The 136,570-nt window shown below is 39.4% G+C and overlaps 2 protein-coding genes across 2 annotated transcripts; both read right to left on the bottom strand.

The window, feature by feature from the left end:
• Nucleotides 1–36,122: 36,122 nt before the first annotated feature.
• On the bottom strand, nucleotides 36,123–62,610 carry Cpa3 (carboxypeptidase A3). The gene is made up of 11 exons (XM_027391826.2): nucleotides 62,543–62,610; nucleotides 62,344–62,419; nucleotides 59,405–59,529; nucleotides 49,286–49,388; nucleotides 49,078–49,179; nucleotides 47,391–47,492; nucleotides 45,343–45,453; nucleotides 44,184–44,274; nucleotides 43,335–43,537; nucleotides 41,876–41,960; nucleotides 36,123–36,310 (listed from the first exon to the last, which is right to left on the bottom strand). Exons 1-11 carry the CDS (start codon nucleotides 62,608–62,610, stop codon nucleotides 36,123–36,125), a joined length of 1,254 nt encoding a protein of 417 aa, XP_027247627.1.
• Nucleotides 62,611–66,788: 4,178 nt separating this feature from the next.
• Cpb1 (carboxypeptidase B1) lies at nucleotides 66,789–96,083 on the bottom strand. The gene is made up of 11 exons (XM_027391825.2): nucleotides 96,019–96,083; nucleotides 95,852–95,927; nucleotides 88,515–88,639; nucleotides 82,045–82,144; nucleotides 81,850–81,951; nucleotides 80,849–80,950; nucleotides 80,385–80,495; nucleotides 80,213–80,303; nucleotides 79,223–79,425; nucleotides 68,990–69,074; nucleotides 66,789–66,976 (listed from the first exon to the last, which is right to left on the bottom strand). Exons 1-11 carry the CDS (start codon nucleotides 96,081–96,083, stop codon nucleotides 66,789–66,791), a joined length of 1,248 nt encoding a protein of 415 aa, XP_027247626.1.
• Nucleotides 96,084–136,570: the final 40,487 nt, after the last annotated feature.

Here is a 136,570-nt window from a genome sequence, read left to right as displayed (position 1 = left end):
CGTGTGGGAGGACTCTATTGAAGCTGAGAGCTTTGAACCCTCAGGTTCTCAAGGGTTTATATCACCTGAGGAAGTGCTCTCTACCCTCAATCCCACTCCCTTGAAATATTGCCCTTTTCATCTCTGAGGAAATTAATCCTTCTTTCTCTGCTAAACCAGCAGTGGACTTCTATGAAGGAAATTCTAGGCAAGACAATACTGATGTCCCTCAGAACGCCCCAATAATTGCTTCTAGACCTATAACAGCACAAAAGGCTAATCAGGCTCCTGGAGGGGACACAGAAAGTATAGTCCATGAGGAGGTGCCCTATACTACTAAAGAGCTTAATGATTTGGCTAATTTATTCAAACAGAAGTCCGAGGACTATGTATGCAAATGGATTTTAAGATTGTATTGTCGGGCTGGAGAGATGGCTCAGTGGTTAAGAGCACTGCCTGCTCTTCCAAAGGTCCCGAGTTCAATTCCCAGCAACCACATGGTGGCTCACAGCCATCTGTAGTGAAATCTTGTGCTCTCTTCTGGCCTGCAGACATACATGCAGGCAGAACATTATGTACATAATAAATAAATAAATCTTTAAAAAATTGTATTGTCATGTAATTCAATCTTGTTTGTAATTCTAATATATAAAAAATAAAAAACTAAAAAAAAATAGATTGTGGGATAATGGTGGTGGGAATATAAAACTAGATCAGGCTGAGTTCATTGATATTCCTCTGAATGGAGATTCTAGGTTAATATGGAAGTTCACACAATTAAACGGTGTCAAAAGTTTATTTGAATGGTTGGCTGAAGCATTTGTCACAGATGGCCTATTGAAAAGGAGTTGGAGATGCTTGATATTCCTTGGCTTAGTGTTGATGAAGGGATTCTAAGGCTCAGGGAAACTGCAATGCTAGAGTGGGTACAGTGTGTAAATCCTAATCCTCCACAATGGGAAGGCCCAGAAAACATGCCCTATACAAATCCTATGAGATGCAAAATGGTGAGAAGGGCACCAGCATGTTTGAAAAGTTTTATTGCTGCTCTTTTCCTTGTGCCAGACCATAGAATTGGAAATGTTCCTGATCAATTGGACAAATTGAATGCAATGGCTTTAATTGGGCCATGAAGTAGCAGGGGGCAGGTGGCATCATTGAATTGCCAAGGGGAAAAGTTACCATGATTATCATAATGCAAATATAGACAAAACAATGTTCATAATGACCTAACCCCTAATGGTCAGCACAGGCAAGGTGAATTTTTATAGTGGCATGACTTGTATGGACCTTTAACACTGGCTAATCAATCATTGGGTTTCCAGGCATGAAAGAAGTCCTACTGCATTTCTATTTGATCTGTGTACAAAGAAAAATTTTCAAACAAATGAAAGAAAAGCTGCATTGGATGATGACAAAAGGCAGTCTCAGCCAGTGAATCAGTTTCTAGACTTAAGCTAGTTTGCAGACCCAAAGTCATTGAATGAAGGGGTGGCCACGTACCCCTAAGGAAGGATCCCGATAAGATACCTAAAAGTTGTAAAGTTAGCCTTTCTCCAGGTCTTTCCCAGAAGGGCCTACAGACTTTTATGAGGCTAACTGTACACTGGGGGAAAGCAAACAATCAAACTTTCCAGGGACTGCTGGATACTAGTTCTGAATTGATGCTCATTCTGGATGATCCCAAGAAATAGTGTGGCTCTCCAGTTAAAGTAGGGGCTTTATGGAGGCCAGTGATTATTGGAGTTTTGGCTGATACCCAACTCACAGTAGGTCTGGTAGGTCCCCAAAATCATCCTGTTGCTATTTCCTCAGTTTCAGAATATATAACTGGGAAAGATATACCTATATGTTGACAAAATTCTCACATTGGTTCCCTGACCTGTGGGGTGGGGTTATTTTGGTTGGAAAGGCTAAATGGAAACTTTTAGAGTTGCCTCTGGCAAAGAAAATAGTGAAACAAAAACAGTGTCTCACCCTTGAAGGAATTGTGAAATGAGTGCCACCGTCAAAGACTTGAAAGATGAAGGGCTTGTGGTTCCTCCCACATCTCCCTTTACCTCCCCTATCTTCCCAGTGCAGAAGACAGATGGATCATGGAGAATGACAGCTGACTATCCAAAACACAATCTGGTAATAACTCTGATTGCGGTTGCTGTACCAGATGTAGTGTACTTACTTGAGCAAATTAACACATCTCCTGGTATATGGTATGCAGCTATTGATTTAGCAAATGCTTTTTTCCCAGTGCCTGTTCATAAGGTTCACCAAAAGCAATTTGCTTTTAGTGCAAGACCAGAAGTGTGGATTTCAGTTCAGTTCAAGGTTTAGCTATCTGCTTCTACTTCCATCAGCTGCTGGATGAAGGCTATAGAATGGCATATAAGTTAGTCATCAATCTCATTATCAGGGGAGGGCATTTAAGAAAGGAGAATGAGAAGGGGAGAAGAGGAGGGGTGAGGAGGACATGATGGGGCAGGGAGGTTGAGTTGGGGGAAGAACAGAAGAAAGCAAGATAAGAGATATTATAATAGAGGGAGACATTATAGGTTTAAAGAGAAATCAGGCACTAGGGAAATGTCTGGAGAGCTACAAAGATGACACCAACTAACAATCTAAGCAACAGAGGAGAGACTACCTTAAAAAAATACTTTTGTTGGCCTCCAGGAGTTTGCCATCAAACTTTCAGGATTAGAATGAGAAAAGAAAACCTATTATATGGCTCTTTCAGTTTGAAAATTAATAAAAAGTTATCTACTTTTGTCAATATATAGAAATGGGGTTATACCTGACTTAAGAGAGTCCATTTTGTGTTGCGATAATAAGTTACCTGGGTCACTTATGCAGGAAACACTGCTCCCCTCATAAATAAAGAGGTTTGCTTAGCTTACTGTGACAGAAGGGTCCTACAGCCTGGCGAGGGGTCCATGGCTTCATCACAGCAAGGCAAGGAAGCAGGGAGAGAACTTGTCTTCAGTTCTTAGTCACTTTTCTGTTACTCTGATAAAACACCATGACCAAAGAAACTTTATTTTGGGCTCCAGAAACATGTCTATCACCATACATATGAAATCACCTGGTATAAGGGTAGGAACAGCTGAGAGCTCAACATCTCATAATGCAATCAGGAAGCAGAAAGAGGAACCCAAAATGTCATGGGTCTTTTGAAATCTCAAAGCCTTCCTCCAGTGACATACTACCTCCAGCAAGGCCACATCTAAGCCACCCAAACAGCTATCAATTGGAGATCAAATATTCAAAGCCCAAGACTTATGGGGACAGCTCATTCAAACCCCCACATCATGGGCAGAAATGACAGAGGCATCAGGTACTCTTGCTTTCTCGCTTTCTCTCATGAAAACTTACAGAGACAGGATACTTCGCTCATTTCTGAAAAATAGTACTAATCCATTCTCCTCATATCTCCCACTAATTCCCTATCTCTTTAAGTTCTTCCACCACAGCATTGCCACTTTGTGGTCCAAGCTTCCAAGCATAAAGCTGTGTAACAGATCATATCCAAACCACAACAAAAGAGATTTGAAATCTGTTTTCTATATACTTCTTATTTTATGTAATTTTTAAATAGGTATTACATGACTTTCACAATTATGTTCAAGTATTTGCTATGTCTTTTCTATCTCTTGAATATCTGTCTGTGTGTCTATTTTGACACAACTGTGATCCCAACAGCACATGTCTCATGTAGCTCAGGCAGACCTTGATCTCGACATATGGCAAAGGATGATGACTTTGAGCTCCTGACCCTACTACCTCTATCTCCAGTTGGGACTACAGGCACATCTGACATGCTTGCTTTAACAATGAATTCAGCAAAGTAGAAATTCATAAATTTTAATGAAATCTATCCTATCAGGGTTGTTCCTTTTGTGGTTGTTCTTTGGTGTCGTTACTAAAGAATTATCAACAAATTCAAGATCATATAAATTTTCTCCTAGGTTATCTTTTAGGAGTTTTATAGTTTTGCATTTTATGCTTAGGTATATAGTCAATCCTTGATGGGGGATGATCTTATGTATATATGTTTCTCTTGTTGGTTGATGAATAAAACACTGATTGGCCAGGCAGAAAGATAGGCGGGGCTAGGGGACGAGGTGAATGCTGGAGAGTGAGGCCGCCGAAGGAGTAAATGCTGGATTATGGGTAAGCCAGCATTGTGGCAATACATAGATTAACAGATATGGGTTAATAATTAAGACAGAGCTATCCAGTAAGAAGCCCAAGGCATTGGCCAACAGTTTCATAATTAATATAGCGTCTTTGTGTTTCTTTGGAGCTGAAAAGAGGGTGGTGGGACCAGGAGGGACAAGAACCTCTGCAACAAATCCTGAGTTAAATTTTGTAAGGGACATAATGCCTAGGATCAGCTTCACTTGTGTGTGGATATGAGCATGTGTGTCTATGTGTATTACCTTTCTCTCTTAAACTGCCCTTTCCTTTTGTCAAATATTAGTTGACTACATTTATGTGGATCTATTTCTAGACTCAATGATGGACCCTGTAAGATGAAATAAAAATTTTCCTCTCCTAAGTTGATCTAGATCAGAGTGTTTTTATCATAGCAACAGAATAAAACTAGAGCAATGTCACATCTTTGTACCCAGACAGTTTTGTGTCTTCTTTCTTATCCCTTTCCTGTTTTGTGTATTAGCTTGGACTTTGAAGTACAGTATTGAGAAGCAGTGATGGGAAGGGCCATCTTCCTTCATTCCTGATTTCAGTGGAAAGCTTGTATTTTCTTTCCATTGGTGCTAGCTATGATTTTATTGGTCAATACTCTTTATCAAGTCAAAAAAGTTACTTGCTGTTCCTACTTTGCTAAGGACATTTTCCCTCATGCACAAAATAGTTTGGAAAATTTTCAATTGCAGTCCTAAAAGCAAACTTTTTTTCTTGTTTGTTTTTTTCCTACTCTTACTGCTTCTTCTGTTTCTTCTTCATGACTTCATAGTATTCTATTCCAAGGATATACCATCAGTTTTTTAGCCGATACCTGTTGATGAATATTTAGGCTATTTAAGTATCTTTTGTTAATACAAATGATTCTAAATTGAACAAATATATACTATACATAGATTATTTTCTATATATGCAAAATTCAGTATATGCAAGTCTATAGATCAAATTTTATGTATGCAACACATATATGCAAATTTCTAAAAGCCAAAATGGAAAAATGTATATTATATAATTATACATATAATATATAAAATATGTATTTGTCACTTTGATTTTTAAATTACCTTCCATAAGAATGTGTCAAATAAATATGATATCAATAACATATGAGGTATATTAGGAATGTTGTATTTCAGTGTAAACTTCCATTTTTATTTATTTCTATTTATTTTTGAAACAATATATCATGCTATAGATTACATTAGCCTCAACTCACAGGACTCCTGTCTCTGTTCCTTCAGTGAGATTATAGTCATGAATTCTACTCTCTGTGAGCATAAATCTTTTGTTTACTTCTCTCTTATTGAGTGAAGTGAGCATGTCTTCTAAATCTATGTTTGAGTCATTAAGCTCATTTTCCCCCTTTATCTCTTTCTTGTTTTCCTGACGGACTACTGACTTTTTTGTTTGTGAGATGTAGTAGCTCTTTATCTAGTATGGAGATTTTTAATTTGCTTAAAATTCATTCCGGAAGGGCTCAAAATATTTGTTTACTTTGTAGGGGCATATGATGGTTAATCTAGACTGTCAACTTGATTGGATTGTCAAATGGCTCAGGATTAGTGAAGCATACTTCTGAATGCGTCTGTGAGGGCATTTCCTCAGCTGTTTGGCATAATGGAAACAAACTGAGGGACTTATCTCTGTGCTGATAATGGGCAGCACCATCCTGCTGGGCAGGATGAAGCAAAATGGGAAGTAGAGGCTCACCAACTGAGGGTTGCTTTCTGTTTCTCTCTGCTTTCTGGCTTCCATGAAAGGAGCACTTCCCTTTCACCATGACCTTCAGCTCTATTTCAACTCACCATTGGATCAGGCACAATGGAGCAAATTGTCCAGGGAATGCAACCTCATTCCTCCCTCCAGGTTTTTTATGTCGTATCTTTTGTGATAGTGACAAAATCCAACACAGGGCTTACTGAGAGAGACTAAGGTCAGATCTCTGGACTGTATGATTTTTTAAAGTAACTCCTGCATTCAATTTTATAGCACATTGTTTTGAATAATGCTTTATTCAGACCAAAACACCTAGGTTTAGCCAACTGTGTAACTTCAGCACAGTCTGTTCAACATCTTCATGGAAGGCAGAGTTAAGCACTTTGTAGTCAAACGTCTGGTGACTATCCAGTGTCCCACATCTTTTCCCTAGAAAGGAAGTTGCTAGACCCTATCACATTTGAGTATTTTTGTCAATGGCTTGGCATCTTGAGAATTTATCCAGCATGCCTTTCAGAAGTATTCAAGCCCATCTAGGAGAAGTCAAGGTCATGAAATAGAGCCAAGATTATTAAATATTTATGCCTCATGTGTAATTTGGCTAAAAGAAACAAAACCAATTTCTGGCCAGCACTTAGCAAGATGAACTGACAAATTCAAAGATGCACATTTAAAGACAATTGCCAAGTCTGATATTTTGGTCAAATCATTTGCACCACACTCATAGAGGCAGCTTGCAAACATTCTGGATGCCAGAAAGATGAAAGCATTTGATAATTGCTTTTTGAAAATCAAAGACCCAGGAGCATTCTGGATTCTTTAAGTGCCAGAAGAGAGTTCTGTTGTATAGTGCAAGTCACTCCTAGCTTATGGAATCAGCAAGACCTACCTCATTTGGATTAGAAACACTGGGCAATGAAAGGCTGGGAACTCTAAGGACTTTTGTTCATGTATTTTGTTTTTGAAGGGACACTAGCCCACTGGAGCATGGCTCTGGCAGGACTTGCCCTCTCCCTTCCCTCTGCCTTGCTAAAAACCATTAGATTACATTCCTAAAGCCACTTCATCTTCTTGAGGCTGACTACCATGGTCCCAGCTATTAAAAGCCCCCTCTGGCTCATCTAACATGTTCAATTAAAATTAAACACCTTCTCCTAACACAGGGTTTCTCATTTTATCTTTATAAATCGCCATTTTCCTATGTGCCACACCTGTCTCCCCTCTATCCAGAGGCAGTTCTATGTCCATCTGGGAGAAATGCCCCTTCCCCCTTTCCCTTGTCCGATTCTCCTTATCTCTTTTGCCCCTTATCTTCTTTCCAACCACACCCTAGGCCATTCTAACACAGACCTCCCCTTCTTCTCCTCTTAAAAATGACACCTGCAAGGTCATTTGCTGCTGTTTTCCTGCCTGAGTCAGAAAGCACCTATTTTAACTTTTCTTTGCTGCTAAATAAAAGATCTCTGTGAAAACAGGTGTTTTGGTGTGGTTTGTGCTTAATCCCAGGTCTGGAATGAAGCCCCCAACTGTGCAGGAGTCCACTTCAGTTTGAACTTTTAAAGGGTGAGCTTCAGCAATATTTAAAGGCAGATATTTTCATAAGGAAAAATGCTTTTTCTTTCCTTTTTTTGTTTTTTGTTTGTTTTTGTTTGTTTGTTTTGTTTTTTTGTTTTGTTTTTGTTTTTCGAGACAGGGTTTCTCTGTGTAGCCTATCCTGGCATTCACTCTGGAGACCAGGCTGGCCTCGAACTCACAGAGATCCGCCTGCCTCTGCCTCCCGAGTGCTGGGATTAAAGGCGTGGGCCACCAACGCACCTCGGAAAAATGCTTTTTCAAAATGATATTGGTTTTTGTTAATTTTCTTTCTCTGGATATTTTCCTATTTAGTTTTCTGTCTTGTTTTACTCTCTCCTTTCTTTGCCTTCAAAAGGCACAACCAGAGGAATATTGGCTATCTCTTAGTTCATCTTCTTTTCTTTTTTAAAAATTACATTTATTTGTTTGTGTGTGTGTGTGTGATTTGTGTGTGTGTGTGTGAGAGAGAGAGAGAGAGAGAGACAGAGAGAGAGAGAGAGAGAGAGAGAGAGAGAGAGAGACAGAGAGAGAGAGAGAGAGAGAAGGTGGGAGAAGGAGGGAGGAAGAGAGAAAGGGAGAAGTGATACAGCTACAGGGCAGAGGACAGTATGCAGGAATGAGTTGTCTCCTTCTGACCCGGATTTGAGCTCATGGTGTCAGGCTTGGCCACAAGTGCCTTTACCTCCCAAGCCATCTCTTGTCTCCTTTTCTTTAGGGCTTAGGGCACACACTTTATATGTATGGACCACCAATGTGGCCAAGGAAACATAAGTTCTGGATCTAAAACAGTTCCCAATGCAGCAAGTCACTCATTTTGGTGACAGCTTTCATTTAGAACTGGGGTGAGGAAGCCAGAAGCAAACTAAGTTACTCTATAGATTTTCATGTAGGGGATATGGAGACTATTGAGGTGCTGAGTAGAAACTGATAATCTAAGATACTGTGAACAAGCCTGACCAGCCCTGGAAGTCAAATTGTTGTTGGGTTTACCATATTTGGTCAGCTGTGGAGAATACCCTTAGCTATCCCACCTCTTCCAGCAAGGCAGATACTTGTTAATATTCTTTGTCAGCTGAAGAACTAACTGGGGAGGATAGTATTCTACTCCAGTCCCTGGCATCCATATACCCAAAGAGTCTAGAATGTTCTGGTGGAAGCTCTACCTCAAACTCCCTCCACTATCTCTTTCTCCCCAAACCTTGCCCCATTCCAAACCAGGACCACACCAACTGGCTATTTAAGACCAAGCCCATAGAATCTGCCATGCATGCCCCTGTGTTCTGTTCCCTGCCTTCCTAAGGGCCACCTTAGTAATGCTTTACATTACTCTGCTTTACATTCAGTCTGAATTGGCTTATTGCATAGGTGGTGGAGGAATCCAGCAACTAGGGATCCAATACTTAACAGATAGGAGTGGGATAAGGGGGAGAGAGGAAGGGAATAAGGATTAAAAATGTTCTCAGACATATTTTTTAAGGTGAAACATTACTTTTCTAACTGAAGTCAGATTACATTCATAACCACAAGGAGAATGATATGCATAGAAGTTTCAAGAGCACATCTGACTCATTGCACTACAAACAAAGCTTGCAAATGTGCAAAGAGTACACCAACTGCAACTCTGGGTGATGGTGGAGCACAGACACTGGATTGAGAACTGTCAGACTAATTTGAATTGAACCAAGCTGAAACGAAGCATTTTGTTTCAGAGAGATCCAAGCAGAATACCGACACATTCTGAAGGCTAGTGTTCCAGTATGGGGTGCCCTGCCTTACCTAACAGCTGTCACAGCAAGTCTCTTCCCCAAAGCTAGATAACTGATCACCATGTGCTTTGCAGTCCATTAAGAGCTGCTTCCTGCTGTGTCACATTTCCAACGTCCTCAAACACCATAGCAGATGTTTGGTGCTTCAATTGTATCAGTCTCACTAACTCCTATAATATTCAAATTCTCCAATGTACTCAAATCCCTGACACTGCCATTGAAGTCTTACAAGGCAAGTGTTAAGATAAATAGGACTTCTTTTTAAATGTTTTATTGGCATATATTAATTATGTATAATAGTGGATTTATTTATAACATTTTCATACTTCCACTCCCATTGATCTTCTTCCGCTATGCAAGTAGTTTCCTGTTATTGTGTGTGTGTGGGGGGGGGGACAGTTAATTAGAGTTGCTTATAGAAGCATGAATGAATGATCTTATAGAAGCAGGTGCTTTATTAATGGCTCTTGCACTGAAGAAAGTGTCTTTACTCTCCTCCCCCTTTTTCAGCAACTATTTATAGATCCTCAGGAAGGAGCAGGGTTTTGTGAGTTTTGTTAGACCCACCGGAAAACTCAGGTGTCCAGGGTCCCAGGCCATGACCAAGGTCACCCCAATCACTAGGCAGATTCGAGAGCTTGATGCAAACTTCATGAGGCTTTATTGTTATTTAACGAGCTAACCCCATGTTAGCTCTGGTCTTTCATCCACCCGCCATGGTGGATGGCTAGCAAAAGACACCTCCAACCGGCTGCTGAGCGATCTTGTAGGGCAGCGTAAGGGGAGTGTCTAGGGGTATGCACAGGCTCAGGATTGGTGTGCCTCCAGGCTCAGAGGGCTTGTCCTGTGTTGATTGGTGAATTGGTTGTTATGTCCCATAGAACCCTCCCAGGGTGGTTGCTATGCTCTGTGTGTCATTGCTGTGCACTTGTCCGTAAAGCACACCCAGAGCCATAAAGCATAGCACCACCAGCTAACTTCTGATTGGTTCCTTGCCACGAGGCAGGCATCTGACTTTCTAGTGACTAGGACAAGGTCAGACTAAGCACGTGTTTGGCTGTCTGGGACCAGCTCCCCATTTTGGCAGCCATAACAGCTTGTCTGACCTTGTCTCAGTCACTAAGGTCAGATGACTGCCCCTGTCGGCAGCCATAACAGCTAAACACATGCTTGTCTTTGCTAGCCTTCCGCCATGGTGGGTGGGTGAAAGACCCCAGCTAACATGGGTTAGCTCCTTAAACAACAATAAAGCCTCATGCAGTTTGCATCAAGCTCTCGAATCTGCCTGGTGATTGGGGTGACCGTGGTCAAACGGGTAAGAATGTGTTGTAGCCAGCAGTGGTGGTGCATGTCTTTAATCCCAGCACTCAGGAGGTAGAAGTAGCAAATCTCTATGAATTTGAGGTCGGTCTGATCTGCAAAGCAAGCTCCAGGACAGCCAGGGCTACACAGAGAAACTCTGTCTCAAAAAAAAAAAAAAAAAAAAAACAAAAAACAAAACCACACACACAAAACAAACAAACAAACAAACAAACAAAAAAACAACAAAAACAAACAAACAACCCCCCCAAAACAAAAAACAGCCAAAGGATGATATGTATTCTTTTGCTCTAAGAACAAAAATCATTCCTTTAAAAATTACTCAACTTTTAAAATAAAATAGTTATTTTAGATGTATGCAATTGTCTTATCTCGGCTCAAAGTCAAAAGATTCAGACATCTGAATATTAGGAGTATAACTTGCTTTGCAGAGCTTAACAATGGAACACATGAGTTGTATAAAGTTCCTCGATATGCCTCTTTCTCTTTCACCTTGTCTAAATCATCTAAAAATGTGATTAGGGAGAATTAGTGATTTCACAATATTTCTCAGAACCAGTTTTTTTTTTTTTTAAAGATAGGTGTTAGTAAACATATGTCTTGAAAAAAAAATCACTTGTGAGAGATTTAAATTTGTGCTGTTTCCTGATTAGCTGAGAATAGTTTTTTTTTTTCAGCTTTTGCACAGACACAAGGATTATAAATAGGTTCAGCTTAGCCAGCAGTTCTAATGGCCTCCCTCATCCCTATCTTCAGGAATCATCAAATCATGTGGTTTGGGGTATTTCTTTATCAGGCCTTTTGAAAGTAAACAACACTCCTTTGAAATTTTGCAATCAAATGTTTCATGCCTTATAATATATAGGAACCATATGTACTGTCAACCATTAGGACTCTACGTAATCTAAGAGTATAATTTATGAAAATTTGTCCTTCCCCTTCTAATTTATACAATGATGAGGAATTCAATGAACTCACATCATGAATGTACACTTCATTCATTTAATCAAGGAACTTTCATTCATTTAATCAATATCACTGAGTTCCTATTTTCTTTTCTCACTAGTTGTTTTTGCAATCAGAATCTGCATAGGACTGGGGAGATAGCACCATCAGTAAAGTACCTGCCTGAGTTCTCCCAGGACTTATATAAGAATGTCAGGACACAGTGGCTGCTGGCCATTCTAGTGCTGAGGAGGTGGGGACAGGTTGATGATCCCTAGGGCTTATTGGCTACCAAACTTAGCCTACACGGTGAGCACCAGGACAGTGTTAGATGAGATTCTGTCTTCAGAGCTATGTGAACAACCTGAGTTGTTCTCTGGCCAAAACATGTACATGCACCTATGCACTAACCTGCACATATGTGTACCTGTACACAATAAACCTGCACACATATGAACATATACATATAATTTACACAAAAATCTCCATCTTATTTGTAACAATTTCTGCATAATAGATGTTGTGCATTTTGTAAAACAGGTCAGTAAAAACAATATAAACAAAATAATGGTAGGTGGCCAGAGAAGTCAGACAAAAACACGAGACTGGTCATTGTGGTCCTAGAAAAACACTTTGTTCTCCTGACATGGTCTAATCATCAAATAGAGTGTCCTAGGAAGCTCCTATGTTCACACTTTCATTGAATTATAACTAAGATCATTGCTGATCCTTATTTTGGTACAATAGGCCAGGGAAGAATGACACTCTTAGTTTCCCAGTGCTACGGACTTTTCTAAAATTATTGCTTCCAGGTGTTTTTTGAACAATGTTAGAGTTCGATAAAATCATGTAAGCATTTTGTGAATGAACCCTAGGCATATTGATCGAAGGATCACATCTTGCTAGAACCAGAGTTAAATTATAAGCTCAATTTCAATCTAACTATCTGTTGGATTTTCCTGTATAGACAGTTGAGGAGAAGTCATGGAGCTTATAGAAAGAGTGTGAGATAATTGAAAGCCAACCAAAGCAATCAATCCAGCATTGGCATTAATCTGCTCTTTTACTTTGAATGGTTGAGTTGAAATATTTAGCTTTCCAGGAGTACCTGCATGTTGACTTAGTTTATCAAAATCCAGAATGATAAAGTCAACATTGTGGGCACACTACAGGGCAAATTGATGGTAATAGATAATATTTATTTCTACTATTTCTGGGTAATGTTATAATTCTCACAATTCTGACTGGCTTCTCCTTGAATGCCTATTTTCCACTTCACCTAAGAATCCCATCATGCTCAAGCTGTTCCTACAGTCTGCTCTAAAGATCTCTCATGTTTGTATTAACCTAGAGTTACAGTTTCTTGTCAAACGGTCCCTTCAGGACAATTCTGAAATATATTTCTTTCAAAACTGTCCATAAACATCCTTAACAGGTATAACAGGTATATAATTTTGAGTCTCTAGCTGCATTTAGTTTTTGAGAATGACGAAAGGTCATCCACCATTCAGACACATGAAGTTTAATCACACACACACACACACACACACACACACACACACACACACACACACACAGTAGGGATGACCTGATTTCCTAATATGCTTTATTGACTTTTTTGTAAAGATAGGGTCTTTTATGTTTCCCAGGCTACTTTTGAATTGATAGGAAAGCAGTTCTCTTAGGTTAACATCCTCACTGTTTAGACTGCAGGATATGCCATTGTGTCTGACTCTAGAATATGCTCAAATATTCTATGGTCTACCAAACAAATGCTAGATGGAACAACAAAGGGAGGTGGTAGTTAAAAATGAAACAGAGCAAGAGATGTCTTTTGTCAGAGTCTACATATATCCTAAGATCGCAGATCCTATGAGTATCTTGAGTCCTCAGGTCAGAGGTGACAGCGCCCACATCTCTTACATCCCAGGAAAAGCATAAGAACTCAGTCACAGAGACCACCTGAGGTGTAGGAGGAGGCCAGCTGAGTGCACACATTCACAACTTCCTCTTGAGCCAACCTGAAGTCTACCTTGAGCCTGGACACTGCCAACATCATGATGACCTGGGCCAATGAGAGAGACCTAATACAGAATTCCAGCTTGGCACCGCCCCTGAGGCCTGGGATGAGGTATAAAAGGCCTGCACATACCCTTAATAAATGAGTCTTCTTTTTGCTTTTCACCTGGCTCCCAGAGTCTGCGCTGTTGATCCCATGCCTTCTTGCCCCCTCCCCTAAGAGGCTACCCACTTGGACTCATACCCTGCAATGTCTGGTACCCAATGTGGTGCTCCCATGTTGGCATGGGTTTGACCCTGCTTGGTTCAGGGTATACTTTTTAAATTTTCCCTTTATTTCACCCCCAACACCCTAGCAATTGCCTCATCTTCTTCGTGGTGTGCAGTCCAGCACCCACTTCTGGTGATTTGTTCAGTGAGTTGGCCCCTTATGTGTTCTGTGTCCTCTGCCCCCTTGTAGGTGAGCAAGAGGGCTTTCTTGATTCTCTTCCCTTTTGTCTGTCTATTATTCAGGGAGGTATGTTTCTCGTGTTTTACTAGTGACATCTCCCTGTTGCTTGCATGTTGATAGGTACCCCACTGAGGTTGATCTTCCCATCTCTTGGTCTTACTGCAATCCATCTCCTGCCCCATACACCTGTCTCCACTTATCAGATCTCCAGCTCTGGCAGAGACCACCCTTTGCCAGTGTTACTATGGACATTCTTAATTTCACCAATTGCAATCCTACACTTGCTACCTCTAGACCCATATCTGGCTACTGGGCTCTTTGTGATCTTTTCTTGTGCCTAGATTTTCACCCCTTTCTATTTCGCTGAGAGGCTATTTATTTCAATGCAATATATACTGCTAACATCTCTGATTGTTTTGAGAAATTGTTACAGTTTTTCCCAGGGAAAATTTTCACTATCACAACTTCCCCCATTTGTGTGAAACCACCCTTTTTCTTTATTGTGTCCTAGTCTACAGTCCCACTTGCCAATTCTTAATTGCTCACTAAACAATTCTTGTTGACTATCTGATTGCTGGAATGCTTCCTCAGCCATTATGGCCATGATCTTCATGGTGCTCACTAATGTCTGGTGGCAAACTCATCCCACTATCACCAAGTTGTCCTCATGAGGCCCAGTCAGGTCAAATAGGACTTTGGCAACACGGCTGCCATGGTGTCAGCCATTCTTATTGCTATTGCAGGTGCCTCTGCAGCTGCAGTTACCCTGTCTCAAATGGTCACTACAGCTGCAGCTTTGAATGCAGTCATAGATACTACCTATAACCAACCCCCTATAAACCCCAAATCTGATTAATACTCACTTTGATACAACCATCTTAAACCTACAACAACAAATGGACTTTATGGAGGAGGAGATTAATACTCTTAGTTTACTGGTTTGCCTCAGTTTCCAACCCTCATTATTCTTTCTTTTGCTTAATGCCATACTCAGTATCAAATATCACATCAGCAAGGTGCAAATTGGCTCAATTTATTAGAGGTCATGGTCTACCCTGTTCCTTAATTACTGCTTACAACTGACACATGAGATTCAATCCCTTAATCACACTGGGGTTGAAGTTCTTCTTTTTGATTCTCCATTAACTCAAAAAATTTGGAACAACATAAAAAGACTATGTGATCCTTCTTGGGTCATAACTTATGCTCTCAATGGGGGTCTTGTGATATTAATACTTATGATTCTTAAATATCTCATAAAGCACATTGGACAGCAACAGGCGGCCAACAAGGCTACTTTACTGGTGTTAATGGCTCTTAGAAAACTCTAATGCCTCCGCTTGACTGGCTCTCTTTCCACTTGGGAATGCTGTCCAGAGCACCCATCAAGCACTGGTAGTCTGGTTTGGCAAGCCAACCTAAGACATGCACAGTTCAATTGCTGGGTGCCCCTGAGGCAGGGTCAACAAGGCCAGGGCAATAGCTCCCTGGCTTCTGCTAAGTTCCCTTCATAAAAATAATTTCAAACAGATGGGTATGTAGGCGGAAGCTAACAGGCAGCGCAAGGGCAGCTGAGCATGCGCATTCGCAACTTCCTGAAGTCTGCCTCGAGACACGGAGAGTGCCAACATCATGATGACCTGGGACAGTGAGGGAGAAGCAACACAGCATTCCAGCTTGGCACCACCCTTGGGGCCTGGGATGGGGTATAAAAGGCCTGCAAATACCCCCAACCTGGCTCCCCGGAGTGTGCGCCATTGATTCTATTGATTCTGTGCATTCTTGGCTCCTCCCCCAAGAGGCTGCCTGCTGGGACTTGTCCCCTGCAACACTGAGGGATCAGCATGCATCAGGGATTCTCATTTACACTTGCAACTAATGATTATCACAGTCCAGAAGGAAAAGGAGATAGGTCTCTAGAACCTTTGACTTAAATTTGGTAAGAGGATGAGAGTAGTGAAAATCCGCACACTCAGAAGATGCTAATATGCTTGGACTTGATGGAAGGAGGGCTTGATCTTAAGGGACCAGGCCACGGAAGGACAATATAAAGGAGATTGCTCAGCCTATTATGAACTCGTTTTCAAAACACAGTAATTCACTACTGGGGTGTGTTCACTACAGTAATCCAACTTGTTAATGTCTCTTTCCAAAACAAATCTGATGAGTCTTGAAGATTGTGTTTCAAAAGGTTATTATTCTTTTAATATAATAATGCTTCTCATTGTCAAAAACTCAGCCTGTGCTGTGTATGGCATACATTGAATACATTAATTCCTTGTACAGTTCATGCAAGTTGGTATACCTGGAATGTGAATCTAACTTTATCTGGTTCAATGATAAGATTAGCTTCATCCTAAAGAAGAAAATAAGTAACTTAGAATTATTAGGCAAGGCAATAAACCTTGGGACATGACATAGAATGGAGGAGAGAGCTGATCAGAATCAAGCAAATGCCATCAGCCAAGTGGAGTCATTTTTACCTGAATGGAGAGAAGTGTTAATGCTTGCACTTAGTTATCTAAACTTCACTGGCTCAGTGGAAATCCTCCAAATTCATTCCCATGAGTTATATGACAATGGGAATTGTGACGTGGCACAAGGTAGGTCATGCACCTTTTCTTGGAAGTCCTGGACAAGGTGTGAAGCTGTGTGGAAACAGTGTATGAGAATAACTGGAGCCTTCAACTGTTGTGGGGAGAAAGAAATGGGAGGCAGTGTAGGAGGAGAGGTGACTGACTGATGTTTGAACATAAACAAAGGATAACTTATATGAGTTTCTGGGTCTCATTATTTTTCCCAGTGGGTATTCCTGACATCAAATGTTTCATGCTTGTGGGGGTGTCCAAGCCCAGGGAGACTCTGCAGCTGAGGGAGGAAGTGTCCAACACTTTACTCTTTTACTCTTTGGGCTTCCTTGTAGACCATTGAATTTGAGATCCAGGCTGGTTGGAGTTCACCCTTGCTTTCCTTTAACCTAGAACATTAAGAAAATGCATGTCACTTTGGAGGCCAGCTGTGAGGAGAAGTCAGCTCACTAGTGCCCTGGAGGGTTGAGACTACACTGTGTAAGTAACAGGTTTGTTTACATATGTAAATGTGTTCTATCTTCCTCATCTGTCTCATTACACTGGAGAAAACTCAGCATTCGTGTTATATAACTGGAACGTGTGCCCTGGAGAAACTGTGGCTGACAACAGCTCTCCAGCCTTGAGCTTATTATCCAGGTCACTTTGAGGTTTCAGATGCTTCCTGTATGAAGTGGATGTCGTGAAAGACCACACGTCTATCTTACAGAGATGAAAGTCTTTGTTGTACCACATGGCTCAATTCTTCATTTTTACCAATCTTTTCTATTGGGAGAGAACTGACAACACAAGAAAGAATCATCCATCAAACAGCTTCTCTCAAATTCTGAAGATCTGAAAGCAATCAGGCCTGGCAACGGTCAGGAATTGAGTAGCAGCTCCACCTTGTGGATAGGAACTGCCATTGTTAGAAGCTATCTCAACCAGGAGTGACTTGAGTGAATTGCTGAGTTTGGGGATAAAGTCTCAAAAGACACAATCAAAGCCAGGCGGGTGGGACCCTAATCTGATAGAACTAGTATCCTTTAAGAGAGTCTCCTCTCCCTCTGCTTCTTTTTCTTTTCTATCCTTTCCCCATTTTCTTCCCTTTTCCACTGCCCCGCTATCATCATCCCCACACCCAACTACGTATTTCCTCACAGAGGCAAGGTGGAGGCGGCAGCAGCTGGTTCTGAGCCAAGTGGAGTGGCTTACCAGATACTGACTGGGTCAGTGAGAATGGATGTTTTTGTTGTCTATAGCATTTTGTTATTTCAGGCCAACCATAAGATACTCTGTCTCAGTTTGTATATGCAACTTCTGTGGAGTCTGTTCTGTGAACTTAGAAGCTAAGAGCAGTGATGATCCTGTGACTCCACTTTGTCTACTGACAGTGACAGAATTTTAAAACAAAGGACCTGGCATGAGAGATTCATCGACTGATGTCGAAGGATGGAGCTGACAATGGGTAGGATATGAGGGAGGTTATAGCAGTCTTGTTTGTGGGGTGAGAGCTGTCTTTATTTAATACTTTTATTGTGTGTGTGTGTGTGTGTGTGTGTGTGTGTGTGTGTGTGTGTGTGTGTGTGTGTGTGTGTGTGTGTATGTATGTGTGTATGTATGTATGTGTGTGTGTATGTATGAGTTTGTGCACTGCAGACATATGCACCATGTTTGTGCAGTGCCACAGAGACCAGAAGAGGGTGTCAGGTCCTTTGGAACGGGAGTTCTAGACAGTTGTGGGCTGCATGTGGTGCTGGGAACTAAACCTGGGTCCTCTGGAAGAGCAGCCAGTGCTTTTAACTGAGCCAACTCTCCAGCCTAGAGATAATGGTTCTGAAAACTTCCCCCTCTGACTCTCCAGGAGGCTTCTCACAGTGGCGAGTGGGTATATCATAACCCTCAGTCCTCCCACCTTCAGGGCAAGACTCCAGTCCCAAGACAATGACACAATAGGACAGGGCTAGCTCCCAGAGCTGTATTTACCATGGAAACAATTAAAAATCACCCTTCCCCAACCCTCATGCTTCCACGTCAGCCCTCATGTCATCTCTGGTTTACGATTCGGCACAGGTATTTTGTGGTGAAGAACAAAAGGTGAGTCAGACTTTCTGGATGATGCTTCTCTTTAGGAGTTAGTTCCAGGTCCCTTTTCCTCTCCACATCAGGAGCTGCATAGAGCTCTGGCTGGCCCATACTGCACCTAAGCACAATTCCCAGTCACAAGCAATGGAATCTTCCCCACAAAGTGTAAAACTGCAAACAGGCTTCCGGCCATACATCCTCTCTACAATGGAACTTTTTCCTCAAATTCCTACTGTTTGCCCAAAGTACAAGCCTTCACTCTAACTTTTGCACCTCACACACATTAATTCAGTGTGCTAAAGATGAGAGGTGTTTGATGATCGAACATTACTTTGGTTTGCTATGTTAACATTGACACTGGCTGCAAGGTTTATGCGTAATCAAAATGACTACTTGGGGAAGCTGACAGATTGAAATTCATTTAAAACTGATTTGGTCACATAAAGTTATCTGAATGCCACATAAAGACATTTCAAAGATGAGCTTTCCTCTGTCAGACGTTGTATCACTTTTCCTCCTGTTAGGATATGGAGTGATTTGGAGGAATCTCAAGAGTCAGTTGCTATCCTACTGCTGGGGACCATGTTGATGTGAGTGGCCTGTGCAGCCACCTGAAGCCATGTTGATGTTTGAGGTCTATGCTGCTTGCTGAGGACTGGAGTTATCTGAGGAACAACCACATGAAGAATTTTGAAATCAATTTTGAATTGAATTTGTTGAGAAAAAAGTTATTCATTTTTATAAACATTGATCTGCTCTTCACAATATTTATAACAAGTGTCTGTATGTTTTCTTCCTGTGGATAACCACTGCCTTAATTTATTGCTGTTTGGGGTGTGGGACTCAGTTTCTTTAGAATGGGCAGCCAGCTCTAACAGGCTGGCTGCTCATTCCACAGTTAGTGATTCAATATCCATATGTATACTGACATCATAAAGTAGACTCATTGGGTTTTAAAATAACTCATGAACTTGGGAAGGAAAAGAAGTAATGGAGTTAGGGGAAGTGGTAACTCTTATAAGGAAAATATTTAATTGAAGAGGCTTTCTTAGAGGTTCAGAGGTTCAGTTCATTATCATCATGGTGGGGAGCATGGTAGCGTGAGGGCAGACATGTTGCTGGAGAAGTAGCTGTGAGCCCTATATCTTGCAGGCAATGGGAGGTTGACTGAGACACTGGATGATATCCTGAGCATAGGAAACCTCAAAGCCCATCTTCACAGTGACAAACTCCTTCCAACAAGGTCATACCCACTCTAACAAAGCCATACTTACTAATAGTGCCACTCCCTGTGAGATTATGAGGGACAGTTACATTCAAACTATCACAGAGGGAGTTGGAGGGGAGGGAGTTGGGTTGGACTTCATCAAACACACATATGCGTGTGTGAAATCCTCAAACAATAAAAAATAATTTGTCTCTTTGCACTCTGATACCTTCCTCACAACCTCCCCATGCCTATCTTAGATATCAAGAACATATCCTTCAGAATACCTATTCTGTCATTAACTCTTTACCCTTGATTTCTTTTTTTCAACAAATTCAATTCAAAATTGATTTCAGAATTCTTCATGTGGTTATTCCTCAAATAACTGCTTTGATTCTTGTGCCCATAGGCCACTCTCTAGTCTACCTGTTGAGACAGTTTATTCAGACTTCTGTTTCAGATGGTACACATGTTCCAGACTCATGTACACAACATCCCACTAATACAGAAATCCACAGCTCTCTCCCACAGAGTTAAGAAGTCCTTCTTTGTTGTGACCTTGCAGCCCCATGGCTCCCACTGTACCACACAGCAACAGCAAAAGAAAATGTATGGTTTTATATACTACCTGACTCTGTATATGCCAGAAGTCATATATACTAAGTCTGTGGTTCTGCTGCAGCTGGGGGCTGCATTGATGTCTGTGGCTTGTGTTACCACCGAAGGTCAGGCATGTCCATGGTCTGTTCTGCTTTCAAGGGCCATGAGAATGTCTATGGTCCATGCTGCTCCTAAGGGCCTTGTTTGAGCTGCCATCGGAGACTATATGGAGGTCTGAGGTCTGTGTTGTCAAGGGGGACCTTTATGGATGTTTGTAGTCTAGGCTGTCACCTGAAACCATGTTGATGTCCATGGGTGTCCCGCGCAATCGTCTTGCCGGCAAGAACAACACAGGACACTCGGATCCTTCTGCAGGAAAGCTTTAATGCGTCTTGAGAGGAGAGCATAAGCTTACCAGAGCGGAGACCCCGAGCCAAGAATCCCGTCCCCTAATAAAGGCTGGCAGCTGCCGCCTGGGACGTGTCACCCTATGATTGGCTTCAGCTCCTCAGGCCATATGAGCCACAGAATAGGCAGAGATCAAGGAAATGGAAAATTACCCAGCACCTGTGCAATAATTTACATTTAGTGCCTGCAGGCACCATCATTGTAATGGAGAATGCAGGGACGGCTCCCTACACATGGGCTGGACTTCCAAGGGGGATCATATTGTTGTCCATGGCTTGTGCTGCTACTGATGGTGGTGATGGTGTCCATGATCTTTGTTGCATCAGAGGGTTGTGTTGATGTCTGTGGTCTGTACTGCCACCAGAGACCATGCTAAGGTCTGTGGCACCTACTGATACCGGAGGTCTCAAGTGGTCCATGCTGTCACCAGAAACCATGTGGAAGTCCATGAACCATGCTTCCCCTGACTGGAAAGGACAAGGAACCAATTTTTCAATAGTATCAATGACTGCAGACTCATAGTTGATAAAGAGAGTCATAGAGAACTTCTGTGATAACCTTTGCTCCCCAACCCCCCAAAATGTAACAGGCTAGACAGAAAGCCATGTAAAAGTACTCTGAAAAATTGTGATAAGGAACCAGTGTGCCTGGTGCCAAGTGGCCTGTGTGGGTGGGCAGGCAGCTCGGAGCCACTATGACGAACATGTTATGTGGTAGAGAAATAGGAGCGAAGAAGTGGGGCATGTTATGTGCTGTGGAGAGACGTAGAACCGAAGAAGTGACAGTGGTGGGGAACAGGCTGATATGGGTGGTCTATGCTGCCATCTGGGGCCATGCGATGTCCAGGCATGTGCTTCTTCTGAGGGCCATGTCTAGATCTGTGTCCCTACAACAGATAGAGTCTGTGTAGATGTCCATGCACCATGTTACCACTGAAGACCATACAAAGATGACTTTGGTCTGTTTCTTCACCTGAGGCCATGTTGATGTTTTGTGGCCATGCTGCCACTGGGGCCATACTGATCTGAGGGCCCTGTGCTGTCATGGTGACATCTGGGCCTGAGCTGCAGCCATATCTGGATCTGTGGGGATTTGTGTTGATGTCCATGGCCCATGTTACACTGAGGGCCATGGAGAGCCGGCCATGGTGGCCTGGGCAACAGAAGGCTCGTCTTGACCCCCGTGGGCCGTCTTAGTGGGAGAGCCAAATCCTCCTCCTGAGAGAACAGGTCTCAGTGTTATAATTATGGGAGAGCTGGCCCCAAGAACCTTGACTGCCCTGGGGAAACTGTTCTCCCCCTTTTCAGCCCCTGTAACGGGAGAGTTGGCCCTGTACATGAGAGAGCTGGTCCCACTCCTCACCATCTGTGCAGGAAAGCTGGCTCCAATGACACAGGTGAGGGAGATCTGACTCTGACCCTCACCTGAATGGAGGAACAGACTGACCAATTCAGCTGCCACCCAGACCCACATCCAGGGCTTTGAGTTGGCTCACTCCAACTTCTATTCCACGTATGACCTTCTAGAGCACACGACGGAACTGGTTTTCACAGGATTTCCATGACTCAGGGCAACAGTAGGATATCTGAGAGAAGTTTCAGTGAGGGTCTAGTATTGATGGTGTACAAGAAGCCAAAGGTCTTGAACCAGACCAACAACTCATTGCAATAAACATTTGCAAGTAAAGCTGTATGGGCAAAAGGGTAAACTGGGTGACACCCTGTAGCTCCTAAGGCCACTGCAACAAACCAACAAATGAATATGTGATGGAGAGACTGGAAAGATAGAGAAGCAAAGCTTTTCCTTTCGTTCTTTCCTTCCTTCCTTCTTCCTTCCTTCCTTCTTCCTTCCTTCCTTCCTTCTTTCCTTTTTCTTTTAAAATTATTTTTGTTGTTTTAAATTTTCTTTTGTGTGGGCTACAAGGGGGAGGGTAGACATGGAAGGATTGGGAAAGGAGTGGAATTGGGATACATGATGTGAAATTCCCAAAGAATCAATAAAAATTATGTTAATATACAAGCGTGTTAAGGATGCTGAAGTGTAGTTCTCCACAACTGATGACTTCTGGTAGGGAGGTGTGGGTAGGGAAAGACTCAGTTTTCTTTGGGAGCCCATTCTACATAGAGGGACACTTCCTGAGCCTTAGACACACGGGGGTGGGCCTAGGCCCTGCTCCAAATGATATGACAGACTCTGAAGACCCCCCCCCATGGAAGGCCTCACCCTCCCTGGGGAGCAGAAAGGGTATGGGATAGGTAGGGTTTTAGTTGTGGGAGCAGGGGATGAGAAGAGGCAGAAGGAACTGGGGTTGACATGTAAAATAATCTTGTTTCTAATTTAAATAAAAAATGGAGAGAAAAAAATAATTGGCACAAAGTCAGAGGAGCCCACCACAAAAGTCTGTTACTACCTCCTTATTCTGAAATAGGGAATACATTGACCTAATTACATGAAAATTCTCTTTCTCTCTTTCTCCTCTCTCATCTGTCCTGGTAGAGAGTCATGAAGGCAGCCAGTGTATAATGCACTTCTTATTATTTCCTTGGATTCCCACAAACAAGGCTCAGCTGCAGGGTGCTGCTGCAGCTGAAGCTTCTATCCTTCCTCAAATTTCCACTACCCAGCTTGCCTTGAGACTGGGCTTTAAACATTAGCTTTTTTAAAAAAATATATTTTTTTATTATTTTAAACTTTTTAAAAATTTAAAATATGTTTTGACTATCTACTTATCCTCCTCCAAGTTCTTCCAAATGCTTTTCCCCCTATACCCCCCCCAAGTTTAAGTTCTTTCTTAAAAATTAAAAAACCCAATACAACATTGCCCCAACCAAGGAAAAAAAAACAAAATAACAAAAAACACCTTTCAAACAACCTACCAATCTATGAACAAATAATAGTATACACAAATAAAACAAACAAAAACTGTATATTGTTTAACTACTCCTGAACATGAGTCCTGTCCTAGACCCAGTGTCTAGGTATACCCAGTGTCCCTCTATTGGAGAAAACTGATTTTCCTTCTACCCTCTATCAGATATGGGGTTGGTGAATATCTTTTCCCATTCTGTGGGCTGTTGTTTTGTCTTGCTGACTGTGTCCTTTGCCTTAAAGAAGCTTCTTGGTTTCAGGAGGTCCCATTTATTAAATGTGGATCTCAGTATCTGTGCTACTGGTTAAATGTTCAGGAAGCGGTCTCCTGTACCGATTAATTCAAGGGTATTTCCCACTTTCTCTTCTAGAAGGTTCAGTGTGGCTGGATTTATGTTGAGATCTTTGATCCATTTGGACTTAAGTTTTGTGCATGGTGATAGGCATGGATCTATCTGCAATCTTCTACGTGCCAGCATCCAGTTATGCCTACACCATTTTTTGAAGATGCTTTCTTTATTCCATTGTATAGCTTTAGCTTCTTTGTCAAAAATCAGGTGTTCATAGGTGTGTGGGTTAATATCAGGGTTTTCCATTTGATTCCATTGGTCAACCTGTCTATTTTTGTGCCAATACCAAGCTGTTTTCAGGACTATAGCTCTATAATAGAGCTTGAAGTCAGAGATGGTGATGCTTCCAGAAATTCCTTTATTGTCCAGGGTTGTTTTGGCTATTCTGGGTCTTTTGTTTTTCTATATAATAAAGTTGAGAATTTTTCTTTCAAGGTCTGTGAAGAATTGTACTGGGGTTTTGATGGGGATTGCGTTGAATCTGTAGATTGCTTTTGGCAAGATTGCCATTTTTACTATGTTGATCCTACCTATCCAAGAACATGGAGGATCTTTCCATTTTCACATATCTTTTGTGTGTGTGTGTGTGTGTGTGTGTGTGTGTGTGTTTTCTTTCTTTCTTTCTTTCTTTCTTTCTTTCTTTCTTTCTTTCTTTTTTTTTTTTTTTCGAGACAGGGTTTCTCTGTGTAGCTTTGGAGGCTATCCTGGCACTCGCTCTGGAGACCAGGCTGGCCTCAAACTCACAGAGATCCTCGTGCCTCTGCCTCCTGAGTGCTGGGATTCAAGGCGTGTGCCACCAATGCCCAGCAAAACAACATTTTTTTTGGGGGGGGACAGGGTTTCTCTGTGGCTTTTAGAGGCTGTCCTGGAACTAGCTCTTGTAGACCAGGCTGGTCTCAAACTCACAGAGATTCACCTGCCTCTGCCTCCCTAGTGCTGGGCCTAAAAGCATGTGCCACCAACACCCATGTGTGTGTTTTCAAGATAGGGTTTCTCTGTATTGTTTTGGAGCCTGTCCTGGAACTCTCTCTGTAGACCAGGCTGGCCTTATACTCAAAGAGATTCCCCCTGCTTCTGCCTCCCGAGTGTTGGGATTAAAGGATAAACAACGCCCAGCTTTCTGATATCTTTTTAAATTTCTTTCTTTAAGGACTCAGAGTTCTTGTGATACAGGTCTTTCACTTGTTTGGTTAGTGATACCCCAAGGTATTTTATGTGGTTTGTGGCTATTATAAAGGGTGATGTTTTTCCGATTTCTTTTTCACCCCATTTATTGTCTGTATATAGTAGGACTACAGATTTTTTTTGAGTTAATCTTGTATCCTGCCACTTTGCTGAAGGTGTTTATCAGCTGTAGAAGTTCCCTGGTTCCCACCCCTTCTTCCAATGGGTGTAGGTAGAGTTTCTTTCTCTCCTTGTGGGTGTGGGCCCAAGGTTTCCTTCTGGTGGGTGCAAGCATGTCCAATACTCTGATGGCTCTCTTCTTCCAGTAGGTGGAGGTAGGACTAGTACTGGGAAGTTGACAAACCCTGGATGGGCTGGACCACCAGGATGGGTTCCCCAGAGCACAGTGCCTAGGCCTCAGGAGGCTCTGAGCAGGGCACCAGTACCCCTTTATTAATTTTTGATGCGAGTCTCTGTGTTAACAATGTTTTGATCAGAAAGTCCTTTCCTGTGCCAGTGAGTTCAAGGCTGTTCCCCACTTTCTCTTCCATCAGGTTCAACACATCTGGTTTTATGTTGAGGTCTTTGATCCATTTGGAGATGAGTTTTGTACGGGGTGATAAGAGTGAATCTATTTGGATTCTTTTGCATGCATTTGTCAAGCACTATTTTCTGAACATGCTGAAGATTTCCCCCAAGTTTGTATTTCTGGCTTGTTTGTCAAAAATCAGGTATCCATAGGTGCATGCATTTATGTCTTGGGTTTCAACTGGATTACATTGACAAATGTGTCTGTTTTTGAACCAATACCATTTTTTAAAATTATTATAGCATTGTAGTACAACTTCAAATTGGAGATGGTGACACCTTCAGCAGTTCTTTTATTATTCAGTATTACTTTAACTGTCTTTGGCTCTGCTTTCATATGAGGCTGAAAATTATTCTTTCAAAATCTGTGAAGAATTGTGGAATTTTGATGGAGATTCAACTGAATTTGTGGATTGTTTTTAGTAGCATAGCTATTTTTTTTAACCACTTTAATCCTCTGGATGAATGAGCATGGGAGATCTTTCCATCTTCTGATATCTTCTTAAAATTTTTTTCTTCAAAGACCTGAAGCTTTTATCATGCATGCTTTTTTACTTGCTTGGATAGAGTTACCCCAACATATATTATTGGAGGTTATTGTGTTGTTTACCTGATTTCTTTCTCAGTCTGTCATTTGTTTATAGGGGTATAAGTGATTTTTCTTTGAGTTAATCTTGTATCCTGTCACTTTGATGAAAGTTTTTTTTTATCAGTTGCAGGAGTTTCCTGGTAGAACTTTTAGGGTCATTTATGTATACTATATTATCACCTGCAAATAAAGATATTTTGGTTCTTTCTTTCCAATTTATATCCCTTTGATCTTCTTCAGATGTCTTATTGTTCTAAGACTTCAAATGCTATACTGAATAGATAAAAAGAGAGTGTATGACTGTCTTCTTCCTGATTTTTATGGAATTGCTTGTGGGGGACCGAATATCTCTGTTATGGAATATTCTGGGTCCAAGGCTCTGGCTCCGGGTCACCATTGTATTGTTAATTAACACTAGGCTGTTACTGTTTACCTTGGCCTAAGGTGATATGCCTCCTAATTTGCATCTCTGTAGCTTAAGCCTTGAATAGGCCCTCACCTGGGCAGAGGAGAGAGAGGTTTGAGTAACTTGGAGGACAGAAAGTTAGGGGTTAAGAGGCTCGTTGCCAGAGCATCGAGGAAACAAAGAGAGAAATGGTATTAGCAGGATGGTTAAGAGACATGAGAAAAGATGGCTAATAAAGAAATGACTCGAGTTCCACAACATGGAACTGAGAGCTCTCTGAAGATGACAAGATGCCTGTGTTTGGTCTTTATCGCTGTTGGGTTCCTCGAAGCTTCCAGGTCCACACACCCCCACTCAGGTAGAACCTCATGGATTAAGGCTGAGACATGCTGGGCCACGACAATTGCTCCGAGTTTCTCTCTATTTAAGTAGATGTTGCCTATTGGTTTGCTGTAAGCTGCCTTCATTATATTGTGGTGTATCACGATAATTAAAAACTCAGAGACAGATATTGGGGTTCAAACTTCAAACTGAAGATCAGAGAAGCAAAGCAGCCAAGTCAGTAGTAGATTTTACCTATACCAAGCTGAAATGGTAATCCTGTCTCAAGGAATACTAGAGACAAAAAGCTCTCAGTTCCTGTCTCCTCTTCCTTATATTCCTTTCTCCACCCAGCCATATCCTCCTATCTCCACCTACCTAGTGCTGGGATCAAAGGCATGAGCTCTGCTACTCTTCATTCTTGTGTAGGTCTCTTGAATTCAAAGAGATCCATCTGCCTGTCTCCTGAGTCCTGAGATTAAAGGTATGCCACCACTGCCTAGCTTCTATAGCTAACTAGTGTGGCTGGATTTGCTTTCTGATACTTCAGGCAATCTTTATTAAATCATAAATAATGTATCACCCCATTGTGGTATGTCCCTTGTGTCCCTAATCTCCCCAGGACTTTATCACGAAGGGTTGTTTCATTTTATCAAAGGGTGGGTATTTATGTGTGTTGAACCATCCATGCCTCTCTTGGATGAAGCATACTTGATCATGGTGCATGATCTTTCTGATGTGTTCTTTGGTTCAGTTTGCAAGTATTTTTACTCTGTAAGTCTCTTTCTTTGTGGGGTCTTTATGTGGTTTTGGTATCATAGTAACTGTGGCCTTGTAAAATGAATCATGTAATGTCCCTCTGTTTTTATTTTGTGAAACAATTTGCAGAATATTGGCATTAAGTCTTCTTTGAGAGTCAGGTAGAATTCTGTGCTTAAACCATCTGGCTCTGGGCTTTTATTCAGTTGGGAAACTTTTAATGACTACTGTATTTCACTGGGAGTTGTAGGTATATTTATATTGCCTACTGTTCTTAATGTAACTTTGTAAGTAGTACATATAGAGAAAATTATCCATTTCTTTTAAATTTTCCAGTTGATCAGGTACAGGTTTTTAAAGTATGTCTGTATGATTCCCTGTATTTCTTTGGTGTCTGTTGTTATGTCTACCCTTTTTGTTTCTAATTTTGTTACTTTGTATGTTCTCTCCCCATCTTTTAGTTTATTTGGATAAGGGCTTGCCAGTCCTACTGATTTTTCATAAAGAACTAACACTTTGTTTCATTGATTCTTTGAATTTTTTGTTTGTTTGTTTGTTTGTTTCTATTTTGTGTTTGTGTTCTATTTTAAGGATTTAAGTCCTGAGTTTGACTTTTTTTCTGTCTACTCCTTTTGGGTGTGATTTCATTTTATTCTAGAACTTGCAGGTATGCTATTAAGTTGCTAGAATGGGGTTTCTCCACCTTTTTCATGCTGTGAACTTCTTAGAACCACTTTCATTATACCCCGTAAGATTGGTATGTTGTGTATTCATTTTCATTCAACCCTTGAAAGTCTTTTTTTTTATTTGTCTTGACCTATTTTTCATTCAGTAGAAAGCTGTTCAGTTTCAATGGATTTGCATACTTTCTGTTGTTTATGTTGTTGATGACATCCAGCTTTAATCCATAGTGCCCTTATAGGGTATAAGGTAGTATTTCAATTTTCTTGTATCTGCTGAGACTTACTTTGTATCTAAGCATGTGCTCAGTTTTGGAGAATGTTGCATGAGTTACAGAAAAATGTATATTCTTTTGTGTTTGGGTGAAATGTTCTGTAAATATGTTAGGCCCATTTGGCTTATAACATCAGTTAGCTCCAGCATTTCTGTTTAGTTTTTTTTGCATGAGTATTGAAGTCTCACACTATCAGTGTGTGAAGGTCAATATGTGATTTAAGCTGTAACAGTGTTTCTTTGACAAACTTGGGTGCCCTTGTTTTTAGAGCATAGATGTTCAAAATTTCAATGTCCTCTTGGTGTATTTTTCCTTTGATGAGTTTAGAGTGTTCTTTTCTATCTCTTCTGATTAGTTTAGCTTGATGTTTATTTTGTCAGATACTAAAATGACTACACCAGTTTGCTTTTTAGGACCATTTTCTTGGGATATCTTTTTCTGACATTTTATCCTGAGGTGATATATATTCTTGATGTTAAGGTGTATTTCTTGGATGCAGATAAATGGATCCTGTTTTCACACCTATCTTTAATTGGGGAATTGAAACCATTGATGTTGAGAGATATGATTGCTGATTCCTGTTATTTTGTTGTTGTTTTTGGTGGTGGTGGTAGTGGTGTGTGGTGTGTGTGTGTGTGTGTGTGTGTGTGTGTGTGTGTGTGTGTGTTCTCTCTTTTGATTTTTCTGGTCAAGGGTTTATTTATTCCCTGTATTTTCTTGGTTGCAGCTAACCTTTTTGTTGGAATTTTCCATCTAGCACCTTCTATAGGCCTGGATTTGTAGTTAGATATTGCTTAAATTTGGTTTTACCATGGAATGCCTTATTTTCTCCATCTATGGTGATTATGAGTTTTGCTGGATATAATAGTCTGGGCTGGCATGTGTGGTCTCTTAGCATCTTCAGGATATCTGTCCAGGCCCTCTGGCTTTTAAAGTCTCCATTGACAGAGTGTTATAATCCTAATAGGTCTGCCTTTATATGTTTCTTTGTATTTTACTCTTTCTGCTTTTAATGTTCTTTCTTTGTTCTCTACATTTAGTGTTTTGTTTATTTTGTGCTGAGGGTACTTACTTTTCTGGTCTGGTCTATTTGTTACTTTGTGTGCCTCTTGTCCTGCTTCTGTACCTTCTTTAGGTTATAGAGATTTTCTTCTATGATGATATACATACATACATACATACATACATACATACATACATACATACATATTGCCTTAGACCTATGTTTTTTCTCCTTACTCTGTTCCTATTATTTTTAGATATGGTTTTATCATTGTGTCCCAGATTTCTTGGATGTTTTATGCCAGGAATTTTTAGATACAATATTCTCTTTGACTGATGTATCTACTTCTAGCATGTCTTCAAAGCCTGAGATTCTTGCTTCCATTTCTTTTATTCTGTTAGTGAAACTTGCTTGCATGGTTACTGTTTGAATTCCTTTTTTTTTTTTTTTTTTTGGTTTTTCGAGACAGGGTTTCCCTGTGGCTTTGGAGGCTGTCCTGGAACTAGCTCTTGTAGACCAGGCTGGTCTCGAGCTCACAGAGATCCGAATTCCTATATTTTGTCATTTCCAAATTTCCCTCAGTTTGGGTTTTCTTTATTGATTTTATTTCTACCTTTGGCTCTTTAATGGTTTTATTCATTTCCTTACACTGTTTGTGTAGTCATAGGTTTCTTTAAGGGATTTGTTCTTTTCTTGTTTAAGGACCATATATATATATATATATATATATATATATATATATATGTCTTTTACTTAAAGTCTTTTACTTGCATTTCAAAAAAATGGGAATATTCAGGCACTGGACTATAGTGGAGAGATAATGTCCTGGCTGTTATTGATCATGGTTTTACTTTGATGTCTAGATATCTGTGATCAGGAGGGTTGTGATTCTAGGTGGTAATATGTTATCTTGGGTGGGTGTTTTGTTTGGTTTCTGTTTGTTTTTTGGTTCTTGGAGAGTGTGGTGGCTGTGTGTTTCCCATAAGGAAATCTGGGATACTGATAGGTATGGGCATTATGGACTCCAGGTAAAATATGTTTTGGTGTATTGGTACCTGAGCTTTAGGAATGGGGATAGACTGGGAGTGGTAGAGTGGCTTCACAAGGGAGAGAAAAACAGGGTATTCCCTATGTGATTAGTTAGTCCCCTTGGAATGGAGGCAGTGAGTGAGGAGAGGCCACAGCAGAGGGTTTCCAAAAAGAGCTGAGGATGAGACTGAGTTACTGGACTCAGAGGAGTGTAGGGAGAGGTGAAAGATCTGCCATTAGCCTATCCTATTCCGTCCCCAGGTTGGCCTGTGGGTTCCCAGGGAGTCTCTGCTGGAGTTGGCAGGTGTGACAAAGCCATGAGTAAGGAAAGTGAGGTTACAGGGGAGGATCTATGGAATCTACCTGAGGTGAGGTGTGGAGAGGCTGCTGCAGGTGTTCTGCTACAGAGCTGGGGATGAGACTAAGGGATTGGAGGATTGGCAGAAGAAGTGAAGATCTGCAGTTAGCCTACCTGAGTCACTGCTAGAGTGGCCTGTGTGCTAGTAGGCAGCGTTTAGGAGTTAGGAAGTGAGATTAAAGCAAATAGGGGGTGGGAAGTTAGGAAGGATAGATCTGTGGGATCCACTGAAGACATGGGCAGGGGAGAAGGGGGGCCTCACAGGTAGTCTGCTGTAGAGTTAGGGATGAAACTAGGGAATTGGGTTTGGAGGTATGCAGGGAGAGATGAAGATCTGGGGTTAGCCTACTTGTTCCCCTGACAGAGCGGCCTGTAGATTCTCAGAGAGGGCCTACTGGAGTTTGGGACTGGGATAAATGGGGATGGAGGTTAGGAGGGGGAGATCCATGGGATCCAATAAAAATGAAGTGGCTGAGTGTTTTAGTTTGGTCTTTACTTGCTATGATGAAACACCGTGATCAAAAAGAAAGTTGATGAGGAAAGGGTTTATATGGTTTATAATTCCATATCTCTCTCTGTTCATTGTGGAAGGAAGTTAGGCAGGAACTCAAACAGAGCAGAAACTTGGAGCCAGAAGCTGATGCAGAAGTCATGGAGGGGTGCCTCTGACTGGCTTGCTCCACATAGCTTTCTTATCTTGCTTTCTTATAAAAACCAGGACCACCAGCCCAGGAAAGGTACCACACACAGTGGCCTGGGCCACACCCCTCATCAATCACTAATTAAGAAAATGTCCTACAGCCAGATTTTATGGAAGCATTTTCTCTGTTAAGGTTCCCTCCTTTCAGATAACTCTAGTGTCACATTGACATAAGGCTGTCCAGCAAGGTGAGTCTGTTGTAGGTGTTCTGCTGTACTCACAATAGGGACAAGTACAAAAGAGCTCGTGTCTACTTCCTGGCACAGCTTGAATCATCTCAGAAGATGACTCAATTGAGGAAATGTCTTCATCAGATTGGACGGCAGGCAAAGTCTGTAGTGCCTTTTCTTCATTAGTGACTGATGCAGGATGGCCCAGCCCCATGTGGATGGTGCTACCCTGGGCAGGTGGTCCTAAGCTATAAAAGAAAGTAGGTTGAGCAAGCCATGGGACCAAGCCAGTAAGAGCATTCTTCTATGGCTTTTACTTCAGTTCCTGCCTTGAGTCCCTGCCCCGATTTTCCTTCATGGTGGACTTCAACTGTAAGCTGAATAAAGCCTTTCCTACTCAAGTTGCTTTTTGTCATGTTGTTTTATGATGGCAATACAAGCAAACTAGGATGAAGGCATTTTCTCCATAGCACTGGCCTATGAATTCTGGTGTGGGTGGTTCATATCTTCCTCTCTCTGTCTCTGTTTCTGTCTCTGTCTCCCTCCTTCTCCCCTCTCTTCCCCTTCCTACTCTCCCTATGTCATTATCCTGCCACAAAAGAGGCCACTTTTTTGACACTATACAGACAGGGCGTCAGCAATAGCAGTGGTACAGTGCAAGTAGAATAGCTGTGAGCAGGTTTCAGAATGGGGGGTTATCTAGATTGCTTATAAGGATTGGCCAACTTGGTTCTCTCTTACAGTACATTTTAGACTAAAAATGGAAATAGAGTCTGAGTTTATAGATAGCAACAGATATGACCAATCTGATTAAGAAAGATCAAGGTTCTGTTTAAACATTAAATTTATTCAAATTTTAATTTCATTTTTTCCTCCAAATATAGAACATTTATTTTTGTTTAAATAATGGGCAATGGTGAATATTTGAATAAATTTCCTGTTTTGGAGACAGCTTCAAATTCATCTCTTCCTCTCTTCTTTAGTGTAATCCTGAGGAATGTGTTCCCTGGCCCTCTATCACTACCTTCTGAAACCCATTAAGTTTGGATTTTAATTCAGATCTTAGGACTTCAGAAACTGCCATAGTCATCAAACTCAAGCTTCTTAACCAGGCTGTGTATCAGAGTATCCTGGCAGCTTTTTTTGTACTGTTCAGTCTTGGGTTGCCCCCACAGGATGTCTGAAGAAATACTGGGATTGTTGATAAAGAAGCTCATAGTAGGTATATAATAACATGTTAGGTCATGACTCATATTCTGAGGAGATGTAGCACATTGAAGGGAATAAACTGAAAGAAGGAGGCATGAGTTGAAGAGTCATTTGGGGAAGCCAGCCTGTGAGAGGAAGGGACATTTAAATTTTAGATATTCAAGAAAAGATACAGCAAGCCTTGAAGAGGAAGATGGGGATGGTGTCTCCTCTGAGAGAACATCAGGTCCAGAGATGCTGAGGAAGGTGTGTGGAGGAGATGCAAGGAGACAGATTAGTGTGGCTGGAGTGGAGTTGCTCAAGTCAGCTTGGGCCATCCTTGGGTGTCACATGATCATAGAGCAGGTATGGACACACACTCTTATTTACCTACTCCTTTTCTCTGCCTACACCCCACCAAGCAATGAAAGGAGGTAACAGGTAAGGTATAGCCTGATGAACTGGCTTCATTCCAGCCAGGAATGAAGGACGACAAGGAGACTGAGATGGACTGAAGTGATTAGTAGTGAGGGAGTAGCTGCTGATTTGATTGGTGAATACAATTAAACAAGTTTTTTGCCTCGCTGTCTACAATTTGTGATTTAGCTGAAATTTTTCTTTAAAATTAGTAAAAGAAACCCCGTGTCCCTATTATGCTTACTTTAGTACTATCCTGGAGTTGCAGATTTTTCCTCACATTAAACCACCATGCCATCTTTCCTTCCCACCACCAAGACTATGCCTCAAGTGGACACTAGTCTTTTCTCATGAGAGCAATATGTACTCAATACAAAATAGAATGGCCTATCCTTAAAGTGTAACCCATCATGGCAATGACTCTTCAACAATGAAAGAGTTCATTATGCTGAGTATGGTTGCATTAGATAGTATTAGTTTTAATTTGTTTTCCACATTTTCAACTTGATGATTTTAACTATAATATGGAGATTAAAATGATGTGTTATAATTGGCCCTTGCATATGCTGGATGAGAAATCTTACACCAGCTCAGTGGGATGTAACTAAGTTTTCTTGTCACAGCAGGCAGGTTCAAAGTGTCCTAGGGGCCTCTGTCTGAGTGGTTGAAGCACACAGGGAAGGTGTGATGGCTTTCTTGGTTGTCAGCTTGACTACCAAATTAACTAAAACCAAAAAATGGAGGACATATCTGTGGGGATTTTTGGTTAATTTGAAGTAGGAAGATCCACTTCTATTCCACATCTGTGACTTTGGGGGTGCTGGTCTGGAGCCCAATTTTCCTAAGCTATCTTTATCATTAAACAGCTGCTTATTGTCCATCTCTGTGTTTGCCCTAGCATCTTAGTGATCATTAGGTTAAAAACAACCCTTCACCAACCTAGAGACTAAGACCATCCTAAGGTATTATATGAAGCTTACAACAGAGATATTCATGCTTCACCTGGCATGCTGGCCTGAGTCCTACAGACACCTTTTTTTTTTATTCTTTTATTAGTTCAAATTAGGAACAAGCTTGCTTCAGATGTCAATCCCTTCTCCCTCTCCCTCACCTTCCCCCCAACATCCCACCTGCCCCTAGCCATCCCCCCTCCACTCCCCAGGCAGGGTAAGGCCCTCAAAAGGGGCTCCCCAAAGTCTACCACATCATCCTGAGCCAGGCCTAGGCCCTTCCCCATGTCAGACACTTTTTTTAAAACACCAAAATTTGTGACTTTCTTTGTTCTATTTCTAGAAAAATCTTGTGAAATTGTTACCATATTGGAATATTGTATTTGGGAAAAATAGAATGTGTTCTTTTTTGTCCATGATCACTAATGATTAGCTCCAGAATAAACTTTGTCTTATTCTTTCTGAATTGAGGGCTATGGTTTTGTATTAACATAACTTAAGGGTGCCCTCTGTCTCTGTGTCTCTGTCTCTCTCTGTCTCTTTGTGTCTCTCTTTGTGTGAAATGTGTCTGCCTTTCTGTCTCTCTCTCCCTCTAGTCCTTCCCTTGGTCAATATGACTTTTGGTCACCAACTTTTATTGTATTGACGGGCCTTCTTTGTATGCATTGGGAGGGCAAACTCTCACTGTGTTTATAACTTGCCAAATGGTGTTGTGGAAGAAAGTTTCCTATGAATACCACAGATTAGATTAAGATATTTTTAATTTAAGGAACATTATACTTATGGAAACTGAATTGCTTGTGTAAAGCTCTCAGGTTCCCCTCTCCATGAATTATTTTATTCCTTTCATTGTCCTTTGCTATTTTGAACATATAAACAATATTCACTTATATCAGAAAAATATATGCTTGAAAGGCAAAATTACATATCAGAAAATTGAGGATACAGTTTCCTGTCATCAGATTGAAGAAAAATTGATATCAATATTTGTTAGACTATTAATTCTAACAAATAAGTTTATTGTAAGACTATTAAGATTACTAGACTATAAGGCTAATTGAGAAATGCTGAGAACATAGTTTATTAAAGACAGAGGCTGCCTTTGTAGAGCATCAGAGTACAATCTGTTTATTTTTCATTTTGTTAGCACATGGAATGAAGGAAGACAATCAGATTCCAGAGAAACAAATTTTTCATTTCTTTCCCATGCTCATTATGTATCACTTCAGAGGATCCAAACAGTGTTTTCTATAAGGCTAACATTTTATTTACAAAGAAGAGATGTAATTAAATGGATTTACTCAGTTATATTGTTGTGGTGCTATTGGGAGAAAAAAAAACAAGAAGAAAGCAATGCAGGACTTCATGAGCAAGAGAAGGATAGATTCAGGTGATGCAGAAGGTTGGTTTTCCAGGGGAAGCCTTCCCCAAAGGATTAATTTGGTACATTCCAAGCCAAGAACAATTCATTAGGAAGTATTCTTGAGGATATACTTAGCAATAAATTTGACAGAAAGCATGGTTTCTTTACATGTTGGCTTTATCCGGGATTCTGGAAGAAGGAAACCAAATTTGCCTTTATCACGGAGCTCAAAGGCAAATGTGTGTTTGATGCCCAGGTCATAAGCCCAGTCTAAAGAAGAGCCTGATGTCGGATCTGCAAAACAGAATCAGTAAATATTTCATTAGAGGCAAGTACTGAGGCTTTTTTCCCCATTTTTAAATTTGAGTTAGAAACAAGATTGTTTTACATGTCAATCCCAGTTCCCTCTTCCTCTCCTCCTCCCCTACCACCTGACCCCCAACTAAAACCCTACCTATCACATACTCTTTCTGCTCCCCAGGGAGGGTGAGGACTTCCATGGGGATCTTCAGTTTCTGTCATATCCTTTGGGTTAGGGCCTAGGCCCACCCCCATGTGTCTTGGCTCAGAGAGTATCTTTCTATGTGGAATGGGCTCCCAAAATCCACATCTATGCTATCGATAAGTACTGATCTACTACTGAAAGCTCCATGATTTCCCAGGCCTCCTCACTGACACCCAGGTTCCTGGGGTCTGGATAAGTCCCATGCTGGTTTCCCAGCTATCAGTCTGGGGACCAAGAGCTCCCTGTTGTTCAGGTCAGCTGTTTCTGTGGGTTTCACCAGCCTGGTCTGGACCCCTTTGCTCATTACTCCTCCTTCTCTGCAACTGGATTCCAGTTTAGTTCAGTGATTAGCTGTGGGTGCCTGCTTCTGCTTCCACCAGTTGCTGGATGAGGGCTATCGGGTGGCATATAAGTCAGTCATCAATTTCATTATCAGGGGAGGGCATTTAAGTTAGCCTCTCCTCTGTTGCTTAGATTGTTAGTTGGGGTCATCTTTGTAGATCTCCTGACATTTCCCTAGTGCCTGATTTTTCTTTAAAACTATAATGTCTCCCTCTATTATGGTATCTCCTTTCTTGCTTTCTTCTATTCTTCCCCCGACTCAACCTTCCTGCTCCCTCACGTCCTCTTCACCCCTCCTCTTCTCCCCCCCACCCCCCCTTTTTTTTAAAGCATTGGAATTGCTGGTTCGGAAGATAAGACTCAGTGGGTAAAATACTTGCAATGCAAAGGTGCAGTCCTAAGCTTAGATTCTCAGCACACATAAAAAAAGCCAGACATAGTGGCTCATGCCTGTAATGCCAGTTTACACAACTGATAAGTTTCAGTTTCCATGAGTGACCTTGTCTCAAAAGAATAGAGTATAAAACAAATGTTGGCCTCTGTCCACACACACACACACACACACACACACACACACACACACACACACAAACACACACTCAAAATCGCATGTATAAAATTAATCATAAAAGTAATTATATGTTAATTGCAGTAATGACAAAATACTATAAATGGTACAGAATACATTTATAGTTTACCATATATTTTAAATGTGTACTACGTTCAAACTTTCTAATTTTTTCTTTTTATTACTTTTTAAAATTAGCACATAAAGTGATTTCATTATGACATTTTACTATATACTCATCTTATGTCTTTTTCACTCTTTTGCTCTCTTGTCATTTATGCTGTCAGATAAAATTGTTTACGACCAAGAATGTTCAAGCTAGCTACTTTAAGGATATATTTAATACTCTAATTCAAACTTTCTATGAATTTTTGTGAAACTTTACAAAGATGTCAGTATTTGGTAAAAAAGAAAATGCTTAAAGACATAAACATTTATAGAGATGCTTCTCTCTGTGTGTATGTGTGTATATATTTACGGTGTGTGAATATACATGCTAAATATATAGGTACACACATATTATACAACATACTATAAATGCATGTATATGTTTTCCTTTATGTAATGGGATAGTATTTTGTGTGTAAAATCATTGATAATTTAGGATACCAATATCTTAAGTTTGGAAATTAATAATTTAAAGCTTTTTATAATTTATTCTTTTAAATTTCATTTTACATTCCAACCATAGCTCCCTCCCACCCTTCCTCTATCCCCCATTGCCTCCCACCAGCCCACCCTCACTCCACTCCTCCTCTCGAGTAAAGGTTCCCATGAGGAGTCAACAAAGTCTGACATGATAGGTTGGGGCAGTGTCAAGCCCCTCTCCCATGCATTAAGGTAGAGCATGACATCCCACCATAGGGAGGGGGCTCCAACTAATTTAAAGCTTCTATGAAGAAGGGAGGGATATTTGGGTGGGAAGAGATATAGTTCAATTATTCAACAGCTGCTTATGAAATCTCTAATAAGCTCAACAGACTTTACATGGGCTGAGCACAGTAATGGATCCATCTAATCCCTGTAATACAGAGGTTTAGACAGAGACATGGTGTGAGGCCCGTGTGGGGATAAACTGTGAGACCTTATCTCAAACAGAAAAACAAACAAAACCAAAACTAAACATAAAACAAAAGCACACTACCTAACCAACCAAAACAAGGCCCAGAACAATACATTTATTTGGTCCTAGAGAGGGCAGGCAATACAAGATTACAAAGATGACTTGTGGTTTCAGGAACTTACAGTTTAGAGGAGAGACAAAGATTTAAAAAACAAAACAAAATCTTAAAAAAAAAAAAAACAACTTAGTGCAGAGCACAGCTGTAAATACCACAAGGAAGCAGCACCACTTGATAAAGGTTTAAAATAGAAGCAATATTGTGCGTGGTGAGCAGGGCTTATACTCATACTTTGTCAAATTCCACTTTGATGATGAAAACCATATTAGAGAAATAAAGAAAGAGAAAAATCTATCTATCTATCTATCTATCTATCTATCTATCTATCTATCTATCTTCTATCTTTCCAGGTGGGGGTAGAGAAAGGCATTCTGGCAGGTGAATTCAAGGGTGAACAAGCCAAGGGCATTTTAGGGACCTGTGAGTTCTGTTTGGCTGGAGTTAAATACGCAGTGAGTAGGAACCCTTGTAAATCTGATGTGTTCAGACTTTTTTTTTTTTTTGAGAAGCAATAGTCACTTCCATATTCTTTATAGAGTATAAAAAATAGTTTAGGTAAAAAAAGTCTAGGTTAGAAAGTCTAGACAGAAACTGGTAGGCACCATGAAGTGAAAGGCAGAGCTGGGATAGAGACAAAATGCCAGGAATAACGATGCAGTGATAGATGACATAATTTGATAAAAATGACTAAAATTTCAATCTGGGTGTGGGAGAAACGTGTGTTATTAACAAAGATTTGGTGAAGTATGGAATTGAGAGGACCATCGAAGAGAAAGGGGGGGGTGGCCTTGTTAAGACAACCAGGAAGGAGTTTGGGGAAGTTAAACTGTTACTGACCAGGCATTGTGGGTGGAGGTGACATATACATGCTTAGTATTATTTCCTTGTTGGTGAATGGATCCACTTCTCAGTACTAATGTTTGTTGGGTTTTGCTCTGAGATTTACTTTATCTGATATTTACAATAAATTTCTCCTTCAGTTTTTAGTTTGTACCTTTTTTATTTCAATCTGTCTGTATAGTTAGATTAGAAATAAGTTTCTTATAGATGACACATTGATAAATAACAATGAGTTATCTCGAGTCCTTACATACACTGAATGTCAGATGAACTAAAAGTTTTTGATTCAATCATGAGACACGTTGTTGTTATGACTATATTATGTATGAAGGTGTGCATATATCTCTATCTTCTTCCAATTCCTAGTCCATTATTCTTCCTTCCTGCATTTCTCAGCCTCCTTCTGCTATTATTTCCTTTGTGTTTGCAAAGAACCCCTTTAGCAGTCATTTAAAGGAAGGTCTGCAGGTAATAAGTACTCCATTTCCTGTGTCTATTTTCCTCTTTGCTTGTGTCGAGAACACTAAGTTTGCTAGGTCTTTCTTTTCAGCATCTGAAATTGCATTGTTATTTTTGATCTCCATGGTTTCAAATGGATAACAGTCAAACAAATATTTTTGGATAAGTTAGGATACACTTTTCATTGGAGAAATTTATAGGAATCAATTCTACTCTTGCTTCATGTCCTACATTGTGGTAAGTATTAGGGGCTCTGAGGGGCTGACTAATTTACATTAACTTATAACTATAATTCTTTTTAATTTTTTCCTTTTACTGAAAATGGATCTTTTTCTCACATAATATATATCCTGATTATGTTTCCCCCTCTCTCTACTCTTCCCTCCCATTTAAATCCACCACTTTTCTGTCTCTCATTGGAAAACAAACATGCTTCTAAGGGATAATAAACACAATAAATAAACTAAAATATGATAAAACAAAAATCAGTGCATTGGAACTGGATAAGACAAACAGGGGAGGGGGGAAGCCCAAGAGAAGGTACAAGACACATAAAATCATTAAACTGGAAGCCATAATATATGTACAGAGGACCTGTTAAGACCTATGTGAGGTCCTGTGCATGCTGCCTCAGTCTATATGAGTTCATATGAGCTATGCTTATGTTGATTTAGAGGGCTGTGTTTTCTTGGTGTCCTCCATCCCCTCTGGCTCTTACACTCTTTCTGCCCCTTTTCCCACAGGGTTCACTGAGCCCTTAGGGGAACAGTTTAATGGAGACCTCCTGATAACCATAATTCTTGCTATAAGAGAAGAAATCATCTTAATTCACAGAGTCCAGTCTTTGGGAAAAATGAAATCATGTTTTTGTTATTGTTGATTTTATTTCTTGAAAATAGAAAAGCTTGGTTAGTCACAAAAACCATATAACAAAAGTCATGCACAGCAGTAAGGACTTTGGTTTTGTTATAACTTAACTTTATAATGCCTTTGCCAGTCCTTGTAACTGGGAGATAGTATTTGCTCATGTTTGGGGTGTTTTTGTGAGGATTAATTTAGATCATGAGAATCAAGTGTTGAGTTCAGTGACCAGCTTATGAGTGGACAACAAACAATTACAGATGATACTTAGAATGCAGTCTGAGACTTGACAAGTTATGTACTCCTGATTTTGAGAATGGGGTTTATATGAACATAGACATGCTCATTTTAAACTTATTGTCTGTGACTGCCTTTGAATTACAATGCTCCAGTTGAGTAGACACACTTAGGAGATTCTGGCATTAAAGTCAAAACAAATAGCTGATCTTGTAGAAAGTTTCCTGATTCCAGGTAAAAAGAATAAGAAATTAGAAAGTTCCTTAAGGCTAAGCAAAACAAGTAAAAAGTCAGCAACAATGACAGCCTATAATATTGAAGAATTAAAAATTTCGGTGAGAATATAAACAAAAGAAGAGAACTCAAATCTCCTTTCAACACTACCAATCAGATTCATTTGCCCGTAACAGGAAAAACAGATCAGAGGGATAAGAGATGACTATAACATCCCCACCTACCATAGATTAATGAGAAGACACTACTAGAAGGCAAACAAGGCCAAAGAAGAGATGGTTCCATTTAAGTTACACAGATGGAACTAGACGTGGCCTCTGTCCCAACTATTTCTTGTTCGGCTGAAGATAAAACATTTGGTGTTGGGGAACAGGAAGGTAGATGAAATAACATGCAAATTTCTATTGATTTAATATTTTGTCCTAATTATATAGCCTTGTAGAAGTTCATTGTAATTAGTTTCAGACACTGCCCTCTCTCTGGAGACAGGCACATCCTGTGTTTCAGATTCCCATATAAATGCAGAATCTCTTGTGACAACTGGAGTTTTATAATCTAAAAATTTGATCATTTTCTTTACTATTCACACAGATATAGGGAAAAATTCACAGTAAATATCAAGAAAAACTTACAAATTGTTGATGCTATTGGGCCATAGATGTAATGGGTTTCATATCTAGACGAGAGAAAATCAGTGGCAATCCTGGCAACCTTGAGCTAGAGATGAAAGTGAGAGGGGGATTACAGGATGCTATATGAAAACCTTTTTCTAAGAATTAAAAACCAGTTTTACAGGTTATTTAGCATTTGAAGATTAAAATATGGTAAATGGTTTAGTAAGAAATATTGTCAAAGTGCAATCAATCAATTATATGGAATTATGTTACATTCTCTCTCTCTCTCTGTATTCTTTAAAAAAAGTTTGAAGTTTTATTTATGTAAGTATATGATTGTTTGAATGTTTTGCATGTATGCAGGTATGAGCATCACATGAGTGCCTGGTGTGCATGGAGGCCAGAAGAGGGTAGCAGATTCCCTGTAACTGAAATTGCAGATCGTTGTGAGCCACCATATGGGTGCTGAGACTCAAACCCTGGTCCTCTGCAAGAACAAGTGCTCTACACAGATAAGGCATCTTTCTAGCCTGGTGTGACCTTTCTTTCAGACTCTTTATGGGTTCAGATAGTTGACCCTTTCAAAATCATTTTCTCCTATCCCTTTCTCTGTAATAAGTCCATTATTAATACAGAACTTTCTCCACTTGTGTAATAGAAAAAAAGGTAATTGATTAATTTTTGTTTTAATCTTCATTGACTGAACGTGTGTGTGTGTGTGTGTGTGTGTGTGTGTGTGTGTGTGTGTGTGTGTGTGTGTACTACTTGGGATCTTGCACATGACAGTGCATGCTAGTCAAACACTTGGCAACTGAACTACATCTCTAGTATAGCTTATTCACCATTAAAGTGGTCTTGCTATATTAGGGTTTCTTTCCTGGCATTTCATCATACTTGATCAACTGTCTATTGTAGGAGAGTAATTTTTGGGATGAACATTAATGATTATAGTCTCTAATAAATTTGAACTCCAAATGAATGTTTTTCCATTGTTATGTATAAGTATCTGAATTCTATTCTACTGTATTAGCATTCTATATCTAAGCCATTCAATATTAGAATTCCATTTTGGGTGTTCTAGATATTTCTTCCTTATAAAATTTTCTTAAAATCGCATTGAAATATTTTATTGTATTTACAATTATCAATCAAAAATCTAAATATCATTATTTTAACTACAGAGTAAACTTCATTGGTTCTTTTTCTGGTATTTAAAATGTGAGGCCTTGGTGTGGTGCCAAAACTGAATTTCTAGGATTTGGGAAGCTAAGGCAGGGTGGGTGGTGAGTGTGATGTGTGGCTGGGGCACATAGTGAGTTCAAAGCCAGCTTGAATTACACAGTAAGACTGTGTCTCAAAACAACCAACTAAATAAAGTGAAACCATTTCAGCATATATCAAAGTTGATGAAAAACAGAATACAGTCAATGATGGTTTTGAATGTAGACACCTGAGATATATGTATATATTTACATACCAGGTCACTGTGGTTGGGTGGCAGTTTGGATGTGTAGCCATAAGGAAATAATAGCATTTGGGAGTAGGAATGGAAGGTGATATACGCCTTGATTGAATTCAGATGGCTTCGAATGAAGTTAGTGACAGCTTTTGTCTCTTTTTCAGACTCTGGTGCAGGGCCCCTATAGACTTCCTGGCATGGGTCATTGGTATTTGGAGAAGCTGCAGAAGAAATGTGGATTACAATGCATTGTCTGCTAGCACCACTCCTACCCCTTCTGATATGGCTTCACCCAATGCTTAAAACTTCAGACATCTCCTGTTACATGGTCACTAGAGGATTTGTGTACACATGTCCCATAGACTGTGGAAGCATTCTTAGCTGTATTTTCCCTGCTTGTACAGGTCATAGTAAAAACACAAGTGTCTCAAGGCTTAGAGCCCAGGTCCACACTAGTTGCCATTCAGCCCAGGCTCTGACTCTTTGAGAACTGGCATAAATCACCTGTCGTGAGCCCAAGTTTCTTCCTTTCTTTCAGGAGAATTCTCTTGACTGGGGATGGCTGCTGCTGTTTCAATATTCTTTGTGGTAGACTAGAGTTAAAAGCATGGTAACCTTTTAAAAATGAAACTAGGCAAAGAAGAAATGCACAAATTGGGGCAGAGCTATGGTCTCCCTGGAAGTCTGTAATGATGAAGTTGTGGTTGTGTAGAACTGAATGGTATTGAGGATTATCATTCATTTAACAGATAAGGAAGTCAGTATTCACTCAAAGGATTTTTTGTTACTGCTGAATACATAGGTGGTTTACCTAAACTCAAAGTCTAAGTGCAAAACCATTTTCTTAACAACAAATTTGCAACTCACAGTCCCATGAGACATCGAAGTTCCTGTTGAGGTCAGTGCCAATGCAGGTGGAATTCTGGTTCTTGGAACGGTTTTTTCTCCACATTCGGTTCTGCCAGAAGGGACATCAGAATGTGTACACATGGTCACTGCACTTTTCATTGTTACCATCTCAGATCCTCTCTTTATGTGTCTACAAGTTTATTTGAAATCTCCATAGTTAACTTGAGCTCTTTTATTATAAGGAAATTTTGTTTTCTTACAATTTCTAATATTTTCAGATACATAAGTTTTAATGTTAAAATGTTTGAAGCATTGATGAAATTTTTCCACAAGTTAAAAAAGTTGATTAGTTTTCTATATTAGAAAGTGACCACTCCCTGACTTAGAAAGCAGCAAAATGTTTGTATTATTTTAATAATACCTGTGCAACCAGACCATCACAATTGATCAATGGGCAGAACATAAGAAACTTGGGCATGCTCAGCCCTAAATGGGACTCCCCTAAATGGGATATCTGTATCACACCTTTCCCTTCAAGGCTGAGAGACCTATGGGGAAGAGGGATTGGAAAGATTGTGAAGAGCCAGAAGTGCTAGACGACATCAAAGAAACTGTTTTCTAGACACAACCAGGCAGATACACATGTAAACACATAGTGGCATGATGGAATATGGCATACACAGAATCTGCACTAGCTCAAGCTGGACAAAATTTCAGCATGGAGTTGGGAGGTGGGCAGGAAGTCCTACCCTGGCTGAGGAGCTATTGACATTTGATTGCTGCTGGAAGAGTGAGTCAGTTTTCTTTAGTGGAGTGACATCAAGCACTCCAGGGCAAGCCCCATGCTCAAGAGTGGTCTGCTAGCACAAATAAATGCTGTATTTTTTTTTTTTTAAGAGCAGAGACAGGAGACATGAAGTTGGGTTAGTAGCGAGGTGGGAGTGGATTTGGGAGGAGGTTTGGGAGAGGAAAAAGTAAGATAAAATTCACTGTATGAAATTCTCAAAGATTAAATAAAAATATTACTTAAAAATTTTAAAATACACTTCTCTGAATTGGAATCAAACAGTTACCAAAACCATAAACATAACAAGTAACAATAAATGTGCATTAAAACCAGTGACTAATATATGACTTAAATGCAACAAGCATGCAGGAAACATATAGGTAGCAGTACCTGTGTCCATGACCAAATATATCCATCTACATTGACTACAGGCAGAACGTAAAAAGTCATCCGGTCCAGGAGTTTGGTCATGATTCTATTTTTCCCATAACTCTTAGTTGCCTAGAGGGGAGAGAAAGTTAGGTTGCTATTGAGAAAGCTAGATCTATTAGCCATAGCTACCAATCTTCGAGTTGTTTTTCAAGGTTAGATGATTTTAAACATTTTTTAAAGTAGGTAAACATAAATGACTCACATAGATTAAGAGAAAAACATATTAAATGCAGAGACATAAACTGGAATGAATGTTTTTTAAAGATTTACTTAATTATCCATACTGGAAGCTGCCAGTTATAGCCTGTATAACCACAGACAAAACAGAGCCAAGTGGATGTTAATAGCACCAGGTATGTGATAAGATCATTCTCTCATGTCCCTTAAGTAAATATAGATCAAGTCTGTGAACACAAGGAGATAGGAACAAAGGATAAGGTTCATAAATATCTATAAATATGACTAAAGAAAAACCCTTTTTAAGTGCTGTGGATTTAACCCAAATTCTTATGCACAGCAAGTATGTGCTCTCCTGATGATCCATACCTCCAACCAAGAAATTCACATGTACAAGTGTACCTGTGTGTCCCTATGAGGGAAGGCCCGAGGATGACAGAAGGTTCAAGTGACTGCCTTAATTTCTCTCAATTCTCACAACTCAGAGCTTGAAAATTTAGCTGGGGTGACTGCCAGAAGGCCCCAGGGATCTGTTGTCTCTGCCCCATCCAACTCCCCTAGTGCCAGGATTGCAGGCATGTACTTTAAATGCTGGGGTAGGATTCCGGTCCTCAAGCTTGCACAGCTAGCACTTTACTGACTCATCTCCCTGGCCTCAGAAAATTCATAAAATTAATACAAATCTCTGGCAATGCTATATACTTTCTAGCAATCACAAAACACTTGGTTCAATTTCTAGCAATAATGATAAAACAAAAATTTAAATGTCAATAATTTAGAGATTGACCTGTCAGTGTTTCTGGTTTTTTGTTTTTGTTTTTTTGGCATAAATTCCTCCAATTATCTGAGCTATCGATATTCTCAAAAACAAAACCAAACAAAACCCTCCCCATTCTTGAAAAATTCCTCTCAGTACATGTATATGTGTGTGTATACCTGTGTGTGTGTGTGTGTGTGTGTGTGTGTGTGTGTGAGAGAGAGAGAGAGAGAGAGAGAGAGAGAGAGAGAGACAGACAGCAGAGAGAGAGAGAGAGAGAGAGAGAGAGAGAGAGAGAGAGTGTGTGAAGGTCTCACTATGTAGCCTTGAATGACCTCAATCTACTCCTCCTGTCCCAGCTATCCCAGTGCTGAGATTGCCAGCAGACAGGAGATTCCTTGCAGTCATATTGTTTTGTGCTCTTTTGTAGGTTAAGAAGAGTTTTTGTCCTTTAGTTGGGGGAGGGTCAAAATAAGCAAAGTTTTAAGTCAATACTATGCAGCATCTTTCCTAGCGAACATATCTGTGGCTCAACCATTATTGCTGTGGGTGTTCCAAACGGCTATGAGAAGCAGCTGGTGGAGAGCATTAAAGACAGGATGTGTCAGATATTCAGAAACATGCAAACTACATCTATTTTTATAAAACAAGCTATTTCTCAGTTGAAAGGAAATTAAGTAGGAAAACTCCAAGTTCTTGCATGACCAATGAAATACGTAAAGGATAACTAAATATTTATGTTCTGAGTTTATCAAAGAAAATTAAAATTTTAATTTATAACATGAAAGGGATATCAGATTTTTAGATAACCATAAGATAAATGTCATTATTATAGCTAAAAGAAGTTGCTTTCACTATTGTGAACTTTCAGGTGCAGTTTAAGGAGTTTGATGGAAGATGGAATTCTATAAAAGCTGCAGTGATGACTAAACTCAGGGCTTGTATGTGCTGGCAGAGGGAAATGTAGATTTCTTGAATTAAGTGGCATACCACACTTTTGGAAAGGGATGCTGTCGGTCAGTAAAGCACTGGAGACTAGTCAGAAAGACATTGATTGTGACTGGTTCCTTACCTGATAGACAAACCACTGACAGAAAGCTGGAGAGACCCATTCCCGTGCATGAATGCCACAGTCAATGAAGATAGCCTTTCTTTCTTTACCTTTCCTCCCAACCTGTTGAAATAAGGGATTATTTTTCTTTTCTTTTCTTTTCTCTGTGTAGCTTTGGAGCCTCTCCTGGCACTTGCTCTGGAGACCAGGCTGGCCTCGAACTCACAGCGATGTGCCTGCCTCTGCCTCCCGAGTGCTGGGATTAAAGGCATGCACCACCAATGCCCGGCCTAAGGGATTATTTTTCATTAGCTCACATATTAGTCCCTTGTCATTCAGTAGTTCATTTTCTCAAACAATTATTTTCCTTGTCTATTGCTGAACATGAACCATGCTTATGCATTCTGTCCCCAGGGAAGATGATGGCAGCTATACTGTCTATACACAATTCACCACCTGTTACAGGACAAATTTTTTTTTTCAAAATTTTCTTTTCAAGGTTCAGTGCTGCTTTTAGGGTTTTATAAAAGCAGAAAAACGATACAGTCAAGGCTTAGAGAGATAGCTCAGCTGTTAAAGCACTTGCTGCTCTCAACGAGGACCCGAGTTCTGTTCCCAGCACCCATATCTAGTGGCTCACAACCACCTGGAACTCCAGCTGGGTACCCACACTCACATGTATATATTCTTATGTCATGTGTAGTCACCCAAACAAACACATCCTTAATAAATAAAACACATCTTCAGAAAATGAAATTTGGTGTCAGTGAGAAGGCTCAGTGGATAAAGGCACTTGCTACTAAGCCTAATGACCTGAGTTCAATCTTTAGGGCCTACATGAAAGGAAAGAATTGACTCTGAAAGTTGTCCTCTGACATTTACATGTGCCACGACATGAATTCAACCACACACACACACACACACACACACACACACACACACACAGAGCAAACTAAACCTTGCATTAGAAAATAATATCCATGTTCCCTCAAAAATAAAATAGCAACCACACTACATATTGTTTTTCTTACTCCATTGCTAACTTTCTGTGCTGAGATAAGGATTGTAAAGCTAGCTCATAAAATAGAAACATTTAGCCTGGAGTGAGGCCCATTGGGGTACAGGACCAGTACCTGATATTTGAAGGGCTTCCATTTTAAATGGAGTTCAGATTCGGTTTGGGTGGTTGGAGAAGCTGATTGAATGGAGATATAGGTTGTGAATGCCTTCCCAGTTATTAGTGAGCTGCCCAGGGAGTGGAATCTTTGGGTATACAAAGTCTGGCAGGAGTTGAGTGGTCATTCCTGCATTGAACCTGAGCTCCTTTGCCTGACTACTGTTCTGGTGTTACACAGCATGATATTTAACTTTTTCATCATGACATTCATTCCCCAGTTTCATTCCATTTTAATGGACCAGGAAGGAGTCCTTGTGTAGACAAGGACCCTGAAGACCATTGTAACAGAGCTATCCTGTGGAATATTCCTTGGTTTGCTCACTTATGTAATCTCTAGCAGGTGCACGCTCCTATTTTTTTTTTTTTATTGCATGGATGCATTGTATTATATGTTCTTGGTGGACATCCAGAGTTTAAAATATTCGAAAAATAACATGTTTTCCAATTTCAAATTTAGCTCAACTGCCACAAAGTGACTTTTGTGTCCATGTTTTAAATTAACAAACTAATTAATCATTTTTTGAATTTTACCTTGAGAACATATAATGGATTATCTTCAACAGTTGATCCAATTTTAATTCTTGACACCATTTCAGGATGTTTTGCTACCATTTTTTCAGTCCAAGAAACAATCTTAAGAACAAAAATCAAATTTGAAGAATTAAAATACAGGAAAATTGCATAACAACAGAAGAAGACAGTCATTTCAAAAGACTGTAATAGGCGTTGTATACCATACCTTGTCCCAGTCATTGTATTTTCCATAACTGTGCCTGCCTGAGACTTCATCTTTCACATCAAACTGTTTCTCTATCTCTTCTTGTAGATCATGTATCAGGATTCTGTTTGACAGCAGAATGATAAAACACATTTATCACATGAACATTTTGTCATAGGAAAGAGAACATTTTATCTTTCGTTTGCAGGAAAATGCCTCTTCCTCTCCTCTATCTGGAATAAAGCCCACTTCCTCATCTCTCTGTCTTCACCATTTCCTTTGGACAAGTAATTGTAGGGCTTCTGATTCCCCTTCTACCTGAGCTATGCTGACTTTTACAGTGGCTCTGCACTCTTTCTGCTAGTCAGAACCTAAAACTGCCTTGCCGAGAAGCAGAGATTGTAGTAAATGTATATTATGCATGATATTTAGAAGAAGTTGTATATAAAATATCTCACTAATAAGTTTTATATTGCTTATATGCTTAGATAATAACATTTGGCAGATATTCAGCTAAAAATTAATTATACCTATTGCTTTCCCCCTTACAATGAAATCCTGGCATGTTTGAAATCATACACCCGACTCATACCATACCATCATAATGCTCCTGGCCTCCAAAGTGCACACAAGCACATCTATAGCACACAGGCAGCAGTGGTTATTCTCATTCACAAATCTACAGAACAGACTTCATTGTGTTAGCTTTTGAAATTTGGAGAGAAGCTTGAATAATAACAATGGTGCTAACAAAACTGGGGACTTAGCACAAGCCAATTATTTCTCTAAACTTTTATGTTCATTAAGTCACTTCATCTTCACAAGGGATTTTTAACCTCATTCTACTGATGGGAAAACCTAAGGCACAATGTGTTCAAATATGCTGTCTAACCATAGAGCCAGAATATGTGTGGCTAGGGTGCTTCTGAGGAGGCAAAAACAAGAGGAAAAAGTCATTGGGAGGGTGACACTGTTGGGATCAAAAGGCATAAGCCTTTTGATGCCTCCACTTTCAATTTTCATCTCTTCTTGGGTCAATTCATGTCACTATTCCAAGATCTTATAGACTGAAAAATTATTGGCCACCCAAAGTCTGCCTTGTATTTAATTTTCAGCTCTGACCTCTCTCCCGAACTACTATCAAACACATCAAACTAACTACCCTTAACTTTTCTTTTGTACTCTGTCCTAAATTTGTTTATCATGGGCTAGATTCCAATTAATATACATTATTCAATCCTGTCAAGCCTATCACCATTTAACTTAATTAAATTTAATTAAAGGAAATTATTGCTCAGAAATATTAAATGCTTATAATTTATAATGTTTTATACATTTATTTATTTATTTATTTATTTATTTATTTATTGTGTGTGCATGTGTGCATGTGTGTGTGTGTGTGTGTGTGTGTGTGTAGATCAAGGGCAACCTGTAGCAGTCAGTTTTCTCTTTCCACATGGATGAGTGGGACCAAACTCAGACAGTCAGACTCATTAGCAAACCACTCACCCAACCATGTTGCCAACCCTCTAATCCAAACAACTTTAGCTTTCTTTCAAAAGTGCTATTATGCACACAAATATTTTAATGCACTAATGTTTGTGGATTTACTGCCCAGGTTCATGAACTTATTTTTGAACTCATGTAGTAGGAAGTTGTATTTATGTATAATAAAATCTAATGCTGAAAAAAGTGCCTCCTTTTTCCTTATTTTCAATAATATCTTTTGCTAATATAGTTTAAGAAAATAAAACTATCAGGAAAGTGTTTTCTTGATAGAAATCTTGATATTAAATCATAGATAAGTTTGAGAAGAATTTTGCTAAAACTGGACTTTCAGATGTTTCAGCAAATTTTTGTATGATTTGATTACTTTTTGTGTATTTTAAAACTAGTCTTGTACATGGCATTTTCTCCAGCAAACTTTTAATTTGGTTATTATGCATATTAAAATATATGTTTTGGTTACACTATGTATTGCCCATTTTATTGGCTTTAAACTTTCATTGGCCTTTTACTTTTGAATTTTAGTTATGTATTAAGAGTTTCCTATGTAATTACTTTCTCTGTGAGTAACTGTATTTTCTTTTTGACTTTTCCCATTACTACTTCTTTGCTTTATTGTGTTGGTTAAAACAGAAAAATAGTAGAAGTGGAAAAGGGCATTCGTTCTTTTTTAAATTCTGTTTGATGGGAAAAATCTGTCTTTCACTATTAAGTATGGTGTTAAGTGCCACTTGGAATTAATATTGTAGGGTATACTTAGACAATCTTTGTATTATTGGTCACTAAGGCAAAGTTGCATTGATGCCTATTATTGATTCCTGAGTGTGTTAAATATGATGTTTTAGCTGCAGGAGATTTGCAAGCATCCTATTTTGCTTCTTTTACATACAGTTGCAAAATTCATGTTTAATCTAGAAGGAATGGATAGAATGAGTCTCTGGGGAAATGAATTGCTTAAAAACAAGTTGTATCAGGGACACAGATAAGTCAAGGTATCTGAAACAGGACACAGAGAGCACAGAGGCTCCTTGATATTGGTCAGAATGGCCCAATGCGTCTTGGTAGCTCCTATAACCTCTGAGGATGTCACTCTTATAGCATAGCATGAAAATCATGAATAATGACAATCTTTTACCTGACACCAAGCCATAGTCAACATATTCTTCTCTGAGATAAATAAAGCTGTGGATTATGATAGAAATATTTTAAAAATACTTAAAAGAAAACCTTGAAAATTTATGGCAATGCTCTCTGTGTCTGAATTATGTAATTTCTTGTTGAATCTATACAAAGGCAGTATCCTGCTTTTGCTCATGACATTTTCTGTTTGTGGGTAGCAAACCCTGGATTTAAGGAGGTGCTCATTAAAAATAGACAGCACCTCTTTTTACTGGTTATCCTACTTATGAAAATCATATTTAACTCACTGTACGCTTAGCACTTTCCTTATAGACTTTGAATTTCTGAGGATGGGAAGGTATAGGAACAGTCTTGGAATTTCATGGGGGCATGTTACACTAAAATTCCCAGGAAACCTGAGGAGATTTGAAAATATGTTTTGCAGAGTTGCTACAGATATAATTAATTGCTTCAACCTTTAAAGAAAATACACAGATTTTATTCCACCTCCTTTAATAGAAGTAGGCTAACCAATAAAAGGAATACAATTTAAGGCAATATTAATCAGTCACAGTAACGTTATATCATATAACAATTTTAGACTTAACAGTGGTTGATTCAGCTCTCATGATAAGAAGAGCAAAAAGGAAAATCCATGTAATTGGAAATGCAATCTTTCCACAAATGCAGCTGCACGAGGACACCAGACTGTTGCTGAAATGCACTGCAAGGTAAGCCTAAGACTGGAAATTATGACCTTGGGCCAGATGTCATTTTACTGAGCACTTCCACTGACCAGAAGCCAGGTTTAATGGAAGGAATCAAATTACTCTCTTTCAAATATTATTTCCTAGGTTCATTTACTTTTTTTGAAAAATGTCCCAGTTCTAAATGTAGGAGAAATGATAAGGAGTTATCATTGGAGATTTAATAATACAAACAGGTGATGTTTATCAAGAAGACTTCATTTTGTGTCAGGCACTGTGAATTTTATCATATCAACATTGTCAGCAATAGAGGTTGTGTATTATCACTCCGTTTTATGGAAGACATTAAATTTATTTTCAAATTATTATTACCTAAATCAGTTGAGCTGGAATTTTGAATGTACATTGTCTAACTCTGTTGGCATTGTCAGAACTATTTCACAGCAGTGTCTTCTTTTCTAGGGTGAGAGCTCTGGGCATGGCTACCTAGTCATAGTCTTCTTGGTCTTCAGAAATTTTTGTAAGGTTTTCTAGTTCTGTTCTCATGGAAGCTTGTCATTCAAAGTCAGTGAGCCCCCACTTGGTTCAGAGATTGGTTCAGTGGCCAGATGACTCCTACTACCTCAATATCAAGGCCACTTTTAGAAAGTATCAAAGAAAGATAAGATAACTATGGGCCAGTGTCTAACTGCCGTGTGTGTGTGTGTGTGTGTGTGTGTGTGTGTGTGTGTGTGTGTGTATGAGAGAGAGAGAGAGAGAGAGAGAGAGAGAGAGAGAGAGAGAGAGAGAGAGAGTGTACAACTCAACTGATATGGGCTCCCTTGATGCCCATGTTATAGCACAGCTATTTTTAAAATATAATTTTAGATTTCATAGAATTGAATTCGGTGACTTCTTAATTGGGTTACCATGTACATTAAGCTCTGGATTTGCTGACATGAATTCCCTGATGTCTGAGGCATATCATATGTTGAAAACTAAACTTTATGATATAGATTTATTCTCTAGAGAAAGGGAGAACATCTGATAGCCTTCAGTTTTCTGTTGTGCTGAATGTGTTTGTGTGTATGAACTCAAATACACATGCATATAAATGGCCCTCACTCTTCCTGAGCTATAGAAGGAACCAACTATATAAAATCAGTCCCTCCTGGCTAACACCTTGGAAAGTTGCTCCTTTTATTACTCCCATTTTAAATAGTGACAAATATCCAACTTGGATGAGCCTGGACACAGGCAGCTTTGCTTCAGAATATTTTCCCCCTCACTTACTACTCTCCTGTTTTGTTTTTACCATGATCTTCAGCTCTTGCAGCCAAGCTCATGAGTCTGAGCAAATAATATGTACAAGTTCAGAGCAGGAAGAAAAAAAAATGGATGGAATAGCTTACCAAGTAAGCCATTAGCTTTATCTGATTGAGACAATTATTTAACAGGGTGGGATTACACATTTTAAAGCATGAAGTTGTATCTGGATGAGTAATATTAGGTAATCAATCATTGACCTAGAGTATTGAATGTCATTATGTGAGTTTGTATACTTCTACCTTATATTTCCATGTAGTCTTCTGTAGTTCTTATTACTATTTTATTCTATTGTACCATTTGAGTTTTATTGAATTAATAGCTGGTTTCTGAATTAACTTTTATAAAAAACTTTATTTTCTAATTTTAATTTTTGATCAAAGAAAAGACAATGCTAGAGACCGTCTCAAAGTGAAAAATTCATAAAAAAAACATATAGAGTTTTAACTGAGGATTAAAATATGGTTTCTGCCCCTGACACCCAGGCCAGTATATGTATTTTCCATTCAACACCCATTCGCTAGTCTGCTTGGGCTTCTTGTGTATACTTATTATTTGTACTTTGTATTTCGACTGTTATGACTTTGTGAAAGTATAAATAAAAAGGAACTAAGCATGCTACTTTAAAATCAAATCTGTTTCAGTAGCTGAATTTTCTGAAAATTAAGAAAATATCATACAAAGGTTCTTTAAACTGAATAATGGTTTGTGTGTACTGTTTAATAAATAGTGTTTAAGAGAATCAATGTGTCAAATCAATTTCTGTGGTTTTAGTCAGCCAGGCAGTTTTGTTCTTAGAACTCTTCTCTGTTATTGACTGGCACCAAGTAATGCACATTATCCATATGCAAATAAATTATCTAAATTGAATACAGAATTTAAAATGTGTTTTTTTGTTTTTACACATCACTTTCCATATTTACATTTATGAGGGAGATATTTAATTATGTGGCTTTCCCATGTTGGAAGACAAATTGAGACACTTTCTAGAAACTATGTCGTAGATAAAGTCTAATTTTAATAAATAGTTTGGCATTTTGCTTCTTCATGCAGGAAGCAAGAAACTTTGTGGGTCTGAGATGAAGTGACACTTGTTGTGAGGATCTCATTTACACTCTTCAGGGTCATGGCCGCTTCAGAGGAGAGGCCTGGAGGACCCAAGAGGGGAAGGACACATATTTGATTAGATGCATGGTGTCAGCCCCTTGCCTTAGTCTCCTGTGATTCACTTCACCATCTGCAGTCATGTCCAACACTACAGTTTTTGTCTGCAGTAGAGGAGTAATAAGGAAAACAGAACTCTTCATTTTTTGATCCTGCTGTTCAAGCCAGATTATATAGAATTTGACTGAGTACTACTGTGTTTTAGCTTGGGCTGGATGCTTTGTGAAAATTAAGTAATACTAGGAATTGATATCAGGTCTCTATTAATTATCTAAAGTGAAAGGTGTAGCCACTGAAGCACAAATCACAAGTGAGAAGCCTGGTTATAGAGTGAATCTGTATAGAGGGTGTGAGGTCCTTGTGCTCATGAATAGCACTAGAGAAAGCTTGCAGGTTTTTCTCTTGAACAGAAGGGATTTACACCTGTTTCCTGCCCAGAAAGCTGGGATTGGATGCAGTTAGCAATCTGTGAGATTTTTTTCTATGTGTAGGGTCAGGCTTCATCCAAATGCCCAGAGATGACCAGTTGTTTTCCAGTCAGTAGAACCCATTCTTATGAAAGAGTCCCATGCAAAAGAGTCTACTATTATGCGTGTTCCAGGTCCCCCCATCTCTAAATCCTTATTCTGAGGATTGCTTTTCAGTGAATAGAGCCTATTCTTATGGAAGAGGTCTCAGGAACTTTGCAAAAGGAGTTTTGATGTAATCATACCTTAAGCTTTATTAGGATTAATATTGTGAGGAAATGTTTTTTCAAAAGTTGTACTATACTTAAATATGTCAAAACTAAACTTCGCAGGGTCAGACTCTTGATGTTTGAACCCAAGCCAGCTAACTAAGACATGTTGAACAAGTCTTCTTGCTTCATGCAGATCATTCCTATGTTGTCTATAGTGTTTGCAGGCACCCACCACAAATCTAGAGACATAGTGTGACCAGTATTACTCAGGGAGGAGGGGCCAGTTCTTTCAAATGAAAATATCCAGATGCCAGGAAAATTTAGTGTAATATGACAGATGGAATACAGGGGTTTCTGCAATCTTAGGACTGAATCTGAAAACTCTTCAAAGTACCTGTTTCTAATTTTAATGATTCTATTTATAAAAATTTAGAAAATCATATACAAACATGTTAATTGAAAAGTTTGAATGCTTAAGTTTCTGCATTTGCATCACAGTCTCCTTGAAAGAACAGTAAAAATAAAACAGTGATCAATAATTAATATGATGATATCTGCCTTTTTAAAAACTAGGAACAAGAATGTTTTCATACTTGCTTCATGAATGTATTTCATTATCATTTTAAGCAATAACATGTTTATTTATGATACTGTAAAGTATCATAAATCCACTTAAGTTGTGGGGAATCACAACCTACCTCACTATGCAGTACACTATCATAGACATTAATGCCTTTGCTTCCGCAGGAACAAAAAGGCCTTTTGAATTAAAGCATTAACTTCCACAGTGAAATATAATGTAATATATATTATATATGTAATTATATATATAATATAATATAATGTAGCAAGTTCAAAAGGAAGGAGGTAGTGTTCATAGGAATTGGCCATGATGACAGCTCATGGTGAGGTTAAAAATGCATCCCTCAGTACCATCAGAGTGTTTGAAGGTATAAAAACACAGTTTATCTTCTAAATTGTGAATTGGTTTATGATATTTTTCACAAGCATATTTTCTTGTTTGTATCAATGACCCTAGGACTGGTATGTGCCCCATGGTTGTTGTGCAATCAATTAAAATTTCCTTCTACTGTTCCATGAGGCAGAAGAGCTTACTACTATAACTTTAGTTATTTAAAATTCTCTCTTCTGCAGTTTAAATCTTGTTCTATGCTTTGTTTTTGTTGAGGTCAATTTTTTCTCCTAAAGATTATAATTTATTTATTGATTATATTCTCTCTCTCTCTCTCTCTCTCTCTCTCTCTCTCTCTCTCTCTCTCTCTCTCTGTGTGTGTGTGTGTGTGTGTTAATGAATCTCCTTTTGTATGTGAGGACAATTTTAAAAAGAAGACAGTGCTGGTCATTTTCTATAGCTCATGGACCCTGGGCTGACTACTAACCAGTTGTAATGATGGCCTCTGCTTTTTCTGCTTGTTCACTTCTGAGCTCGCTGCTTATGGAGCTGGAAGATTTAGGCTACCATTATTTATACAGATCAGAGCAAATGTAAGATGGAGAGTGAGCTGTCAATAACACTATTGCCTCTACAAACATACTCCAATAGTCTGAAAGAAACTGTGAATTTTATCGTCTATACATAACACTTTAGTGTTTTGCCAGCCAAATTAAAAAATATCTCCATTGTATGAATGTAACTGCAAAATATTTTACTGAATGAGATAACCCAGACCCAGGAAGATGAATGTCATATGTTCTCTCCTATTTGTGGAATCTCTCCTATTTGTGGATGTGAGTAGATAATCTGGAATAAGTGCAGAAATCAGGAAAGTAGAAAGGAAGATAAGGATAAACAGGGAGAAGAGCTTAACCTGAGGAGGATAGAAGAAGAAAACAGAGAAAAATAGCACTAAGAATATTTGAAAAAGCCATAGAAAAACATATTGTTTTATAAACTTACTTAAACACACCCATCCATTTAATATAGAGTTAATATACGGTAAATAGAGTTCTGCCACATGAGGTGATAATGGTCCCCATGGAGACATAGACTAACAAAACCTCCAGTCCCAGAGAAGGGGAACCTTCCTTTATGTTGTTGGTCAGGGGGCCCAAAGTATTCTCCACAAATCAATTTAGGCTATTGCCCTTGGTTGTCTCCTGGAACTTGAAGGTAAGACTTGTTGCTGAAGACACTACATACTTTGGACATACGACTTGCTGGAAGTGGCCTGGAAGCCTTCTCCCTGAAGATTAGCTTTTACAGTATCAGAAGGTATATGCAAACTGCCAAGGGAGAGAAGCAATCAACAATTGTACCTGTTTGAAAAACCTATGAATCATAATAATGACCTTTAGGCAATGCAAGATATCCCCTACTGACACTTTTATTTTCAATTCCTTTCTTTCCTTTTTGTGCCTTTATTTCATCCTTCCTTCCTTCCTTCCTTCCTTCTTTCCTTCCTTCCTTTTTTTTTGAGACATGGTCTCTCTATGTAAACCAGGCTGCACTCCAGGGTCTGGGGTTCAAGGCATGTGCCATGATGCTGGGCCACTGGCACTTTTATATTAAGGGTACATAATAGTTGTCTGGTTGGACTCAAGGCCCATTCAGTAGGAAGGAATTCATGACCTAGTCAACTCCCCATGACTGTAGAGGTCATAGAGCCTAGAGCGGTGGTTCTCAAACTTCCTAATGCTGTGACCCTTTAATACAGTTCATCATGTTGTGGTGACCACAAACATAAAATTATTTTCATTGATACTTCATAACTGTAATTTTGCTAGTGTTATGGAACATAATGTAAATAATTTTGGAGATAGACGTTTGCCCAAGGGGTCATGATGCACAGGTTGGAAACTACTGTCCTAGAGGAAAACCTGTTACTATCATTTTCCCAAATCAATATAGCTTCTAACTACATTCTAAACACTTACCCATATACACATAGACTTATCTCTCACCAAAGAAGCTTTATTTTGCAAGAGATGGAATCTTGCAAAGACCCACAGCTGGTTAACATTACAAAGAATAAGTGGCTGTGGGGGTGCCCAGCCCTAGTTTATACATGTAGGATACAATCTTTCCTCCTAAGTGTTGAGGAAAACCTGGAAGGACTGTAAGAACCAGAGGACTGGGATGCCTGATGAAAGATAGTGACTTCTACACACAACAGGTTTGCTGCACCCAGGAAATCCCAACAATATAGTTGCCTACACAAGATCTGCATCATGGCCACAGCAGTCAACATGCCAACAAGGATGGGACAAATTTCACAAGACCCACTGCTAGGTGAAGAGCTAGAAGAAAGTCCATAATTGCTGGAGGAGGGATAATCAGTTTTTTTTTCAGGGATGAGGCCCATGATAGCTTATATAGTCCCATGTAGTCAACCGAAACAAATGTATGTACCTATGACCAACACTAAGAGGTTTCAGTAAGGATGTGTTGTGTGTGTGTGTGTGTGTGTGTGTGTGTGTGTGTGTGCATCAATAACAATTATAGAAGATGAAATTGTGAATTCTAGAGGGTGTGGATGGAAGGACACAGGAAGAATTGGAGGAAAATGATGGAAATACAGTGGTTATTCATGTTTAAAATCCATCCCCCACACCACAAAGATTTTAAAAACAATCCTAAAGCTTTCAAAGTTACCCAAACTCTGACTATGAAACACCAATGGATATTTGTCCAGGACTTACTCATAGTTCATTTTATGCTGTTCCAAGGTAGACTGGATAGTTTGAGACTCCTTCTCACTAACTCGGAAATCCACTGTCATATTAGCAGCGACATCATGGGTAGCATCTGGATACCAGAAATCAAGCTGGAAAGACAAGCCCATTGTTAGCTGTGGCTTGTTTGTTTGCCAAACACGTATATATTTAAAAAGCTGTGTGTGGCCATGGACATCTGTAACTTCAGAACTGTGGGGGATAAAAAATGACGATTTCTGGGGCTTGCTGCTTGCTGGGCTCAGTGAGAAATCCTCTTTCAAAGGAAAAAGGCAGAGTGGTATAGACTTTTGAAGACAATTTCTTCTGGCTCCTGTTTACAAATAGGCATCATCATATATGCTCTCTCACACAGGAGGGCATGTATGATGAACCATAAAGTAGTGTAAGGTTCTGTGTAACTAGTAAGCTAAAGTTTTTTTTTTTGACAAATATATTTAAGGAGTGTTGAATATCAAGGAGCAGGAAAGAAAATTACCTATACTAACTAATATTTTAGGACAATGCATTTGTCGGAGCAAATCGAAGCAATAACTCCTTTGGTCAATCTCCCTTCACCTCTATCATTTTTGGATGTGAACGAGGTTATTTCATGATTGATTTACCCACAGCTGGCTATAATCTGGCTTTTTTACAACTTTCTGGCTCCTCCCATGGATTTCTCTTTGAATTCTGGAATTTCTGGAAGATTTGTATTTGTCATGAAGTTTTAGTTTTACTATTTTAAGAGTATATCCTTAATCAAGTCATTGGAACTGATTATTTTTCAGTGTGCCTTAATGAAAAAAAATATGGCTAATAGGATTCCTTGGTGAGCACTGTGGATGGTAGTGAAGTGAATATACATCCTTAGACATCCTGAGACTTTCATGAGTGCTGGTTTCCTCTTTGCTATGTTACCATAACTGGAAATTTCAGCAATTTTATGAATAAGTTGACATGGATAGCAGTCTGGTTAAAATAGTTAGAGAAGATTCCAGTTATTGAATTTTTTAAAAAATCACAGTCACTTTTGAAACCAAGGGAAGTACAAATTCCAAGTATAGGGAATGGGAGAGAGATGCCCAGTGTCTGCCTAAGAGATGTAAAGTAGATGCTCAGTCTCCACCATCACACCCCACTTAGGAGACTGAAAAAGATGCCCAGTCTCTATCATCACACTAAGATTGAGGCATGTCCAAGTCACCTTTGATATCTCTTAGTTACATCACACTTTAGCTCTGGACAGTCCATTATGGGACAACAGGAAGCTTTAATGAACCAAACCAGGATGTTTATTTTCTTTGAAACATCATGGCATAAGTTGGACACATCAGGGGTTAATTTATAGGCTATATATTACCATTACACAGCAACAACATTTGTGTTATAACAAGAAAATGTGGAGAAAGAATTTCAAGCTCAAAGAACTGTTGTGAGCATTTATTAAGTAGCAGGCACGGAGGAGGATGCCAAAGAAGTGTCTTACAGGGAAGCTGTAGGAGGTTTTCAGTGACAAACAAAGCTGAATACAAGTATTTTCATTATGTTAGCCAACAGCGGAGGAAGGAGCAGGATGTCCTAACACAGAAAGAGCAAGGCAACTTCCTGCAATATGTATTGACTGATCTGAGTCCTGTAGAAACTCAGGAAGACTCAGTCAGATTTTAAAAAATTAGAAAATAACATTTCTTGTGAGAAAACAGACACAAGGTTGGTGAAATTGTGATGTCTGTGGATCTCTAGGGGCAGAAAACAGAGAGGAGGTGCTTGAGACTAAAAAAAAACAGCCATTGTGGCAAATCATGGAGGACACTGGCCACACCACACCCCACAGAAAATGCTTTAATAGTTCTTTTTTAAAACAAAACCAGAAGCCTGTAGTATCCATTGCTTCTGCTGCTGCTGCTGCGCTCCTGGAGCATGGGAGATTATCAGCTGCATGTTACAGAAGAAGAGGTTGATGCCCTGTGAGCATCTGTAACTTGCCTAAGGCCGCAAAGCCAGTCTAGAGCTAGTATTTGAAGCCTTACATCTGTCTCTGAAGAGCAAGCTGTTCTCACAGACACTTTCAAATTAGGAAGCACAGCTGTCAAGTTTTAAGATCTCCATGAACACTTGGCTCTGTGAGAGGCAGGACTATGCTGGTGTGCTAGAGAAGGAACGCTGGAATTGCTCCAGTCAGAGGCAGGATGGACTTGCCACGGGCAGCTCAGGGGAGGTGATTGTGTGTGAGGGATTAGAATTGACAGAAGTTTGGAATGATTTGACTGGAGAGATGAGTGTGACTAGAATGAAAGCCAGACTTGGTTTGGGGTTTAAGTTTTGTGTGTAATCTTGGCACATAGTAAGTGTAAAAGCACTTTTACTCCAGGTCCTGTGTTTTAAAGGCATTGCATTATAAATCTGCTGGTAAATATGAAACAGAAGGAAGGTGACTGGGACAAAATGCCTTGTGTAAAAGGAATGGCTGAACCAATGATAGAGAATGTTCCTTTTTTTTCTATTGGAGTTTAAGGAACTGCGTTACAGTTAAGAATTCCTTTTGAAAGTGTATCCACTCTCAGCAAAGCTAGCACCAGCCAGTACTTTACTCTCATCAGTTTGTACTTGAACAGAAGTCACCAGGAGAAACTGGAGTGGATGGGCTGATGCAGAATACAGACAGAAGGGAAAGGGGGCAATGAGAAAGGTGCCAAGAATGTCCCTTGTTTTACAGATTTATTAAGAAGCTGTTGTTTGTGAAGTTGGGAGGAAAAGCAGTTAGCTGTGGAAGCAAAACTAAGTGAAGGGTTATCCCAATGGTTCCTGTCATCTCCTCTTGTTTGTCAGCCTTTGGTAGCCCTATGGGCACTGAAGACAAAATAAAAAGAATATCTCTTAGAGAATAGAAAAGAAAGATATAGCACCCCTCCTGAATGCTTTACCTCAATGATCTGGGCCAAGTCCTTCAAGACTCTTGCTTCCTTTTCATCCACGGGTGTCACACGAAATATCTTCTCCCTTCAAGTAGGCAAAAGATAAAAATCAAAGAAGTAAAAAACCCAAACCAAACTAAAATAAAACAAAGATTCAGTGAATTCATTCTCTTCTCAATAGAGACTGGACCAAAGAAGGGTAATTTACCTGTCAAAGCGGACAGGAGCAGTCGCAAGGGTGGTGGAGACAACAACCGTAAGCAGAAAGAACTTCATGGTCCTTCTGGGCTTCATCTGACTTCATACTGGTTTTATAACTCAGCCTTTATCTCAATGAACAGCTGATTTCCTCTGGGGTTTCGAGGGGTAAACTGTCCTCACACCCCGTGTTTTTCAGTTGTGGGGTGGGCAGGCATGTGAATATGCAGACTTCTCTCTTCTTCCTTGATAATAGGAAATACACATTTTTCAGAAAAAGAATACTAGCCTTTCAGTAAGCTTGAATTGAACAGCAGATGAAATCCATTCATATGTTTTAAACACAGAAGTATTAATATAGTTAATTTCTGTATGTATGTGTATATGTGTGTAGGGACCAGAGGACAACTTACATAGAGAACAGATTCTATCCTTCCATCATGTGGGTCACTGGGGATTGAATTTAGGCCATGGGGCTTGGTGGAAAGTGCCTTTATACAATGAGTCATTGAACTGGTCTCTATCCTAGTCTTAAAACTTACAATTATAACCTGGAATGAATTTGGGTAACTGCTAGAGAACTTTGATGCACAGTCTTAAGTAATGAAACTTTATAGAGTTATGGCCCTTCTCTTCCCTTCCCTTCCCTCTACCTCCCCTCCCCTCCCTTCCTCTTCCTCTTCCCCTCCCCTCCCCTCTCCTCTCCTCTTTTCTCCTTTCCTTCCTCCTTCCTTCCTTGGGGTGGACAAGGTATTGCTATGTAGCCAAGGTTGACCTTGAACTCAGAAACTTCCTGCCTCAGCCTTGTGTTAGGATTACAAGTGTGTGCTACCATGTTAAGCTTGCTTACATATTATAATAATCAAAATAATATTATTGTAGGATGACCTTATTATCCAAGGAAGAGTGAATACTCCATTCAAGAATTTCATGTGTTCTCCCAAGAGTCTTGCCTAAACTCTGAAGATAAAGGAAATTTTTACAAATGCCTTTTGTCTTCATTGGTCAAGGTGGCCAAGGTTAGAAATTCTCAGAGCAAAGGCTTGCTCTGTTACTTTTTCCTGAAGATGTGTTTGACAAGGGCAAACTGAAAAGGAAAGTTTGGTTTTACATTTATACTGATACAAAGTCAGAATGGCTCCTAAACCTCTGCTGTATCAAAGTGAGCATTGTCTTGCCTTGGTTCCTTGTCTGCAAGGAAGGATGCTAAGAAGATGCAGATGGATGATGATGAGGGTTAAGGTGATAGTGTATGTAAGGGACTTGGCATCCGGTAAAGGGCTACGAAGTGTCAGCTCACCTTCAGGTACTATGAACAGAGACTTCCAGATGGCCACTGGCAGGGCAGAGCTGGTTGCTATCAGCATGTACCATGTGGTAGATTCAAGTAGAGACAGCTATAAGCTTTAGGGATGAACTCTGCATTTATGTTGATGTATCCTATTTCAAGAACAGAGCTGTTTGTTTCTAGGCACTTTATCTTCAGATTTTAAAACCTCTAATTGACCACTGAAAATAATTTTGCAAATTATAAGAAAGTAAAAAAAAAAAACCTCTCTTAATTCTGGCAGTATAAGATAGTTTTGAAGCTTTTTAAAAGTTGGTCTTAAAACTCTGGCACTAAGTCTGATGAGCTGAGTTGAGTCTCTGGTAGAAGAGGGAACCAACCGACCTAAGCTGCCCTCAGTGTCTGAGTTTTCCTTGTGTAACATTGGGAAGAGGTTTGATTTTCTTAGGGATCTAGGTGATTTGAGGACAGTGGTAATCTCATCATAGTACTCTGATGATAAACTAAGTGCATTTTGGACCTGCAATATCTATTGCCTGTTGATAACACTGTGTTTCTGAGTAATATCTTGGCCTACCATACACTCAGCATCAACCCCCCATCCCCATACACACACAATCCATTTGCCCTTTGAGGTAAAGGAAAATACGTTTCAGGAATATTCAGGAAACTTTCACCCAGAACCTGTTATTCCTTGGCAGGCAGAGTTCAATGTAGCTTCCCATCACCATATCAAAGTTTAGAAAAGGGCTTGTCCTATGTGAAAAACAGGATGAACAGCTGTGACACGTCATGCCATCTCAGAATGGACTATGTCAGATTTCACAGGATAACCAATGAAATTAAAGGCTTATCACTTCCCACAGCAATAAGTTAGGATACTGCTTGATTTTTTTTTTTTAGTTCTACCTTCCTGCTTTCTAACATTATTACCATTGTTGGGGCCCAAATATAGATTATAATATTTTGGATGCAAGCCTCAGCTTGATTGCAGGAGGTCGAATCTCCCTTTGTCTTTCGGATGTCGGCTGATTACCTCTGGATGCCTGGCCTTGGTGGGGAATGGTTCCTAGTTTGTGTAACAATAGACCTAGGCCCCTGGGTGGACCGGTGGAACTTGCCTGGAAACTAGTGAGGGACTAGTGAGATATTCCCTTGCAGAATGTCCGAGGGCTTGTGTGCCTGCTTTTTGGGACCATCTCTAGGATTAAAGGAAATATTTGATATCAGCTCTATACATGACAATAGACATCTTCTGCCAGCACCCCAATTTTTAGAAAGCTATTTAAGAGATGCTTGAATAAACCGTGAACTCCCACATGAACTGAGAGCCCTGTTGAGATGACAAGATGATTCCTGATCCACACTCTCCCACTCAGGGTCGGACCCTGGGCTGTTTGGCTGGTTCTGATTGCAGCCCCAAAGACATCAGTCCTGAATAGATGGCCTCTGTAGCATGGGACTGATACAGTCCAGACCCCTGCAACCATCAAAGGAATGTCACAGAAAGTGGAAGTGAAAGTTTCCTGTGAGTTAGTAGGATCTTTCTAATGATTCTCCTTAAAATTCAATCCAAAGAACTATTAGAATATCTCTAGATATCTCACTAAAGGGTGTTCTAAGGGGAACAGTGCTGGCTTTAATTGTAGATGTTGGATTTATTATTTTTTCCTATGGTGCTAGGGGTTAAACCAAGGTATTAGATTCTGTAATTAAACAATTATATTGACTGATTGTGTGTTTGCATGAATGCCATGTATGGAGATCAGAGAATAACTTGTGGCATTGGTTCTCCCCTTTCACCATGTGGGTTCCAAGGCTTTGTAGCAAGTGTTCTTACCTGCTAAGACATCTCAATGGTCAATAATGGGTTGTGTTATTAAAAATCAAAACAATCTGGTGAGGCAGCATCTCTTGTTTTGTTTTAAATCTGCTGGCCACAATCATCTGTTCTAAGAAGACAGTGGTAATGTCATTCAAATCTCACCTCTTCCATGGTTTCCCATGGTTCTAAGACTAGTGTCTCAAGTTTGAACACAGGTCTTGGCTCTGTGTGATGTGGTCCTCCTCCAACTCCCCAAGCCTTCCTGTGCCTTCTCCAGCAACTCTTGCAATTCCTTATTCACTGACTTTCTTTCATTACCTTTCTATCAAACACAGGAAGTTGTTTGCCACTTTGTACAGCTTATTGTGACTATATCACCCATATCATAGCATGTCTTAAAAGCCTCTCCCCACAGCAGGGAGTACATATTTTACAAGTGCTTTTGAGCAGCCTAGTATAACTCAAATAATTATTTTATTAACTTTTGTTATTTTAGCAATTAAAATAACTAATTAATTTAGTTGATTACTTGTTAAATTTCTGTCTCATCTAATGGCTCATATATAATGGCTTAATATATATATATATATATATATATATATATTATATATATAGGAAATATATATATATTAGGAAAATGTGTGATCATTCTCTTACATTGTCCTTTCTTCAACTGCTCAGTGGAACTCTTGGCATGCTATAGATATTTCATTATGTTGCTTAATGAGCTCAGATGAAACTTAAGCCAAGATGTCACCTTTTCAAGTGTACTAAGTTTTATAATCTTCTATTTCCCTCCATATTTCTTCTTATTCATAAGCTCCCCATTATAGCCATGGTTCCCTGCCAATATAGGTCCACTCCCCAAGGACAGGTTTCTCCATAGCTAATCACACCAGCACCAGCACACAGAAGGTTTGTTCATTGTTCAGTCATGCTCCCTCCCAAAGCAGGAAATCTGGCATGTTTTCTAGTAATGATATGATTTTTATTAGGATGAATTTTAGAGGTCCAAGTAGGTTAGTACACCCAGAAAATTAAAAGAAATATTAGGATCTTCAAAGCCTTCCAACAAACAAAAAAGTCAAGAGAGACCAGAAATGAACAGTGAGCATTTTGAAATAAGGTGCACTGTGATCTTCATTAATACAGATGTTCTCGGACATAATTGGCTATGTACTTGACTGCAAGCATTGTCTCCTCACAGGTATAGCGGATCTGGGACTCAGGAAGGAGAAAGCCAAACGTGCCTGTATCCCGGAGTTCAAAAGTGAAGGAATATTTGATTCCTTGATCATAAGCCCAGTCATCAGAGCCCCCAGCAGCAAGATCTGAAATGAGAAAACAGCAGGGGAAAAGAAATCAGCAGCTTTTCTCTCTAAACTACAAATTCTTCATTGTGAAAAATACTGTGGGTAGGCTAACCAGCTAGTCAAGAGCAAAACAAAGATTTCAAAAAAAAAAAAAAAAATCAATCCAATTTTGGCCTAGAATTATTTTGTGAGAATGATCTCAGAAAATACTTTTTAGTGATATGAAACACGTGGTTGGAGAGGGCAGTATGAATAGCTCATTTAAGAATGGGTTTTTCATTACGCAAATCTCATAGGCTCCTGACTATTGTTTTCAAGCTGAGTGAAAACAGATCCTCTTGCTTGCCACCTTCCCATGCAGGCTTTAGCCTGCAACAGCCCCTAGGGAGACACTCTAGAATTCCCAGCCCGCATTAGAACACAGCTTGAATTTATGGCGCTGAAGTGTAACTGAGATTAGACTAATTAATATACATGATAATTAATTCTTTGGGAAAATTAAAAAAAAAAACTACTTAAGTACAAATAAAATCTAGGAATGTGAAAAAAAAAAAGAATGGGTTTTTCTCAGGAAAGCAAGGAAAAATGAATGCTAAGAGGTTTGTAGAGACCTCAGAATCATTAAACTTGGCAACATGAGGGCAGGGGTGCCCCTCTTCTCTTTCACTACTAGAGATTGAACTTGGGGCCTTGTTCATGTCAGGCAAGGCCTTTAAAACCAAGCCATACTATCCCTACCCTCTCAGTTTTCACTTTTTATCTTTGGTGTCTGACAACTGGCCTGGCATAGTTACTCATTTAGTTAATTCATTCAATTATAATGCTGTTGTCACTAGCATATTTGTTTATTATTGCTCATCGATTTAAATAAAGAACTGAACATCCCACACTGAGCAGCAAGCCATGTACTCATCTTTAGACATTGTCCCTGCCTCTTATTGGCTTGCATGTGTGTGTGTGTGTGTGTGTGTGTGCTGCATGTTCGAAGAAGATGGTATTAAACCCCTAAGAACTGGAGTTACAGGGGGTTGTGACTCAATTATGTGGGTACTGGAAATAGAAGTCGGGTTTGTAAGAGCAGTTTTATTCTCATAGCATCTATGTTCTAGTCCCCTCCTTTCTTCTTTCCTTTAAGACCTCTTCTCTATCCTACTCCCCACATCCTTTCTCTAGTTTCCTGGCATTTATATACATTGGCTCTGGAACAAGCACACACATATGTAAATCGAAGATCTGCATATGAGTGAGAACATGTGGCCTTTGTCTTTCTAGTCTGGGTGACCCTACTCCATGTAACATTTTCCAGTCCCACTCATTTTTTCTTCAAATTGTATGATTTCATTTTTATTTATGGCTAGATAAAACTCCATTATCCATTTATCTTGGTGTGTGTGTGTGTGTGTGTGTGTGTGTGTGTGTGTGTGTGTGTGTGTATGTGTGTGTATGTTTGCACACGTAGAAGAATTGGGGTCCTTTGAAGAGTGGCTAACTCCTTAAGAAACTCTCCTTTCTACCCACAGTTTTTAATGGAGAAACACTCCCTACAGTGTTTTCATCCAGCAAGGATTCTTCAGCTACACATCTGAGTCACCACCTTAGGAATAAGACCCTCAGCATGCAGGACACTTGGTTTGGGTGTGTTCTTACTCTGTCATTCTAATGGCATACCTCTTAGCATCTGCATGCTTCCCTATGGTGACTTCTTCCAAGATTGCCTTGGTCTACCAGCTCCCTCTTTTCTTTCCTGCTTCCTTCCTCTGCATCCTTCCTTTCTTTTTATTTTAGCGCCTATGGAGAGCTTGGCACATAGTAGATGCCCAAGAGATGTATACAGTAAGCAGATGTTACTGTGGTTTGGCAGGGACATTTATTTCTCTATGTATCTACTGAGTAAAAAAAAAATATTTCATTTAAAAATCACTGTGATGCAAAGTTATATGCTTTAAATTCTGAGAAGAGAAAGGTAGTGGGAAGCATTTGTTCCTTTCTAGACAGGTGGTTTCTTTGCAAAGTTTTGAACCCAAGACTCACAGATGGTTGACGCTCCTGGGCCATATGTGTACTTGGTGCCATGCAGAGAGGCAAGTTCCTTGACCGCACCTTTCACCAGCGCATTCTGAAGAAGAATCATCAGGAAGTGAATACATGAAAACAGGTCATGCCAAACAAGCACACACCTTGTACAGTTGTTTAAAAAACAAAGATATTTATGCCACATTTAGGTTAATATTTTATACTTTTTCAACGTCTGTTTCAACTTTTCCAGTTTAGTAATACTAAAGTCACAAGCAAATCTTGTGAAAGGATGTCTTCCCCAATGCAAAGCAAAGGGCAGCAAGTCTTTATGCTATGGCAAAGGTTGTTGATGTCATTGCACAGGAGCAAAACATATCTGAAAAGGCAAACAAAACAGCCATGACTTGACAATGTGGTAGGTAGAAAGCCAACACTGAGTTATCACAGGATGCTGTGAATTAGGGCTAGAGTATTAACAGCTGAGCACACAAATGTAGAGAGCATAGAAAATGTAACGGCCTTTTAGAGTCAATTCCTCCTCGTGAGACTGTGAGACTGACATTGGCTTCAAAGGACTGTTCTTTTATTGCTTTTAAAGGAACATTTAGTTTGTGCCTGAGCCTCTGCTGTTCCTGTCCTCAGCCGTTGTCTCATATGGACCTTTATCTCCCCACAATCACTTTTAGGGTTACCTCGTCATGTGTCTTCAATGGCTTCAACTTCCTCTTTTGGCAAAAGACTCAGTGTGAACACACCCCAGAGATCTGTCTCAAGTCTCACCTCATATTCTTTCTGTGGTAGGATTTCCTAAATGGCCCCGTGCACCCCTTTCTTTACTGTTGACTTCAGGTATTCTTCTTCCTTCACTGGGTTGCTCTTCCTCCTCTTTGCTTAAACAGAGAGTTTCTATCATCTGTCAGGGTTACTTTCATGTTATCTGCTTTGTGAATTTGACCCTCACTTTCTTTAAGAGTGATGGTCTCTATTTTGCAGCAGCTCCCATCTATCAGAGCTCCTTAAGCCTGTTGAAACCAGTCATTCTGGCATTTATTATTCACGTTGGTTCTCTGTAGGATTTGTGGTGAGTCTTTATTTTTTTTTTTTAAATTTGTTCTTTGTTCTCTTTCCATATAGAGTCTTGAACTTAAGACTCTCAGGCCTTGGTTAAGGTATTCATCTCTATCCTCAGCAGGCCACCTAGTACACATTGGTTGAGTGAGTCCTGTGCTCACAGTCATTATAAATGGGTCAGATTTGGTTGGTTTTGATAGTGTAGAGCTTTTCAAGTTGGACTGTGAATTCCTGAGCAGAGACTGAGGACGGAATGGGAGTGGCAGTGATGTCGTATATTTATGGTTGATGGACTGTCATGTTTAGAAGCTGAAGCTGATTACAAAGGAAGAAATCTGGACCCTTTCTCTGATTCCATTTAAAGCCAAGAGACACAAAAATATCAGAATAAGCATTAATCAGCTAAAATATTGTGTTTTAAATTTCAATTATCTTAACAAAATCCCCATGCAATCAGTATAGGTCTTTTGTTTTGGAAGGTTCAAATAATTTCACCAATATTTATCTTTCTAATATCATCTGTCTACATTATACCACCACAGAATTTTCCAGCAGAACGGAATGCCATGTGGAGTAGCACACTCAGTGAGAATGTTCCACATGAGCTGAATACCTAGTTCCTGTTGAGAACTGTGGATAGAAGTGTAGTTCTAGCATTTGCCATAGGTCAGGAAACTCCATGCCATACATATGGATACGTATGTATGTATGTATGTATGTATGTATGTATGTATGTATGTATATGGGATCAGGAAGCCAGAAGAACCAAGAAACAACACAGAAGAGGATAGAGTCCATAACTCAAAGCTCTGGTTAATGACACTTTCATTGGAACTTGCCATTCGAGGAACAGGGATTAAAACAATTACTAATGTGCACATAAGCCTTACAATTCATAAAGAGTTCTTCCTAAGAGCCAGAAGCAAAATGCAGAGAGACTAAAAGAACATGCCCAAGGGTATGTAGCCATGACATTCTTTCAACTTACTCCAAAAAGAGTGTTGTTGGAGCTGATTTACTGATTGCTAAGAACAGGAGGAAGTTTAATATACATCACCCTAGATAAAGCTTTGCTGTTAATAGTGGCCAAACAAGGCCTGTATAAATCCTTAGCTATGAATTTCTTCCCCTATCTTGCACAGATCACTTTTTGTTCTCTTAATGTAAGAGAGCCTAGAGCAAAAGACCAAGTCTAAAATGTCACATGTAGCTCAAAACCTGCAAGACAAAAGAAAACATAGCACACTATTCACTGGACCCTAGGCTGGTGGGGTCTGGTGGGATTAATAAGCAGACGGAGCTCTTCTCCAATGACCTGTGTTCAAGGGAACTCAGGCTCAAAACCCTCTGCCCATGACCCTCACTCCAATGCCCTGCACACTGCCAGAGTTGGGCTGACTGTCCAGAGTCCATTATTACCGTAAAAAAGCAAGAGCCTCCAACCAAGTCTGAGGTATGAAATAATTCTAAGAAACCAAAGTTTAACTGTCCTTGTCGGTAAACACATGTGATAATGCGAGCCTCAAAATTATCTCCATGAGGTTTCCTTCCTCATGTCCCATTATAATCTTAACTTATACCACGAGACCAATAGGAAATGTTACTTTTATAATTTTTGTGCCTAATGAGATCTCAAGTTTCAAGCAGGCACCAAGGAGAAGGCATTTGGAACTGGGAAATCCCTGATTCTGAGGAACAGAGGGTTCCTGACAGCGTGAAGAAAGGAAAGGAGTCAAAGAAACACCTGGTGTAGGACAGCTGGTCTGCTGCCTCCTCACAGCCCAGAAGCAAAGTGGGGTAGAGGAATGCTGGCTGCCATTGTCATGAAGCAACTTTTCCTTTGCCTGACCCCCACTTTGATGTTCAAGGAAAACACAAAGTGTGAGTCAGTTGAATTTTCAGTCCAGAGGGTTTTTGTTTTCATAAAAAGGTGTTTCTCCCAAATACATTTTAAAAATAAATACTGTATAACATAGGAAAGGAGCAATCTTTGGCAATTGAGATTTACAGAACACCATGTGTTATTTATCTTGAGGAAGATATACAATGCCTTGAAAGCCAAGAGTCTTTGACCAGAAATGTGAGTCTGTTCTTACCTTTGTGTAGAGCACTTCCTCAACCTCTGCTCTCCTGGTATTCAGCTGGATCACGTGTGTGTGTGTGTGTGTGTGTGTGTGTGTGTGTGTGTGTGTGTGTGTATGTGTGTCTGTGTGTGAGTGTGTGTCTCTCTGTGTGTGAGTGTGTGTGTGAGAGAGTGTGTGAGTGTGTGTGAGTGTGTGTGAGTGTGTGAGTGTGTGAGTGTGTGTGAGTGTGTGTGAGTGTGTGAGTGTGTGAGTGTGTGTGTGAGTGTGTGTGTGAGTGTGTGTGTGTGTATGTGTGTGTGTGTCTGTGTGTGTGTCTCTATGTGTGAGTGTGTTTCTCTGTGTATGAGTGTGTGTGTATGAGAGTGTGTGTATGAGAGTGTGTGTGTGTGAGTGTGTGTGTGTGTGTGTGTGTGTGTGTGTGTGTGTGTGTGTGTGTGTGTTGGGGGTAGGTTTTCTGGTACAGTGCAGTGTGTTTACCAGCATTCTCTGTCCTCTACCATGAGATGTCAGTAAACTCCCATAGTAAGTCAATCAAAATGTCTCACAAACATTACCAAATGTCTTCTCTGGGTAGAAGTGTGTAGCAAAACTAGTTTCAAGTGAGTAAAAGATCCAGTTATGGCTGATGAGTTTAGGAGAAAAGTTACAAGAAGAAGACATAGGGTTGAAGGTGTGCCTGCCAATGATATTACAGATACACCTTCAGCACTTTCACTCCCCAGAATATCATTTTACCAGCAGGATTGGTAGATTTAGCAAAAATATTGACTCCCAGTTAAATGTAAATTTCAAATAAACTAAGGACATTTCTCCAGTATGAGTCTACCTCATGAAGGATTTGAGACACGGTTATAGTAAAAATTAGTCGTTTTATGGAAATCCAAGTTAAACGGGGAGTCGTGTAACAGACCTGACTAGTATTTACCACATCTCCAGCTCCAGGGCTCACTGTGACACAGGCTTCTATTCTGACATCCTGGGTCTCCCACAAGATGCCCAGCTTTACCACCCACACTTTTTCTATCAAAGGCATTCCTTAACCCTGCTTTTTACTCTGACTTTTATTGATTTTATTCTATGCTTTCAATGCCCCATTCCTCCCTGCCTATCTGAATGATGTCTATTCTTTAATTCTTAGAATAAATATCATACCTCCTTCCTTCTTCTGCTTTTCCTCTTCCTCCTTCTTTCTTTTTGGACAGGGTTTCTCCACTTAACCCTGGCTGTCCTAGGACTCACTATATAGATCAGGCTGGCTTTAAATTCACAGAAATCAGCCTGCCTCTACTGCCTTAGTGTTGGCATTAAAGGTGTGTAGCACTGCTACATCTCCTTTCCTACCCAACATATAACACTTGTTGCCATTTCCCTCTCATGAGTCCCTACAAATGTGCATAAGTAAATTCCCAGTCATGTATTTTATGGATTCCTGCCTCTGAATTTCAGTAAGACCCTAAGTTCTCAAATGGCAGGGGACTTAACTGATGGAAACTTAGTATGAACTCAATGCAATTTCTGTTAAGTCATGTACTATCAGCCCAGGGGAGAATTTTATGAAGCCAAGAAGTCCCTGAACTTTGTAATAGTATCAGCAACAAGCTTCTTTGTTAAGAGACATTTTATGGTTTCATTTAAAACTTTTTGGCTATTTTTTTTTTTGTTTATCTTTGAAATGAGAGATTCTGAGAAAATAACTCTACTCACCTTAGTTGTTAGTAGCCTCCCGACTGGGGGATTATGGCCTTGCTAGTCTAGTCATTAGGCAAGGACATTGTGTCAGCCATGATGGGCATATGCATAGTACTGCAGTTGTCTAACTTAAACGTAATTAATATTCGTTCCCTTTGAACCTTTACATTTATCTATAAATGTGACCCTATGTTGTATTCACATGCTTGAGTAAGGTGATAGGATGCTTTTTTTTCCCTTTTGAGACAAAATCTCATTATGTAGCCCTGGTTATCCTGAAACTTGCTATGTAGAACAGAATGGTCTTGAACTCATAGTAATCTGCTGGCTTCTGCTTCCCAAGTGCTGGGATTAAAGGCGTGTGCTGCCACGATCAGCCTCAGAGGATGCTATTTTTGTAGCTCATTAATTGAAAGTTTAATGAAGAAGCAGTGAGTGACATGCCACTGAATTGGAAGGTGTTTTTAATCTGTGGTCACATTTAATGGTTTTTCAGAAGATTGTTATTTTTTCCTGGTTGTTGTCATCTTTCTCCTCTTGGATAATGAATATACTCATCAAAAGAATGGCCCAGGATCTAAGATTGTACCTTCAGAAGTCATTGCTCTCAGGTAATCTGAGTAAATCCTTTGTAATATCCATGATCAGAGTTAATTACAAGTGTGATGCAAAACTTTTCTCATGGATTTCCTCAAAATGCTTATTGTGTACCATAGTAGAATGCATAGAAATATGTGGGTCTTAAATTGGTCAGTGGAATTTATTGAAGACCCAGATATAAATGTACACACCTATGAATACCTGAATTTTTTGTAAAGATTCCAAAATTACACATGAGAAAAAAGAAAATAGCATCTCCAACAAATGGTGCTGGTCAAACAGGGTGGGTGCATGCAGAAAAATACAAGTAGATCCATACTTATAACTCTACACAGAGCTCAACTCCTGCCTCAAAGACCTCAACATAAAACCAGATACATTGAACCTGATAGAAGAATGAGTAGAGAACAGCCTTGAACTCATTGGCACAGGAAAAGACTCCCTGAACAGTACACAGATAGCACAGGAACTAAGATGAGCAATTAATAAATAGGACCTTATGAAACCGAACAGTTTTTGCATGCCAAAGGACATTGTTAACAGGACAAAATGTCAGCCTATAGAATGGGAAAAGATTTTTATCAACTACACATCCTGATAGAGGGATAATATATAAATTATATAAAGAACTCAAGAAACTAAATACCAAGAAGACACACCAATTTAAAAATAGGATACAGATCTAAACAGAATCCTCAATACCAGAAATTCAAATGACTGAGAAGCACTTAAAGAATTGTTCAATATTCTTAGATATCAGGAAACTACTTTGAGATTTCATCTTATACCTGTCAGGGTGACTAAGATCAAGGATGTAGAGTACAGAGAATACTCATCAATTGCTGGTGGGAGTGCAAACTTGTACAGCCCCATTGGAAATCAGTGTGGAGATTCCTCAGGAAGATGAGGATCAATCTTCTTCAAGATCTACCTATACCACTCCTGGGCATATACTCAGACGATGCTTCATTCTACTGAAAAGACATTGCTCAACCATGTTTATTGCTGCTCTCTTCAAAATAGCCAGAAATTGCAAACAAGCTACATGTCCCTCAACAGAAGAAGGGATAAAGAATCTGTTCTACATTACACAATGGATGATTAATCAGCCATTAAAAGAATTGACATCATGAAATTCAAAGGTAAATGTATGGAACTAGACAAAAATCATGCTGAGATCCACAAAGACACATATAGTATGAATTTGATTATTAGTGAATATTAGCTGTTAATTCAGTGATACCAATAATCACATAGGTTAGGTATAAAGTAAGGCCCTAGAGGGGGACAGAGAGATCTCTTTAGGAAAGTTAGGGATGGATGGTGGAGGAGCTGAAATGGGAAGATCAAATGGAGAAGAGGAGTGGAGAGAAAAATGATCCAAGGGATATGGGAGGAGACAGCTAAAATTAATGGCCAGTTGAGAGGTAATATGGAAACCTAATGCAGTAGACACATATGAAAGTGATCTAACTGAAAAACCAAATAATGGGGGATATAGCATACCAGCTGGCGATCTCTTGTGACCAAACAAACTTTTAGTACTGGGATTGGGTTATATATAAATGGGGTTTATATAATTGAGTTGTTGGGTCCCATGGTTTGAATGAAAATAGCCCCAATACTCTCATAGGGAGTGGTGTTAATTGACAATCGAAGGTATGGCTTCTTGGAGTAGATATGGTCTTGTTGGGGGAAGTATCTTCCTGGGGGTGAGCTTTGGGGCTTCACATGCTCTAACAAAGATACATGAGAATTCCTAAACCACCCAGGCTATTGCCAAGACAATGGGTTGCTCTCTATAAACTAACAGCAGGTTCCCATTTCTGAAGACAACACCTACACAACTCATTGAACATCCAGAATTTGAGCTGGTGCCTACAAAGAGCCTTCATCCCTCTGTTTTCGTATCTTTTGTACAGGAAGGTACTCTGTACACTACCAAAAGAGAAATGTAAACACCAAACCTTCCCCAAGCCCTTTGATCTAAAATGGTGTCCTGCCTACAAAATATGCTAGGGCAATGTTGGCACAAAGCTTGTGGGAGTAACAAATATCTAATTTCACTTAAGCCCACTCCACAAGATAAAACTCATTCAGGAACTAGAGAATAGATAGCCCAGAGACCTAGGGTAAAACCAAATACTACTATTATAAAAAAAAGAGCAATAAAATGATCCCTAATGATATTCTGTTATACTCATATATCAGTGGCTTGCTTGGCCATCATCAGAGAAGCTTCCTCCTGCAGCAGTTGGAACAAACACAGAGACCCACAGATAGACATTATGCAGAGAGTGAGACATCTTGAAATTTTCAGCTCTACATGGGATGTCTTCTTCAACCCACTCCCACTCCACCCTCAGAGCTCAGGGAACCCTGAGAAAGAGGAGGCAGAAAGAGTGTAAGAGCCAGATTGGATGGAGAACACCAAGAAACAAGCCCCTGAATTCAGACTGAAGCAGCATGCACAGTGCCAGCATAGGACTGTACCAGGCCCTCTGCATATATTATGGCTTCCAGTTTAGTATTTTTATGGAACCCCTGAGTATGTAAACAAATAAGTCTCTGATGCTTGTGTCATATCTTGGACTCTTTTCCTTCTGTTCATTTGTCTTGTTCAACTCCTATATGATAGTTTTTAAGATTATTTTTATTTTGTTATATTTTAATTATTCCTTAGAAGTTTTGTTGTTTTTTAATTAGAGGCAGAAAGGGAGTAGATCTGGGTGAGGGGATGGGGGAGGAACTGGATGAAGTAGAGGGAGGTAAACCATAATAACGATATATTATGCGAGAAAAAAATCTATTTTCAATAAAAGGGAAAAAATGAAAGTCTTTGGCAATTGTGGCAAGCTAAGGAATTTTCTAATTGCCACTATCTCTAGGCTCACGGCTACCCCTACTAATAGTGACAGCTTATCTAAACCTTCATGTCTAGACTGGAAAATCAGAAGCAGAGAATTTCTAAGATTATTTTATGGTTTCTAATGCAGAAAGGTCCTTGTGTCCTGGATTGGCTGCACTGAATTCACCATGTGTTATACTGGCTCAGTGTGCAGGGTGTGACAATGCACTTAGCTGTGTTCTTCTAGCTTCCTGCTTTTCAGATTGAATTGGTGTATAATTATTTATTATTGTTGTTAACCAGCCTGTGTGTGTCAACCAAAGATTGGGATATTTTTCACAAATGGTAAATGCAGCCATATGGCTAGGACTGGAGGGATCTTCCACTATGTCTCACAGTTTTTATTTCCTCTGACCATAAATAAGTCTCCTAGTTTCATACTTCCTTGTCCTTTAGAATTTTAAAAATTCAAGTAACATTTTCTGAGCCTTAAAGTTCCATTTGAAGATAAAATAACATTATATTAGGAAGTCTACACTGAGGGATTGGATGTTTTATGAAGCCCAGGAAATCATGACCACTTTGTGTTCTTCCTTTAAATTATATGGAATGGCTAAATGGAAATTGCACTCCACATATTCTTATTATTTCACATTTTTACTGTTCTTCTGAAGTATTTTTGGAGACTTTTATAATCTATAAGAGCTACTTTAAAAATTTTGTGTGTGTGTGTGTGTGTGTCCCCAATTCAAGTGCTCTAAATTTTATCTTGCTCTCTTTGGTTATTGGTCTTAACTTCCGATAGCCAGCTTAAAAATTAATATACACATATATTTATGTATATGTATTTCTTGAGGGATTCAAACATATTTTAAAATATATATACATTGATGTGTGATACTTACTTCTATGAACTCGTCGTAGTTAATTGCTCATATGATTATATCTTGATCATTGAACAATACGATTAACATTTTGAGTCAAAGATATTTAACTTTTAAAAGTTGTTCCCTATGTTTAGAATACCTCAGTCACACTATTTGTTATTGAATTATTTGTTACTGTTTTATCTGATCAAACAATGGAACAAACAATTTCAAGATCTCACAGATAAAGCTGTTATCTACTAAATGTTACAACTTCTAAATGCCATCTGCCACATTTTTTTTGTGGTAAAATCTAGATGGAGCCACTTGACACTGACTAAAATAAGGTGTGCCATCAAGGACTTTGTCAATTATGTTCAGTACAACTAAAATAATCCTTTGATCAGTGCTGTGGTTTGAAAATGACATGCCCTCCATCCGGTCATGTGTTTGAACACTCAGTCTCCAGCTGATGGCACTGTTTGATCTTCAGGAAGGAAAGTCTTACTGGATGAAACATCTCACTGGTAACTTTGTGGTTGTGGAGCCTGGCCCCATTTCTGTTCTTTGTCTATGTTTTCCACGGGTGGATGAAATGGGACCTCTCTGATCCTTAACTGCCAGAGCAGCCTCATGCTCCTGTCCTGCCTTCCCTGCCTGCCACAATGAACTTCATTTCCTCTGGAACCATAAGACAAAATAAATCTCTTTTCCCTTAGCTTGCTTTTTGTCAGGGTAGTTTATCACAGTAATAGGACAGTAATTAATACAATCACTATTGTGGTAAAGCTAAATGGAACTGCCGTCGTTTTGAATATTAGTAAATAAATCACATTCATTGGAGATTGTTCCCTGTATCAAAATTCCATTTCTTTCATTCAATTTATTCAGAAAATTCAATTCCTTAATATATATATATATATATATATATATATATATATATATATATCACACACATACACACACACACACACACACACTACTCCTTAAACTAATAAGAGAACTTCCAGAAATTGTTCTGACAACTTCTTTCAGAATTAATAAAAAGTTTCAATACTGAAATAGTCTCCCTCCCATTGTACCCACTCACCAATTCCTCATAGTTCGCAGGCAGCTTATTTGCATAGGAGTAAGGGTAGAGCAATAACTGAGAGTATGAGTGAATAGTCAGATAGGCCTTGATAGAGGAGAGGTTCTTGCGGATGAAATCTGCGAGGGCCTTGGTCTCCTTTTCAGATTCTGCAGCTGGTCCACAGTAAGTGTCAGAGCAGGGACTCCGAGAAGCTCCCACTTCTGCAGAAATGTATATTCCTATTAGTGGCCAGTGATTGCCTACTGAAGTTTTCATAGTAGATGTTAGGTGTTTCAGATTTCCAAATTAGGAAGTTAAATAATACAAGGCATTTTCTCAGGATTCTTTAACAATTATTTTTGGTTTCTTATCTGCCTGCCAACTAAGTATCTGTCTTTCATCTATTTATCTATCTATGCATGTATTAGGATGGTATGTTTTTAAGCTGATATAATAAGAAATGACACATGAAATTACTAATATCTCTTTGCTATAGGCCCTTTTAAACATCCATATTTATGAAGACAAGTAGTATCCCTGTGTTCCGACTATACTTCAGTCTGTACTGTATATATGTATATAATATAGACAGTATAGGAAAATTATTATGATGGAATACTTAATAATATTTATGAAGACAATCCTGCTATTATGATCATTTAATTATATCAGAATTTTCTTTCAATGATTTTTTAAATACCTGTGTCTAAATGGCTGTTAGACTGATTCTATAAATATACTTCTCATATTGTTGGATTGTGTCAGTTGTATCAATTGAGCATTTCCAGAATTTACCATAGCTGGGATTACAACACAGAGCTTTGCCCATATATCTTAATCAAATGAATCAATAAACTATTTTCTGTGCTTTGAGAAAGTTAAAATTCTAAAACATAAAACTTTGTAGTTTTTCTTGGTTTGAATATTGCCCTATTGTTTTCTTATGCTACTTTACCTCTTACACTTTTTAGTGCTGCCTGCAAAGTGGTTAGCCAGACAGATACTCACCACACCAACCAGCATTAAAATTTCTGTTAGGGTCTACACCCACGCAGCTACTTCCAGCCCGAGTAGAGCGAGTCTTTCTCCACATTCGGCTCTGAAAGTAGATTACATAGTTAGATAAAAAACCACAGGAAGTAACTGGTGTAATTTCATAAGTCCTTCTGAGTTCTTGTACCTTAGTCCAGGTGTAGACATAGCCATCAATGTTGACCACAGGCAGAACATAAAAGTCCAATTCATCAAGAAGCTGTTTCATGTGGATCTCTTGTTCATAGGTTCGGACAGCCTGTAAATGAAGAACAATGGGGAATTTCATGGGATGGAAGGGATGATGCTATCAAAATTTACATGACCTGGATGCAGGGTTCTCTGCCTCCTTGGCTAGCCTACATTTAAATTCAAATTTTCCCTGGGATTTCTTGGATAAGGCATTGGAAATTAATTCAGAAGTTCTTTGAACAAAAAAATAGGTTTTACATAATAAATTCTTCTATTTTAAAAGCATATCAATATAAGATTTTAAATTTTTAAACTCAAGAACAGATAAGCAATTTAAAAAGACCTATAACCACCAATGAAATAGAAGCAGTCATCAAAAGTCTTCCAACCAAAAAAAGCCAAATTATTTTGTGGACACACCTCTTTTACAAACCACTGACAGAATGCAGGAGAAATCCACTCTCTTGCATGGAAACCACAATCAATGAAGATGGCAGGCTTATTGGGTTTAGCTTTGCCAACCTATTATGAACAAAAAGAAAAGGAGAAATGTGATTCACCACATGGCACACAGGGATTAACATCCACTCCTTTTGGACTCAAAGGTGAAACCTAACAACACTCAAACTGTTCTTGTCTCTGAAGAATCTCTGGGTGTAACTTGAAAGCTTGCATTATTATTAGGCTTATCAAGCCTTCATTGCCACAAGAAGCTTGATTACCCTGCGCAACTATATTCCTGTAACACTTATTCTTAGCTACTGTTATTAGGTGATGTGGCTGTGAAAATCAGATGATTAATTATAACTAATTATGATGATTGTTGCTAATTTTATGAAAAATGTTCTTTTCTCCATTTATTTCTCATCTTTTCATTTTGCCACTGGAATTGCAGGACAAAAGTGGCTCTGAGGATGAAGGTAACAAGCTGTGAAGCTCATTGTAATGGGGTCTAATGAATGAGACTAGCCTGTCAGATGACTTCCCACAGCTTCTTGCAACTTGCAAACAAACTTGGAAACCATTTCTGGAAGAGGAGCATTTCATCATTTATGTTTCTGACAGGGAAGTGGTAACATTTATAAGACGTCTCTTATTCACTTAATATTTTTGATTAGTCAAGTAGGTAGCAGTGTCAACATATGGAATTTGTAAAAACTTATTCCTGTATTATTTTGGTCCATTTATTGGTAGCATTTGATTCAATAAACCTTTTGAAGTTAAAAAAAAGTTGTCTCTTATTTTACTAGATTTTTCACACAAGTGATTATGTGAAAAATGCACATAGAATAAACAATCCAAGGAGTCTGAGCTATAGAGTTTTTTTTTTTTTCTTTTAGATAAACACGCCTACGAAACAGATGCTAGTGAATCAGAATTCATTGATTTAAACCACCCAGGTCATGTTTAAAAACTGTTACCTTGAGGAGATAAATGTTACGTCCTTCAAATGTGGTTCCAATGGTGCTCTGAGAGATGAGTTGTGGATTCTCGCTGGCAATTTGTTGAATCCAAGCCTCTATCTACCAAAGGGAATCATTCTTGGATTAATGTGATATTGATAGTTCAAACTCCAAGCCCCCGGAAACAGGATCAGATTCAGGGGCATCCCATACCTTTTCCCAGTTGTTATACTTGGTGTAACTGTGTCCAGTTGCACGGGTGTGGCTATCAAACTGGGCTTCCACAAGATTTTTCACGTTGCTTATCAATACCCTGTATGAGTCAAAGGGGGATGTTTCTGAGTATGAACATATTCTCTCTCAGGGAATACACATGTAGGCGAGAGCCACAGCTTTAACAGATGCTGCAGGGCATCCCATTGACTCACATATTGTCTTCTGACTGTTTCTGAGGCTCTTCAAGCTGAACTACTTAAGGAAGATTTTATTGCCAATTCCAGAAAGTGAGACGTTGAGGACCTTGAGGAGCATGAGTATGATGGGATCTTAAGGGCCCATCCCTCACATATTTTAGTGAACTAAACACAGAAATGGCTTCCTTTGATATCGAGACATTTGCCTCAGGGTCATGGGCATCCACACAACAATACATATCCTAGTCATATTTATTTTATTTTATTTTTTAAACCTCAGGCATTTTACTGATTTTAGCACTGAAAGCTCCATGTCCCAGAAACCTACTCACTACCACCATTGTAATGTGAGGATCACTGAGGGCCAGTCTTCAGAGTTTTAGGAAAACAACTTACTATTGAAAATTCAAAAATATTATAGCATTAAGTATTTATCAGGTAAAAAGACACTGAGTTTAAAGAACTAGTGTCTTCTTTGCTGTTTGGTTGACCTGATAATCTAATAACAGCTCTTCAGCAAGGCAATACTAAAACTAGAGAGACAGAACCCTTGAGGCCTGCTTATTCCTATAAATTCAGTTGAGAAGAAACTTCTTATGTATGTGTGTATGAATGTGTGCATGTGCATTTATCTTTATCTCCCATTATTGTTTTGGAGGGGAAGTGTGCTTGAAAGGGAAAAACATCTGAGCATTGATGTCCCTAATCTCTGAATATTCCAGAACAAGGTCAGTTTGCAAAACTTCTGTCATTTACAGTTAAGCTTTCCAGTGGTTTTTATCTGACATGAGAGAATTGCAGACACACATCAAAAGTCTTCTTTTCATCCCTTGGACCCAAGGGTACCTCTGAACTTCCCATGTAAGTCTCCCTCCATTTGGTGAATTTGGGTATGAGTATGTGCCTGTTTGTAGAAAATGAAATAAATTAATCCTAAAGACTTATTTGAGTTCTTAGTAAATTCTTTCTTACAACTTAACTCTCTTAATATTTAAAAGAGGAAAAGAAACAAATCTTAGAGTTTATCTCAGCAAAGAAGTTTTCTTTGGAATAATCATCAAAACCTTGTTAGTGAGTTAGTATTCTGTGATCCATCCCAAACTTAGTAGCTTAGAGGAGCATAGGTCTCTTAATGAATGTACGATTCTGGAGGTTAAGAGTCCCACACAGGTCTCACTGGACTGGGAGGAAGATATCAGTGTAGATATGTTTCTGTCAGGATCAACTAGGAAAGAATTGATCCTGATGAGCCTTTGGCAGCTCCTGGCTGCCTGAATTCCTTGGCTATGGTTACCTCCTCCATTTCCAAAGCCAGCTATGGCAAATGACTCCTCGCTTTCAATAACTTGGGGATGAGGTTGAAGACATTTGAGGAAATTGCTATTATACGTACTTTCTTTATATTCAACATCTTAACTAGAAGGGCAAAAATTTAAAAGAAAGTAGAAGGAATCATTAGTCAGGAATAGAAAGGTCAAAGTAGTGGTTTGGCTCATTTTATGTATTGACTTTGGAAAAATCGTGTAATCCCTGGGCCTTAATTTTATGATTTGAGAGGGGATACTCAACACCCTTTCAATTCTGAGATGTAGTAAAACCCATTGTCCTTTGTTATTTAAATGTCTTCAAAAGTAAAAAAAAAAAACCTCTTTGTTTAAAACCTTTATAAAATAGGAAAACAGAAATACTAAATCTTCAGCTAGAAAAAGATTGAGGAAATGATCTTCAAGGATACAAACAAACATTTTTTGGTTTGTTCAAACACAAACAAAAAACACAAAACAAAAATCTTAAAACCAAAACCAAAAAACTGACAGAAAACTAAGAAAACAGTTCTATTTCAGTATCATCCAATAGCAAGAACAAATCCTGCCAAACAAGATGAAATTCTTGGAATAGAAGAAGGATCCAGTAGAAATGGCAGGTGATGTATACTTTAACTTTTTATTTTCTTAGTGGTTGGGCCTGAGCCCAGGGTCTTGTACATGCAAGGTGAACATACAGTTGAGCTGTATCCCTAGTTCTTTATACATAAGATGTGCTACAAAATATGTAAGTTACACGACTTCTCACTGGGTATCTGGGGAAAACATATCATAAGTTAATTGCTCCTTGGCATTTCATAGCCTTAAGACTTTCAGTAGACATTTCTTATTTAAATAATTATGGCCATTGCTGATATTCAGCAAACAGTGTTGGGTGGAGGCTACAGCACTTACATGTAGCTATCCTTTTAACACAGCCAGCCTCAAGTTCAAATGACTTAGAGAAAACTTAACAACTATGAAAGGCTTCTGCTCGTGTTCTATTGCAGAAAGAGATATTCTTTTGGAGTTCTTACTGTGTTAGCCAACATTTTTATTAATAATACAGACAATGAAGTATTAAAGAAACAGTTTAAATTAAAGATAATACTCAATAATAAAAATAGCCCTTTACAACATGGGAAAGAACATTGGAAGACATTTATCCTTTAGCAATTTTATTCAGATCTTGAACTATGGAGCAAATTTTAAAAATCTGTGCACAAAGAAAGATAAATTGTAGCATTTCATCCAAGGCTTTATCCTTACATTGGGAATTGGATACTGTTGATCAGATTGAAATGCAATGCTTACTGACTAGAGGCTGGGGTTCACCTCAAACTATCCCTTGAATCCTTGTAGTATGTTGGTTTTATTAGACTTAGAACAAAGAACTACTTAGCTGTATTACAAAATTTTATTATAAACAATTAGCTACTATTGTAAAAGCTTAAAACATTTCTTCTTAAAATAGTGAGGGCATCATTGTGGCTCTAAAAATACACACACACACACACACACATACTTTCATACATCTTTTATGGTGGTGCCATCTAATTTCCTTTTTATTTTTTGAAATGTGCAAGCAAATTAGATGACCGTGACTCTCAGTAAAGTACAGAACATTATAGTTGGAAAGGAAAGGGAGACATGTTCAGTTTTACCTCCCCCTCCTCCTGCCGTGGATTCTGGAAAGTGGACTATTAAATCACTAATATGTGGCCATTGTTATTCAAAGATACTTGCCTGCACAATTCTTTTTTAAAGATTTAAAAAAAAATATGTGTGTGAGTGGCTTGCCTGTATGTATGTCTATGCACCATTTGCATGTAGTACCCATGAAGAACAGAAGAAGGCATTGTATCTCTTGGAACTGGAGTTACAGATAGTTTTGAGTCATTATCTGGGAACTGGAAATTAAATGCTCAGTCCCCTGCAAGAGCAGCTAATGCTCTTAACTGCTGAGCCATCTCTCCAGCCCTGCACAATTTTTCAATATGTAGAAAAAATGTTGGTCCAGGCAGTTAGCAGCATTCCATCTCACTCTGATTTGAATTAGGGGAGAGACAACCTTTTGGGACTCTATAAGAAAGGATCATGCAGAGAACTGACCACCAAAGGGTTCTGTCAACTTAGCTTCAGACTGGAATCTAAGGGACAGAACTATCCAATTCCAAATCTTTCTGAATTTAAGGATACAATCTTGGCATTTGGAACTACAGTTTATCTTTTTTTATGTACACATTTTAAAATTTGTCCCATGATAACTCAAGATATGACTGGAATTGCTGAATAATACAAGTCATAGTGAAGAGTGTGTAATCCATTGAACAGATACGAACCATATTTTAGTGAAACGTGTGCAGCCAATGGTCTCTGTATATGCAAAAATTTTAACTGTAAGTTAATGCCTGTGAGAAACTAGCTGACACGAATTAACCTCTGAAGTAATAACGGTATGTAAGGACTGCTTGTGACTCACATAGTTATTGATGGAGTGATAATCTAGGACTCCTAGGGCCTTATTTATTATTTGGAAAATCATATGCTTCAATATTCTCAGCAGAGATGCAAACATTAACAAGGAATACTCTATACTGCACAAGACAACATGCACCCATAAGTGCATGAAGTCTGCCACTAGAAAAAGGAAGGGAATCTTCTACTTTGTGCTGTTGATGAGGACTGACAGGGGTTGGAATCATTTCACTGACATAATATGTGAACAGAATCAAGACATCCTTTTGGTCTCTACTGGTATAGTTCACAGTCACTGCACCTTGTTTTTTCTGGAAGAATTATATAGAAACTTAAGCAAGTTATTAAAACTGAGAATTTAGAAGTCTTTGGTATATTATAAGAACAAAAAAATCAGACATGACTCTTAATTTGCAATTTACAAGGTTATATTTTGCTTTTTAAAAGATAGCCTGCTTAAGGTAGCATGTTGATACTTTCTTCAGTAAGGGCCAGAGGGCTAAGTGAGATAAGGCATGATAAGAACAAAACGTTGTAGTCTTGTGATATCTTTAAATGGATACCATATTGGGCTGGAGAGATGCTCAGCAGTTTATAGCAGTCATTTTTCTTCTAGAAGACCTGAGTTTAGTTCCCACACCCACATCAGGATGTCTACAACAGCCAGTAACTCCAATTGCAGAGGATTTGACAGCCTTTTCTGGCCTCTGTAGGCAATGAACTCATGTATACAAACCCACTCTCTCTCTCTCTCTCTCTCTCTCTCTCTCTCTCTCTCTCTCTCACACACACACACACACACACACACAATGCTTAAATAAATAAGTCAATATAAAGGCAAGTGAATCTTCCCTCTTTGTACAACAGTAAACCAGAGCAGAACTTGCAGTGATAGTAAGATTATAAGTGCAATTTAATAGCATGTTTATCACTGTCATCTTTCTTCATTACACCCTCATCCCGTACATTAGGAAACTGAGGCTTGGGAAACTTAAGCAGATCTTAAGGTCTCATGCCAAGAAGTTGCAGAGGCAATGACAGGCTCTGGTTTGGATTCCCTAAAAGCATTTCCTAGATGTCTATGCCACTTCTGATGATGGCACAAGTTTTATAGTTGACTTCTGACATGTTCCTTGACCTAGATACTATTTTCTGCATTTTAAGATGCAAAAACCCCAACAAAGTAATTTTTGATGGTAAAATAGTGTATATCATATTTTCTCAAAATGTAATGCAGTGTGATCAGGGATTTCTGGATAAACTTTTGAACATCCTACAAAAGGACTCAAGTTCCTTTTGTTCCTTCTTGAGCCACCCCTGAAGGAAGCACTCCCTTCCTTTCTTGTAGATGCCACTGAGCATGTTCTCTCTTAACTTTAAGCCATAGCATGCCATCTGTTCTCTACCTAGAGTATGGCTTTCCATGTTGTTGTCTAGTTGATCTCTAAACACCCTTCAGTTCTCAACCAAAGCCTCATTTCATTGATCATCCATCCCTGAGGCATAAATTTCATTCATTCTGCTCAATCCACAGTGTTCTGTTTTTTTCTAATAACTATTTTATACCACTGCAATCCTGTAGGGAGACACCCTAGCCCCGCCCAATAGTCCTGGGACAGGTACCAGGTGGACCCGGGACTCGCCCATAAGGGCGTGGTGAAGGAAAGCCAGGGTGACGTAAGGGAGCTTCTTAAGGGGCTGCACGTGGGGACCCTGGCCCTCTTTTTGTTCTGGCCATGCTTGCTGGGTTCGATAACCTAGCTCTGGCCTGTGTTTTGCCTTGGTGTCTTCTTGAATAAAGAGACATTAATCTTACACAATCCCTAACTTGAAATTTATCCTCTTCTAATGGATGTAAAGTCCTAGCCACTCTTCCTGTGTCTAATCAGCCAAACACTTAATATCTATTTGGGGGTGTCAGCCAATGGACAACTTTCTCTTCTTAAAAGGGTATTCTCACTTAAATGATATAGACACAACAATGTAATATTTGGGGAGAACAATCTAACAGTTTATCCAACTCCTCTCTTGTTATTTAGAGTTCATGTTTTTTTCTTTTGACTCTTCTTCACATCTCCTGATACCAGTGGTGGGGTCTTTTAAAAGGGTATGTTTTCTCTAGACTTAAACTACAGGAACACGAGGAGCCCTCACTGCCCACAAGAGGTATGGTTGGACACTCAGAGAGAGGAGTTGAGGATAAAACTATGAACAGATGGTAACAGTGTACATGGCTTGGCCTTGACTCTCTATATCATTTTTTAAGGTAGGGTAGGTCACATATTTGGCTGGTTTGAGACCATAAAACATTTCACTAGAGCAATAACTGAGTACAAAAGTCATTATATCTTAATCTGGTGCCAGCTCTGCCATTACATCTTTGTGTGGGGAGAAACATGGTCTTCTTCTCATTTTAGGTCCCCATGGGTTATTCACAGACTTAGTAAAAAGGGGAGAGAATTTTGATAGCTATAAAGCATAAACTTACTCATAATGAAATTCATTCTTCTCCAGAAAGTCCTCCACAGTGGCAACATCTTCTGCTTTAACATGAAAGTCAACTGAAGTGAGAGGTTTCACTTGTACAGCAGAATCTGGTTTCCAGAAATCAATCTGAATAAAAAGGCATATGAAATAAACATCTATAGTTCAACAACGAATTAGGATTTGAGTGCACATGATTTCTCTACTCAAAACAATTATCTTAAAACTTAAATCATGGGCTGGAGAAATGGTTCAGTGGTTAAGAGCACTGGCTGCTCTTCAAGAGGTCTTGAGTTCAATTCCCAGCAACCACATGGTGGATTATACCTATCCGTAATAAGATTTGATTTGATCTTCTGGTATGCATAAAGACAGGTCACTCATATATATTAAATAAATAAATATAAAAAACTTAAATCATTCAGGAAATCTCTTATAAATATCTCCTTTGAATTACTAAGAACTATCGAGTTATATGTCAATAGAAATGTCTACAATGCTGGGGAGATGGTTTTGTGTGTAAGCGTGTTTGCTGCATAAGTATGAAGGCTTGAATTCAAACGCCGAGGTCACATGCTACAAAACCAAGCTGAGTGGGCTTGCACACACCAATAACCTCAGTGCTTAGTGAGGGCCAGAGAGGGGCAAAGACAGGAAGATTATTTGCTGGATACCTTCTGCACTCCAGGTTCAGTGAAAAATCCTGTCACAAGGGAATAAGGTAGAGAATGACAGGTGGGATATCTGACATCCACTCTGGCTTCTGTGTGTACAGATGGCTATATATACAAAAACGGCAAGCATAGGTGTACATATACCTTATACACATATACAGAATTATCACAAACACATATACCCTCATGCACAAATGCACGGACATATATGCCAAATTAAAACACTGATTAGCAAGAATCATGAAGAACATAATTGTTCCTCATAATACTAGTTTATTACATCATTCTCTAGCTGCCCTTTTCTGTTTTTCAATTTTATGGAACACTTGCTTATTATATTATGATAGCCATCTCTATGGTAATGGGTAAAGCTGCTGAGTGATAATGAATACACTACAGACCAAAAAGTTAGTAGAGAGAAATTGAGCCTCCCTTTACTTAAGTAGACACATTTTCAAAATCTTAGAACTTATTTCTGTGAAAGTCACAGTAATATGAGCCCAAGAGCATCCTCCTGATGTGTTCTCCAGTGTGGCCAGAAACAAAATACTCTTGGTTGTCCAGTAGTATACTGAGATTCCTGTCTTATTCATTAGCTGTTATTACAGCTTATTAGACTTATTACATAATGGGCTTCAGGTTGGTGACACAGTATTGGGTGATTCAAATATGACTTTTGTCTTCTTGAGATGAAGTTAAGTAGGAAATAATAGTGTGGCTGACATATTTGACTATTCTATTGTTTTTATTTACGGGTATATCAACACACATATCTATTTTTATGGAAACATATCAACTAGGTTCTACTGCTTCTTGTACATATGTTTTTCTATTTCTTCTTTACATTGAGCAAAAGCATAGAAGCCTGAGATAAATATGACATTGGGTATTTCTTTGCCACTGTGTTTCATCCAATACCTGTCTTGATGTTTGTGAGCTAGGCTCAGGACACAAATGTGACTTCTGGTGAGACTTGGGACCATTTCTGGGAAACTTGTAGGGAAAACTGGGCAGATTTGGAGACTGTGCACCAGAAACTTAGGAGGCAAGGTTTTAAGGTGACCAAATTTCTGGTGTACTTGCATGGAATCTAGTAACTATAGCTGGCCCTGCTGAACTTGAAAACACTGTACAAGTCCAGTGGATACTGAGCCATTGTGGGGGCTGCAAAGGATGCCAGGTCAACAGAAGTACATGTGATTCCAACCAGAAGGATCCTAGAAGAAGAGTGTAAGTATGGTATAACAGACAGTTGACAGAATACTTTATTTGTAGGTAGTAAAGGATTGGTTAAAGAGTGTAACAGAGAGTTGAAGTAGGGAAGACACAGACTGAAGCTAAAATGATAGTGTTAACAGTATAAAGGTAGACCACCACAGCAGACACAGAGGAAGCTGGGGTGTAGTGACAAAGCCAGCACTAGAAAGACAAAAGCAATGAAGATGGAAGAGAAGGTCCATTTTTGAACATTAGATTTAAATTTATGTTCCTGACATTCCAATATCATCTCAGTTGTAGACACAGGGATTTAACACTGGAGTCCTCAAAGTGTCTGTAGCCAACATTGACAGTGCCTGTCTCATTCATAATTACTGGGATCATTTAGTGTCTGAGGACCTCACTTTCAAGAGGTATGTATTTTCTCTTGAGGTGTTTTTCTCCAGAACCAGGAAAAGCCAAGTATGTGCTCCAGGTAGACATGGGGTGCCGCATAAATAACTCTGGGAACTTACAGATCATATGACACTAGGAAATAACTCTAGGTTTCCAACCCATTAACCTCATGGGTGGGATAATTTTAGAAAATGTGGTTTGTACCATTTCCTGGAGATTCTTTGTGGTTTATGCCCCAATAACCCTTTGCGGCAGTGGTTTAATAGTGCTGCATTGACTATGTTCCCTTCTCATTATCACCCCTTTCCTGCGTTTTCATGGTACTCACTGCACTTTCAAATGAGCTGTTTTTCTTTCAATCTTGAATTAGAGTCTATTCTGGAAGAGTATTTATCAAGATGTTAACTGTCCACTCAGAGTAACAAATGCCTGCATAATGTGTTTGAGGATGGTTCTAGTACAACCTCTCTTTCTGTTATGAACCTATAAATTACCTTTTCTGACTTCCCCACTTATTTTCCCAGCTCTGCCAAATATTGAAACACTATATGTGTCTGTGTAACTTTCCTTGAACTTCTGCTATAAGAATGTTTGATTCTTTAAAAGGGCTTTTTATAATATTTGACAAAACTTGCAGGCCTAATTTGAGGCTGTTCAACATTTTAATTTGAAGGGCTAAATGTACAACACAGTGTTAGACTGCTTGCCTACTATAGGGAAAGCTCTGGACTGGATCTGATACCTAGCCCTGCAAAACAAAACAAAACACCAAAACATTCCCTTTGACATAGAGAAAATTGGTATGGTTAACATCCACCCATGTGGAGCCCTATAAGTATGATGCAGACCTGTGGTCCTGGAAACAGACCCATTGCTTCATAGAAACCAGGAAAGCAGGATGAGCACTGCATCCCCACAGCAATTACCAATCGCCAAGTGGTTACAAATGAGAATCTCAAATAATAGCATAAGGAGGGAGGGTAAATGTCAGTAATAAGAGTAACTTGTGAATGAGAAACAGGGAAGTGAGGTAAAATGTATGATACATAATGTGAGAAATTGAGCTAGATGGGCCAGTGTTATGAAACTAAAATTATAACATTATATTATAGGGCACTGAGTGACGGAGATCCACAAGAAACATTTGTTGGGTTATAAAGGACTAATTTTTTTAAGTAATAATCTTGTGAGAATATAAATCTAGTCGGCCAGATGGTGTGTAACTTGAGTCCTTATTAAATACCACACTGGACTAACACAAAGGCAAGATAAAGTAACATATCAGTTGGTACAGTTTGCCCAGACAGAAAGCCCAGGATCTGGTCTCCTGCACTGCATAAAGCTGTACACGACTGCAAATGCCTGCAATATCAGTGCTTGGAAGGTGAAAGCAGGAAGATACGAAATCCGAAGCCATCCTCTGCTACATAGCATATTCACGGTGAGCCTGGCCTACATGAGTCCCTGTCTTTCCTGTTAGATTCTTTGGGAGGTAAGTTTGTCAGATAAAAGAAAAATTATTGATACTGGGGAGTTGGAGTTTTCACAAATATGCACAGATTTGTTTCACACTGTGAGTGATTGGGAGTCAGACACCTAGTAGGTCTCTCATTATCTTGAGGCCTTTTCCCCCATTTGTTTGAAAGTAAAGCAACTTCTACTGTAGGCCTAATTCAGATAGCAGGAAGGAACTTTCTGATATGTCAATAATAAAAGATGTAATGATAATGTTACTTCAGACATAGGAATATATACTTAAAACTCCAGAATGAGAATCCAAGAAAACCCAGAGGATAGAGTTAATGTCACTCTAAATATCTTGATTGAGAGGGCCAGTCACATTATAATGTGACTGCAAGTGGTACAATAAAACCCCTCCTCTGTAGTCACAGATGACAAGAGCGAGTGCTGAAGCACAGTGCATCTCTGATCCTTCAATACACCCATCTCTTAAAAGGACACGTTCAAAAGCTGGGAGGAAGGACATACTGGCCAAGGATAAATAAAAAGACGAGATGCCCCTTTGATGATCTTATCAGGAAGGCTACATCCCAGAATACACTGCGCCCACATGATCACTAAAGAGGATTTAAACCTTTTGAAAATTTATTTTGGAAATAAAGAAAAACATAAGGGAGAAGCATGCACCTTTCTGTGTGGAGCTAGAGTGGCAAGTGTGCTGCCAGAGCTGCAGGAGAGCTGGCACATTTACCTCTCCAATGGCTTCCACCTTTTCCAAGATTTTTCAATTTCCAAAGAGAACACTGAGGTTCAAGGTAGATGAGGAAAGAAGTGACTATACTGTCATGGGAATTGTATTCAAAAGCTCAATCCAATAACAGCAGCCATCAAATAGTTACATGGTTCTTCCTAATTATTTCCAGGTGGCATACTTAGATTCATATTTGAACTCTTGCAACCGCCCTCTAAGGAGATAGCATTACTACCATCACAAATGGGGAAGGTGAGGTGCAGAGAGAAGCACATGGCTACAATTGGTTTAGTTTCTGGACCAGTCCCTCTGCTTGACCATGATGAAATAGGAGAATTTAGATGACTAAAACAACATGGCAGGTAGCATTGCCGTAATGAGAAATAAAAATGTTCCAGGAGCTTACTGGGGAGTGGAGGAGTTCTTTGGGAAATAGATGAAGCAGAAGTGATAACCACTGGGACCTGGCATTGATGCCAAAAAGCTGCAGAGCCAACTGGAAGCAGATGGACCATGAATGCTCAGAAATGGAAGACTGATCCCTGGGAGGTAGCATGGGTTGAAGGCCCAGTTAACTTAGTCTGATAATTGGAAGATCCAGCTACTAACTTGGTAAAATCTTGATCTTAGAAGTATCTGAGAAGTGTCTGTCCTGATATGCTGTTTCATAAACCAGAAAGCCACACAGTGCTGTCTCTAGATACCACCCCACTTACATAAGGTAGTTGAACATACTTGCAAATGGAGTTCTTAGTGGGTCTAAGTAAATAAAAATCTGGAGTCATATATAAAGGAAAATGCTGAGAGATCCGAGAGAAGGAGCAAGCCACAGCACACCTTGCCTCCTTAGCGTCTCAGCAAACAAGACAGTGAGTTCCTGTTTCTCCCTGCTTATATTCTGTTTCTACCCAGCTACCTCACCTCCTGTCTGTCTGTACAGACCTCCAGACCTCTATGGCTAACTAGTGGCAAGTTCCATTCTCTGACTTTCAGACAAGTGTTGTTTGTACAAACAAGATATCACCACATTATCCTAAGGAGAGCAAGCTGATGAACCACCTTGATTTTTAAAATGTGCTACATGGTACATTGATGATAAATACATACTGACTGAATGAACTGTAATGAAGGTCTCTCTGTGTGGACCCCCAATTCAACATTTTCCTCACCTATGAGAAACATAAATCAAGAAGACATGCCAGAGGTGCTAGATAGGTGTCTCAGAGGTGAAGAGCATTCAGAGGACCTGGGACTGATTCCCAGTACCCACATGGTAGTTCACTACCATCTGTAACTCCTGTCCTAGAGGATCTGATATCATTCAAAGGATTTCAGCATTTTCAAAACAGGCCATAAGTATAAACTTTAGCAAAGCAAGTCTACAATCCTGAAATCTTATTAAAAGAAAAACCAATTAGTTAAAGCACTGAAAAGAGGAGACAACTTGTTTGAGGGTGATTTGTGTGAGAAAAAAAATGATTCTTATTGGACCCAAGTTTAATCGAAGTGGAGTGTGTTCTAATATCCCTAAGGTGTGAAAAAGTGTGTTAGACCACAGTAATAAATGTCTGTTAGGCAATGACGGCAAGCAACAGCCCTGCAGCATATATATCCACCAGGGTGTTCCTGGAGGCCCACTGCCAATTCTGAAAGATACATTTTCAGAAAGAAATGGGAAGATTGAACTGTCTCTCGAGGAGACCAAAATGCTCCAGACTCTGTAAGCAAATAAAATGGGAGGTGATAGAAAGACACAGAAGACAAACCTTAGGGATAACTGATATCTGACTCAGTTGCTTCTAATGAGTCAAGGTCAAAAGGAAGGCACCTTCCCTCCTGATGTACTATAGGAAACCAACAGGGTGGTTTGTAAAGGGTTCTTATTGTCCTTAGAAGCAATCACCAATCAAAGCTAGCAAGCAGGGATGTTACTTCCTAGGAGGAAATTCCAGATTTGAAAGAAAGGCCAGAGTAGATGACTTTATGTTCTCTTTCAAATCAAACTTCACATTTTATGATTATGGCATTTTCTGCCTTTTACAACATTTTTCCATGCCTACCTTAAAAGCTGAAACAGAAATACACATAGATGATAGACATATAATAAATAGATGAATGGATGGGTGGATAGATACATGGGTGGATGGATGGATGGGCAGGCAGACTGACACTTAAGAACTAGGAGATTGTTTTAGCACATATACTTAATAATAAACAGCATTAACCCAGGTGGCACTATTTGTACTCAGAAGTAGATTGTTGCCACACTACACACGAAAATGTAGATTCTAACCCCAAGTATAATTTTTTTGAGTAGCATGGTTTTATTTTTTTAAAACAAAAGAATAGTATGGAAATCACTTATGAATTTTATCTTCCCTTTCTCCCTCAAGTCATATCATTAAGGCAAAGGTCAGGAAAATTCAAGTTCTGTGATTAGGAATGAAAGAAAATCAAAGGGAAAGATGACACATGAGTTACGGAAATGACAAAATGGACAAATGCCTGTTTTTCAGTCATTTCCAAATCGGTCGCTTTTCTCCTTTGTCTTGGAAGGGAAGTGACTTGCATGTTAGATGTACTATGACCTTCAAGACAGATTCAACTCATCTAGCTGTCACTGTCAGCTCTTCTAAAAGGTCGTGTGGATTTATAATACTACAAGGCTTGCTACAATCTAATTTAAGCAGCAAAAGAAAGCTTTGTGGCATTAAGTACTTTCCAAGTTTTATTTCTTGCATCTAAAAATCCTGCAAGAAATATTTCATGTCATTTCTCCTTGGTAGAATCAGACTAAATCAGGCTTTAAAGTTAATGTAAAGCAGAGAACTGTCACTTTACCTGCTTGGTGTTGGCCAGCTCCTGAATCAAGTTGACGTGATCTTCATCAGGTACACTGACACGGAACACCCGATTGCTTAAATTGTGAAAATAATGAATAGAAACTTAACTTTCAGTAATGTGTACAAAAGTTAACAAACTTGCTTTTTAAGGAATTATGGACTTACCCATCAAAGTCCTCCTCAAAAGGATGAGCCAGGGCCACACTCACCAGAGCCAGTAGCAGCAACATTGTGTCTGATTAGGTGGACTGGGAAGCTGGGGCCAACCTTTTTATAATCCAGAATGTTCTTCTCCAGATTTAAAAAAATAAAAGGTACTATCAGATCTTGATTAACAATTTTCCTGGCACAGTTACCTTGGTAGACACATATAGTCTAAGAAGTTATCTTTCTCAACACCTGTAGAAAGAGCAAATGATCTCACGTTCAGTTGGTCTAATTTGCACATTAAACCTAGAATCATTGGTGGGGGGTGTAAGTAAAATCCATATTGTAGTCTTTTCATTTTCATTTTGAAATGAGATCCACATACAGTAAATCAGATAGATTCAAGTATGCTTAGCAAGCTTTGGCAAATGTATACCTCCTAGTAATTAACCTCTCCTAATAATTAACCTCACTGTGGCTTCTGAGAACAAAGATATTTCCTAGCTTAAGAAGTTCCATTAGCCCCTTCTCTTGCCTATTTTGAAACTTCCTTCAAGCAATTACTATTGAAGGTTTTAGCTTTATATTAATTTTACCCATTCAAGCTTCATGTAAATGAGACTGTGCCATATACATCATCCCTTTGTATAACAACTTCTTTTGTTTTCTGAGATTAATCATCTTTTGTTTATAATATTCATAACTTCCTACTCACAGGAACCATTTCACTGTATGAGAATTCTCCAATTTTTCTGGCTGCTTTCTTGTTAGTGAATGCTTGTATCATTTGCAACTGTGCTACTATAAATAAAACTTGGACAAACATTTTGCACAAGTCTTTTTGTTGACATATACTTCCATTTGGTGCTGGGTTAACATGATCCTACCAAGAATTTACTGCAGTGTTTGTTGAATTTCAGCTTTGACTAGCTACTCTGAATTCTCTACATTTGTCATCTTTCATTTTGGTAATTCTAGTAACTCTGAAGTGATTTCAAAATTATTGTGGTTTGTCTCTTCCCAACAATTGAAAATGCTCAACATCCTTTCATGTGTGTAATGATAGTTTATAAATCTAGTTTTGTGAAGTATCTACTGAACTCTTTTGAAAACAAAATCATTTCTTGCTTTTTCTCTTCATTTACTTTGCAGGACTTCTTTACATATCTTGAATACATGTACTTTTACATTTCTCTCTCTCTCTCTCTCTCTCTCTCTCTCTCTCTCTGTGTGTGTGTGTGTGTGTGTGTGTATGTGCACATGCATTTATAAGCCTTCTTTATATAGCTTGAATGCATGTTCTTTTAAGTTTTATTTGTGTATGTGTATGTGTGTGAACACATATGTGCATGCCATAATGTACACAAGGTCAGATGATAACTTTCAGGAGTCTGTCCTCTCCTTCCACTGTGGAAGAACCCTGAGGATAAAGGTCAGGCAGGTGACTTTTATCTTCTGAGCCATCTAATGGGCCCTGAACACAGGTTTGTTGTTAGAAACCTATGCTGTAAATATTTCTTCTCAGTACAAGCTCATATTTTTGTTATTGTTTTCTTCAGAGGAATAGAAATTTTATGTTTTCTTACAGTTTTATTTTTCCAATTTTTATAATTAGATTCTGTGCATTTTTGCCCTGAGATTGTTGTCTATCCCAGGATCTCAAGCACATTACCCTGTTTTCCTATAGAAGCTTTGCCATTTTAGTTTGTTTATTTGTTTTCTTTGGTATGATGTTATCTAAATTTTAAATATTTGTATATCCAGTATATCCAGTTTTCTTTCCTTGCTGAATTACTTTGTAGTCTTTGTCAAAATGTATTCATATGTACATGAGGCCATTTCTGGACTTCCTGTTTTGTTCTGTGTACCTTTTGGTCTAATGTGAAATACTACTGCAGTGTCTTGGTTACTATTTTTTAAAGCATGTCTTAAGATCTGACAATAGGTCCTGAATAATATATATATATATATATATATATATATATATATATATATGGTTTATTAAGACAAGGTGTCTCTGTCTCTGTGTAACAGCACTGGCTGTTCTGGAACTCTCTTTGAGACCAAGCTGGTCTTGAATTCACAGAGATCTGCTTGCTTCTACCTCCCAAGTACTGGGATTAAAGGTATGCACCACCAGGCCCTGCCAAATTTGTTCTTTTATAATATTGTTTTAGTTATGGTAAGTTCTTTATATTTACATACATATCATGAAAAATGTTACTTTCACTGGTATTTGCCCCAAATTTACAAACAAGTTTGAGGATAAATTATGTCTGTTATACTGGGTCTTTTATCTCATAAGAGTAATACTTGCTCATTCCCTATGGTGGGATGACTTGTTTGGTCTTGATGCAGGGCAAGGGGCTTGCTCCTTCCTCAACTTGATGTGCCAGGCTTTCTTGACTTCTCATGGTAGTCCTTACCCTTTCTGAAGAGTGGTTGGTGAGTGGGGTAAGAAAGAGGTGGGGTTAGTGGGAGGAGGGGAGGGAAGGGATCTGTGGTTGGCATGTAAAATGAATAAAAAATTTGAAACAAACTAACAAAAGAAGAGTAATACTTGCCTGAATTAGTTCAGTCTTTGTTGAAACATTTGCTTTTTTTTTTTCCTATCCACAAGATAGCATGTTGCCCTGGCTAGTCCTAAGCATGTTGGCAGACGACATGAAACTCAAGTCAAAAGCAAAGGAGTTCATTGCTCATGATATAGCCTGAGGCACAAGAGTTGCATTTTTATCAGTTCTATTTCTTCTTGGTGAGAGGGGGATTATATGTGGACCTGCTCAAGCAGATTCTCTGTACACAGGCTTGTAACACATGGGAAGCATACTGAGTTTAGAAAACCATCTCATGAGGAGATGCTTGCAAATTCGAGCAAGCTTTGTTCCAAAGGAGATAGTAGTTTTATTATCCTGGTATCAAATAGGCATTTCCTTTGTGTTGGAATAAGAGCAAAGAAAGGACACAAAATCTCCATCTTCTGCTGCTGTTCAAAATACAGGGACAATGCAAAATAAAGCTGTCTTAAACATGGGGAAAGAGTATGACTCACAGTGAGTTGGCTCTCAACAATACTGCTAAAGATTCTTACCTTCTTTAATGAACCCTCTCATTAATATGCCATTTGGTTAAACACTCCAATTAATCTGATTGATGAGAACTGGAACTAGATCCATTCAGTCTGTCTAACATAACACCAAGTAGGCCCAATATTGATAGGATTCCATGTGATGTAATGAAGCTGGTCTGTATCACCCACCCCAGGGCTTCCTGCCTAAGGTATAGGGCCCAATGAGTGGAAGAATTTGCCTTCAAAACTTGATAGCTCAAATTTCATGATTGACTGCTTTACTTCTCATTCATTCTGAGTACAAGAAGAAATATTAAGGCACAACAACCTCTATTACAACCTGTAAGAGGGAAGTCTAGGTCACTTCTGTGGTTCACAACAACCTTAGCCAGTGAGTAGGAACCAATCTTATTGTCTTCCAGGGCCAAGATGTTCAACATACTCTATGCATAAATGATTTAGAATCCAGTAAAAGTATCGTTTGATTGTTGTTTCTTTCTTCAGCCTTCTTTAATGTGGACTAGAATGTGAACATTTATTTTTAATATCATTGACATTTTTAAAGAGTGCAAGCCATTTGTCCTTGTTTGGTTTGTCTCCTTATTTTTCACGATTTCATTAGGAATTTAAAAACAGTTAAATCTCAGTTACATGACATCCCAAATATGAAGCTACAAATATTAATATACCTTTACTTTACAGATAAAACTAAGTAGCCATTCCTCTCTTGGGTATATTCCCAAATACTGCATATTCATACAACAAGGACATATGTTCAACCATGTTCATAGCAGCTTTGTTTGTAATAGCCGGAACCTGGAAGCAACCTAGATGCCCCTCAACTGAAGAATGGAAAGAGAAAATGTGGTACATTTATACAATGGAGTACTACTCAGCAGAAAAATGCAATGGAATCTTGAAATTCGCAGGCAAATGGATGGAACTAGAAGAAACCATCCCGAGTGAGGTAACCCAATCACAAAAAGACAAACATGAGTCCTCATCCAGTGGCTGACGGAAGCAGAGACAGACATCCACAGAAATACACTGAGCTGAAATCTGGAACCTAGTTGAAGAGAGGGAGGAATGAAGAATGAAGGGGTCTGTACCAGGTTGGAGAAACCCACAGAAACAGTTGGCCTGAAAAAGGGAAAGCATATCAACCCCAGACGCTCTTTGGGAGGCCAGTCCGAGACTGATCCAGCCCCCGATCATGGATGCCAATGGGGAGGCCCCTGCACTCCTGGGAGCCTCCGGAGGTGGACTGGGGTTTTGCCCTGGTGTGTGTGGGGGACTTTGAGAGCCCAACCCACTTGAAGGGATGCGCTCTGTCTCTGGACACATGGGGAGGGGCCTAGGCCCAGCACAGGAAGATTTGGTGGACTTGGTGGAGCCCCTGTTGGGGGCCCTACCCTGCCTGGGGAGTGGTGGGTGGATGGGGTGGGGGGTAGGTTGGAGGTGGGGGAGAAGGAATGGGGGTGAGGGGAGGGAGAGGGAGAGGGGACTTACATGTGAAACAAGCCTGTTCCCTAACCTGAATTAATAATAATAATAAAAAGAGAAAACAAATAAATAAATAAATAAATAAATAAAATGACACAGTGCAAAAAAAAAAACTAATAGTAAGTTGGAATTTTATGCTGCTTTGATGTTGACAAGCTGGCCTCTTTTGAGATATTATTCCCTTCTCTGCACCATCTTTTAATGTTCTGCTTTTATCTGTGCATGTTAGTTATTTCATTTTGGATCTTGGCTATTTCTGATTCTTTTCTTGTCACTAGGATTGTTGGGTCCCAGACAGATTAAACTGGGTCTCATTAAATTGGATCTTATTCCAGTTTGTTTTTGGCTTTATTTCCTATTACCTTTATATATATTGTGTGTGTGTGTGTGTGTGTGTGTGTGTGTGTGTGTGTGTGTGTGTGTGTGTGTGTGTGTGGTGTGTGTGTGTGTGTGTGTGTGTGTGGTGTGTGGTGTGTGTGTGTGTGTGTGTGTGTGTGTGTGTGTGTGTGGTGTGTGTGTGTGTGTGTGTGTGTGTGTGTGTGTGTGGTGTGTGTGTGTGTGTGTGTGTGTGTGTGTGTGTGGTGTGTGTGTGTGTGTGTGTGTGTGTGTGTGTGTGTGTGTGTGTGTGTGTGTGTGTGTGTGTGTGTGTGTGTGTGTGTGTGTGTGTGTGTGTGTGTGTGTGTGTGTGTGTGTGTGTGTGTGTGTGGTGTGTGTGTGTGTGTGTGTGTGTGTGTGTGTGTGTGTGTGTGTGTGTGTGTGTGTGTGTGTGTGTGTGTGTGTGTGTGGTGTGTGTGTGTGTGTGTGTGTGTGTGTGTGTGTGTGTGTGTGTGTGTGTGTGTGTGTGTGTGTGTGTGTGTGTGTGTGTGTGTGTGTGTGTGTGTGTGTGTGTGTGTGTGTGTGGTGTGTGTGTGTGTGTGTGTGTGTGTGTGTGTGTGTGTGTGGTGTGTGTGTGTGTGTGTGTGTGTGTGTGTGTGTGTGTGTGTGGTGTGTGGTGTGTGTGTGTGTGTGTGTGTGTGTGTGTGTGTGTGGTGTGTGTGTGTGTGTGTGTGTGTGTGCGTGTGTGGTGTGTGTGTGTGTGTGTGTGTGGTGTGTGTGTGTGTGTGTGTGTGTGTGTGTGTGTGTGTGTGTGTGTGTGGTGTGTGTGTGTGTGTGTGTGTGTGTGTGTGTGTGTGTGTGTGTGTGTGTGTGTGTGTGTGTGTGTGTGTGTGTGTGTGTGTGTGTGTGTGTGTGTGTGTGGTGTGTGTGTGTGTGTGTGTGTGTGTGTGTGTGGTGTGTGTGTGTGTGTGTGTGTGGTGTGTGGTGTGTGTGTGTGTGTGTGTGTGTGGTGTGTGTGTGTGTGTGTGTGTATCTCTTTGGCTCTGTCTGTTTAATTCCACCTTTCTCTCTCTTTCCTTACCCCTCCCCATCCATCCCTCTATTTGTTCTTTTTCACACATGGTCCACTGTGTACCCAGCCTGGACTGAAGCTCACTCACAGCAATCCTGCTGTCTCAGCCTCTAGAGGGCTAGGTTTACAGGTGTTAGCTACCATCACACCCAACTTATAAGATGTCTTTTTGATTATCACATCCATATCATGCACTGTGCTTTGGCTTCTACATAAATGGTAAATAGTACGATTTATTAATTACTCATGAATTTACTCTGAATTTTCCTCATCCAACATGCCATGCACATGCATTTTATCCTACTGCAGAATTTTATAGCTTCTGATTTCACCCAATTCTATTCAGATCTTGAGAAATCCTCTCTGGGTGTCACCATTTCCCAAGTGAAAGTCAAACACATAGGTCAATGCCTTTAGTACAAGAAAGTTTTGGAGAGTTAAAATCTACTTCCAACTTTGCTAGTGAGAGGATTTCGTGCTTCCTATGGTAATGTAAGAGAAGAATTCTCTAAATTCAGATAATGAGCTCAGATCCAGATGGCTATGTATCATAAACATCCACTCAGGAAGGGCATGATCATCTATGTATTTTGAACTGTAAAAACACTTGAGAGTTTATCTCAAATTAGTGATTTGTAAATCTAAGTAGAGGGAAATTAGGTTCCATAATTTTTCATAAATATTGACATTTCTGTTACCTGTCTCATGTTTATATTTTAAATCCTTTATATTTAAATCCTTTTGTGTGTATAGTATTGGTGACTAATAAAACAGAAGCTGTCTGTGTTTTGTGTAACTGTTTGAGATTTTATAGTGTCTAAAAATTGCTCCATGGTGTTATAATTCATCCTATATAATCTTTAAATATTTGGAGAAATCTTTCCATAAACACTTCCCATAATATTAAGTACAAAAGGTTTCTGAGGTCAAATATGTTTGCTTTAAACTAAAATAAACAAGCTCCTTTTCGAGCCATTTCTCAGGGCCTTTAATATGTTCTGTAAATTACTGAGAGTGGAAATTGGCAGGCAATGTTTCCGGAACACGTCTCCCAGCTGTGGCTGGGGTTGGTTGAGTAGAGTTAAACCAAGGACTTAAACCCAACCTTACATTCCCATGCATCTGGCTGTGGATCTGTTTCCTCACAGTTTGGGACTATCTGGGCTGACTTCATATGGAGAATTAGAGTTAGCTTAAGGTTTTGCACTGTGGATTTCTGGTCTTTATTTTAAAATTTCATTTCACATTCTAAGCAAAGTTCTCTCTCCCACCCATCCCCCCTCTCCCTCTCACATCACCCCTCAGCCCAAAGCCCATCCACTCCTCCCAACAGGTAAGGGCTCCCATAGGTCTTCACACAGATTGGCACATTAAGTTGAGGCAGGACCAAGCCCCTCCCCTCTGTGTTAAGTCTGAGCGTGACAACCCCTCATGGTGAATGGGCGGCTCTAACAAGCTAGCTCATGCACCAGAGGTAGATCCTGGTCCTACTGCTAGGGGCCCCTCAGATAGCCCAAGATACACAACTGTCTCCCACATACAGAGGACCTAGTTCGGTCTCATGGAGGTTCTTCAGCTGTTGGTCTAGAGTTCACGGTTCAGCTTTCTCTGTAGATTTCTCCATCATAATCTTGACCTCCCTTATATAGGGGAAGCTGTAGCCATGCCTTCTTAGGGGCTGGCTACAGGAGTACCTAGACAGACTTGTAAGGGCATGGTGAGAGTGAGTAGGGGGTCTGTGTTTTGGTTTTGGTTTCTCTTTACTTCTTGCTGTACAGACTACCACCGGCTGGCTGGTTTGCTCTGTAAGTAAGGCTTTTCCCTATTAAATACCCTTATATTTCTACCTAACTCCGTATTGGTAATTTCCTACACTCCAGCCAGAGGTTCGGGTACTGACTTCAATCAAGTTGAGGATTTCAAGCGAGATCTTCAATCAAGTGAATCCCATCTAATATGGACTGGATACTAACATTTTCTTTCTACAGGACCCCACATGACTATCATCGTCCCATTTCAGCAGGAAGTAACTTGGAGAATGCTACGCCCCCTTTCTCCATTATTGTCACTTAGGATAATGTATATACCTAGTTAAGAATAGCTTCCTATTGTTTATGGTTCGGTTTGGAAGGAGGTGTTCAGGCTTAGACACCTCTTTCAGATAACTTTAGGGTTTAGTTAAAATAGATAGTTAGGAGATGACATAAGCAAATTGTTGTATCTTCTTATATTTTACTGTTAAGTTTTAATCCTCTTTTAGACTAAAAGGGGAATTATAGGGGAAGCTGTAGCCACGCCTTCTTAGGGGCTGGCTACAGGAGTACCTAGACAGACTTGTAAGGGCATGGTGAGAGTGATAGGGGGTCTGTGTTTCGGTTTCGGTTTCTCTTTACTTCTTGCTGTACAGACTACCACCGGCTGGCTGGTTCGCTCTGTAAGTAAGGCTTTTCCCTATTAAATACCCTTATATTTCTACCTAACTCCATATTGGTAATTTCCTACTATACCCTTATTCATGTATTTCCTCCTCCCTCTCTTTGACTGTATTCCAGGAGTTCTGCCTGGTGCTTGGTTGTGGATTTCTGCATCTGGTTCTATCAATTACTGGAAGAAGGTTCTAGTTTCTCTGGAGCTGTGGATTGTAGTCTTGTTATCCTTCGATTTGTTTTATATCTAATATCCACTTATGAGTGAGTACATACTGTGTTTGTCTGGGTTAATTTACTCAGGATGCTTTTTTCTAGTTCCATCCATTTTCCTGAAAATTTTGTAATGTTATTGTTTTTTACAGCTAAGTAATACTCCATTGTGTAAATGTACCACATTTTCTTTATCCATTCTTCAGTTGAGTGGCATCTAGGTTGTTTCCAGGTTCTGGCACTTACAAATAATGCTGCTATGAACATTGTTGAGCAAGTGTCCTTGTGGTATGATTGAGTATCCTTTGGGTATATGCCCAAGAATGATATTGCTAGGTCTTGAGATAGATTGATATCCAATTTTCTGAGAAACTGCCAAACTGATTTCCAAAGAGGCTGTACAAGTTTCCACTCCCACCCGCAGTAGAGGAGTGTTCCCTTGACTCTCTACATCCTCTCCTGCAGAAGCTCAGTATTTTTCCTCAGTATTTTTTAGCTTAGCTATTCTGACAGATATAAGATGGAATCTCAGGGTTGTTTTGATTTGCATTTCCCTGATGACTAGGATGTTGAGCAATTCCTTAAATGTATTTCAGCCATTTGAGTTTCTTCTGCTGAGAATGCTGTTTGGCTTTCCACCCCATTTTTAAATTGGATTATTTGGAATTTTGTTGTCTAGTTTCTTGAGTTCTTTATATATTTTGGAGATTAGCCCTCTGTCAGATGTGGGGGTTGGTGAAGACCTTTTCTAATTCTGTAGGCTGACTTTTTGTCTTGTTTACCATGTCCTTTTCCTCACAGAAGCTTTTCAGTTTCAGGAGGTCCCACTTATTGATTGTTGTTCTTAGTGTCTGTGCTACTGGTGCTCTATTTAGGAACTCATCTCCTGTACCAGTGCAATCCATGCTACTTCCCACTTTCTCTTCTATAAGGTTCAATGGCTTTATGTTGAGGTCTTTGATCCACTTGGACTTGAGCTTTGTGCAAGACTATATATAGATACAGATCTATTTGCAGTCTTCTACATGTTTACATCCAGTTATGCCAGCACCATTTGTTAAAGATGTTTTCCTTTTTCCATTGCATATCTTTGGCTTATTTGTCAAAAATCAGGTGTTGATATGTATGTGGACTAATGTCAGGGTCTTCAATTTGATTCCATTGATCCATGTGTCTGTTTTTATGCAAATGCCAAGCTGTTTTATTACCATATACAGCTCTATAGTAGAGCTTGAAGTCAGGGATGGTTATGCCTCTAGATGTTCCTTTATTGTACAGGATTGTTTTGGCTATCCTGGGTTTTTTGTTTTCAATATGAAGCTGAGTATTTTTCTTTCAAGATCTGTGAAGAATTGTGCTGGGATTTTCAACAGGATTATATTGAATCTACAGATTGTTTTTGGTAAGATTGCCATTTTTGTTATGTTCATCCTACCTATCCAAGAGCCTGGGAGATCTTTCCATTTTCTGATGTCTTCTTCAATTTCTTTCCTTAGAGACTTAAAATTCTTGTCATACAGGTCTTTCACTTGTTTGGTTAGAGTTACCTCAAGATATTTTATATTTGTGGCTATTTGTAAAGGGTAATGTTTCTCTGATTTCTTTCTAAGCCAATTTATCATGTGTACATAGTAGGGCTATTATTTGTTGTTGTTGTTGTTAATCTTTTATCCTGCCATCCTGCCACATTACTGAAGGATTTTATCAGGTGGAAGAGTTCCCAGGTAGAGTTTTTGGGGTCACTTATGTCTACTATTTTATTATCTGAGAAAAGTGATAGTTTGACTTCTTCCTTTTTGATTTGTATGCCCTTGATTTCCTTTTGTTTTCTTGTTGCTCTAGCTATAATTTAGAGTAAAATGTTGGATAGCTATGGAGAGAGTGGACAGCCTTCTCTTGTTCCTGATTTTAGTGAAATCACTTTGAATTTCTCTCCATTTAATCTGATGTTGGCTGTCAGCTTGCTGTAAATTGCTTTTATTATGTTTAGACATATTCTTTGTATCCTGATCTCTTCAAGACCTTTATCATGAAGGAGTATTGAATTTCATCAAGGGCTTTTAAAGCATCTAGTAAGATGATTATGTTTTTTTTTTTCAGTTTGTTTATTTGGTGGATTAATTCTTTCACTTTTTTGGTTAGTGTTACTCCAAGATATTTTATGTTGTTTGTGGCAATTGAAAAGGGTGATGCTTCTCTGATTTCTTTTTCCATCAATGTGTCATCTGTATATAGTAGGGCTACAGATTTTTTTTGAGTTAATCTTGTATCCTGCCACTTTGCTGAAGGTGTTTATCAACTGTAGGAGTTCCCTGGTTGAGTTTTTTTGGGTCACTTAGGTAGAAGGTAGAATATCATATCATCTGCAAATAGTGAGAATTTGACTTCTTCCTTTCCGATTTGTATTCCCTTGATCTCCTTTTGTTGTCTTATTGCTCTAGCTAGAACTTCAAGGACAATATTGAAGAGGTATGGAGAGAGTGGACAGCCTTGTCTTGTTCCTGATTTTAGAGGAATTGCATTGAGTTTCTCTCCATTTAATTTGATGTTGGCTGTTGGCTTGCTGTATATTGCTTTTATTATGTTGAGGTATGTTCCTGTTATCCCTGATATCTCCAGGACCTTTATCATGAAGGGATGTAGGATTTTGTCAAAGGCTTTTTGGCATCTAGTGAGTAGATCATGTGATTTTTTTTTCCTCAGTCTGTTTATATGGTGGATTACATTGATGGATTTTCATATGTTGAACCATCCTTGCATCCCTGGGATGAAGCCTACTTGATCGGGATGGATGATTTCTCTGATGTGTTCTTGGACTCGATTTGCCAATATTTTATTGGCAATATTTTATTGGCGTCAATGTTCATGAGTGATATTGGTCTGTAGTTCTCTTTCTTAGTTGTGTCTTTGTGTGGCTTGGGCATCAAGGTTATTGTGGCCTCATAAAAAGAGTTTGGTAATGACCCTTCTGCATCTATTGTGTGGAATACTTTGAGGAGAATTGGTATTAGCTGTACTTTGAATTTCTGGTAGAATTCTGCACTGAAGCCATCTGGCCCTGGGCTTTTTTGGTTGGGAGACTTCTAATGACTGCTTCAATTTCATTAGGGGTTATAGGTCTATATAAGTTGCTTATCTGTTCTTGATTTAATTTTGGAAAGTGAAATCTTTCCAGAAAATTGTCCATTTCCTTTAGATTTTCAAATTTTGAGGAATATAGGTTTTCAAAGTATGACCTGATTTTTCTCTGGATTTCCTCTGTGTCTGTTGTTATGTCCCCCTTTTCATTCCCGATTTTATTAATTTTCATGCTCACTCTTTGTTGCTTGGTAAGTTTGGATAAAGGTTTGTCTATCTTGTTGATTTTCTCGAAGAACCAACTTTTTGTTATATTGATTCTTTGTATTGTTCTCCTAGTTTCCATTTTATTGATTTCAGTCCTCAATTTGATTATTTCCTGGCATTTGCTCCTCCGGGGTGTATTGACTTCTTTGTTTTCTAAAGCTTTCAGTTGTGCTGTTAATTCTCTAGTGTGATTATTCTCCTGTCTTCATGTGGGCATTTAGCGCTATGAACTTTCCTGTTAGCACTGCTTTCAGAGTATCCCATAGGATATGTTGTGTCCACATTCTCATTGAATTCTAGGAAATCTTTAATTTCTTTTTTTATTTCTTCTTGGACCCATGAATTGTGCAATTGGGTATTACTTAATTTCCATGAGTTTGTAGGTTTTCTGTAGTTCTTGTTGTTGTTGAATTCTACTTTTAAAGCATGGTGGTCTGATAAGACACAGGGGGTTATTTCAATTTTTTTGTACTTGTTGAGGTTTGCTGTGTTGCCAAGTATGTGGTCGATTTTAGAGAAGGTTCCATGTGGCGCTGAGAAGAAGGTAAATTGTTTTCTATTTGGGTGGAAGTTCTATAGATATCTGTTAAGTCCAATTGCGCCATAACTTCTATTAGTTCTTTCGTTTCTTTGTTAAGTTTCTGCCTGGTGTTCCTGTCCAGTGGTGAGAGTGGGGTGTTGAAGTCTCCCACTATAAGTGTGTGCGGGTTTTATTTGCGATTTGCGTTTTTGTAATGTTTCTTTTACAAGTGTGGATGCCTTTGTATTTGGGACATAAATGTTCAGAATTGAGACTTCATCCTGATGGATTTCTCCTGTGATGAGTAGGAAATGACCTTCTTCATCTCTTTTGACTGATTTTAGTTTAAAGTCCAATTTGTTGCATATTAGGATTGCTACTACCACTTGTTTCTTTGGTCCATTTGACTGGAAGATCTTTCCCCAACCTTTAATTCTTAGGTACCATTTGTCTTTGAGGTTGAGGTGAGTTTCTTGTATGCAGCAGAAGGAAGGATTCTGTTTTCTTATCCATTCTGCTAATCTGTGTCTTTTTATAGGGGAGTTAAGACCATTAATGTTGATGGATATTAATGACCATTGATTATTGTTCATTCTTGTTTGTTTTTGATTTGGTGATGGTGGCGAAATTATGTGTGGGATTCTATCCCCCTTTTTTTTTGACTGTTGGTAAATTGGGATTACCTATTGCCTGTGTTTTTCTGGTTATAGTTAACTTCCCTGGCTTGCAGTTTACCTTCCAGTACTTTCTGTATGGCTGAATTGGTGGATATGTATTCTTTGAATCTGGTTTTATCATGGAATATCTTGTTTTCTCCATCTATAATGATTGAAAGCTTTGCTGGATATAGTAGTCTGGGCTGGCATCCATGGTCTCTTAGTGTAGGTAGAATATCGATCCAGGACCTTCTGGCTTTTTGAGTTTCCAAGGAAAAGTCAGATATGATTCTGATAGATTTGCCTTTATAGATTACTTGAACTTTTTCCTTTGCTGCTCTTAATATTTTCTCTTTGCTGTGTATGCTTGGTGTTTTGATTATTATGTGTCGAGGTGACCTTTTTTTTTTTGGTCCAGTCTATTTGGTGTTCTGTAGGCGTCTTGTATTTTCATTGGCATGTCTTTCTTTAGGTTGGGAAAGTTTTCTTCTATGATTTTTGTTGAATATGTTTTCTGGGCCTTTGAGTTGGATTTCTTCCCCTTCTTCTATACCTATTACTCTTAAGTTTGGTCTTTTCACAGTATCCCATATTTCCTGGATATTTTGTGTTAGGGATTTGTTGGACTTAAAGTTTTCTTTGGTTGATGAATCTATTTCCGCTAGTGTGTCTTCAACTCCTGAGATTCTGTCTTCCATCTCTTGTATTCTGTTGGTTATGCTTACATCTGTAGTTCCTGATTGTTTACCCAGCTTTTCTATTTCCAGCATTGCCTCAGATTGTGCTTTCTTTATTGTCTCTATTTCAGTTTTTAGGTCCTGAACTGTTTCTTGTATTTTTTGGTTTGTTTTGTCTTCAATTTCTTTAAGGGATTTTCTCATGTCCTCTTTGAGGTCCTCTATCATTTTCCTGAAGATGTTTTTAAGGTCACTCTCTTCTGGTTCATCTGCATCGTGATGTTGAGGTCTTACTGGTGATTGGTTCCTAGTCTCTGGTGGTGTCATATTGCGTTTTCTGTTGTTGGATGTGCTTTTACCTTGTCCTCTTCTCATCCTTTCTTCTGGTGGATGTAGCAAGTGTTTCTTGTTCTCCTGGTGGGTGTGGGACTATGGTTCCTTTCTGGTAGATGCAAACAGATCCAATACTCTGATGTCAGTCCACTTCTCGTGGATGGAGGTGTCACTGTTACCCGGGTGTCGGCAATGTCCGGGCATGCTGGGTCCCGCCGGGCCGGCAGTTGGAGGCAAAGCTGTCACCAGGCCTCGGGGTGTCGGATCCCGCTGCCGAACTCCGTATGGTCACTTGTGTCAGATGACTCTGAGCAGTGACGATAAGCAGGAGCTGGAAACAGACCCTGGCCTACCTGGGCTGGTGGATTGAGGCCGGGCTGCCTCTGGGTGTTCGGTGTTCAGAACCCACCGACACCGAACTGGGTCTGGCATGCAGTTCGCTTGCCTCAGATGACTCTGAGCAGCGAGGATGAACTGGAACCGGAAACAGTTCCTGGCCTACCTGGGCCTGCAGATGGAGGCTGGGCTGCCTCTGGGTATTGGGTGTTGGTAACCCGCCACCACTCAACTTGGTCTGGCATGTTGTTCCCTTGCCTCAGATCACTCTGAGCAGTGATCTCATAAAGTTATTTTTAAGGTCATTTTCTTCTGCTTTATTTGCATTTTGTTGTTCATGACTTACTGTTGCAGAACCACATTGCTCTTTATGTTGTTGAATGTATTCTTTCCCTGTTGTATACTGTTGTCTACCTATCTCTTCATCCAATCAGTATAGGTGGAGCCTGTGCTTCAGGGTGTCCCTCTTGCTCTAATTGGTGCAGTTGGTAGCTGTGGCTTGTAAAATGAAGTTCTTAATTGGTCTAGATAATAAAAGGCCAGAGTCAGATATAGAGGGAAATGCTGAGAGATCAGAGAAAAGGAGAACGCTACAGCACACCTTACCTCCTAAGTGTCTCCGCAGAGAAGAGAGTGATTTCCTGTTTGTCCCTGGTTATATCCTGCTACTGCCCAGCTTTGTCACTTCCTGTCTGTCTGTACAGACCTCCAGACCTCTATGCTTAGCTAGTGGCATGCTCCATTCTCTGAACCCTACACAGGCTTTATTTTTGCAAGAAAGATATCACCACAGTGGCTCTGTTGAGTGCTCCTCCAGGAGCAGGCAGGGCAGAGCCTCAGGTGATTGCTCCTCCATTTGCAGCTGGGTCCAAGGCTCAGGTGGCCTCTCTTCCAGGTCCAGACAGGCCATTGGCTCTGGTGAGTGCTCCTCTAGTAGCACAGGGATCTGGGGCTCTGGTGGTTGTTGGCTATCTTGTACAGAGGATGGCAGTGGATGCTGGCTGGGACACAGGTGCTCTTTCCCAGAGGGATTTCTTAATATAGTTTCTGGAAGCAGCTGCTGTCAATTCTTCTAGGCTAGGGCCAGGGCCACCACTGCCCTGATGGGGAATGTACTGTGTATGGTCATCTTATTTTTTTATTGAATAAAATACTGTTTGGCCAATGAGACAGCAAGTTAGACAGGACTAGGAGTCAAAGAGGAAATGTAGTAGAGAAATGATGTTCCAGGCAGGAAGTGACATAGCAAGGAGACTCATATTTAAGAAAGGAGAAACAGGAAGTGTCCCCTTTCCCTTTCACCTGCTCCAGCCACGCCACCGGCAAGAGAGGGTGTCAGCGGAAGGCATCCTCTATAAGATAAGTCTTATAAAATATATAGATTTATAATTAAAACTGAGCTAACAGATGAGAAATCCTAGTCATTGGCCAAGCAGCTTTGTACCTAATATGTCTCTGTATTATTTTGTGCATCCACATGGCGGGCAGAACTCGGGTGGCTGGCGGAGACCGTCCACGTGGCAATAGGGCTCTGGTGGCTTTGAAACACTGCCCTTCCTCTCCCTCTCCCTCTGATGCTTTCAGGCCAGCGGCCAGTGTTGCTCCTTCTCTCTCTGACTCTCTCCAATTCTTCTGGGCAGGGCTGGGGCCACCTCTGTGCTCCCTCTCTCTCTGACTCTTTCTGGCCAGTGCTGACACCACACTCCCTCTCTTTGTGACCTTTCTGGTCAGGGCCTGGGGCCCCCACCATGCTCCTCCCCTCTCTCTGATGCTTCCAGGCTGGGTTTGGAGATGCCGCCATGCTCCCTCTCTCCCTGAAACATCTCTATGAAAATCTTCAGACTGAAAGGAGAGATCCTGTCTCCATGAATCCTCAGATGGAATCTCTCTAGTCCTTTTATTAAGTACATTTTTTATTTGGCAACTTTATCAACACATATATAATGTAGTCTGATTATTCTTTAATCCTACTCTCTTTTATCTACCACCTATTCTATAAATTACACTGCTCCCTCCCAGTTCTCTGTCCAGATTCTTTGTTTTGGGTTTTGGTTTCTGGGACATTTACTTTAGTCAGGACCATCTGTGTGACCCTCATTGGAAATACATCATGGAAATGATTCCCACTTGCTCTGAATCTATTAGTAAAAAAATCATCCTGAATCTATCAGCACTGGCAGGCTCCTGACCATTCCTCCATCCGTTTCTGATCATTGATGGCTTCCTTGTGCAAAGCCTGTGTAGGCAACCCCAGCTGCTGTAAGTTCACAGCTGTACTTCTACTTCCTCCTCTAAGCCTTAAAAGGGATGTTATAAATGTTTTGTCTAGCTTTGAGCACTCACCTGTCTTTAGTGTTGCTTAGACATGCATCTCCATTCACCACTCTTCACTGAACATTACATCAGAAAACCTGCTGCAACCGTACCAGCCTCTCAACCCTAGAACATCCCTTCTAACCTCCCTCCCCAACTCACGGCTTTATCCAAGCCCCCACCTCCAGCAGGCACTCCTGGGGAACTCACAGGCCATTATGGCCAGGAAAACAGGTAGGCTAACTGCAGATCTTGACCTCTCCATTCTTCTAATCCATATATGCCCCAGTCTCATCCCCAGTGCAGCAGTAGAACATCTGCTGTAAACTCCTTCTTCTTTTGCACCCACCTCCAGTAGATCCCACAGCTCTTCTCTTTTAAATACTCCCCATCCTGACCCATGGTATTGTCCCAGCCCACAACCCCAGCAGGCACTCCCTGGGAACCCACAGGGTATTCTGACCATGGAAGCAAGTAGGCTGATTAAAGTCTTCACCTCTCCCTCCATTCCCAGTTCTGTAGCAGATCTTCTGCTGTAGCATTTCCTCACTCTTTATGCTACACATGCACTATTATTATTACTATTATAATAATAATATGCATTATTATTCCCAGCATGCTACTTAAGTAGATTTTTGGGGGACACCTTGCTTTCCTCTCCCTGTGTACCTCCTCCATGTCACCAACCCAGCCCCATTCCTAAATGTCTGCTCCCAAAACCCAGAAACAGATTTTACCTGGAACCCCCAGTAGCCACACCTTATTAGAATCCCAAAAGAATTTCCCACAAGGCTACACACAGCCACTGCTCTCTCCTAAGAATCAGAAAGAAAGCAGAAACTAAGAAACATAGCATCCACCAACAAAGACAAGGCCACATATAAGCACCTATAATAACAATCCATTTCTGGATTGTAGTTCATTCCAGATATAGTCAAGTTGACAACCAAGAATAGCCACCCCAGTACCATATTGTATATGTGCGTGCATGTGTATAAATTATTGTTTATTATTACAAAATGTTATATGTTGAATTGGAGTTGAGGATGAGAAGGTGGAGATGAGGGACAGGAATGGGTAAGGGATAAGTTAACTAAAACCAAGGATTATTTAGTGACCTTATAGAAACCTGCGCCAATGAAAAATGGCTCAGCTGCAACTTCACTAGTGGACTTTATGAAAAGGAGCTGTCAGGGCTTTGCTTTTTACTGAACTTGTAAAATAAATTGTTAGTGTTTTGCGTGTTTAATAGCTTACATACACCAGAGGGATATGAAGATGAAATGAATCAACAATGCTTTGGAATGCATCATTGTATCTTACACTGACAAGCTGTGGTTTAAATGTCTACATGGAAGTTCATATTCAAGTTTTCCTACTGCTAAAACTTTGATGTCAAGAACTGCAACCCCATACACTAAGAATATATGAAAAGTGAGAAATAAGGCTGTAGCAGTGAGGTTATTAACATTTTGTTAGGTGTTTCATGGTTTCTCCACATTAGCACCGATGACAATTTGGGCTAGATAATCCTTTGTATGTCTCTGCCCTGCCACTGATAATCATAAACACTGCATTTATCCTTACCCTGCATCTCCCACCTCAAATTGTGATAGCCAATGGCATCTTTGGACATTGCCAGATATTTCTCCAGGACTAAACATGCCTTGTTGTGATCACTGGTCCACTGACGTAATTGTCTTGCTTCTAAATCAAGATGTGGCTTACATGAGCACAGGCAAATACATTAAAGAAAAGGCATCTATGTGCAATGTCCATAAACATTGTCCATGGATCTTTGAGCGGTTCCATCACCATCTCTAGGAAGCAGTTAAAGCTTTAAATGACAACACAGGCTTAGAGACAATAGTCACTTGAATGTCAGCATGAAGATGATGCCTACTGCAGTAGAATTTTGATCTTGAATCACAGAGAGGTTTGTGACCTTGGAAGAGGTGATGGTCAGTGACATGAAGTGGAACAAAGCTTCACCCAGACCACTGAATTCCTGAACAGAGCCCAAGGAGACAAACTGACAAGCAGCTGGGAAGCAGCTGCAGTGTTTTGTTTGTTCATTTTTGGCCCCCAAAGAGGGCAGACACCACTGACTTTCCCTCAATGGAGGTAACATTATTGTTTCAAAGTCCCTTGGGACTTGTTTCCTGTGAACATCTACAAGTGCTGACAATGTCCCAGGATAAGGGAGTTCCCTGAACAGCACAGCTGGGCTTGGAAGCCGCAAGCACAGTTAAAGTGGCCAAGGCTTTGTTTCTATTTCTCAGCTCCCTGGGGTTCAATTTTCTCCTTTTTCCAGGGATGACAAGTGGGGACAAGGAAACTAACAACTGTGTACTTACCCCTGTTTCCTTCCTGCTTCACTTAGGATTCTGTATCCCCAGAGTGTAGTAAAGATGAAGGATCTATTGAATAGCTCTTCTCTCTCTAGGAGCCAATTAAAAGTTTTTGTTTGTTTTGCTAGCCTTTTTATTTGTCCAGGGACCTTAGCACATTTTGTACTGTTGTCTGCCTAATACTATTAATAAAGAAGAACAAGAAAAATATCTGTGCAGGCAGTAAACATTCTTGTTTTGTTTTTTATTTTATATTCAATATTAATATCTTAAAGAAAGCAGAGTTCTTGAATAGTGTAATTTTGCTAATTTCTGAGTTAGAGTTCTCGTTTTCTTGATCCCCTTACCCCTTCCTCCTCTCCTCTCCTCTCCTCTCCTCTCCTCTCCTCTCCTCTCCTCTCCTCTCCTCTCCTCTCCTCTCCTCTCCTCTCCTCCCTCCCCTCCCCCCTCCCTCCCCTCTCCTCCCCTCTCCTCTCCTCTCCTCTCTCCCCTGTTCCCTCTGCTTTCCCCTCCACTTTTGTCTCTATCTGTCTCTTCCTTTTTAAAGATGAGATGTCGTGCAGCCTAGCTGTCACTCAGCTTGCTAGGTAGCCAAGAAAGCTTTGAACTTGTGATCCTCTTGCCTTGGTCTCACAAATGCCAGGATTAGAGGCTTGTATCACTACTCCCAGTTTATGTGGTGTTGGGAATCAAACCCAGAGCTTCATGTGTGTTAGGCAAGCATTTCACCAACTGACGTACATTCTCAAGGCCCCAGAATTCTTGAGAACTTATAATTTCCTAAATGATTTAAAAGTGAGTGTCTTTAAGCCTGAAGTGAATGAGTGTTTTGTTTTTTGGTTTTTTTTTTTTTGTTTTTTTTTTTTTTTTTTTTTTACAAAGAGAGGGTGCTGTAGTTGAGGTGTGAATGTGGAGACCAAAGTAAAATGTATAGGAAGGAGGTTATGGACCATCATTGTGTCAGGGACCAGAATATGTGACTTTAAAATATAGTGTTGAACTGAGTGCAGTTTAAGCAAGCAGATACAGAAGAGTGTCTCTGACTTCTCTCTCCCTGAAAATAGAAGCAGACATATTAAAAGGCTATATTTAAAATTTTATATTTGCCCATTCTACCTAAAAGAATAAATATTCACCACTGAGTCCTATTTTGACTCTTACTGGCCTGCCATTAGAAGAATCCCTATCATTAAATTATCCTGTCACTACAGTTCTTGCTCCAAGAAACTTCTAGTCATATATCTTGTACTTCTTTTAAAATGTACTGTTGTTTGGTGAAGATCCTATTTATATGCATTAAAACTGCAAGTTTGGGTTAGGAATAAAGCTCAGTGTCAGAGCACTTGCCTAGGAAACACCAGGGTTCAATCTCTAGCATCACTAAAAACAAAATAAAAGCAGCTAAACTCTTGCCTGGGTATGTCCTAGGCACATATGGAAGATACAAGTTAATAAACATCTTTTGCCTTTGTTTAACCTATCTTTTATGGTGTATGTTCCAGTGTATCCCAATAACTATGTGCATTATCTTTCTTCTGCAGTCTGGGAGGTCATGGGTGGGCTTTCCTGAGATATTCTACTTTCTCCAGATTCTGCAGAGAATACTGTCAGCATTCTTGAAATACTGACAGTAGCTAGCATAAGAGTAGACGTGAAATCTAGGTCTTTGCCTGTAGTACCCAATTGTAAGAGGAAAACAAAGATGTCTCTGTGGACATTCTTTTCTGAATTTATATGAATTACTAGGAGAAAAACATCTGTGAGGATTAGTTTGAACAGTGTCTCTTGTTTTGGGGTACCCACTTTTTATAGGTCTATGGGTAGCTCTTTGTCCTGCTTGTTTGGGTTAGATGACTGGCTTTGTGACCAGTCAAGGTTTTCTCTGGTCTTTTCCAACTATTCTATCAGAGAGGTGATTAATAGGTTGGAAACCTGAGACATGAAATTCTCTTCTTCTGTACCACCTTTTAGGTGAGGTCCCAGGTCCTCAGGGGCTTTGTCATTTCAACATTTCCTGCTTTTGGTTGGTGATGGGGAAAAAATTCTCATTTTGACAATGAAGGTCCTGTGACACAAATGATCAGAAACATGAGTGGAGACATCCCACCTTTTATGGAAGATTATCCACATAAATATTAGTTCTTGATGGCTTGTGTCAACAAAGGTTTTTTTACTTTTCTAGTTGTCTCTGGAAATGGACTTCTAGATCATAGGGGTTGCATTCCCATACCATTTTGAAATGCTTTGGGCATCATGGTTAGTCTACAAATAGGATTTTCATTGGTGTCTTGCACCAGTTGCTAGTTTTACAGGAATGGATTCCAGGTTCTTGTATCCTAGAACAAAGAATTGTACTAGGGACATATAGTAAATTAGTAGAAATAGAGATAAGTTACTAAAAAAAAGAGAAACTATGAAGAAAGAGAAACAGAAACACTCCTAAGAATTAGAGTGGTCTAGTAAGTTCAGAAAAACAACATGCTTAAAAGTACACACTAGGTCATGAGGCTTGCATTTATATAGCATAGCTTCTTCTGTTTGTATATCAGGGATTCTTCTTGTGAATGCTCTACTTGTTATACATAATCCAGGTGGATAAGGGTCTCAGTCTTTTTTGTCAATTGGCTTCTTCCTTCTGCCGCAGCTCCTAGATAAAAATTAGTAAGTATTATTATTATTATTGTTGTTGTTGTTGTACAGAGAGAGGTATAGCAAACGTGAATGACAGAGGAAAACTATGTAGAGTTGGTTCTCCCCACTTTTAGTGGGTTTTGGAGATGAACTAGCATGGCAAGCTCCTTTGTTTACTATCCAAGCCATCTCCCCAGTCCCATGAACTAATCTTTTATTATTTTCATGTTGGGCATACTCACTGCCTAGTTTTGTGCCTACCACAAAGCTCTCTCTATAATTTATTTATTGAGTTTCCTAACTTAGGAATTGACTAGAACTCCTAACTTAGGAATTGAGTGTGAAATTGTAAAATATCCTAGAAGACACAAATTTTACAATTTAAAATACAATTATATGATTATACCAACTAGTAACTCCAGAAAGGGCAGGATCCAGGAAAACCCTTGTATATTTTAGTTGAGATTAGCTGTAATGTCTTACCTGGCATCTAGTAACTCATACTCTGGAGTTAATGGGAAGACCTATAAGGCTTGAATCAGTTTGTTCATTTTAACAGTTTTGTTTACTTTTTGTTTTGAATTATTACTAGTCATTTTACTCTTTGGATAGGCTTTCCTGCCTGTTATATATTTGGTCCAAATTAATCATCTTCATTTTTATAACTGAGGTCAGTTAGAGACCCCTTAGGACCTTAAGGACTAGAAGGAGCTCCATGGTTCCTTTACTTTTCTTCTACTAGTTGTACCATCTGCTGGAATGGGTCAAAGTCTTACTGAATTTGCAGCTTCCCTTGGGAACCCTGAAGACATTTTATTCAATGTTGGCCTCATCTCCATTTTTGTAGAATGTGCACTGGTTAGAGTCTAACCTCTGGGGTCTCTATGTCCTTTTTTCATCAAGAGGACAGGTGACTCACTGAAGCTAAATGACACCGTAGAGGTGTTCTGTACTTTGGTCCTCCATGCCCTGCTGATCTGGGGGCAAGAGTCAAATCTTTGGCAATTTTCAGTAGTTTTGGCCTCTTAGTATGGTTATTGAAAACTCAGAAGGTCAGTTACACCAGTAGTAAAACTCAAATTATGTGCTAAAATTTATTCATTGACTGTTATCAATAAAAAACCAAGAAAAATTAAACATATTTTGGATTGAAATTAGAACATAATCCCCCAAATTTATGATATGGCCCTAAACATATTTCTTTGATTTTTATACTGTATGTGAAGCAAGGTTCTTCTTGCTGATCATTACAAAATCAAAATATTGATCAACTTGTAAAAATATTGAAGGTGTTTAAAGACATGTAGTATCAAATTTTCATGCAAACATAAAATATGCATACTCCTTTCATTAGTATGCATATCCTCTTTCATCTATAATAAATGATTTAATTCTATCATACCAAAGAATTATTTTCTCAAGTTTTTACTTTTTTAATGTTACTTTTCTGCTGTTGTGATAAAACACCAAGGTCATTTATAGAAGCAAGAGTTTATTTTTGCTTATGATTCCAGAAGGTCAGAGTCTATGATGGCAAGGAGAATGCATCAGGAAGAAACAGCAGCTAGAGTAGAATGCTGAGAGTTCATATCTCAAGCATGAAACACAGAGAGAAAACTGGAAATGGCATGAGTCTTTTTAACTCTCTCCTACCTCCAATGATATACTTCCTCCAATTAAAGCTATGCCTCCTAAACCTCCCCAATATTACCAGCTGGGGATAAGATATTCAAATACCCAGACTATGGGGACATTTTTTATTTAAACTACCACAGTCACATATTTTAACATTTGGTTTGTTTTCATATCTGTTTTTCAAAACACATAAAAAGTTCTTTCCCATTTAAAATCATTTCTTCTTTCTAGAACCTTTATTAAAATATATCATTTCTATAATTTTATCTTTTTGATGTTTTACTATTAGGACTTGGTCCAAGAATGAAGCAGCATGCGGAGAATTCTGAGTACTTATGAGAAAACTCCAAGAAAACAAATAAAAAATCTTTCGGCCTCAGTTTTTTCAAAACACAGAACTATTCTTGGGATGTGTTTCCATGTTCCTCCCAGGGTGGCAGGTTGGAGTGAGTTTACTTCAAGTTATTCATTATAACTGACTATTGTTATTTGTTTAGATAACTCCATGGAAAGCATGTTTTAGATACATGTGGCTTGTCTGCTATGTGTAGATTGCCCTTGTGACTATATACTTTACTCATGTGACTCCTCTTAACCCTCAGAGTACAAATTGGACTATGTTATGAATAAAGTTAGCTATTGCATGAGACTTTAGTCCAGCTCATTTATCATTTCCATTCTCCAAAATTTCACCACCATTCCATAGTGGTAAACATTTTACTTATTTATTCTTTCACATTTTTGTTACCACACACACACACACACACACACACACACACACACACACACACACACACGAGTGCGCGCACACACACACACACAAAGTGGGAAATTACCAATATGGAGCCAACTAGAAATATAAGGGTATTTAATAGGGAAAAGCCTTACTTACAGAGCGACCTAGCCAGCCGACGTGGCAGCAGTCTGTACAGCAAGCTGAAAAGGTGAAACCAAATTCAAAACCCAGCCACCTGACACTCTTACTCTATGTCACCCTGACCAAGCCTTCGGAGGCGTGGTCAGACACACTTGTAGCCAGCCCCTAACTAGGCATGGCTACATCTTCCCCTACACACACACACACACACACACACACACACAATGCACTTTGATCAAATTCTCACCTATTATCCTCTCTTTTTCCTTTCTTCTTACTGAACTCCATCATCCTAAGTCACCTTCTTATTTTCATGTTTTCTTGTTTGTGGCCCACTGCATTTACTTTGGGTTGCCTAAGTTGCTATGGTTGGTTAGGCAAAATGTGCCCACTGGTGCAATAGTGGCATTACTGTTAAGGAGATAACTACCACCTGATTAAATTTTAGGCTCCTTTCACAGAAGAAATTAATTCTTAGTACTGTATACCTGATCAATATCCCTAGGGTTCCTCCCTGATGGGATGAACCTACTACTTTTGTTTTGCTAGATGGACATGATCTCAAACTTCTTTCTTATATTATGCTTATATCCATATATAAATGTGATAGAATATTATTTCAAGGTGTATGACTTTTGTTTATGCTGTATTTGTTTAACCCTGTGAAGCTGCAATTCTTTGCCTATCTAAAACACCCAATGGTCTAATAAAGAGCTGAATGGCCAATAGCAAGGCAGGGGCAATGCAGGAAGGGCTGGGAGGCAGAGAGGATAAATAGAAGGAGATGAGGGAGAGGAAGATGTCAGGGTACAGCCACCTAGCCAGCCATGAAGTAAGAGGAAAATAAGATATACAGAATTAAGAAAGCTAAAACCCCTGAAGGAAAATGTAGATGGAATAATTAAGATTAAGGAAAGCTGGCTAGAAACAAGCCAAGCTAAGGCTGGGCATTCATAACTAAGAATAAGCCTCCATGTGTGATTTATTTGGGTGCTGGGTGGCACACCCCTCAGAAAGGTCAAAGAGTAAGGTATCTCACAACACATAAGTGTTGATCTCAGCTTTTGTCAGAGAAGTTTCAGCTTGAAAGTTGTTTACAAAATCCACAGACACTAGCTACTTTTTTCACAATACACACACACACACACACACACACACACACACACACACACACACACACACACACAAAATCCCTGTAGTAGGCAAAGGAAACCTCCCTTCTAAGGGTTGGTCAGGGTAGTTCATATGACTCCAAAAACATTATAGATTATTAATGTAACCCTTGGTTGCTTCTCAGGTGCTGTGAGTAGGCTTCTATTGCTGAAGACAGCACACAATTAAGACATAGGATGACTTGAGATAGGAAAAGTCTGTTTCCTGCAGTTTAGCTTCCATGCTTCTAGAAAATAATATATATGCTGCTAAGGGAGGGAAGCAACTAAACAGTTCTAACCAGCAGCAACTCTGATGAGCCACAACAATCACAAGCATAGCAAGATTTTATATATATATATATAAATATATATATATATATATATATATAATGCTTGATGTTCAAAGAGTGGGTGGCAACTAACAGCTGTCTAATTGTAATGAAGACCCACTCGACAGGAGGAAAATCATGCTTGTATTAGAAGCCTTGCCAGCTTCCTGGGGCTAGTGAGGTTGTGCACCGTAGAAAAGAAACTATGACTGCCACTTTGCCAAACCAGCATAAATCCTTACTACATTCTAAAACTTACCCTTATACTCACAGATAAGTGTAGCTTACACCTGTTATCAAAGAAGCCCATTTTCAAAGCAAATTGAGACCATTACAGAAAAATCATAACTGGACACAATGCAGAGATTATTAGATTATGGAAAGCCCAGTCCTGGTGGATACATCTATATTAAAGTTCCTGCACCTATGGCTCAGAGAACTTGAGGATAAGGGCATAGAAAGATTGTTAAGAGCCAGCATGGTAGGACATTCACTATGAAACAGTGTCTCCTAGAAATGGCTACATGAATAAGACCAGAGAAATGGTAATATCAATAGTCACATTAAATTGGAGAGGGTGAATTTTCATGGGGTTTCATCCCTAGACAAAAAAATTATAGGCAACTAATGACTCCTGGAATAAGGAGAATTACCCTCTCCCAAGAATTGTCCAGTGCAGAGTGATCAGCCTTAAAAACATATATACACCAACAAAAACAGATTCAGGAAGTTGTGTGTGTGTGTGTGTGTGTGTGTGTGTGTGTGTGTGTGTGTGTGTGTGTGTGATATACACATATATGCATGTAGTAATAACATTCAGAGAAAAAGAGGCTATTGACTTGAGAGTGGAGAAGATACGGAGGGGCTCAAGAGAGGTATAGGGGAGGGGATGGAAGAAAGGGCATGGAAAAATTGATACAATTTTTACTTCAATTAACAGCACACTAAAGACTGAAATGGGTGCAACAGTGCAGAGAGCCATGGGACTGTACATCAGTGACAACTGTATTTAACAAGTCAACACACTAGACATTGTGGGAGAGCCACTTGGCAAACCGACTTACCAGACATTTTAGGGCTATGGGGTTCTTTCCACAGCCCTTTGGTGGTGTGTTTTATACTTGTTGGGCACACACATAACTTTGGATGGCTAGAAGAAGATTTTCTGTTTAAGTTGTGTAATATTGATGAACAGAAATAATACTGGGATGTTTTACACTACTCAGACTGACATAGAATTCTCAGTCACAAAGACAGCTAATTTTAGACTTCAGAGCAGATTGAAAGCAGGCTGGTTGCCCCTGAAGACAGTATCTGGTTGTCCCTAGAGACACATACAAAAGGTCATTTTCCAAGGTGTAGTTTTGTTGATTCAAAGCCAGAGCTCGAGGCAACTTTAGTCTTTATGTAGTCCTTAACACTTAAGGTCCAACTAACTAAATGTTATTGTTGAGTCTTGATTTCCAATGTCATTTTCTGTCTGGGAACTCTCATCAACTTAGGGTCACTGGAACTTTCCTAGCCTGAGAGAAACTATGAGACTTAACCTATGTTTGGAGTTTGGATAGGGCACTATAAAACAACCTATACTTGTCCAGAATTTGGCTTTGAGGAGAGAGACAGCAAAGAAGAGAGAGAAGACAGTGAGGCAGAGAGCGAAAAGGCAGAGGCAGCAGGGCAGCAGCATCAGTGCAGACAGCAAAGAGGGATCCTTTGGAGAGAAGTTCTGAAGAAGCAGATCGTGTGAGCCTGTTTTTTTTCTAAAGGCCTTTATAGGTAGATAGAATTTTTCCTCAACCCACTAGGCTGAGGCCTTCTTTTTATTGCTCTGGAGCAGATTTTGGAAGTTGGTCTTCCATGGTCTGCAAACCAACAGGTTTAAAAAATATATAAAAAATTTGAACATGCTTGCACTACAAGGAACCACATAGAATACAAACACAATAACTAATTCAAGAGTCAATGAATGTACTATAGAAAACTGGATATTGACCCCGGTGGGAATGCAAAGTACTGAAGGGCATAGGAGGTAGAGGTTTTGTCAGTCCTAAGAAGTATGAAGACCTGGCTGATCTTCTTCAGGTTTATAATCAATCATCTTGGCAGGAATGGGGATATTTTAAAGAGACACTTGTGCTCCTCTATAGGATTATCAGACTATTTATTGAAACAACAAGTCCCAACTAGCTGGAATTTCTTCAGGATTCTCATGCTAAAAGAAGAAAAATGATGGGAGCCAGGTGCCAGTCAAAGAGGGAGGAAAGAGATTTCATCCAGTTTTGACAACTGGTCAGGTTACCTTTCAGGACAGATTGGAGCTGAGACAAAGATGAGTCACTACAGTGTAACACCTGTTTAGTTTCCAAAGTGTGAACATGAAAACCCTTGGCTGAGCTTCATCAAGATTATTCTGGGTTCTTTTTGGACTTGTCTTAACATTAACAAAACATTGATTCTCATTACTGTCTAATACAGGTTAGAGATTTTATATTTGTCAATGCAATTGCTTTTAAATAGAAAGAATTTCATGTTGAGCTCAAATACCAAAATAGAAACACAGCTAAGTTCATCATCTTCCAGAATTAAAATAAGAGATAATCTGAACCCTATAAGCTGTCCTCACTACCATAGGCCCCCTAGAGAATCTAGAGGCTTTGAATAGCAAAGGAAACAGGGCCTAAGAAACTTTATTTTCTCCTAGTGTTATGTATATGTTTGTGGTGGCTAGGGAGAGGACTTGCTTGCCCAGCTAAGTGCTTCTGTCTGGAAGAACAAGCAAACAGTGCTGTAAGAATGAGCTGTCTCTGCTTATAAACTAAACGTCACTAAAGTTCACTTAGAAGGATTAGCAAAAGTCCGGAATAGAAATCAACTAAATAAAATTCATTCTCTTTTTAGTTCATTTCTATGATTGATGGGAAATTTAAAAAAAGAAACAAGAAGAGACGTGATAATAAGATATTGTAACATAAAGCTTTTTATAGCTATTATTTTTGAATGAGATGGATAAAGATTAGATTTTTAACCACTGTCTTTGTTTTTAAAGATCATTATTTATAAAACTTATTTTTGGATTCTCTCAACCAATGTTCTGTAGATTTCAAAATAAAGAAATCACACATTTTAAATTTATTCTCTGTAATACAAATGTTATTGTTAATTTACTGGGTAGATGTGATTTTTTTTCCTTTATGGTATGTCATAGTCTAAGCATAACATAAGCATGCTTGCCCTTGGTGCCCAGTCTTGTATCTACCAGTCTGGTGAGCAAGGAAACTTGGTGCGAAAATAAACAAAAGATAGTCCATATCATAAAAGTCCAACCTTGCTACCATCTTTATGCTTTATTTTATATTTATTTGTTTTATTATTAATTATTGAATTTGAGGCAAACTCTCACTGTATAGCCTTGGTTGGCTTAGAACATACTACTTAGACCTGGCTGGCCTAGAACTCATTGGGATGGGCCTGTATCTGACTCCTAAGTTCTGGGATTAATGTGTGAACCACCATGCTGAGTCTTATATTTAGAGACATTAGCCAACATATTATTCATTCAGAACTTACTCTGTGTCAGGCTAGTATACCAGGGTGTGGTCATTAATTCGGTTTTCATAATTTATGAATTGGTCTTGTATTATATTTGAAGAAACTAAGCCTTACAAAACAAACAACATTAACAACAACAAAATCTCAAACTGCCAATGGTCACACAACTGGTCAAGGAAGCCAAGACTTGGCTCAGACATTATGTTTTTATGCACTTGTAAGCAAACTGACAGAGAACCCTGTGCAATTTAGAAATGGTCACAAAACAGACAAACAAAAGAAAAAAAGAAAAAGAGTGACAATTCAGGGCCTGTTTTTTATACAGATGTTTCTGTTTCTCAGTTTACCCTTTCTTGTAATGCATTTTGAATATCAAAACAACACAAAATCTGATTTGGAAAACTGAAGTAAAGAAAATAGTTCTTGTTTCTTTATTGGCTAGATAGTATAATGATAAATGAATTTTCTCTGTTTATATTCTTATAAATAATTTTGTTTTCCAGAAAGTGTTCTTTGCAGGTGGCTGAGTTTTATTATAGTTTTTATAGAATTAATTCAGATAGTATTTAATAAAATTGTATTGGAAGTTGTTACATGTGACTTATTGAAATTTAATATTTAACATTTAATGAATTACATTTTCTCACTGGGAAACTAATGCCTCTGTTAGAATTTTATGGGCAAGAACAAGAGACTAGGTCCCCATAGCCACACTCATTAGCCTCTAGATTCCTAGAGGAATCTAGACTTTTAGGGATCTCAACTTAGGTCTTTCAGGTGACAAAACATGCCCCTTAAATGTTGGCACAGTTACCAATACCCTAGACTGGCTACACAAGCTTAGCTGGGACAGATGACCACAAAGAAACCTGGGGACCTTGTTTTATCTAAGACAGGGGAAAAAAAACCCTCCAGGAAGGAAGGGATCTGCCCTTAAGCTGCCCTTAAGTCTTCATTCACACTAGAAAACCTATTTGTTCGCCCCTGGCTGGCTGCCATTCTCTACCCTGAGAAACAGCCCAGCAGTTTGTTTCCTCAATAAGCTGTCTTTCTATCTATTGAAGAGTCAAGTTTTGTGGTCTCACTGCACATTGCTTACACAGTGACCATGCTTTCCTGGATCCAGCACAGAAAAGAATTGCAGGACTAGCCAGTTTGTGAGTTTAACAAAGTATTCTAAAAAGCATGAAGATGAAGAATGTTAAGGGCCATGTGGATGGGACTTCCATAGGAGTCATTCTTCACTGGCTTAGAGCCTTCATCCAGTAGCTGGTGGAAGCAGAAGCACTCACAGCTAAACACTGAACTGAACTCCTGGAACCCAGTTGCAGAGAGGGAGGAGTGATGAGCAATGGGGTCAAGACCGGGCTGGTGAAACCCACAGAAACAAGGGGACCCCAGACTGATGGCTGAGAGGCCAGCATGGGACTGATACATGGTTGTCAGTGAGGAGGCCTAGACAATCTATGAGGCCTCAGGTAGTAGACCAGTATTTATCCCTGGCACACAAATTGACTTTGGGAGCCCATTCCACATGGAGGGCTCTCTCAGTCTGGACACATGGGGGAGGGCCTAGGCCCTGCTGGGATGATATGACAGACTTTGGAGATTCCCCCATGGAGGGCCTCACCCAGAGGGAGGATGGAGTGGGGACTTGGGAGGGTCAGTGGGGGGCGGGGGAGGAGGGGAGGAAGAGGGAGCTGGGATTGACATGTGAAACAAGCTTGTTACTAATTTAAAAATATAATAAAAAAACTAAAAAATTTAAAAATAAAGGGGCCATTAATTTCTTTACCATATCTTGTTTCTGAAAGGCACAAATGTCCTTGGTTATCCTTGTTTCAAATTGAACCACTTGAAAAAATATTATTATTTGAAAAAATAAATTATTGCTATGGCGATAAAAATAAAAGTCACATGAACACATTTTACTGGGTTTTAAAGTTACTATGTGTCCCGCGCGCTCTGTATTTCTCGCCAGCAAGAAATCATACACGGGACACTCGGATCCTTCTGCAGACAAGCTTTAATGCATCTTGAGAGTGAAAGAGCATAAGCTTCCCAGAGCGGAGACCCCGAGCCAAGAATCCCGTCCCCTAATAAAGGCTGGCAACCGCCGCCTCGGACGTGTCACCCCATGATTGGCTGCAGCTCATCCGGCCATATGACGCCACGGAATAGGCAGAGATCAAGGAATGGAAAATTACCCAGCGCCTGCGCAATAATCTTGTTTACATTCGGTGCCTGCCGGATGCAGGCGCCATCTTGTAATGGAGAATGCAGGGACGGCTCCCTACAACTATGTACAAAGTGTGGCTAGAGAATTTAAGTGAAATCATGGGGGATTCACAAGACTGTAGTGATAAGGTAAAGTCTAGCTCACAGGGATATACAAAGGCAGGATATCTTCGTGTAAAGAGTTAACCATCTTGGTTGCTATTGCCAGGAAATGCCTGTGGAAGAGGGTGAGACCCTATCCAAAGTCAAATAACATGCAGGCTTTGAAATTGGTTCATTGCTTCTTTAACACAAAATCTCTATGGATGCTAGAATATTAACTCTATGTCAGTAGTCATCATGGCAAATGCTTTACATACCCACTTACTGTCCTTCTTTAAAAATACTGCTCTTGATGCAATTTATGATTTATGCTAGAACTGTTGCCTACTGAGCTATTTGAATAAGACTCTGGGATAAGGGGTTCTGCCTTCTTCCCACGTCTTTACAATTTTCCCTGTCCTGCCTCTTATTCACAATTTATAAATAAATTTAATTTGAATCTCTTGATGTCCTATTTCTTTAGTATTCGTTTTAAACTACTGTATTAGTCACTGCAACAGAAACTTGAAGTAGTTGGCCACATTGTGTCTGTAGACAGGATGAAGAGAGGAATGAATGGCTGTTCTCACCTCTCTTCCTCCTTTTTACATAGTTGAGGATCTAACACGAAAGGAATAGTGCTGCATCCTTTTGGATCTTACCACCTGAGTTAACCTAATAAAGACAATCCCTCCAGGCATGGCCAGAGGTGAATTTACTTAATCCTTTGCTGGTGTGTCTGGAAGTTTGTCTCCTAGATGATTTCTGATCCTGTCAAGTTGATGTTCAATACTTAGCATCAAAACTTCTTTCGTGGAGGCAGGGGCATATCAATGGTATTTTGAGTTACACAGTGGCAGTTCACAATTCAGTGACCTCTAACCCAACAATCATGAATTTTATCAAGAGCAATATTTTTTAAGGAGTAGCACAGTAAGTGGGTGTGTGAAACTTTATTAAAATTTGAGTATCAGGATTTAGTATACATTTGGTGAGTGTGAGTAACAATTTTAAATGCTGAAACTTTAATAATCATCCACATCTGACAGAGGGCTGATTTCCAAAATATAAAACAAACTCCAGAAGCTAGTCACCAAAACACCAAATAATCCTATTAAAAAGTGGGGTAAAGAACTCAGAGGAGGAATTTAAAATGGCTGAAAGACATATAAGAAAGTGCTCAACATCCTTAGCCATCAGGGAAAGGCAAATCAAAAGAACTCTGAGATACCATCTTACTCTTATCAGAATGGCTGAAATCAAAAACACCAATGACAGTTTATGCTGGAGAGGATGTGGAGAAATGGGAACACTCCTCCACTGCTGGTGGGAGTGCCAAATGGAATCTTTGAGGGGCTATTTTTGGCTTCTGTTTGAGACAGGGGAAGATGCTCCATAGAGTCCCTTGTCTCTTTGAACTGTATAGAGCAACAGTAGCCAATGACTACAAAAGTGTCCCATTGAGATGAGCAGCAGTGATGTGCAAAGCAAAAAATAAAAATAAAAATAAATAAAACAAAATTTGTCATTGACAACATCTGCTTTTTCTTACCATCCAAGAAACTGAAAATCGTCTCATTTTTCCCCTTTAAGCTACAGCTGCTTGGAGTCCAATTCTCCAAACATTTTGATGTGATGAAGGTTGCTGTTGGTGATATTCATGTAATGGTGGGGCTGAAATAACAAGGTGTCACATCTGAAACAAGTTTCCTCAGTTTGATCCAGATGACTGATCTCAAAGGCAATGTTTCATAGCCCTACACTTACCCTTCTCATACTTAGAGGATATACTTTGTAAAGGGAATAAAAGGTCTTTATCCTTCAATAAACTTAGTGAACAAGTTGTTTAAAGTAAGAAAAAACTAATTAACATTAAGCATGAAAGTTCTTGGATGTTCCCACAGTTCCTCCATTCTCCCAAGGAATTAATTAATCTAGACAAGTAACACCATGGGTGTAATTATGACACATTTCCCTTTAAGAAATTTGCTCAAAACAAAGGACCAAAATTCCTTATAATAGGCTCTGTCGTTAATTCATCCACTTGAATAACATAGCAATAGTTGGGAAACAGTTATTTCATAATTATTTTGTTGGGGGAAATATAGTAGCTGCAATTATGTGTAGATAACCATCAGAGGCAGTTGGTATATCAAAATATATTGCTATTGGCATTCAGAGGTTTAGAGAAACACAATTAGAATTCAGTAGTACTGTCCATGCATCCTGAAAAAAGAAGTGTTGGCTCATTTTCGAGAAACATCATCTATTATACTGTTGATGAATAGAAAATCCAGAAGCTTCCCACCATGTAGACTGTTATACATCTAAGTGATAAATAAATGGATAAAAGCTTTCCGTCTTCTCACTTTTTTGGAAAATGGCAGGTTAATATCTTCCTCCAAACTTGGGCCTGTTATTTTATTCCAGAACACACTAATATATAACAATGAGATAGCTCAGTGGTTAACAGCACTGACTGCTCTTCCAGAGGTCCTGAGTTCAATTCCCAGCACCCACATAGCAGCTCACAACCGCCTGTATCTCCAGTTCCAGAGGATCCAACACCTTCACACTGACATACATACAAGTAGAACACCAATGCATGTGACGTAAAAAAGAAATAAATGAAAAAATTAAAAAATAATAATAAAATAAAAAATAATTAAAAACACACACACACATTCATGATATGAGGAAAATACTCTTAAGGCTGATCTTGTAAAATGAGTCTCATACCTCCCAGTAAAAGAGGCTATTTCTCTGACTCTCCATAGGATTGCACATTGGAAAAAACCTCAATTAATAAATGCATATAATCATTATTTTCAGCCATCAATCATAAATTCAATTTTATTCTATTTCAACCTACACTGTTTCTCTTCTTAACTGTGTCTTGATTCAGTTGGCTTAACTGCTGCCTCCTTGTACCATAGGACTCCTTGATACACAGATTACATCAATATCTGGTCATCTGTGTGCTACATAATTTCTACTGGCTCCAAATTCTCTTGGCTTCTCTTTCTAAGGCCTGAGTGGGATATTTGACCCTTATGTGACTAGAGACAGTAAAAGACTCAAAGAACACTGGATAACTTTAGAAAGAATGTACAACACACCAGAGTGTCCTGGATGGGAGGATAATTTTTGTTTTTGTCTTTTTTGTGTAATGCAGAAAGAATCTACTAATACTGTTATTCTTTTGTTAAAAAAGAAGAAAAGAGAATGCTGAGACATGAGACATAAGACTATAAGTTTATTATAAGGCCCGTCAGAATGGGGAGACTAAGAAGAGGAACAGGGTAAATGGCTGACCGCCATGGCCAGTCGCCATAGAGAGACAGAGCGAGAGCATAGGTGGGGGACAGAGTAGAGCGGGGGAACAGAGAGCACAGAGAGCAGGAAGAGAGAGAACAGAGAGCGTAAATGGGCAGGGGCCTATCTTTTAAAGGGGTCCTCTGCACCTGCATGCAGACTTAATTCCCATGGAACCTTGGGCTGACCAGGGTATTGCCTGTTCCACCAGTTAACAGGGGCAGGCCATAATGCCTGAACCTTTCAAATACTCCAACCTTATTTTTTGTATTAGTTGTCTTGTTTTGCCTTCAAGGAGGCAGTTTTCTGAGCCAATATTTAACTGCTGTTGCCACTCAGTTTTAAAGTCTGCATCAAACATTTGCTACCACTATCACAAAGAATGCTCAGCTGGAGGATTTATTATGAAAATACTCCATTTCAACATTTCCTCATTGTGGAAACTTCATGGCTTACCTCTGTTTCTGTGGGTGCCAAGTCTGTCTTGGGAAACCAGTTATGGAACTGGGTAGAAATCCAATGATTTCCATCACATGCTAGAAATATCATGGTCAAAAACCAACCCCCAAGTCTACAGTGGAAAATCAGTTTGTGTTAGACAGGACAATGCTTGCCTTATTCTTTGAGGATGGTGTGACTAACAGAAATGTACTGAAAGTGAAAAACAGCTCAGAAACCATAGATTCTGCCTTGATATCCATTCTTCTGCAGTTTAGACATGAACTCCCCAGAGCTGCCAAGTTTATGTGTTTAATGTAATGGATTCTTATGAATGTAGTTCAAAATTTACTCTCAGAAGAAGAGGTAGATTTCATTCTGGATATCACAAATAGGCCTCTTTAGAGTCAATGATAAAGATAGTCATTTTTAGGTGAGTAGTCTGTTTAAAATGATTAAAACAAGGAAGACAAAATGTATTATGGTGGTCAAATGGAAATCTCCATCCAACTGTAAACTAAAATTATAAAGAAATCTCAGGGCATAGAATGTCTATAAAGGAAAACTAGTCATAAAGCCATGATTTAAAACATATTCATCTGTTGAAACATATTTCATATTGAAAATTGATCTTTTTCTCATGTACTATATCCTGATTATCATTTTCCACCCCTCAATGCCTCCCAGTTCCTCCCCACAACTCTGCCCATTCAGTTCTACTCCCTTTATATCTTTCATTAGGAAACAAACAAGTTTCTAAGAAGTAATAAGATATAACAAAATAAAATATGATAAGATAAAAATAAAATTATCACACTGACATTAGACAATACAAACAAACAGGAGGAAAGGAGCCCAAGATAAGCTACAAGAATCAGAGACCTACTCATTCCCAGACTCAGAAATTCCATAAAATACTAAACTGGAAATCATAACATATAAACAAATGACCTGGTAGAGCCCAGTGCAGGCCCTGTGAATGCTGCCTCAGTCTGTATGAGTTCATGTGAGCTTTGCTTATGTTGATTAAGAAGGCCTTGTTGTCTTAGTGTCCTCCATCCTCTCTGGCTCTTACACTTTTCTTCTCTTCCATGGGGTTCCCTGAGCTCTTAAGAAAGGGATTTGAAGGAAACATCCCATGTAGGGCTGAGTGTTCCAAGGTCTCTTACCCTCTCCATAAAGCCTGGCTGTTGGTCTCTGTGTTTGTTCCCATCTGCTACAGAAGAACACTTCTCTGACAATGCCCAAACAAAGCACTGATCTATCAGTGTTGTAGAATGTCATTAGGAGTAATTTTATCACCATGCTTTTTTTGTTGTTGTTGTTAGTTTGTTTTTAGGACTAATAGGATATAGTTTCAGGTCTCTGGGCTATCTAGTCTCTGGTTCTTGGTCACCCACACAGTGTGGTGTCTGGGTTCCATTTCATGGAGTGGGCCTTACGTCAAATCAGATATTGGTTGGTTACTCCCACAAACTTTGTGCCATCATTGCCCTAGTATATCTTGCAGGTAGGACACCATTGCTAGAGGATTTGTGGTTGACTTGGCGTTTACATTTTTCTTTTGATAGTGTTAAAAGTACCGTTCTGTAGCAAAGATGGTAGGAAGTAGGGGTGAAGGCTCAATGTAGACACCTGCTCAATTTCTCCATGTTTAATAAGTTGTGTAGGTGTTGTCCTCAGCAATAGAGCCTTGTTGTCAGTTTGTGGAGAACAGCCTATAGTCTTGACAACAGCTTGGGTTTTTTGGAGATTACTATGGGACCCCTTTGACCAACAGCATAATCAGATGTAAATAAATCCAGGTACCGGAAGCTTCCTAAGGTGAAAAGAGATGGCCAGTTGGAACTCTGTTTGCTGTATTATTTGGCTATTTTATTTAGATTGCCTTTATGTATATAGAAAGCTTTTACTGGACTAGGTTTCCATACTATCCTTCAAATGGCCCTTAGTTGTAGCTGTCTCTCCCTGTATTCACTCACTTAGCCTCCTCTACACTCCTGCTCCCCACTTGGTCCTCCTGTTCCAGTTACCCAAATCCATCCATAATTACCTGTCCTGTTTTCCTTTCTTAAGAAAATTGAACTGTCTTCTCTAGTCCTTCCTAACTTCTCACCTCTGTGGTTCTATGGATTGTAGCTTGGTTATCATTGACTCAACAGCCAATATCTATATATAAGTTAATGTATACCATATTTATCTTTCTGGGACTAGGATACCTTACTCAGGATAATTTTTTCTAGTTCTATCCATCCTTTTCCTGCAAAACTCATGATACAAGATTTTTTAATGGATGAACAATATTTCATACTACAAATGTACCCCATTTTCTTTATCACTTCTGTTGAGGGCTATTATGTAGTCTCCATTTTTCACCTATTATTAATAGAATAGCAATTGACATACTTAAGCAAGTGTCCTTGTGGTACAGTGAAGCTTCCTTTGCGTATAAATACAAAGAGTGGGAAGGCTGGATCTTGAGGTAGAGTGGTTATCATTTTCCTGAGGAACCACCACACAATCTCCATTGTGGCTGTACAGGTTTGTATTGCCACCAGCAGCTCATGTGTGTTCCCCTTACTCCAAATCCTTACCAGCATGAGTTGTCATTTGTTAGTAAAAGCTTAATGAAAAAAATGCAGTCTGTTAAGCACAACCTAGACATTAGGAAATTAGCACTAATACATTATTATCATTTCATCATACATTAATGGTATGTAGTTTCGACATCTTTTGGTTCCTTTTATTTGGAACAGTTTCTCAGTCTTCTTTGACTTTTGTGTTGAAACTTAAAGTTGACAGAAATGACACTATGTCCTTTCAGTGGCTAGACCTAAGTGATAGGTGGGCTTGATTTCCCTTACTGTTTATCATAGCTTTACCTTCTTCTTTCCCTAATCCTCCTTTTTCCACTTAAACCTTTAGCCCCAAGAATTCTCCCATCCCATTCTCCTTTAACATCACATGTGTTCTACTATTATTTCTGATAGCTTTTCCTTGGGTTGGAAGATTAAAAATTTCCATAAGTTTCTCACACATCCTTCATTTTGGTTAAGGCTTCTATTACATTTCTCTAGTCTGCTTCATGCTTGAACCTTTCTGCCTCCAATATTTCTCCTCTCTACTTTCATTGCACCTACATTTGCTATCTCTATTCCCTAATATGTCCATTCTCAGTGAGTCATTTCTGTACTAATTGTCTTTTAGGCAAGGTGTGCTAATGGGTGTGATAGTGACATAGTGTTATGGGGTCACCAATGTCTATTGCAGTCATGAAATCACAACATCTATGTTACATCAACAAAGTCAGCACAGTATTAGGCCCATCAACTTTTCATCCTGTAAGGGGCTCATATCCTGCTTCAGAGATCCTCACACATTCATAATACTCAGAACATCCATGTTCACAGCTACTGTATTCACAGTAGTGGGTTCTTCTTAGCAAATGATATTTGGCTACTTCCCCAGCAAAATATGCCTTAGTATATAATACAAAGGGGTAATTTTTTAAAAAATGTTTTTATTAGTTCAAATTAGGAACAAGCTTGTTTCACATGTCAATCCCTTCTCCTTCTCCCTTCCCTTACCCCCATCCCTCCTCCCCCACCCCTGACCTACTCCCCCACCCCATCCACCCTCCACTCCCCAGGCAGGGTAGGGCCCTCAACCAGAGCTCTGCAAAGTCCACCACATCATCCTGGGCTCGGCCTGGGCCCTTCCCCATGTGTCCAGGGCCAGAGTGCATCCCTTCATGTGGGATGGGCTCTCAAAGTCCCTTCTTACACCAGGGAAAAATACTAACCCACTACCAGGGGCCCCCTGGAGTGCAGAGGCCTCCTCATTGACATCCATGTTCAGGGATCAGGATCAGTCCTGTACTGGCCTCCCAGACAGAATCTGGGGTGGATGTGCTCCCACAAAGTGGGTAATTACTACATTTCTTTGAAAATGAAGTAGTAACACTGTTGATTAGACAACTGATTAGTAATTACTGCTTAGTTGGTTGAGAGCCTGGACTTCCTGACTTTGGATGCACAGGCCTTATTCTTGTTTGTTTGTTTGTTTTTGTTTTTACGTTTGCTTCTTTGAGACAGCCCTGGCTGTCCTAGAATTAGCTGTGTAGAATGGGCTAGTCTGGAACTCACAGAGATCAATCTGCCTCTGCCTCCTGAGTGCTGTGATTAAAGGCATGTGCCACCATCGACTGACATAGATCTTATTCTTAAATTACTAAACTGAGACATAAAACAGTTTTTCTTTTGACAGATTCACAGAAGTTTTCCGTTTGTCAGCTTGGGCCAGGGACTTTTAATAAAAGTGTCATATGTGTATCTAATGAAATGCCTAAAACCTGTCAGTTATTCTGGTTAACTTAAAAAACTTTAAGATGTCCATATGACTCCAACAATCATATAACTAGTAACTTCTATTTTTCTTATCTAAAATTATCCAATACTATTCTTCAAGAAATCATTGGAGTTGGCCATGATGGCTTATGACTATTACCCCAGAACCCAAGAACCCAAAGCAAGAGGCTCTCATGAGTTCAAGTCCAGCCTGGGCTACAGAGACCTTGACTCACCACCTTCCACTCAAAAATGTGTTTTGGGGAATTTTGAATAATATGGTTTAGAAAATATATTCCAGGAATAAATACTTAAAAATTCTGACAGCAAATGAGCAAACATTTAATGAGTTTGTGTTTTCCTTGTGTTGTTGGGAGAAGATCCTCAGAGAGGGTTGCTTTTGTTGTGTGTCTCAGCTCCCCAGAGGCATGTTGGTTCTCTCTTCTGTAGCTTGTGCAGACTGAACTAGCTTTAATTAAGCATAAAGAATTCCTAACACATCTGATTGATCCATCTCATTGGATAATCATTTGATGTTTCAATGCCTCTCATAGAGTAGAAAGTCCTGATTCACCTATCATCTGGGAAAAGATCCTGGAGGTCTGAGTCTCCAGGGGTCTTACATTACAAAGTCTCTATTTTCAGTTTCCATGCTTCCATCCATGTTTTGCACTCATAAACAAACAAACAAACAAAAAAACCTCATTAACAGCCAGGACAAACCAGAGAGAGAGAGAGAGAGAGAGAGGGAAGTGATTTTTGTGAGTGCCACTGTGCACTGAATGCTGGGCTAGGCCGCTGTTATGTTTCAGTTTGTGACATGAAATTGTATGTTTGGAAAGCATAT

Source organism: Cricetulus griseus, assembly GCF_003668045.3.
Source record: "Cricetulus griseus strain 17A/GY chromosome 1 unlocalized genomic scaffold, alternate assembly CriGri-PICRH-1.0 chr1_0, whole genome shotgun sequence".
In the NCBI taxonomy this organism is placed as follows: Eukaryota; Metazoa; Chordata; class Mammalia; order Rodentia; family Cricetidae; genus Cricetulus; species Cricetulus griseus.
This window is presented reverse-complemented; position numbering and strand designations above follow the sequence as displayed.

Coding starts and splice junctions, on each gene's coding strand:
- Cpa3 (XM_027391826.2), bottom strand. CDS start 62,610: ATGAAGTTCTTTCTGCTTACGGTTGTTGTCTCCACCACCCTTGCGACT. Junction 43,538..44,183: donor CTTCGATGTCTCATGGGACT/GTGAGTTGCAAA, acceptor TTTCTTCTGCAG/CTTCTCCAAATACCAATGAC. Junction 41,961..43,334: donor CACCCAACCACAGTGACCTG/GTATGTAAATAT, acceptor TTTCATCTCTAG/CTCAAGGTTGCCAGGATTGC.
- Cpb1 (XM_027391825.2), bottom strand. CDS start 96,083: ATGTTGCTGCTACTGGCTCTGGTGAGTGTGGCCCTGGCTCATCCTTTT. Junction 81,952..82,044: donor AGTATAACAACTGGGAAAAG/GTATGGGATGCC, acceptor TCCCTTTGGTAG/ATAGAGGCTTGGATTCAACA. Junction 66,977..68,989: donor CCCAGGAGCGTCAACCATCT/GTGAGTCTTGGG, acceptor TTCTCATTTCAG/ATCTTGCTGCTGGGGGCTCT.